Raw genomic sequence first — 126,654 nt, forward strand, 5'->3', positions numbered from 1 at the left:
ACTTTTGTGCATGGCGAGAGAAAGGGATTCAGTTTCATTTTGTTGCATATGGATTTCCAGTTTTCCCAGCACCATTTGTTGAAGATGCTATCCTTCCTCCATTGCATGCTTTTAGCCCCTTTATCAAATATAAGATAGTTGTAGTTTTGTGGATTGGTTTCTGTGTCCTCTATTCTGTACCAAGGTAAACATTTTTAATAACAGTTTTTGAGATATAATTAATATGCCATACAATGTACCCATTTAAAGTATAAGTCAGTGTATATACATAGATATACATATATCTATGTATATTCATAGATACATATATCTATGTATTGGTTGCAACCACTATAACAGTTAATTTTAGAATATTTCCATCATGTCATTAAAAAAATTTTGATTTCCTTTAGTTATCAGCTCCCTAACCTCAAACCACCCATCTCAAGCTGCAACCCTGAGCAACTATTTATCTACTTTCTGTCTACAGATTTGTCTGTTAGACATTTCATATAATTAGAATTACACACTGTAATTTTTGCATCTGGTTTCTTTCACTTAGCATAATGTTTTAAATGTTCATCTATGTTGTAGCATGGATAAATATTTCTTTTCCTACAGCTGAATAATGTTCTATATAGGCTTCTTCACAAATTACCCAGGATCGGGCTAAATTTCACAGTAAAGGGCGTGATTTTCTGTAGCATTCTGCTCACTACAGACACCACTCTCGAGCTCAGGGTTCCCTAAGCCTTTGCACTCCAACCACCTGGGTATTTCTATGATTCTGGGTGTTTCCATTACTCCCTCAGGTTTGATTCACAAAAACAACTCACAGAACTCAGGAACACACTATGTTTATTTTATAACACCAATTTTCTGACATCAACTGAGTGTTCAATTCAATTCATTTCTGACATGAACTGCCTGGAGTTGATGACAGATCCCACAGATTAAAAAGTAAATTTCTCAACAACGCTGTCCTTAATTTAGATGACAGACACATGTAAGGTTACTTGGCTATCCATATTTCTGTCTGAATTGGTTAAAAGTTTAGCAGTTCCAAAGACCCCATGTCAGGTTTAATAATTCACTAAAGGGACTGTAGGTATAGCTCAATGGTAGAGCCTGTGTTTAGCATGTGCAAGGTCCTGGGTTCAGTTCTGAACACTGATAATATTAATAATTCACTAGAATGACTAACAGAACTCAGAAAACTGCTCTACTTACTATTGCCTTATTTAAAAAAAAATATTTATTATAAGTATGTCCCAACTATTTTTTTAACTTTTTTGTTCATCTATTTTCTGTGGTGCTGACGATGGAACCTAGTGCTTCACACTTGGGAGACAAGCATTCTACCACTGAGCCACAACCTCAGCCTCTTACTATTGCCTTTTTATTATAAAGGATATAAATGGATAGTCAGATGAAGAGGTACATAGGGCAAGATCCAGGGTACAGGAGCCTCTATCCCTGTACCGCCATCTTCCAGGTTCATCAATGTGCTTACTGCCAGGAAGCTCCCTAGGCTCAATCTGGAGTTGATTTTTTTTTTTTTAGGTTTTATTATGCAAGCATGATTGATCATTGTCCATGTGACTGAACTCGACTCCAGATGCCCTCTTCTCCCCAGAGGGTTGGTGGGAGTGGGGAGCTAACAATTCTAGCCTTCTAGTGACATGATTGGATTTCTGGTATTCTATCTTTTCTATGCTACAGCTATACAGAGGTCCACAGCAAGGTGGTCTTGGACTGACTCAGTTCTCCCCTCTTTCTTGCTTGTAGTTTTAAAAAATAACTGCAAAATGTGATGGGAATGCAGCATCCTATGACAGGAGGGACTGGCTGGAGCAACATAGGCTCTGTTCTGGTCCCTCCTAAAATAGGATATCTTTCAATGCTTTATCCCAGTAAGTCTGATTTCCCCTGGGGTATGAAACCCAAAGCATTGCTATACAGGGTTCCTCAGTTGTGGTGCCAGTGGGGTATGCACAGAAAAGATTCCATCCACCCAGGGAGCTTTCCAGAGCCTTAGGGGACTGGCTCACAATGAATTCTTAGCTTTTCCTATTGTCCCTTGACAATTTTTTTTCTGTTGTCCCTTGATGCTTATCTCTAAGTAAGTTGTGTGCAGGTATTCACCAGAGTCAGACAAGTTGGTAACTAGTACACAGTGAACTTGCTTTACATACTTCATTAGTCTAACAGAGAGACTCCTTTTACTCATGAATTCCAAAGGATTTTGAAACTCTGTGCCATAAAATGGGGACAAAGATCAGACATATTCTTTATCATTCACTGTCCAGACCATGCTCTTTCAGCAATAGGGTCATACCTGTCTGATAGTCTACATTTGGTGTATTATTGATATAGCAGATACAGCAGACTACCAACATGCATATGCCTCATGTGCAAAGCCTAATATTTGAAAGTATCAGTGTAGGGTAGGGATATAAAATCCAATTTTCCAACACCAGGCAACTATCAGTTTCAGTATGATGGCCACTCAGATTTTTATGATTCTACTCAATCTTTTCAGGTTCCAAAACCAGGAGTGATCTCAGCAATATTTGGCTTCACCCTTTCAGACAGCTGGTATGACAATATCACCTCTTGCTCTGGAATTCTTTTGAAGTGTTAGTATAATACTTGATTACTCTAATTGTATAACTCATTTATTCATTTATTTGCCATCCATCAGCTATTATTTTTCCTTCTCTTCATTTATATCCAAACTTTCCTACTTTAGAAGATATGTAGGTCTGACCACTGTGCTGGCGTACACCACTGGCAACAAGTGTCTCCCCTTCAGTCCTCCCCGATTCATGTAGAGTAGGGTTGTATAGATATCAAACCGGTAGGCTGTCTTAACCACTAGCCAGTACAGCAGCATTTATTGTCAACTCAAATATTTTACAGATAGGCTGAAGGCACAATATGCTCCATTAGGCTCTTAGGAATTCTGATAGAAATATTTAAAGATACAGTTACGATTTCTTATTTGGGAATCATCCTTGCTTCTGGCACCTGCAGATTCATCTCTGGTCCTGAGCTCTTTGCATCAGGTAGGAAAAAAAAGAAAGTTGAGGTGATATAGATAACAATCTCATAGTCATACCAGTATAGGGTGATGGCTAGCGTCTCATTGGGGGGTTCTTCTTCCTGCTGAGAAGGGTGTAAGCCACCTGAGAAATTAAAGTCTACAATAATTAGTGAAGAACAAAAGACAAGAGTCAGAAAGATATTTTCAAAAACGGAACCCCTGATAGGTTTACAGGAGCTGGAGCCAGACAAAAGAAAATGGCTCCAGTGGTTTATTTAAGGGGATACATAAAAGTCAGGGGTAAGGTTTCAAGGGCGGAGTCCTGCTTCCTGATGTCTTGCAGTCAGCAGGTTGATTGACATCTTGGTAGGTCACACCCATCTCAGAGGGGTTGTGTGGCCATAGCAGGTCACCCCATCTGTCACCCCATCTTCAGTGCTGTATGGGACCTTTGGCAGAGCTTGAATAGGGCTCACTATGAGTCAGGGCAGTCAACCAGAGGATGTGTCCACTGGTCAGTCCCAGACACCAGATTCTTCTATTCAATAGGCTTCGATGTGCTGCAGCCCACATGCAGCCCACAGATGGCTTGCAACATACCAGAATCCTCCTTTGCCGCAGTCTGGCTGGGCACAAATGCCGCAGTCTGGCTGGGCACATAATCACGAGCCACCACACAGCTTGTAGATTCAAACAGCAACTCTTTATTCCCGAACTCACACCAGCCGTCTACAAACACGTTCTGGGGAAATCCACGTTCTCTGCCCAAATCCACTCCCACTGGGCTTCTGTCTCCCAAAAAATACTGTCTGAATCCCGTGAGAACTCAAGGGGAACTCAGGCAGCAGGATACGCCCTATTCCCAGCAGGAATAATCTTAAACCTGGAACGCCCTAAACCCGATTATCCTAAACTGGGAACACCCTAATCCGCCCTGGTCCTTGAGCAAGGTCACCTACATGCAATGTCACTGCAAAATGTCCTATTTCCACTAAGCAACATGGGGTACGCTGGCAAGGAAATTGTCATACCTACTTGGCTAATGGCTCCCAGCACTCCTTCACTCTGTTTTCCTCGGATCCCCTAGAAGGGTGGTAGAATCTGTCCAGAGGGGACTCTCCCTTGCCACCTACCCCTGCCATGTTGAATGTGAGCATACATTCTTATAAACTCATTCAAACAAGTGCTTCATGACTTTATTTTCCTCCCTTCATATTAGACAACAAATGTTTCAATTATTTGTTCTAATTCCCTATTAAAACATTTCAATTATTTGTTCTAATTCCCTGTGGATAATATGCAACATGATATGTCTATTTGATCTGATATCTCTTTGCCCACTGTTGGATGCTATGGGCTATAAAGTTTGATTCTTGGTCTGAAGATATGTAACTTGGGGGCCCAAATTGGTACAGTACCTTTTTTTCAATCCTTTAATAGTATTTTGAGCATTTGCATCTACCACTGAGTAGTAAAATCTAGCCAAAGTAAGTAACTATTCCTGTCAGGACCCATTTGTAGCTCCTCAGGGATTCCTGCATTGGTTAAATCTAATCCACTTGCCAGCTATGTGGGGGGACTTCCCTCTGGGGCTAGCGGCTGTACCCAGGCCAGTCAGGATCTAAGCAGTCCAGGGTCTTTCCCACTCATTCCTTTAGTAGAAACCTGAGAATACAGGCTATCTGGTCAAAATATCATCTTGTCTATCTTTTATTGTCATATTAGCTATCACAAATAACCATATCCATAATAAAGGGATTGTATATTTAGCTTTTATCTTGTTAGTTTACATTTTCTTATGTGCCACAGTCTGGCTGGGCACACAATCACGAGCCACCACACAGCTTGCAGATTCAAACAGCAACTCTTTATTCCCGAACTCACACCAGCCGTCTACAATCACGTTCTGGGGAAATCCACGTTCTCTGCCCAAATCCACGTTCTCTCCCAAATTCACCTTCACTGGGCTTCTGTCTCCCAAAATATACTGTCTGAATCCCGTGAGAACTCAAGGGGAACTCAGGCAGCAGGATACGCCCTATTCCCAGCAGGAATAATCTTAAACCTTAAACCTGGAACCTAAACTGGGAACGCCCTAAACACGATTATGTTGAACCGGGAACACCCTAATCCGCCCTGGTCCTTGAGCAAGGTCAACTACATTCAATGTCACTGCAAAATGTCAGCAACATGGGGTACGCTGGCAAGGAAATTGTCATACCTACTTGGCTAATGGCTCCCAGCACTTATGCATCCAGTTACCCAATTCCCCATGAGTTACATTAGTCATCTCTAAATTCCACTAGTAACTTTTACCTCTAGTATCTATTCACAGCACAGCTGCTGTTCTGTATGACTGGTAACCCTGTGGTAACCCACCCAGGAATCAAAGTTCCTCATTCTCCTCTTTCATTCTTTCTCTTCACAAACCACGTAGAGTAATCCTCCATCCCTATTCTTATACACAGTTTTTCTATCCAAGGTTTCAGTTACCCAATGTCATCTGTGACTGGAAAATAGTAAATGGAAAATTCCAGAAATAAGCAACTCATAAGTTTTAAATTGCGCACTGTTCTGGGTAGCATGATGAAATCTAGTAACACCTCATTCCCTCCTAGTCATGATGTGAATCATTCCTTTGCTCAGTATATCCATGCTTGTGAGTACTACTGCCTGTTAGTGGCTGTCTTGATTGTCAGATCCAGAGTCATGGTACCATGGTGGTTGTGTCTAAATACTGCATATTATAATAATTCTATTTTTATTTAAAAAAATTAGTTGCAGATGGACACAATACCTTTATTTTTATTTATTTATTTATTTTTAGGTGGTGCTGAGGATCAAATCCAGTGCCTCACATGTGCTAGGCAAGCACTGTACTACTGAGCCACAACCCCAGCCCTATAAATTAGATTTTATCATAGGTAGGTAGAGGAAATAATAGTATCATCAATAGGACTCAGTAATATCTGCCATTTCAGGCATCTACTGGAGGTCTTGGAACGTATGTCCCAAAGATATGGAGCACTACCATGCATGGTGGCACATACTGTAATCCTAGTGTCATTGGATGCTGAGGTAAGAGGATCATAAATTCTAGGTCAGTCTCAGCAACTTAGTGAGACCCTGACTCAAAATGAAAAATGAAAAGGACTAGGGATATAGCTCACTCCAGAATTTAATCCACAGGACAAAAAAAAAAAAAGATAAGGAAGAACTACTTATTATATTTTAATGAATCAGGTTGTTCAAGAAAATTCCACTTCTCCTATAAAAGACTGGTCTTACTTCAATTTCAGTCCCTGAGGGTTCTCAGGTTGACATTTCTCACCAGCAAGTAGAAATTTGGAAGTTCTCACTATCCCATCAGGTCAACAATTCACTAGAACCACTCTCAAAACTCAACTATGTACTGTATTTACTATTACAGCTTTATTGTAGGAAAGGCTACAAATCTGGACAAGCGAGAAGGAAAGAATGTACCTTCTAGGGACCAGGAACAATTGCTGGCAAATCCTTTATTACAAACGAATGGATTTCACTTGATGGACTTTTGGGTTGACTTCACCTTTTGATCATTATGAATAATGCTGGTGTAAGCTTTGTACACAAGATTTTGCACTGATGAATGTTTTCATTTCTCTTAGACTTAGGAAAGGAATTGCTGGGTCATATGGTAACTCTGTGCTTCTTTCTCTCTCTCTGGCAATGCTATGGATTTAACCCAGAGCCTTGTGCATGTGAGGCAATCACTCTACCAACGGAGTTATATTCCCCAGCCCTCAACTTTTTCTCTTTGTAAAGGAAGACATTATTTTTTGGAAGAAAACCAGAGAGATACTACAAATTAGATTCAGATGTGAAAAGTATGTAGCTCAATGAAAGAATTGTTTTTCATCTTGGGACAGCTCCAAAACAGCATGTGTAACAAGATTTTCTTCTCTAGATATTATTAACTTTCATAATTTATAAAAATAAAAATTTTTAGCTGATGGCACATGTCTATAATCCCAGCAGCTCAAGAGGCTGAGGCAGTAGGATCATTCATTCAAAGCCAGCTTCAGTAATTTAGTGAGGCCCTAAGCAAATTAGCAAGACCCTTTCTCTAAATAAAATATTAAAAAGGGCTAGGGATGTGGCTCAGTGGTTAAGCACCCCTGGGTTCAATCCCTAGAAACCTCCCACCAAAATAAAATTTTTGTACAATAAGGACAAATGTGAATGTGCTTCTAAGGTGAATTTTTATCATAACAAATAAAAACTAATTTTTTGGTCTTTGAAAAAGTCAGAGCTCTTGAAGTACAACAAATCTTTATTAAACCAGGTACTTACAGAACAAGTTAATAATTGGATTTTGTTCAATAAAGAGGCAATGAAACACATTATGATAATCCTTACTTATAGCTGGGCATGGTGGCACACACCTGTAATCCCAGTGACTTGGGATTCTGAGACAGGAGGATAGAAAGTTCAAAGTCAGCCTCAGCAATTTAACAAGATTCTAAGCAACTTAGCAAGACCCTTCTCAAAATAAAAAATAAAAAGGGCTGGGAATGTGGTTCAGTAGTTAAGCACCCCTGGATCCAATCTCTGGGAATGAAAAAAAAATCCTTACTTATTATAGTTCATTAGTATACTTTACTGTCCTAAAAATTAGGTAATCTTAAATGATGTAGCATCTTGCAATTTCTTACTATCGTCATTCTTCCATAAATATCCATGATGAGGTACTCAAGCTGATACTGGAATCTGAGCTGACTATACATTGACCTTAAACATTCATGAAAAACTGCTTTGTTGAATACAATCTGATTAGAGTTCTAATAGTCACTTTCCCCTTATTGCCAAAAGTAGATTGCAATAACCCCCCCAAAAAAGTTTGGATGGCTGCCTATTTTAAAAAGGTAAATGTTTAAAATAACAGATATTAACATATTGATAATTCAGTCGTCTTTTTTTCTTACTAAAGTTTTCTTTATATGCTTATTAGTTGTTTGTAAATATTTATTTATTTCTAGAATCTGGCATCATCACAGAAGGACCAAAATAAAACTTCATTGAAAGGGCCTAAAGAATGTATTATAGACTTTCCTGTCAGGAATAGTGTCAGCATGCCTATAATCCCAGTGATTTGGGAGGATGAGGCAGGAGAATCATAAGTTCAAGGCCAGCCTTGGCAGTATAGTGAGACCCTCAGCAACTTAGTGACATCTGCTCTCAAAATAAATAATAAAAATTGCTGGGATGTAGCTCAGTAGTAGAGCACCCCTGCATTCCCCAGTACTAAGGGGGAAAAAAAGACTCTCCCTTACCACCCCTTTAACGTCAGTTAGTATCTGAATTTTTAATCTCAGATATCGGTTATGGTCATGTGTGTGTGTGTGTGTGTGTGTGTATGTTACTTGAGATACTCAAAATGGTTGCAAACAAGGACTGAAAATGTCAGCCGTAAATTCTGCTTATTTGCGACCTCTAAACTAAGAGATATGCTAGTGTCACTCAGTATTTAATTCCAGCTTCACCCCTGAGAACTATACAGCCTTGGGCAAAAATTGCTTAATTTTCTATTTGTTTTTCCCTATGTCTTTAAAATGGGTATGGTGGTGATGATAATGCCATCTTCTGTATAAGGTTGATGGAAAGCAGTGTTTCTCAAAATGTGTTCCCTGTGTCAGGAGGCTCAGTATCTCTAGGAATGGGATTAAAAGTAAATTCCAGGCCTCACACATATCTTATTGAATCAGAAACTCTCATTTCTGTGTTTTAAGACTTCCATGTTTCAATCCCCAGCACCACCAAAAACAAACAAACAAACAAACAAAAGGGCTGGGGATGTGGCTCAAGCGGTAGCGTGCTCACCTGGTATGCGCGCGGCACTGGGTTCGATCCTCAGCACCACATAAAAATAAAATAAAGATGTTGTGTCTGCCAAAAACTGAAAAAAATAAATATTAAAAAATTCTCTCTCTCTCTTTATAAAAAAAAAAAAAAGACTTCCACCTAATTCCCAGGGAGTCTCAAAGTTGAGAGACATGATTAAGAGTAAGTGATTTTATAATAAACATAAAACAGTGCAAGGCACATGATAAGCAGTACATCAATGAATATTTAAAAAACAAGAGCAAGAGAATATTATCAAGATATAGAGGTTAATTTGGGCAAAAAGAAGATCCTCATGTTGTTCCTTCTAGAAATAAATCCTGCTTGAGTCCTTGACTAAAGGCATTAATAAGGTCTTCCAAATTCCTCAGCATCAGGCCTTGCCTTCCTTTCCTGATGTTTTTATCCTCTGTGTGCCTTGTGATTCTGAATTTCCTCGTCTTCTATAATGGAATTGCTTTCTCATGCCTTCAAGACTCTGCCCATTCTGTTCCCTGTGCATGAAACTATCACTCATTCTTTTTCTCCCTTTTCAAAAAGAACCCCCTCTCTCAGGTCCTATACTTGGAATCTCTGAATTTTTACCTTTCAAAACCTAGTTTCAATTTCAGTGTCACCTTCTCTGTGATGACTCAATATTCAACCAGAGTCCATGGTTTCCAGGATTCACCATCTTTTTACACATCCCACTTATATCACGTAAAGAGGTTTGTAACTGTTTACAGTTTCCTATTCTTCCTTTGTATTTTTAAAAATCATGGTGAAATGCACATCACATATAATTAACTCTTTGAATTGCATCATTCAGTGGAGTTGAGTGTGTTCACACTGTTGTGCAACCATCACTTCCCTCTGGTTTTAAGTCTCTTTCATTACCCTCAAAACACATTCCAGACCCATCACGTAACATTTCTCCTTCTCCTTTTCCCTCCTCTGGGGGTAACCACTATTGACTTTCTGTCTCTATATATTTGCCTATTCTGGATATATTATGGAAAGAAAGCCAACGATTTCTTTAGCGTCTGTCTTATTTCACCTAGCATAAGTTTTTTTCTCCCCCTTCCCATAAAGGATTTATTACTTTCCAAAGAAAATAAAATAACATAGACTTGGCCCTAGGAATCTGTTATACTGAATCGAGCTAGTGTTTTCTTCCTCATCCTCCAGGGCCTTCGGATCATGACTGTAAAGCTGATTATCACCATCTAACACTATGAAAAGATGGCTAGTTTAGAAAGTGCCAAACTGATTATGGCAGGCTCCAGCTTCAGCTCTTTCAGTTGCCCTACATGGTCCTCAGGCAAGTTCAAATTCATTAGCAGGACTCTGCATGATTCAGCTCGTGCCTACCTCTTCAACACATCTTAGGCCCTCCCAAGGCCCCTATTGAGGGGCTACTGTTTTCTTCTCTCATGCTTTTTGTTTTTAATATTCTTTTAGTTGTAGGTAGACATAACACCTTTATTTTATTTATATGTGGTGCTGAGGATGGAACCCAGGGCCTCACACATGCTAAGTGAGCGCTCAACCACTGAGCCACAATCCCAGCCCCTCCGCTCATGCTTTTGCATGGACTATAACGCAGCCTGAATCAACTGTCCTCTGTTTCTTCATCCCTTGTCACTCACTTTTTTTTCCACGTTTTTTATTGGTGCATTATAATCGTATATATTGATGGAATTCGTTGTTACATATTCATACATGCACACAATATAACAATATAATTTAGCCCATATCACTCACTAGTACTTCCCCCCTCCCTCCCCACCTCAACATAAACTTTTGAGGTCCATCCAAGTGATGGCATGTATCAATACTTTATTACTTTTTTTGGCTGAATAATATTCCACCATATGTATCTACCACAATTTATTTATTCATCATTTATTGATGGACATTTGGATTGTTTTCACCTTTTAGTTGTTATGAATAATGCTTGTTGCTGGGCGCAGTGGCGCATGCCTGTAAACCTAGCAGCTGGGGAAGCTGAGACAGGAGGATCTCAAAATTCAAAGCCATCAAGGGTGAAGCACTAAGCAACTGAGTGAGATTCTGTCCCTAAATAAAATACAAAATAGGGCTGGGGGGCTGGGGATGTGGCTCAAGCGGTAGCGCGCTCGCCTGGCATGCGTGCGGCCTGGGTTCAATCCTCAGCACCACATACAGCAAAGATGTTGTGTCCGGCGAAAACTAAAAAATAAATACTAAAAATTCTCTCACTCTCTTTTAAAAAAAAAAAAATAGGGCTGGGGATGTGGCTCAGTGGTTGAGTGCCCCTGAGTTCAATCCCTGGTACCAAATAATAGTAATAATAATAATAATAATAATAATAATAAATATTTGTGTGCTAGTTTCTGTGTAGATGTATGTTTTGATTTCTGTTATTTTTATAACAAAAAAATGAAATCAATTGATGGGTTTAATTTTTTGAGGATTGCCAAATTGTTTCCAGAGTGACTGTATCATTTTGCATTCCCACCAGCAAAGCATGAGGCTTCCTATTTCTCCACATTCTTACCAACATTAGTTATTTTATATATAGTTGTATATAGTTGTAGATGGACACAATACCTTTATTTTATTTATTTATTTTTATGTGGTGCTAAGGATGGAACCCAGTGCCTCACAAATGCTAGGCAAGTGCTCCACCAATAAGCCATACCCCTAGTCCAGTTATTTTCTTTTAAGAACTTATTGGACTAGGGTTGTGGCTCAGTGGTAGAGTGCTCACCTAGCATGCAGGAGGCACTGGGTCCGATCCTCAGCACCACATAAATGTAAAATAAAGATATTGTGTCTGCCTAAAACTAAAAATTAAATTTAAAAAAGAGAACTTATTATAGCCAAGAGAGTGATTATGATGTGATATCTCATTGTGGTTTTGATTTGCATTTTCTTAATGACCAGTGATGTTAAGCGTTTTTTCTTTGGGTATTACCCATTTTTATAGCTTCTTAGAGAAACATACATTCAAATTTTTTTTTTGCCATTTAAAAAATTGGATTGTTTGTCTTTCGTTGTTGATTTATAAGAGCTCCTTGTATGTATCTTATGTTTATGTCTTATCAGATATATGGTTTTCATAATTATCTCTTATTCTATAAATTGTCTTTTCACTTTCTTGATAGTGTCATTTAATAATCCAAAGTTTTTAGTTTTTATTTTTTTTAATTTTTATTTTTTAATACTTATTTTTTAGTTGTAGTTGGACACAATACCTTTGTTTTATTTATTTATTTTCATGTGGTGCTGGGGATCCAACCCAGGGCCTCCCACGTGCTAGGCGAGTGCTCTACCGCTGAGCCACAACCCCAGCCCCCAAAGTTTTTAGTTTTTATGAGCTCCAATTTATCTATTTTTGTTGTTGTTGTTGTTCATGCCTTGGTGTTATATCTAATAATACATTGCTAAGTCATAGGTCACAAAGATTAATCCGTATATTTTTCTAATGCTTTTATAGTTTTTGAGTTAATTTTCTTATATGTAGAGAGGGAGGGGTTCATAATATTTTGCATTTGATTAGCTAGCTGTCCAATGCTATTTGCTATTTGCTGTTCTCTTTCCATTAAATTATCGTGACATTCCTATTAAAAATCAGTTGATGAGCCAGGTGCTATGGTGCATGTCTGTAATCCCAGCAATTTAGGAGGCTGAGGTAGGAGGACCACAAATTCAAAGGCAGCCTCAGCAATTTAGAAAGTCCCTAAGCAAATTAGCAAGACCCTGTCTTAAAATTAAAAAATAAAAAATAAAAAAGGACTGGGGGTGTGGCTCAATGGTTAAGCACCCCTGAGTTCAGTCCCCAGTACAGAAAAAAAAAAATCAGTTGCCTATAGATGTTTGGGTTGTTTATTACTTAATTCTACTCAGTCATTTTGCATGTTTATCCCTATGCCCATATCACACTGTTTAATAGTTTTGTCATTTGGTGGGTGATGGCAGGGACTGAAGATTGAATCAAGAGGTTCTTCATCACGGAGCTACATCCCTAACCCTTTTCATTTTTTTTTTTTAATTTGAGACCTCACCAAATTGCTGAGGCTCTCACTATGTTGCTGAGGTTGACCTGGAATTCGTGATCTTCCTGCCTCAGCCTCCCAAATCACTGTTGTACTGTTTTAAAATCAGGAAGTATGAATTCTCCAACTTCATTTTTCTTTTTCAGTATTGTTTTGGCTATTTGGGACCCTTTGTGATTCCACATGAATTTGAGAATTGACTTCTCCATTGCTGAAAAAAGGGCTCTTAGACAGGAATTGCACTGAATTTGTAGATTGCTATGAGGAATAATGTCATCTTAAAAATATTAGGTTTTCCAATCCATGAACATAGGATGTCTTTCCATTTATGTAGGGCTCCTTTAATTTTGTTCAGCAATGTTTTCTAGTTTTTGTAAAAATCCTTTATTTTCTTGGTAATTTTATTTCAAGTTTTTTTATAACATTGTAGATAAAATTGTTTTATTTATTTGTTACTTTTTTTCCTATTTTCTATTTTTGGTGCTGGAGATTGAACCCAGGGCCTCATACATGCCTGGTAAGCACTTTACCACTGAGCTACATCCCAACCTGTTAATTTTCTTTCTGGTTTTTATTGCTGTTGCATTAAAAAAATGACTAATTTTTGTGTGTTGTACTTTTACCCTGAGACTGATAATTTGTTTATTATCTCTAATAGGGTTTTTAAGTGTGTAAATTCTATGGGATTTTCTATATATAGAATTGTGTTATCTGCAAACAGAAGTTTTACTGTTTTTTTTTTTTTTTCTAATTTGGATGCCTTTTATTTCTTTTTTCTTGCCTAATTGCTTTGGTTAAGACTTCCAGTACAATAGTAATAGGAGTGGTAAACATGGCACCCTTGATTTCTTCTGATCTTAGGGGGAAAACTTTCATTCTTTCACCATTGAATCATATTAGAGATGTGTTTTAAGTACTCTTTATCATGTTAAGGAAATTACTCTCCATTCCAATTTTGCCGAGTGTTTTTATTTTGAAAAGATGATGAATTTTGTCAAGTTGTCTTTTTTCCTCTGCTGAGGGGCCTGTCCTTCCAGCATCGACTATGGGGAGCTTGAGAGCATGGAGAAACTCCTCCAGAGATGATTTCAGAGAACTTTGTCTGCTTTATTGCTCAGCAAAAGTAACTTTTATAGTGGATATATGCCAATTTACATATAACAGACATGATAGGTCAGAGGTGATACACAATATGTCATATTATGGGAGTCCAGACACCAGGAGTTCAGAAACTGCCACATAGGCTGACCTTGTACCAACAGGGAAATGACTTCTTGTCAAAGGAGCAATGGTGCTTGCAAGTGTTCTAACAACACTCTGTCTGAAAACTAGTGTTCTATGTTAGGACTTCCCTGCTGCACAATGAGCAAGATAAGCATTCCTCCAGGTAGATTGAGAGTCAGGCCCTGCAACGTCCCTCTATTGAGATAATCATGTGTTTTTCCCCTTTGTTCTATTGATGTGGTATATTACACTGATTGCTTATATCATCATCATCATCATCATCATCATCATCATCATCATCATCATTTGGTACTAGGGATTGAACCCAGGGGCACTTTAGCACTGAGCTATATTTCCAGCCCTTTTTATTTTTGAGACAAATTCTCACTAAGTTGCTTAAGACCTCTCTAAGTTACAGAGGCTGACCTCAAACTTGCAATCCTCCTGCTTCAGCCCCCCCAAGTTTTTGGAATTGCAGGTATGTGCCACCATGCCTGGCTTGCTTATCTTATTTTTAACCAAACTTTCATTTCTGGGATAAGTTGAACTTGATCATGTGCTTTTGGATTCAGTCTGCTAGTATTTGCTGAGAACTTTGCATTCATGTGCATAATGATCTGTAGTTTTCCTTATTTCTGGTGTGTTTGCCTATCATTGGTATCAAGGTAATGCTGGCCTCATAGAACATGTTGGGAAATGTTTCCTCTTTTTTTTTTTTTTTTAAAAGCTTTAGTAGGATTGGTGTTAATTTCTATTTAATATTCACCAGTAAAATTGTCTGGTCATGAACTTTTCTCTGTTATGAGACTTTTGGTTAGTGATTTAATTTAAGAAAATTTCAGATTTTAGTTGTGTGCTTAACTGATTCTTTCTTTCCTTCCTTTTACCTAGATCTGCTTAAAGGTTTGTCAATTTTGTTGTCCTTTTCAAAGAAGCATTGTTTAGTTTCTTTCTATTCCTTATATCATTATATTATATAATGATATTATATATCTTTATATCTCTGTTCTATTTGTTTTATCATTTTCTGGCTTCTTCTGGCTTTGGGTTTAGTTTGCTCTTCTTTTTCTAGTTCCTTAAGATATAAAATTGGGTTATTGATTTGAGAATTTTTCTTACTTTTTATTATGGTAAAATATACACCATAAATTTTGCCATTTTCACCATGTTCGTGTGTACAACAAAATGACCTTGATTTCCTTCACAGTGTTGTGCAACCATCACCACTATGTTTTTCATCACCCCAGACAGAACTCTGCACATTAAGCAATAACTCCCCCATCTGCCCTCCGTTTAGACTCTGGTAATCTTTAACTTATTTAAGATATTTAATATAAATGGAATCAGATTATATCTGTTCTTTTGTGTTTGGCAATTTCAATTAGCATAATGTTTTCAAGGTTTATCTATAGCATGTAAAAGTACCTTATAGCTTTCAATGACTGAAAAACATTCCATTGTGTGTGTATAACACTTTTTGCATATACATTCAACTTTTTAAAAAAATAGGTATATATAGTTGTAGATAGACACAATATTTTGTTTGTTTATTTTTATGTGGTACTGAGGATCAAATCCAGTGTCTCACACGTGCAAGACAAGTGCTCTACAACTGAGCCACAGCCCCAGTCCAATATACATTCAACTTTTGATGGACATTTGGACATTCACCTTTTGGCTATTTTGAATAGTGTGGATATAAACATTTTGGTACTTAATCTTGCTTGAATACTCCTTTTCAATTATTTTAGATATATAACTAGGGGTAGTATTGTTGGATTATCTGATAACTATGTTTAGCTTATTGATGAACCAGTATGTAGATTAATTTCTATGTTTTCTTTTAAGAGTTTTATAATTTCAGGCTCTTATATTTAGGTCATCAGTATATATTAACTTAACTTTTATATGATCTGAAGTAAAGGCTCTCAACTTCGTGCGTCTACCTGTGTGTCACCATGCTATCAATTGAAAAAAGAAAACTAATTTTTTTTTCATTTAATGTTCTTGACACTCTTGTCAAAGTCAATTGAGGTTGATTTTTTTTCATTGAGGTTTATTTCTGAACTCTGGCTTCTATTACACTGATTGTGTGTTTATCCTTATTCTAGTACTATATTATCTGAATTACTGTTGCTTCACAATATTTTAAATGAGTCCTTTAGCTTTCTCCTTCTCCTCTTCTTCCTCCTCCTCTTCCTCCTTTTTCTTCATCTGATATTTGCTATCAAACTCAGGGCCTCATGCACACTAGGCAAATGCTCTATTACCAGCTAGGCAAATGCTCTATTACCAGCTAGGCAAATGCTCTACACCCCAGTCCCTTTGTTCTTCTTTTACCAGATTATTTTGTTTATTCCACATCTGTTGAAATTCCATATGAACTTTAGAACCAGCTTGTCCATTTACACAAAGCCGGCCGCTTGACTGGGCATGGTGGCACACTCCTGTAATTCCAGTTGACTCTGGAGGTTGAGGCAGGAGGATGGTAAATTCTGAGGCTAGCCTCTGTAACTTAGTGAGGGCCTCAGCAACTTAGGGAGACCATGTGCCAAAATGAAAAATAAGGAGCTGGGGATGTGGCTCAAGTGGTAGTGCGCTTGCCTAGCATGCGTGAGGCACTGGGTTTGATTCTCAGCACCACATAAAAATAAAATAAAGATACTGTGTCCATCTAAAACTAAAAAATAAATATTTTAAAAAATGAAAAATAAAAAGGGCTCAGGATGTGGCCCCGTGATAAAGTGCTCCTGAGTTCAATCCTCAGTATTAAAAATTAAAAAAAAAAAAGGATAAGAAAATAAATCAGCTGCTTAGGTTCTTATACAAGAATTTCACTGAATTTGTAGATAAATTAGGGGAGAATTGATAGATTTAACAATATTAAGATCCATAGGATGTTACTCCATTTACTTAGATATTCTTTAATTCCTTTCAACAGAAGTTTATAGTTCTAAGAGTATAAATTTCGCTCTTCTTTGGTATTTTAGTCAGTTTTTTTCACTGCTATGACTAAAGTATCTGATCAGAACAATTTTAGGGAAGAAAAGTTTATTTGAGGGCTCATGGTTTCAGAGGTCTCAGTCCATAGAAGGCTGCCTCCAGTCCTTGGGGCTACAGGTGAAGCAGGACATCATGGGGGAAGAGTGTGGCAGAGGGAAGCAGCTCACATGGTGATCAGAAAGGAGAGAGAGAGAGAGAGAGAGAGAGAGAGAGAGAAATCCACTCTCCAGATACAGATATACACCCCAAAGCCAGGCCCCCAATTCCCACCTCCTCCAGCCAAATCCTACCACTTCAGTTACCTTTCAGTTAATCCCTATCAGGGGATTAATTCACTGATTGGGTTAAGACTCTTACAACTCAATCATTTCTCCTCTGAACCTTCTTGCATTTTCTCACACGTGAGCTTTTTGGGGACACCTCACATCCAAACCATAACATTTGGCCATGTTTATTCCTATGTGTTTTATCCTTTTTGCTGTTGTTGTAAATGGGATTTTTTAAATTTAATTTTCAGAATAGTCATCACAAGTGTACTGATATACAATAGATTTTTGTATATTGAACTTGTATCTTGCAACCTTACTGAACTTGTTGAACTAATATATTTTAGTGAATCCATAGGATTTTAATATACACCACCATATCATGTGTAAATTCAAACTATTTTACCAGTTTCCTAATCTACATGCCACTTATTTCTTTTTCTTGGTTAATTTTCATGACCTGAATCTCTAGTAAATTTTGAATAGAGGTGGTGAGAACATACATCCTTGTTTTGGTGCTGACCTTGGGGGGGCTGGGGGAAACATCTAGTCTTTCATTGTTAAGTTTATTCTCAGCGGATGTTTTTTGCAGATGTCCTTTATTATGCAAGGAAGTTCCTAGCTTCCCCCCCCTTTTTTTTGAGTGTTTTTTTTCATAAAAGCTTGATTTTTTTGTCAAATACTTCTTCTGCATCTATTTAGACAATCATAGAGTTTTTATTTGTTATTTTATCAATATGTTGTCTTATATTGATTTTCAGATGTTAGGCCATTTCCTGGAATAAATCCCAATTGATCGTGGTATGTAACTGCTTTTATACATTGCTAGATTTTGTTTCCTTTCATTTTTGTTGATGATTCCTGTGTCCATATTTGCAGGGATATTGCTCTGCAGTTTTCTTTCCTCATGATGTATTTGTCAAGTACTTTTTCTTAAACATGATCATAATATCACACTCATTACACACATTACTTTTAAAAATTAGCAACTTAAAAATATTCACAAAGATTCAAGTTGGTGTTCAAATGTTCTCGACTGCATAGGATTTTTTTTAAAAAAGTGTTTTAGTTATAGTTGGACACATTATGTTTATTTTGTTTATTTATTTTTATGTGGTGCTGAGGAGCGAACCCAGTACCTCACACCTGAGAGGCAAGTACTCCATCACTGAGCTACAACCCCAGCACATACATATGATTTTTTAAAGTGGTTCATTAAGAGTCTCCCATGAGCTGAAGAATGATGGGACTCTGATCACTGGAAAAAGTGAGTGGATGGTTTGTGTTGGAAAAGAGAAGTCTGGATAAGACAGAGCAAAAAATAATTTTTTTGAAAGCAAAACTTTTTGTAGTCAAGGAAAAGAACTTGTATATGTTTGATTACATATACAAGTTGTAAACATTGTAAAGTTTTTACATATACAGATGACAGAGCAGAAACAAAAGAGGAAGATACAGGGAAACCGATTTTGGCTCAAAAAAGGAAGTCCTTTGACCACATTTTGCCCTTTCAGCATAAAATCCATCACACCACACAAACATCTGACCACAGAATGCCAAGTGGAAATGGGGCCCTTGCTTCTCTCAGTTCATCTCCCTGTCCTTGCTTCATTTCCTTCCTTCTGTAGGATGTATTATTCAGCGTTATTTTATCATTTCAAATCTCTCAGTCTTTGGGCTTCACTGGGGATGCCTGTACCCCAACCCTGACATTGGATGAATGAATCCTGTTACTTCGCTACTGAACACTGCCAGAAAAAAATATTGAGATATATAGTTACAGATATATAGATATATAGATACCTTGAGACTGGAACCATGATACATAGTTTCTAGTGTCCAAACTCAGTTGGGGACAAACCTTTTTGTGGGACCTTGGTGTAATAAAATGCTATTCAGTGTTTTTTTTTTCTTTCCTCAGCGCAGCAATGCCCAGCCCTAAGCCCACTGCTCTCATTTAATTAATCATTCAGTAAAGACTGATGGAATACCTGCCATGATTTATGGAAGCACTTCTTTGTAAACCGAATGCAAGTGACACAGCCCCTGGACTCATGGAGATTTGTTTCCTAAGGTAGTTGTACCAATTTACATTCCCACATGTGCCCAAGGGTCCTAATTTCTCTACATCTTTGCCAAGGCTTATTGTTTTCTTTTCTTTTGAATAGTTGCCATTCTAATAAGTAGGAGGCGATGTCTCCTTGTAGTTTGTTTTTTTCTTTGTTTTTATGACATGTGGTCTTGCTATGTTTCCCAGGATGAAGTGCAATGACTGTTCACAGGTGCAATCCCACTACTGATAATTAGTAAAGAGACCCGATTGGTGTAGTGTACCACACCCCCAAACTCCTGGGCCCAATCTATCCTCCTGTCTCAGCCTATGGTGGTTTTTTATTTTTTTAATTTGTAAAAATTGGTAGTTGCAGATGGACAGAATGCCTTTATTTTATTTGTTTCTTTTTATATGGTGCTAAAGATAGAACCCAGTGCTTCATGCATGCCCGGCAAGCGCTCTACCACTGAGCCATAACTCTGACCCCCTCACTATAGTTTTGATTGGCATTTTCTTAATGATTAGTTGAGCATCTTTTATGTGCTTATTTGGCACATAAATATTTTCTTTGGAGAAATGTCTATTTAAGTCTTTTGCCCATTTTTGAAACGGGTTATTTGTTTTTCTGTTGTTGAGTTTTAGAAGCTCTTTCTATATTCTGGGCATGAATCCCTTATCAGATATATGATTTACAAACATGTTTTCTCATTCTATATGTTGCCTTTTTACTCTGTTGGTGATGTCTTTTGATGCACAAATTTTTAAGTTTTTCTTGAAGTCCAGTTTGCCTGTTTTTAAAAAATTTCCTATACCTTTGGTGTCATAGCCAAGAAATCTCTGACAAACCTAACATTATAAAGTTTTTGCCCTATATTTTATTCTAAGAGTTAGGTGTTTTAGATCTTACATTTAAGTCTTTAATAATTTTGAGCTACTTGAGCATTCATTCTTTTTATGGTTTGGATATGGGTTATCCCCCAAAAGCTCATGTGATAGACACTGCAGGAATGTTCAGAGGTAAAACAGTTATATTATGAGAGCTATAACCTAAGCAGTGGATGAATCCATTTGGTGGATTAATAATTTGAAAGAACTACTTACTGAGTGGCAACTGTAGGCAGGTTGGATGTGGCTAGAGGATGTAGGTCACTGGAGTCATGACTTTGGGTTTTTTATTTTGTCCCTGCACTTTGATCTTTCTCTCTGCTTCCTGGTTGCCATGAGTTAAACTGGCATTCCTCCACCACACCCTTTTTGGCATGATGTTCTGCCTCATCTCAGGCCCAGAGCCATAGGCCATAGACTGAAACTCTGAAACCATGAGCCCCAAATAAACTCTTCCTCTTCTAAGTTGTTCTTGTCAGGTAACTTGATCACAGCAACAAAAAGCTAACGCATTTTTTTTTTCTTCCATGTGGGCATACAGTTTCCTTAGCACCATTTGGTGAAAGAATTGTCTTTTCTTCATTAAACAGACTTGACACCCTTGTCAAAAATTGATTATAGATGCAGTTTATTTCTGGAATCTATTCCATTATCTAGATGTCTGTGTTTATGACAGTACCACACTATTTAGATTATTGTAGCTTTGTAGTAAGTTTTAAAATCTGAAAGTGTGAGTCCTCCAGCCTTGTTATTCTTTTTTTTTTTAGAGAGAGAGAGAGAGAATATTTTAATATTTATTTTTTAGTTTTTGGTGGACACAACATCTTTATTTTATTTTTATGTGGTACTGAGGATCGAACCCAGCGCCCCGCGCATGCCAGGCAAGCGTGCTACCGCTTGAGCCACATCCCCAGCCCTGTTATTCTTTTTCCATATTGTCTTGCATGAGGCCTTTGGTTTGATCACCAGCAGTGCCAAAAAGGGGAGGGACTGGAGTGTAGCTCATAGTGGAATGTTTGCCTAGCATGTGCAAGGATCTGGGTTCAATCTCCAGCAAAACACATTTTTTCTTGACCTTTGTACTTCTTATAGTGCAGAAATAACAAGGGCTGGAGATCATTGTGATGGAAGCTGGAGATATTAATGCATTCCAGTGCCCATCATGTGTCAGACACTATATTAAGCCCTGGAAATACAATGGGAATAAAGTAATAGCAATTTGCCTTGGACCATACTTTGAGTAGCATTTTTTTTTTTTACAAGGCCCTACATGACCTGGTCCCTGATATCTCTCTAATATTATCTCTTACCCCTCTCCAACTTTTATTATTTTGATACAGCCACACTGGCATTCTTGCTGTTTCCTTTAACTCCCAAAGACCTCAGGGTCTTTGCATTTTGATTTTTTTTTCTGCCTGAATTATATTCCCCATATTATCCTCAAGCTTGGTTTCCAGTTCACCCAGATCTCTGCTCAGATATTCCTTATCTGAGAGGACTTCTCTGAAAATCTTCTGTTAGACAACTCAGGCTATCATGACAAAATGCCCTAGCCCAGGTAACTTAATCAACAGGTATTTGTTTCTCACAGTTCAGGAGACTAGCAATCCAAGATCAAGGGCCAGCATGGTTGGTTTCTGGTGAGGGCTTGCTTCCTGCCTTGGAGATGGCTACCTCACTATATCCTCACATGATCTTTCCTTGGAGCATATATGGGGAGAGAGAGGGAGCATGTGTGCTTTGTATGTTTCTTCTTATAAGGACACATTTTGCCAAAAAGGATCCACCCTTAGGACTAACCTAATTACTTCCTTGGAATCCCCGTCTCCAAATACTGCCAGTCTGGGGGTTAAGGCGCCAACATATGGATTTTGCAGGTACACAAACATTCAGTTCATAATACCCACCATACAACTAGAATCTTAAATTCATGTGAGAAGGAACATCTACTTTATTCCTGCTATATTCCCAGGGTTTAGTATAATGCCTGACACATAATAGGCACTGAATAAATTAATGTTTCCAGACTCCATCAAAATGATCTCCAGTCCTACCTAATCAGGTACAGTTCCCAGTTCTGGTCATCTGCTTTCAGATTTCTGAGCCTTTTGACAAGCTGCCTATGTTTGCCTGGGATGTCCTTCATGAGGAAGTGATAGTCATGTCACAAAATACATATTACATGTTTTATCTTTTTCAAATCCTTCCTGAGTTACCTCCCATTGTGGAGATGATTTCTCCATCTTCTTGAATCACAACTAACTTTTATGTGTCTACCTCCCTTACTAAATTGAGAAAATTCCCTGAGGGCAAATGTGTTATGATTGGTCTGTATACCAAGCTAATATGGGGCCTGAAGTGGAACAGGGGCTCTATAACTATTTCATGAAGTATGATCAGAGCTATTCAAATGTAAAAAAAATGTCTTGGGGTGATTAACTCTACTAGAAACTTCCCAGCAGGCAGGTAGATGGTCCCTTGGGAACACTCCAGTGAGTTTCCAGCTAATTTAGTTGTATTTTGCCATTCTTTGAGTCTGGTTTTACTGACCTCTATAACTCTCCCACCAATGCTAATTTTCTCATTCCTATCCATGAGGCTCTAGACACTGGCCAAAGGCAGACAGGAGCACTGAACTATATGCATCCCCCACCCCTGTTCCTTACCCTCCCTCCAGTAGGTATTAGCTTTTTGATATATGTGGCTGCCTCCTTGTAATGAGAAAAGGATTCAAAAGAAGCAGCCCTTCTTGATGGCTGATATCCTAGATCTCTGAGTTGATTCTGTTTATTGTGAAGGATCTGATATGTTATCTTGTTTGCAAATCAGAGTCAATCTAAATGGGTTATCCACTTAGGTATCAATAAAACAGATCTCTGATTCAGAGATATATTGTACCTTGTATCCATTTCCCCTGCTTAAATTACCCCTTACTCATATACATCTAAAAAGAACAAATTTTTAAAAAAAGGAAAAAGAAATTATCCTTTACTTGGGGAGTGACATAGTGAAGACTACTGTACCTGTGGGGACAAATTAGTTTTACACTATAGGAGAGAACCCCTGAAATGATGAAATTCAAAGTTTATGTAGGACAGGGAGGCACTTTTGCCCTTTCCCTGAAGGGGTGGTGAGGGAGGAAGCAGGGAAGCAAATGACTTTTTTTTTTTTTTTTTTGTACTGGGGATTGAACCCAAGGCACACATCCCCAGCCCTTTCTGTTTTTTATTTTGAGACAAAATCTCACTAAGTTGCTTAGGGCCCTGTTACATTGCTGAGGCTGGCTTTGAACTTGTGATCCTACTGCCTCAGCCTCCTGAGTTGCTGAGATTATAGGCATGTTCTATCCCGCCCAGCTGACTCTGGGTTTTATTACCTTTGATTTTTGGACAGTGTGTGGGAAAGGAAACATTTTGTGTCTTCCATTATATGTTTACCATTAAACATCCACTAACCTAAGTTCCAGTAATCTGCTCAGAAGGTCCTGACTATACAAGCATTCATTATTTCTCCACGAGCCAGGCAATGTTTTGCTGTTCTTTCTGTCCCTGTAGTTCTTGGAAGGGTAGGCAAGGTTTCTAGGGAGTAGGGATGAAGAAAGTTATAGTATGATGGATTCCGCATTCACCCCAGAGCCCAGAACACAGCAGACACCCAGTAAAGGTCTGTTGAATTACATCGGTCCATCCTTTAAGATTTAATAAAGGTGAGGCAGAGGGTTGGTTCTGAGGCAGAAGTGCTGATTGTCCTGATGGTGCTCCCCCAAGCCAGGGCAATCTAAGTCTATGGATTCTTTTCCTCTGGGCCTTAGGCAAAGCCCCTGGCCCCTTGGAGCAGAGCCAGCGTTCCTGACATCCCCACCGCCAAGGGTGAATGCACACAGGCTGGGACTACTCCAGAGGGGACAATGCTACTGGGATTGGAGTTTCCCGGAATCAGGAAGGGATTTCCGTCCAGTGTTAAGTTACCCACCTTGGGCAACTCGTCTGACCGTGGCTTCCTATTTAGCCTATTGCAGCTGAGATTGAGTACCTCGAGCTCTGCCGGCAGTCCCTTAGGCACTTGCTCCAACCCAGCAAATGACAGATCCAGGGAGTTTAGCGCGCTAGGCCAGACACACCCAGGATCCTCGGGTTTTGCAGTAGCGAGCATCGAGTTGTGGCTGAGGTCTAGGCGGTGGGGCTGCACACCAGCTGTAGCCAGAGCAGAGCACACCTCGTTGGGCGTCTGTATTCCAGCATTGCGTAGCGCTAGATCCTGGAGGACCGGGAACTTGTGGGGACAGAGGGTCGCCATCAATCCGCGTTTTCCCAGTCCAGGATTGTCAGACAGGTCTAGGGTGGTGAGGGCCGAGAAAGTGAGGACTTTGTCGCAGGAAAAATCAAGCGGGTGTGTTTGGGCAATATTCAGTACCTTGAGACCCGGCTTGAGCCAGTGCTGCAGTTCCGGGAGCCAGGCACCTCCTGTAGTCCAGGACACATTGCGAAGGCGCAAGACGGAAAGCCCAGGCCCTTGGATTCCTATAGGCTGCGGCATGGTGCCTGTTACCTCTAAATCCTCTAGAGTTAGTTCCTTGAGGCGGGAATACCCTAGCACACGCAGGGCGCCGAATAGCAGTAGAGCAGGAACCCGTGCAGCTCCAATCGTGAGCCTCCGCAAACGTAGAGCCTTGACCATGTCCATGTACTGCCGTGGGTCTGCGTCGATGTCGACACGCTTCAGAAATTGTTCCAGGCTGCGGCCGCCGCCACGGATCTCCACATCAACCGCACTTACACACAGGAAGGCGCTGGACCAGTCGGGTTGCGGTTCCGAAAAGTTGCAGGCGCAGTGGATGTCGTCCTCGTCCAACTCGCAGGGATCCGGAGTGGCTGCAGAGATATCCAGCAGCGGCAGTAGCAAAAGCAACAACCAGCGCACGCTCTCCTGGAGAGACAGCAAAAGTCAGGGAGGTCCCAGTTAGTCCCCAGAGATCCTCAGGTGCCCCCAGCTCGACCCCAAGACCGTAAACTCACCATGGTTGTTAAATCCTGAAAGCCTCTATGGCCTGAGTGGGCTCTGGGAATGGCTTTGGCAGCACTCTCCGGCTTCCAGTCCCATGCGCTTATGTATTCTGTTTGCCCCAAGAGTTTGGGCAATCCTGTGATGTCACTCCGTTTCCTCCTCTGTGAACCCTGGTCACTTCACCACATCTGTTCCTGCCAATAGCCCTACGCACTTCCCTTCTAGGAAATATTCCAAGTGAAGGTTGATGCAGGGAGAGGGGCTGAACCAGGAAGAATTCTTTGAGGGCATTTAGACACCCGGTGCCAGGCAATGCAGAATGACTCAGGCGCCCCAGGCTTGTCTGGCAGGAATGGGGAATGGATGATCCCCTGTGCCTTAAGTCTTAAGCCAGCACCTTTGCTTCCTGGTATATATTCCAGGGACTCAGTCAAATTGGTTTTCCTTACTTTTCTCTAGTCTTGGCTAATATTATCTTCTGGCCACCCAAATCCAAGTCCTTGATTTTCCTCAGATATTGTTAGACCAGGGTGCAAAGAAAAGACCACTGACTCCAATTAAAATCAAATTAAAAGCAAGCTTATTATTTCGACCAGCCGGACTGCCTCTCCCAAAAAAAACCATGGGAATAAGACAGCCCTGCAGCTTTCTTGCAACCCAGCTTTTAGAAAGTTACACAAAGGGGAAGGTTATAGATAACAAAACTCTGACGAGCATAACATAAATGCTAGTTTATATTTTTGCTGGCCCAACATCAGAATTTATGAAGGTCATTAGAGCCTCAGAGAGGGTCATTTTCTGGCCAGGGAAGGCCAAGATTTATGAGGCCTCACTAAAGTTTCAGAGAGGGCTGCTATTTGGTCAGGGAAAGCCAGGCATGGGTGAGTTCAAGGCACGAGCAGACATTCCAAGCAAGTTCAGAATTTGCAGTAATTTATAGTAAAGCCGAAATTAGCTTTTATGTCTTTGTGGTGAGATGGCTTCCAATTTTAAGAGGGAATCAGAGTGGGTTTATCAATATTTAATTGGATGTTTTGTGGAAGAGATTGTGAACTTCATCTGTTGTCTTAAGAGGGTACAACTAGGTCTGGGGTTGTGGCTCAGTGGTAGAGCGCTTGCCTCAAAATGTGTGAGGCACTGGGTTCGATTCTCAGCACTATAAATAAATGAATAAAATAAAGGTCCATCAACAACTAAAAAAATATTTTAAAAAGAGGGTACAACTAGCTTTGAGAAAAGGAAGTTGGTCTGAAGAATAACTCTTCTTCCTCCCCCCCTTATTTATTCCTTTATTTAATAACTTTATTAAAAGTAGAGGTGTCTGGAGGCTGGGGTTGTAGCTCAGCAGTAGAGTGCTTACCAAGCATGTGTGAAGCACTGGGTTCGATCCTCTGCACACATAAAAATAAATAAGTGAAATAAAGGTATTGTTTCCATCTACCAAAAAAAAAAAAAAAGTAAAGGTGTATAGGCCAGGTGCTAGGTGCCTCTGGAATTTACTGAGACCCTCAGCAACTTAGCAAAACCCTGTCTCAAAATAAAAAGGGTTGTGTGGGAAGCCATTCTAGCACGTGATTGGACACCTCTCGGATTGGGTGTGAGGCGCTCTGGCTAAACTGTGTCGGAGCTTTCCCCACCCTCTCCTGGTGTCCATGTGGGGGTGTGACTGACCACTGACCCTGAGGCCAATCACTGACCCTGACCTTGGAGTGCTGCCCCCCTCGACCTTCATTGGATGGAATTTTCCCCTGAATTTCTTGTTCCCCAATAAAAAACCACTCCCTGGCGTGCTCTGCCTTTCTCCTGCTAGCCCTGAGTAAGCCTTGCTGCCCTACCGGGTGGTTCGAGGTGTGAACCAGAGAGGTGAGAGCTGTCTCGGACCTGGTCATAGAAAAAGGTAATTGAGTCTGTGTGTTTTATTTTGATCTCACTAGCTAACTTTTATGCCAAGAACCTCTTTAATAAAACCAGTGCGCTGGTCGCATGGTGGAATGGGTTGGGGATGTAGCTCAGTGGTAAAGTGTCGAGGGCTCAATCCCCACCCAGTATCTAAAATAAAACAAAATACAAACAAACAAAACACCCCAAAACCAAAAACAAATGAACAGGGCTGGGGATATAGCTCAGTTGGTAGACTGCTTGCCTGGCATGCACAAGGCCCTGGGTTCAATGCCCAGCACCATAAAAACAAAAACAAAAAACAGGTGTTTAACAGACACATATTGACCTAGTTGCTCTATCATTTATTCACAGTACTCATTTCCTCTCCTGAAATTGGAAAACAAGATATTTTAAATGTAAATTTCCTGTAGGGTCCTCAAGGTGCTCTCACTTTTTCTCTCATCTTAACTAAGAAATACCAAGTGCTTTGATGGCTCTGTGACCTGATCAGCTGCATGCTTTCCCCTGAAGGCTTGAACCCAAGCCAGGGCCTTCAGCATTCCCAGGCACAAGTAAAGGTATTTAGGTTGTTGCCCAAAACACTGAAAGAAACTAGCCCAGAATCTAAGCCAAATTCCTTAACCTCTCATATAAACTCCATACCCTGATTTCCTTGTTATGAACGTATATAGGTAGAACATCTTTCTCTTGCAGTTTGTAATTAGGTTAGGACACTGCTGCCCACTCAGTAGTTACCTTCCTCTAATAAATGCCTTGGATTGATCACTCTGGCACCTAGTGCTTTCAATAAAACCAACCTAATTTGTAAAGATTTGGGGTACTCCCTTGTGGAAATCCCACTGCATTTGGAGGGCAACTTCAGCCTTTCATTCAGCCAAGAAGAAATATTTCCCATTTGTAACTTGCTATTCCCTGCCCTCCTTCCAGGGCAATTCTTGTGCCTAGAAGAAAGGGCTGGAAGTATGTTGAATGAGGATTAATTAGTAAATCACCAGTTTTGCCAAGGCGGGGGGGGGGGGGGGGGAACAACAACAACCCAGAAACAAAAAAACAAGAGTCCCAGATGGCGGTAAGGGCTAAACATTTATGACAGCACTCGCAAATTCATATTTCTAGACTTCTAGGGAAATAGCTACTTGAAAATCAATTTTTTTTTTTTTTTTTTTTTTGGTACCAGGGATTGAACCCAGGGGCTCACTAAGTTGCCAAGACTGGCTTTGAATTGTGATCTTCCTGCCTCAGGCTCCTGAGTCACTGGGATTACAGGCATGCACTATCCCATCTGACTCTCACACTTGATCTATCTATAGATAACATATATAGATAGATATAGATATATTTACATTTATATGGTACTGAGGATCGAACCCAGTGCTTCACATGTGCGAGGCAAGCTCTCTACCGCTGAGATATAACCCCAGCCCCTCACACTTGCTTTTTAATTGAGGAGTAGTTGTACATCTGTCCCCAACCCAAATAAGGAAGCTTCAGACCACACTGCCTCCTGCATATCCTGTTGGCATACGCTGATTGCCTGAGCCATGCCCCAAGGCTAGGTTAGATCACTGAAATCCTTGAGGACCAAGCAGTGAGTACAGCTCCTCATTAAATACAATGACAGCAGAAGTCGGCAACTAGTGTTAGAATCCTAGCTCTGTCTCTGGCGTTGTGAGATTTGGCCAACCAGCCCTCGTTTGGAATTCCGGCCAGGCCCTACCCCTCCTCTCCACTTCGCCCCGCCCTCACTTCGTCCCTCCACCCACGCTCTGCGCTGCGGCTGCGCAGTTGGTGCCATTTTTCTCCCTACGGCCGTGTGTAGCTGTTTTGAGATTAGTGAGCTCCTTGTGGATATCCCCCAGCTCTACCATGTGGACCCGACAGCCCCGCCGCCCCGGGTTGATGGCCTGCGGGGTGGAAGAGCTACGGCGCCGCCGGCGGGAGCGGGAGGCAGGTGTGGGCGGGCGAGGCAGCACTGGTGTGAGGGTGGCGCTTGGAGATGGGGGGAGGCGATCCTCCGCTCCGACCCGCGGGTTCTGGGTCCACGTCGCCTCTCACCCACTGAGCCGATTCTGTTCCCAGCACTGCGGAAGGCGCGGAGGGAGCAGCAACTGGTCAGCAAGAGACTGCTGAGAGAGGACGACCCGGAGGAAGCCGGAGGGGAATCTTCGGCCGCGGTTCTGGGAGAAGCCGAGGTGAGCGGGCCAGGCAGGACTGGGTTCGCGCTATAGTCCATTCCTGCGGACACCAAGCCTCACTAGTATTTGAAGTGTGTCTGCCTCCTACCTGAACGCGATCCACTCTACGTCTCCATCTAGTGGGTCGAACCAGCAATAGGGGCATCATCCTCCACAATAAATTGTCCCTTCTCTCTACATCATCCCATTGTCAAGTCCTGACCGTTTTTACCTCTTAACAATTTTTTACATACTTCGCCATCGTATTTGTCACCACCATCTCTGGATATTACAGCACCCTCCTAAAAGCTTCTACATTTGCCACTCGCAGTAGGTCTTTTAAAAACACAATAGACCAAAATCCTTCCTGTGACCTGCAAAGCCCATCATGGTGTCACCTCTGCCTATCTCCAGCCTGTATTAGTTTACTCATCCCAACCACTGCCCCCTTTTCGTTTCCTGGAATAATATGCCAATTCCTTTCCTGTTTCAAGGACTTTGTATCTGTAATATCTAAAATGGATCTCTTTTGGCATTGGTATTTTGGCAACCTGTTTGTTTTTTGCAGAATATTAATCGTATTATCTAATTTGCTTGTTTATTGACTCTCCAACTAGACTCTAAATTCACAAAATCCTCCTATCTTATTTGCCATCATTGAAAACCCAGATGGCAGACAAGTGCGATTGCATGCCTGTAATCCCAGTGATTTAGGAGGCTGAGGTAGGAGGATCATAAATTCAAGGCAAGCCTTGGCAACTTAGACCTTGTCTCAAAAATAAATAATAAGGGCTGGGGATGTAGCTTAGTAGTAGAGTGGCTCTAGCTTCAATCCCTGTACTGGAGGGAAGAAAAAGAAAAAAAATCAAATGGTTGCACAGTATATGAAATACAGTAAATGTTCAGTATTTATTGAATGAATAAATGAAATTACATTCAGCAAGCTCTGGGGTATGCCTTGTATTTGTATTGTGCATGCTTTCATATAATAGTTTACCAAGCACTTAACACCTAGCCTATACTGCTTATTCATTGTGTGCTTACTTTATGCCAGGACAATGTGGCGGGCATTGAGGTACACAAAGATGAAAAGTTATTTTCTTTGAAGGGCTTACAGACCAATGAAGGAAGGAGACAGTTGTGATATGATACCACCTATCATAATGGAAGGAAACATGAGGTTCAAGAGAAACCCTTTTTTTTTTTTGGTGGTGCTGGGGTTTGAACCCAGGGCCTTGTGCATGGAGGCAAGTACTCTACCAACTGAACCATATCTCTAGCTCTATTTTGTATTTTACTTAGAGACAGAGTTTCACTGAGTTGCGTAGCCACTCACTGTTGCTGAGGCTGGCTTTGAACTTGCAATTCTCCTATCTCAGCTTCCAGAGCCATTGGAATTATAGGCGTGTGCCACTGTGCCTGGCAAGAGAAACTCTTTAGTCTATTGAAGGAAGACTAGAGGGACTGGTCATGCAAAAGCTTGGAAGCATTAAAACAAATCACATCATGCCAGGTATTGCTGGAGTGTAGGTTACATGGGGAGAATGGCTGAAGGAGTAGGTTTTGCCATGCTGAGGAGTTTAAATGTTACCTTTGAAATAACCTTTTAAAAAGGCAGAGTAGATACTGTCATTCTCATTTTCATGTGAGGAAACTGGGGTTCAGGTCCCTTATAGGGTATGTTGTAGGGCGGGTATTCGTACTCGCTCTTAATTCCCAACCTGTGTGCTCCCTTGCAAGATTTAGCTATATTAGTATTCATGACAAGTTTTAGGGATGGTGGTGTGATATTGAAGGCCTCCCAGGTGAATTGGGTAGAGAGGATCTCAGAACTTGCTTCTTGGCTGTTGTGTGTTCTGTCTTTGTTCTGGGCTTCAGGTCCAGGAGTTCTTGCGGCTAGCCCAGCGGGGTACAGAGGAAAAGGAGAGAGAGAAGGCTCTGGTCAGTCTTCGTCGAGGCTTGCAGCACCCTGAGACACAGCAAATTTTCATCAGGTCTGTGTGGATGATATGGGTCAGCTGGGGCTCTGAGGGGACAGTGTAAAGGGAATGGAGCACATGATTAACAGGTCTCTGGTGTTCATTCATGTAGGCTGGAGGGCAGCATGCGGACCTTGGTTGGGCTCCTGACCAGCAACAGAGCCCTGTTGCAGCTTGAGGCAGCTCGGTGCCTGCATGAGCTTTCTCATTCTGAGCAGTCTGTGGTGGCTGAGGCCTGCCTGCCAGCTACTTCCTACCTCCTCACCTACCTTTCTGGTCACAGCTCAGATTTCATAGTAAGCCCTGTACCCTCCTACCTTGCTCTGAGCTTAGAATTTAAAATTGTGATTTTGGGGCTGGGCATGGTGGCACATACTTGTAATCCCAGCAACTCAGGAGGATTGCAGGTTCAAGGCCAGCCTTATCAACATAGTAAGGTCCTAAGCAACTTAGTGAGACCCTGTCTCAAAATAGAAGATAAAAAGGGGGCTGGGGATGTGCCTTAGTGGTTCAGTGTGGCAAGTTCAATCCCTGGTTCCAAAACCAAACCAATTGGTTCCAATTCAAGCTATATGTAAGGGCAAGGAAAACAAACAAACAAAAAGCCCCCTGCTTCCCCTGATGCTATAGCAATGTGTATACCCATCATTTAGCTACCCTCTTATAAGCTTCAAGGACCAGACTGTTCCATCTTTCTTATCCCATCTCTGTTGTGGCATGAGATGAATGCAGCCCTTGTTTTTGTTTCCTGCTCTCAGGAGCTCTGTTTGTATACACTGGGGAATCTGATTGTGGAGAGTGAGGTTGTGAGACAGCAGCTCCTGCCACAGGGCATTGTTTCAGCCTTGGCTGCCTGCATCCAGGTGAGTGCCTTTTTTTTCTTCCCTGGGCAAACCTATCACTCCTCTTTGCATGCTCCACTGGCTTTGATTGGGTAGCTCTAGTCTCTGCTCTGTCAAGGGGCTGAGTCTTAGGAGACCTTATGACCCAGCTTCCAGAGACAGATTTTACTGTCTACTTCTAGTCCCCTCATGTGGCTGTGCTGGAAGCCCTTGGATATGCCTTGTCCCAGCTTCTGCAGGCTAAGGAAGCTCCAGAGAAGATCATTCCGTAAGTAAAATTATTTCTCCACATGTGCAGCCAAGGTTGATGTTCTTGGTAGTATAGCCCATGGATACCTGATCAGATCTGATTTCCAAAGCTGTTGAACGTTTTAACTCTGTATGTCTGACTAGGAAGAGCCTTGGGTTTGGACACTTTGCCTCTTGCTAAAAGGATTTGGGAGGAACCATTGACATCTTCATGGTTCCTACTAACAGCTCTTCTGTTGGCAGCTCTATCCTGGACTCCCTCCTCCCCCAGCACATGCTGCGATTGATGCAACCTGGCCCCAAACTGAACCCTGGGGTTGCTGTGGAGTTTGCCTGGTGCCTTCACTACATCATCTGTAGGTAACATAGGCCAGTTGGGAAAATTGCAGAACTCCAAGGAAAGGGCTTCCTTCCATGACACTTAGGCCTTTGAATTTTAGGTTTTTGGAATTGCTGTAGTGAGTTTTCATCCTTTTTGGGGTCCTCTCTTTGGCCCAGGAGACCCACAGACTTAGGCTGTTTCCCAGCTTAAAGGTGGGATTACCTAGATAGTGACTGCTTGTTTTTTGTTGCAAAGTCAGGTCAATAATGCTCTGCTCATCACCCATGGGGCTCTGTCTACTCTGGGGCTACTGCTGTTGGACTTGGCGGGGGCTGTCCAGAAAACGGAGGAGGCAGGACTGGAGCTGGTAAGTTAAAAGAACAGGTAGTGGGCTGGGGCTCAGTGGTAGAGCACTTGCCTAGCATGTGCAAGGACCTATGTTATATCCCCAGCACTACAAACAAGCAAACAAACAAACAACAAAAAAACAGAACAGCCTGGTAGACATCTTTTCTAGATGAAGATATTCTTCTCTTCTGGTGTTCAGATAACCCCTTCTTTCTCACACCTAACCCTCATCTTGTCTTTGCAGCTCGCATGCCCTGTGCTCCGGTGTCTAAGCAACCTGCTGACAGAGGTGGCAGTAGAGGCTGTGGGAGGGCAAATGCAACTCAAAGATGAACGTATCGTGGCAGCCTTATTTATCCTCTTCCAGTTCTTCCTTCAGAAACAGCCCAGCCTGCTTCCAGAGGGCCTCTGGCTACTCAATAATCTCACTGGTATGCACCACAATCTTCCCAGACCTGAAACTTCATTTTTTGTGGTATTGGAGATAGAACTCAGGGCCTTGCACATGCTAGACAAGCACTTTACTGTTAAGCTACATCCCCAGTCCTGATTTTATATTTAAGATTTATTCAAGTTTTAAAATTTATTTTAAAATTTTACTTTTCATTTATTCTACCATTACCAAAATGTTTATTAAAACCAATGCACAGCTGGGCATGGTGGTGCATGCCTGTAATCCCAGTGGCTCAGGAGGCTGAGTCAGGAGGATCACAGGTTCAAAGCCAGCCTCAGCAAAAATGAGGCACTAAGCAACTCAGCGAGACCCTGTCTCTAAATAAAATACAAAATAGGGCTGGGGATGTGGCTCAGCGGTCGAGTGCCCCTGAGTTCAGTCCCTAGTACAAAAAAGAAAGAAAGAAAGTAAGAAACTCACTAAAGCAGGAGGATTGAAAGTTCAAATCCAGCTTCAGCAACTTAGACCCTGTCTCACAATAAAAAAGGCTGGGGATGTGGCTCAGTGGCTAAGCACCCCTGGGTTTAATCTCTGGTACCAAAAAACAAACAACCAAAGCAGGAGAGAACAGAGCTGTTAGGAAACAAATGCTGACTAGAGGATGGGGGAGAGCACTTCTAAAACCATAACAGGGGCCCTGCATTCTGGGCTGGGAGATGCCCTTCACTTATCCCTCCTGCCGACCATTAGTGAAGATCTGCACTTAACCTCTCCCACTTTATACTTATCTTTTGACGGGCAGGTGGCCCTGAAATGACTTCCTGGAGAGGAACCCTTTATCTACTATGGCTGTCAGGCACTTTTCCTTTCCAGTTGCCCCAGTTCCTTCATGGTGGGTTGAAAGAATAGCTCAGGGATCCCTGTCCTTGCTTGTGGGTATAGGGAAGTGAGGTATCAGCCTTATACTCTTCCTGCCCTTGGCTTGTTCCCCAGGCTTACCAAAGAGGCCTCAATAAGTAAATACGGCTCCGCTAAGGCTTCAGTCAGAAACATTTTTAAGACAGAAGCACTCTTATTGTCCTTCAAACCCAGCCAGGCCTCTGCCTGACCTAGTCGGTACACAGGATTCTGGGGATAAGTGATCACACTGGGTCTCATGAGCAAGGAGACTGGAAGTGCAGTTAAAACCCTCTGCCATGGGCACACATGGACTCAAACACACATGGGGACAGAATGGGTATATCTGCAGTACACACAGATGTGCTCACATTAATTCCCTACTATGCGCTCCCGGGCTTAAACACCATACTCACTCCAAGTACACATCTATGGGGTGTTGGATGTACATACAAACACATCACAAATATGGAATCCTTTTCCTGACTTAATCCCCTGGTGATAGCCAGACCCCAGAGCCAGAAGCTACTGTACTATAGGATATAGAGGTATAAATTAAACTTCCAGTCAGGCCAGGAGAAGGGGACTCCAAGGATGATGATAGGGTAGGGATCTCTATGAGACTCTGGCTTCCCTAAGCCTTTTCAGAAATCCAGGAGCTCAGGTCCCCAAAATCATAGTCAGGTCTCTGAAATCCTTGCCTTCCTAGGGAGATGAGAATGGTAATTAAGGGCCTTGTGAAGAGGGGCAAAGGCTGTTGAACTCAGGAAGTCAAGTTCCTGCACATGCCCCAGGACTGAGATGGCATCAGGGGCAGGTATTCCTTATCCACAGGGCCCTATAGACCATTGGTCTGGAGCAGCACTTCTTGCTCCAGACTGAGAAGGACCTGGACTTTAGCTTGGGCTATGAGGAAGTATTACCTATGTCTAAAGTGGATAGGATTTGGGGGACAGTGGTTCAGGCCCAAATTTAAGGTACTTCATACTGACTTTTTCCCTTACAGCAAACAGTCCTACTTTGTGTACCTCCTTGCTTTCCTTGGATCTGATTGAGCCCCTCTTGCAGCTGTTGCCACTATCTAATGTGGTTAGTGTACTGGTATGTATTTGGGTCACGAGTCTAGGACCTCCTTGTCAAAGTGTAAACAAAAACAGTCCTGAACCCTCAGAACGGTTAACTGAGAGCTAGCAGGTGGTGTGGTATAATTTCAGAGGTAGACCAGTTTAGGCGAGTTCCTAAATTGGATTAGTGCACTTTCCTACCTTAAGCTTCAGTCTCACTTAAAATGGGGATTACAATACATGTATATGAAAGAACCAGGCAGTGTCTAGGTGTGTGGTCAGCACTACATGTATTCTCTCTAAAATCTTTGGTTTTCATCTTTTTGGGGACTGTATACATGTCTCTCCACAGGTACTCACAGTTCTTTGCAATGTTGCAGAGAAGGGTCCAGCTTACTGCCGGCAGCTGTGGCCAGGACCCCTGCTTCCCTGTTTGCTGAACATGTTGGCCCTCTCTGATACTGAAGTAGTAGGCCAGAGTTTGGAGCTGTTACAGCTGCTATTCCTGTATCGTCCAGAGGTAGATTTCTGGCCCTGCTATTCTCCCCAGCTCAGACACCTCTGGTCTCACCATACTTCCTTTACCTTATAGTCCTAACTATAGTTGCTTCTCTAGACTAGACTGGGCTAGCCTAGCCTATTGTGGGCTGCAGGTTAGAACTCATCATCTTGTTGGCAATGCACCCTCTTCCATGAAGTGGAACCCATGAGGTTGTGGGAATTGAGTTTTAGGGCATGGGGACTCAAGTATTTAATTATTATTTTTTTCTCTCTCCCCAGGCTGTCCAGGCCTTCCTGCAGCAATCAGGACTGCAGGCTCTGGAAAGACATCAGGAGGAGGTCCAGCTTCAGGATCGGGTGCATGCCCTCCAGCAGATAGCTCTTCGTGGCTGACCTGGTTTCTCAATGTCGCACATTATCCTGCCTCCCAAGCTTCTTTTAGGGGTAAACAATGGCGTCTTTGGGATATTAGAACCATCATGAGGTCTCATTCTCTTTGCTCCTGCACTTAAGCCAACACCTTTGGAGCCCAGTTGCTCCGATTTTTACCCAGCATGGCCCAGAGGGGACTCTGTGGCTCATTTATTCTGGAGGCCCTGGATCACCCCTCCCCCATCCCCTACGGTCCCCCCTTTGGGATGGGGTCTTACTGTGTTGCCCACACTGGTTTCATACTCCCAAATGCTCCTCTTGCCTCACCCAAGTAGTTGGATGACAGGTGTCGGCCACTGCACCTGGCTCAGCTGGTGGCTTTTGATAAGAATAAAGCTTTATTTTTGTATTAAACTACCTTGTCTCAGTGATTGTACAATAAAGGGTATAGGGTAAAATAAAGAACATTCTGAGGCAGCATTTTACAGCACAAGCTTTATAAGGAACAGGGGAACACATTTTTCCATATTGTATTCAGTCCAACAGAGCTCAGATTCTGGGTCTCTTGCACATACACTTCTGTGGAGACTTCAAGCTTTGCCACTTAGCACATTCTCCAGGGTTCTGGTTACCTGATCAGCATTGAAGTTGTTCAAAGAGACATTCTTCTCTTGCCCAAATGCTGAGGGGAAGAGAAAAAGGTGGAGAGGTAATTAGCATGTACTGTGCAGAGTGGGACTACCAAATTGTATGTATAGAATTAATCCAGTGAACTTCTGGCATAATATATGGCACAATGCATTTAAGTTACTTATGTTTGCCTCCCCTTTTAGTCCATTGCTTTAGCAAGATATAATTAACAGCTGTGATTAAAATGCCACTGTTTGGTAATATAAATATTAACTGCATGCTTATTGGGTGTCAGACAACATGGTAAGAAATTTTTGGACTGTAATAAATTGGAATAAGGTAGTATGACTAAAAGGGACTGAGGCAATGTTACATAACTGGTCAGGGAATGCACTTTTGAGGGGGGTAATATATATTCAGACCTGCAATAACAACAACCTGGATAGTAACAAAAAAGCCATGGAAGTCCAGGAGAGGTGCATTCTAGAAAAAGGGTGTGTGTTGGGGGGAATACAAAGGCTCAGCCCTGTTATACATTAGCTGGATAACTTTAGGTATATTCTATAAAGTTTTGATTCAGTCTTCTAATTTCTACAATGAGAAAAGAATCAACACCCTCAAATGATTAATGAAGATTAAATGAGTTAAGCAGGTAAGCACTCAGGACAGCCTCTAAAACTAAGTGCTCCACGTTACTGAGATTTTACACCCTATCGAACTGGCCACAAGTAATTGGGAAGAACCTACGCTGAGGCGAACTAACTAGCAATTCTGTTTTTTTTGTGGGGGTACCAGGGATTGAACTTGGGGGTACTCGACCACTGAGTCACATCCCCAGCCCTACTTTGTATTTTATTTAGAGACAGGGTCTCACTGAGTTGCTTAGCCCTTCGCCATTGTTGAGGCTAGCCTCCAGAGCCGCTGGGATTACAGGCGCGTCTTCAAATCAAGCCCATTCTATAAAACTCCCGGTCCCTAGGCGGGGGCCGGCTACCCCTATAGACATGCTGCCCGAGATACAAAGCGATATATAACCCCACAAATGTTAATTTCTTCAATGGCAACAGCAGCCTCAAGTTGGAATTCTACCCTCTCCACATGTTTTTGTGTGACCTTGGACAGCCCCTCTTCTCGAACCTGTTCCTCCACACGGGTCCCATATTCCCAGCGACCGTACTCACCGTAGCGGGCCCAGAGCTTGGGCTGCACATCAGAGCATTCCCGGATTAGAATGGGCAGATCGGGGTTCGCCTTCTTCAGTTCCACATAGCGTTTCTCGATGAAGTCCCTACGGGGCCGGAGAGAGCGCCGCGCGTGCTGTGGGCACGGGCTTCCCCAAACACCCGGGAGGTCGAGGTCGTGACCCCGGCGTCCCGGAGCCCTCCCGCCTCGCCACGCTGCGCCTCACCTGACGCCTTGGCTGCCGGGCGAGCGCTGGCATAAGTGGATGCGAATCTCACGCAGGCCCAACTTTGCCCCCGCTGCTCGACCGGCTGCGGCCGCTGCCATCTTAACTAGTACTCAAGCTCCCAGTCTCAGGCCTTCCAGCCAAGTTCTCCAGTCGGACCAATAGCGGACACACAGCCTACGCCATTGATTGGATGACGCGAGGAGGCGGGGTAAGCTTTAGCCAATGCCAAAAAAGCCTTGTAGACTGCACTCTGCGCGCGGGCGGCGAGAGGTGCGAGAGGGAGGAAACGGAAGAGCTGGGAACGCAAAGCACTGTGGTCGACTTCCGGGGTGTACTGTGGGAAGAGGCCTGTGGCTCCTGTTTTGTTGTCCGTTTGGTTCTTGGGAACTCGGCACTTGCTGGCGTTGAAAGACCGCGGACGAAATGCCAGAGCGAGATAGTAAGGATGTGGCCATCTGCTCTTTCTTTCCCGCGCCACTAGGAGCACTTGGCGCGTCATTTTGGCTATTAAGCTTAAGTCGGGAGACGCCGGTGGGCCCCAAGAGAGGCCAGGCAGCTTCAGACTCCCAGACCTCTGCCTTAGCAGCGACCGGTGTCTGTTATCAGTGAATCCACCCCGCCCTCTCCCCCGTCACCTCCTTACTTAACTCGACTAGTGGGTTGCAGAGATTCTGCTTTCTCTTAGGGTTTTTTTTTTTTTTTTTTTTTTTAAGTTGTGTGTCTCGCTGTATCGTTTAGGTTACTCTTAAAACTCTTGATCCTCCTGCTTTAGTCTCCAAGTAGCACGGAGAACAGGAGTGCCCCAGATCTTTCATGAATTTTAGATGTGCTCTTTGGGAAAGTCTAATCCTCCAGAGCAGGTTTAGGAGCCCTCCTTTGCTCTCATAGCTCCTTGTATTTTCCTATTTCAGCACTTATTACATTGTATTATCACTGTCATTCTTGCTTTCTGTATTGTTCACTGCTCTAATTTCCAGTTTTTGCACAGGACCTGATGTACAAGAGACTGATTAATGTCAATTATTTTTGTTAGGTGAGCCGTTCTCCAACCCTTTGGCCCCAGATGGCCATGATGTGGATGATCCTCACTCCTTCCACCAGTGAGTATTTTGCCCTAGGAACATGGAAACAGTTATCAGTGACTAAGAGTGGTGATGGTGATGGTGAAAGAATTGTAAATATCTTGTCAGCAAGGATGGTCAAAAAAATTGCATAACTTGGCCCATTATCTCTGTGAACCTTGACTGTATCAGGCCCACTGAATAAGAGTATTAGAGTTAAATTTTGTCAGGAAAGTTTCTAGTTTTTGAAATATGTTGTTTTATTATACATTATATAGGAATTAATTCTCCTGTACAGAATTAGAAGATTGGAAATAAGGGTAAAGTTGTCTTTAATAATCTCACAAATTTCAGCCCATTTCTTAGAGATAACAACTGTTCACTTTTTTATGTGTATCTTTTCCTCCTATTCTTTTTAAATATACTTGTACATACATTTAAATACCTGAGGAAAATTTATCATTGTTTTGCTAGTTAAAATATTTAAATGGTAGTGTACTGCAGCTATCATTTTGCTGTTTTTTATTAAAACATCACTTAATATCTTGGAGATTATTTTCACAACGGTGATAAGGATTTCCTCCTTGACTAAACTTTAGTCAAGTTCCAAGAGTCCTATTTAAAAAAAAATTTTTTTTAAGATGTTGTTGGACCTTTTATTTATTTATTTACATGTGGTGCTGAGAATCGAACCCAGTGCCTTGCACATGCTAAGCAAGAACTCTACCACTGAACCATAACCCCAGCCTCTCCAAGAGTTCTAATTTGACTAAACCTTTTCCTTGGCTTGATTTTAGCAAAGAATTAAGTCCTTCCCTCCACCATACCATACGAACAATTTTCCCAGCTTGTTCTTGAGCTTGTTATTGTCCTATCTCAGCTTAGACTCTGGAGTCTCATCATATTACTGTCATCATGATTATTATTTATGTGATATTAAACTTTTTGGACCTGTTACTCTCCTTTTCTGCTCTTCTAAGGTGGACCAGCAAGGTTTATTAGTAATTTTCTATAAATCCCTACTCTTGTATTAGAGTTGAAGAATGCAGTCAGTAGAAGGAAAGGCCTAATCAGAAGAGGACTCAAAGGAGTCTATCTTTAGTTTGGTTAAGAGAGAATTCTTGTCAGTATGCCCGTTAAATGATCGCTTATACTGTCATTGCTGTATGTCCCACATTTGAGAAACACTATCACAATTTATTTAGTTACTCTCCAGTTGATGGACATTTAGGTTGTTTCCAACCTCGTGATATTTTCAATTGAACCTCTTTTCTTTTTTTTTTTGGTACTGGGGATTGAACTCAGGGGCACCTGACCACTGAGTTACACATTCCTAGCCCTATTTTGTATTTTATTTAGAGACAGAGTCTCACTGAGTTGCTTAGCACCTTGCTTTTGCTGAGGCTGGCTTTGAACTCGTGCTCGTGATCCTTCTCTCTCAGCCTCCTGTGCTGCTGGGATTACAGGCGTGCACCATCACGCCTGGTAATTGAACTACTTTTTATAGGCTTTCTTATGTACATATGACTCATTGGCTGGGCTAAATATAGAAAAATGAGAGTTGCTGATTCATATGATCCTTATATTTAAATTTTAATAAAATACTACCAAATTACCTTCCAAATTGATTATACTGATTCATGTTCCTGTCAGCAGTATATGAGAATATACTGCTTCTCAAATTCTCAAATTCCCACTTCCCAAGTTCTCACTCATACTTGATTTATCAAATTTTTTAGAAGTCAACCCTAATGTGTTGTAAGTGGCATGTCTTTGTTTTAGTTCATATTTCCCTGTTTTTTAGTAAAGCTAATTTTTTTTCATGTTCCTTTTACATTTATTATTGGGTGCTATTTTTTAAAAATTTGCCTGTTCTTTTAGATCAAAACTCACCAATGAAGACTTCAGGAAACTTCTTATGACCCCAAGGGCTGCACCTACTTCTGCACCACCTTCTAAATCTCGTCACCATGAGTAAGTCTTCAAGTGATCCAGTTTTTCTTCCATTTCCTTCCTATCCCTTTCTATTGATCCAGAATATCCTGGGAGCTGGAAAGCTAATCCTTTTTTAAAGCCTGAGGTTCTGATTTTCTCCTTGAGAAGATTGAAGCTCCAATGATGATGGGGATGTTCAGGGTATATTCCATGGACAACTTACATTAATGAGTCATTATAGTTGCAAATATATGTTTCTGGGTCTGTTCCAGCCCACAGATTCAGACTTTTTGGGGGGTATACTTGAGACTATATAATTTTCATAGTACTCCAGATCTTCTTGATGATTTTTAAAATTTGAGAACTGTTTACGTATAAGTATTAATGTGGATTTCTGCCCAATTTAGTCTGTTGCTTTGGCCAGAATTCTAGACCAGCTTTTCTTCAGTTCTTAAGGACACTTCTTGGGATTTCTGGGGCAATATTTTACTTTCAGTGAATTTCTTGTTTTCTTTCTAGAATGCCGAGGGAATACAATGAGGATGAAGACCCTGCTGCACGAAGGAGAAAAAAGAAAAGGTGAAGTGGGTGTGAAGGGGTGGTGGGTTTTAAGGTGGATGGTGTTTGGGGAAAGAGTAGAGACTGAGATTTTCCTTCATTTTTAGGTTCTCTACTTTATAAATGTAGAGGAGTGATAACATTAAGAGTGATGCTGTAGGGGGAGCTGGGGTTGTAGCTCAGTGGTAGAGCGCTCACCTAGCACGGACAAGGCCCTGGGTACGATCCTCAGCACCACATAAAATAAGTAAATAAAATAAAGGCATTGTGTCCATCTACACCTAACAAATNGATGACGAAACTGCTTTTATGTGGGTCCTTTGAATGCCAAGTACTTAGCAAAAATGGAATATTTCCATTTTTCTGGTCAGGAATAACTTTCAACTTTTTTCTTTGGTTGTTTTTTTTTTTTTTTTTTAATTGCAATATGGAAGAGTCTCTCATACCCTTAGAGGTTCATTGAAAAGATTTTTAGTGATGGTTGGAGTGTCCCAAGTGGGCATTGGAACAGTATGTCTGTGGACTGGAAGAGGCTCTGATTCTTACTTTGAAGACTTATCAAGAACTGGCTGGCAGTTCTATCAGTTTTTATCATAGAGAGCTGGAGGAAGATGTAGAGAAACAGGCAGAAGTGGTTCTGATGACCCTGAGATAGTAACTTACATGTCTGATTTCTCTGGTTACAGTTATTATGCCAAGTTACGCCAACAGGAAATTGAGAGAGAAAGAGAACTAGCAGAGAAGTATCGGGACCGGGCCAAGGAACGCAGAGATGGTGTGAACAAGGATTATGAGGAAACAGAGCTAATTAGCACCACAGCTAACTATAGAGCTGTGGGCCCTACTGCTGAGGCGTGAGTACCAAGAGGACCAAGGGGCATGCTTCCTTCAGCATCTCTGTCATATAAGCACACTATGCCATTTTAAGAAGCACTTGATAGCCACAAGGGACTCTTCCGGTGGGGTCTTTTTCATTATGCAGGGACAAATCAGCTGCAGAGAAGAGAAGACAGTTGATCCAGGAATCCAAATTCTTGGGTGGTGACATGGAACATACCCATTTGGTGAAAGGCTTGGATTTTGCTCTGCTTCAAAAGGTGAGTCATGGTGAGCAGGTGCGCCGTAATACTAAAGTGTTGAATTCTTTTGTGTGGACCTTGCTGAGATGAGGATGGAGATACATGGTAGTCCCAACCATCTAGTTGGGAAGGGCAAAATATGGCCCCTCTGTAGGACTAATTGTTACTCACCCATCAGGTATCAGCCTACAATTTTTTCCTTAGGGAAGCCTTCCTTGATCGTCTAGATATGGTTAAGCCCTCCTACTCCTCACCTTCCTTGCGCTGCACTGTTGTATTACCCATCTACTTCACATAACAGTTATTACACTTTGTTGAAATTGTTTAATTTGTCTATTCATCTTGCTGTAACCTCCGTTACACTAAGTACAGTGTCTGTCTGATTTAATATTGTGTTTCTGTTTCTGACCACAGTGTGGTATAGTGGATATTCAGTAAATGTATGTAAAGTAAATAGTGTCTAAATCTTGATTTCCTGTTAGGTACGAGCTGAGATTGCCAGCAAAGAGAAAGAAGAAGAGGAACTGATGGAAAAGCCCCAGAAGGAAACCAAGTAAGGGAAAGCTTAAGAGTTTAGAATGCTGGGCCCTAAAATAGAAGTACATTTACCTGGCTGGAGTTGTGGCTCAGTGGTAGAGTGCTTGCCTAGCATGAGAGAGGCCCTGGGTTCGATCCTTAGCACTGCATATAAATAAGTAAAAGATCCATTGACAACTAAAAAAATATTTTAAAAAAAATAAGTACATTTACCTAAAGAAAAAAATTATTTTTTGTCTTTTCAGGAAAGATGAGGATCCTGAAAACAAAATTGAATTTAAAACACGTTTGGGTGAGTACAGGATTTCTATATTAATGATAGGGCAGTTCAGGTGAATTGTAGGGAATTTGATGCTCTCAGCAGGGTATGCTTCCTTTTCCCTCAATCTCATTTTGCCTCCAAATTAACTAGTTCCCATGAAATATTCCAATAGAACTCAGACATGGACCTAGTTATTTCATGTGGTTGTGGCTCAGTGCTATAGTATTTGCCTAGCATGCATATGCATGAAGTCATGTGTTCCATCCCTAGCACTACCCCCCACCCCCCCAAAAAAGGAAGATAGCATGGTTTGTGATTAGAAACTCAGGATATAGAGTCAGCGAGTTCTGGCTTTGAATCCTCATGATGAAATCACATTAAGTATGTGATTTTAGGCAACCGATTTTGCTTTCACATGTGAAAAGTTAGTTTAATGTTTACTTCATGGGATTGTCATATGGATGAAGAAAAATGAAATGTACAGCAAGCATACTTATAATATTGAGTAGCTTTATTTTACCATCATTGTAAGTATTGCCTTAAACCTCATCCTTCTTTCTTGCAGGATCTAACACAATGTGGGCACATAGTGCCCTTGAGAAGGCATTGTAGAAGAGTGAATGGGAACCCAGGCTTTGAAGTTAGGCTGCCTGGGTCCCATTCTTTGCTCTGTTACTTGGTAACTGTATGACTTTAGGTGAATCAGTTAATTCTCAGTCTTGTTAGGGAATAATAATGCCCATCTCCCAGAGCTTTTGTGAAAGATTGAAGGAAGCAAAGTATGCATAACACTTGGCATGGCTCCTGGTACAGAGCAAGTACTTAATAAATGACTGCTGATATAATAGAAGGTTTTTATTGGCTACTTGCTACTATTCCCCTTTGTGCAGGCCGCAATGTTTACCGTATGCTTTTCAAGAGCAAAGCATATGAACGGAATGAGCTGTTTCTACCAGGTCGTATGGCCTATGTGGTAGACCTGGATGATGAGTATGCTGACACGGATATCCCCACTACTCTTATCCGCAGCAAGGCTGATTGCCCCACCATGGAGGTGAGTGAGTTCTAAGAGTCTATCATAATCATTAAATCTCAGAATCGGCCTCACCTGTGCTCTGTCCTTTGTTTATCCTATCACCAACTCCTGTTTATTTTTTACCTCATAAATTTCAGTTGAATCCATTACTTTTGTTCATCTCCACCAGTAATATTTCAGTCCAAACCACACTCTTCTTTCCACAAGGAAACCCTGAACTCTTTAGACATCCTTAGTCTCTCCATCCCAGCTTTCACTATGATATTTACACATGTCCATAGTGATTTTAAAATGCAGATTTTATCTCACTACAGTTTAGAAGCTTTCGGTGGTTCCTTCTCAGGGTAAAGAGCAGAATCTCTACCATGGGCTTATGAGCCTTTGCAACATTTGGCCTTCATAGTCTCTTCACCATGCCTCTCTATTATTCTTCTGTCATTTTGACTTTCTTGAATATTCTAGATCCAGGGCCTTTGTGCAGGTTGTTTCTTCTGTTTGGACTGTTTGCAACATCTGTTTTTCTTATCTTTACCTGGTTAACTGTAACTCATCCTTTAATTTTCCAAGTCAGTAGTGAATAAATAAAAGAGCTTCCTGTTCAGTGGAATAATATTCTTGCTGCTTGGGGTTTACAGGCCCAGACTACACTGACCACAAATGACATTGTCATCAGCAAGCTTACCCAGATTCTTTCGTACCTGAGGCAGGGTACCCGCAACAAGAAGCTCAAGAAGAAGGATAAAGGTACCTGGAGGATTAGGGAGAGAAACCTTAGCTCTGGAGGGCTGGCTATTCAGTGATGGAACCAAGGTCTCCTGGAGCTTTGTGTCTCCAGGACATTGGGAGGTTTTCAGGGAGCAGATAAAAATGGGAGCAATGGAGCATTGGCAAAGATGAGTATATCCAGATTCTTCCTACTTGACCTACTAAGAAAGCAGTGGTCAGGTTTGAAGCATGAGAAGGAAGAGTGGTAGCATTCATCCTAATTTCTTTTTTTTTTTTTTTGGTACTGGGAATTGAACTTGCGAGCATATTGCCACTAAGCTATAATCCCTCTCCTTTTTATTTTTTAAGACAGGATCTTACTAGGTTCCCCAGCCTGGCCTTAAACTTGGAATACTCCTACCTCACCTTTCTGAGTAGCTGGGAGTATAGGCATGAGCTATCACACCTGTCCCTGTCCTATATTCTAAACAGAAGATGCTTGAAAGGGCATTTAGAACTGAAAAGGATGGTGAAGCTGAGTGGGTATTAACTAAGGATTGTTTTCTTGACTCCTGGTTACATTGCAGGGAAGCTGGAAGAGAAGAAACCTCCTGAAGCTGACATGAAGTATGTATCTTAAACCTAGCACCTAATCTGAGGGGAGGGCCTCTGTTTCTTGCCTTTGGCATTTTGGGAAGTTGTTTGTGGTGGTATGAGAAACTGGAGCAATGGCTAGGTTAAGTAGAAATGTATGTGACTTTCACAGCTAGTGATCTCTGTTTTCCCAAGCATTTTTGAAGACATTGGGGACTATGTCCCCTCCACGACCAAGACACCCCGGGACAAGGAACGGGAGAGATACCGGGAACGGGAGCGTGATCGCGAGAGAGACAGAGATCGGGATCGAGAGAGGGAACGAGAACGAGATAGGGAGCGGGAGCGAGAGCGGGACCGGGAGAGAGAGGAGGAAAAGAAGCGGCACAGCTACTTTGAAAAACCAAAAGTAGATGATGAGGTGAGATGTGGACCCTTGTACCAAGTGGTGGAGCTGCTCCTCTCTGCCCATTCAGCCAGGTGTGGGACCCTGCTGTTATAGGCACCTTGTGGCTCCACAGCAGCACCTGGATCAACTAATGGGTGGGTCACCGAATCTGGAAATACAGGCAAGGTGGGGCAGGGAATCAATTTGGACTTGGGGGCTGGATAGGTGGGAAGCTATTAAAGTGATACTCACCTCAATTTTCATTTCCTTTCCAGCCAATGGATGTTGACAAAGGTGGGTCATATTCATAGCATCTCTTATTTCATCTAGCAGCTTTGCTTTCCCCTGGACTGAGAATCTGAAGTAATGCTCAAGAGCTGGTGGCATTAGGAAACTTCCTTGTTCTGGACTCATTTTAAGAATCATGTCTTATTTCATGGAATAGACAGGATGAGTCTGGAATTCTCCCATCTTCCTGGGCAATGGTAGGACATATTTGCTTTTAGATATAATTCCTCCAGCTCTGAGGTTCTAAAGAGGTGAGATAGAAGTTGAGTGTGCAGTGTTCTGGGTTCCCAACTGCCATTTTAACCACAGAAATTTGTTATGAGTTGGAGTTTGGTTAAAATTTTGTTACATAAAATTATGTGCTTTTAAAAAAAAGTTTTAATGAAGGCATAAGTTGGAAATATGTTGATGTATTATGGGGAGGTGTTTTGTTTTTTGTGGGACTGGGGATTGAATCCAGGGGTTCACCTCTGAGCTACATCTACATCCTCTTTTTATATTGAGACAGGGTCTTGCTAAGTTGCTAAGGCTGGGCTTGAACTTTTGGTCCCTTTGCCTCAGCCTGCCAAGTTGGGAGTACAGGTGTGCGCCCCTGCACCTGGCTTGTGAGGTGGAGGTTATAAACGTATTAATTCAAAGTCTAGGGTCTGGGGATGTGGCTCAAGCGGTAGTGCGCTCGCCTGGCATGCGTGCGGCCCGGGTTCGATCCTCAGCACCACATACAAACAAAGATGTTGTGTCCACTGAAAACTAAAAAATAAATAATAATAAAAAAACCTCTCTCTCTCTCTCTCTCTCTCTCTCTTTTTAAAAAATAAAAAAAAATATATAAAAAATAAAAATCATCTATTTTGAAAAAAAAAAAAAAGGTCTAAACAGAGCTTTCTTTCCTTCAGGACCTGGTTCTGCCAAGGAGTTGATCAAGTCCATCAATGAAAAGTTTGCTGGGTCTGCTGGCTGGGAAGGCACAGAATCATATCCTTTATTTTAATGTTTCTGAGTTAAAGAGCTGTTTTATCTTCATTACAGCTCTGCCTGCCTCCCTGATCCCTCCTACCTCTACGTGCTTGCCTTATGGTCAATTTTGACAGGAATAAAATGATGCCTTGCCCCTTCCTTAGAGGATCCATCCAAACTCACAGTGTGCTTCTGAGAATTTTCATGTTGAGGTCTTCAGCCCTTGGTTCCTTTTGCCTGAAGCTTTTCTGCAAGAGGTGGTATTCTGTGTAGTATATTCTTTAACATAGCATATGCTGAAGAAACCAGAGGACAAAAAGCAACTGGGCGATTTCTTTGGCATGTCCAACAGTTATGCAGAGTGCTACCCAGCCACGTACGTAGGACCCTATTAAGAAAGGGAGACTGGGATGACTGGAGAACAAATTGTGGGGTGAAGTAAAAATTTGATATACTGAGATCCAAGGCTGCTTATTTATTACTTGGAAGAACTGTTAGGTTCTAGATGAAGTGTGGAGGGGTGGCCTTTTCTGATGCGTGGGTTTGTGAATCATGAAGCATGATTGTTGAGTCTACAGCATCTGTTTAACTGCTGCTTCTCTTTAGGATGGATGACATGGCTGTGGATAGTGATGAGGAGGTGGATTATAGCAAAATGGACCAGGTATGAAATTAGAAGGATGTTTGGGACCTGGGCTTTTATTCTTTAGCACATTTCCTTTTCCTTGGGGTTTGCCAAGATCAAATGAGATATGACCAAAAATCTATTCTTTTTTATTTACTACAGTTATGTATCAGGCTTTGGTCCCATCCTAGGCAGTAAGCAAGCATTAATACATAAGTGGAATGGCAGAAAGAATTGCAGTTTTTAGAAAATAACTGAATTTTATTATAGCCAGTATTAGAAGTCTTCATCCTTTTTTTTTTTTTTTTTAAACTTTTTTAGTTGTAGATGGACACAATACCTTTGTTTTATTTTATTTTATTTTTTATGTGGTGCCGGGGATCGAACTCAGTGCCTCACGCATGCTAGGCAAGTGCTGTACAACTGAGCCACAACTCCAGTCCTTTCCTCTTTTTTGAGAGTTTACTGGGGATTGAATTCAGGGGAACTGGGCCACTGAGCCACACCCCCAGCCCTATTTTGTATTGTTATTTAGAGTGAGGATCTCATCAAGTCTCTTAGCACCTCGTCATTATTAAGGCTGACTTTGAACTTGTGATCCTCCTGCTGCAGTCTCCTGAGCTGCTGGGATTACAGGCATGCGCCACTGTGCCCAGCCTTCCTCTGTCTTAAAAATAGTAACTTAAGCCAGATATGGTGGTGCATGCCTATAATCCCTGTCGCTCAAGAGGCTAAGGCAGGAGGATCGCGAGTTCAAAGCCAGCCTCAGCAAAAGTGAGGTGCTAAGCGACTTGATGAGATTCTCACTCAAAATAAAAATACAAAATAGGGCTGGGGATGTGGCTCAGTGGTCGAGTTCCCCTGAGTTCAATTTCTGGAACCCCAAAACAAAACAAAACAAAATTTAAAAATAAAGCCACCCTTAATACCATTAATTGTGGAGACATCTCATTTCCTTGTTTTCAGTATACTTCAGTGATTAAGAGTATGGATTAATTGTTTCTTCTATAATTGTTTCGTCCTGTGATTGCCATTTATTAGTTTTGTGACCTTGCTAAGTTATTTTATTATTTGATACTGCCTTAGTTTCTTTATGAAGAAAACAAAAATATAATTCCCTCGTCACATCAATGAATTAAGATATATGTTTAGTGTTCAGAACAATACCTGATACAGAGTGAGTAAATAGAAAGCCTTTATTTTTTATTAGGGTAGGATTTATGAATGGTGGCACCTGGGATTTCAGGAGAGCCTGACTTTTTTTTTTTAAAAGAGAGAATTTTTTAATATTTATTTTTTAGTTATTGGCGGATACAACATCTTTGTTTTTGAATGTGGTGCTGAGGATCGAACCCGGGTTGCACGCATGCCAGGCGAGCGCGCTACCGCTTGAGCCACATCCCCAGCCCAGCCTGACTTTAATCAAGGATTAAAATACTTTTTCTGTTTCTTTCTTCATCCACTTGTACTGTCCTATTACAGGGAAACAAAAAAGGCCCCTTAGGCCGCTGGGACTTTGATACCCAGGAAGAATACAGCGAGTATATGAACAACAAGGAGGCTTTGCCCAAGTGAGTTGATACTGAATATGGGTAGGGAGTAAGGAGAGGGGTATGGAAATTTTTGGGGAAAACCTTGTTACTGCTACAAAATCTTTAATATCATCTTCTCCCAATGGATCTTTTCAGGGCTGCCTTCCAGTATGGTATCAAGATGTCTGAAGGAAGGAAAACCAGGCGCTTCAAGGAAACCAATGACAAGGCAGAGCTTGATCGACAGTGGAAGAAGATTAGTGCAGTAAGTGGGATTGTCCCTTAGTGGGAGTGTTTTAGCTGGGAGAAGATACTGGCTCAGTAGACCCAAGAACAAGCAGGGGGCTGGAGAGCCATGTAAATGAGAGAGAGATTATTAGCCTTGAACCTCCAGTGAAATTAGAATGTCACTGTTCTTCTTGCAGATCATTGAGAAGAGAAAGAAGATGGAAGCTGATGGGTGAGCAGCATTTTTCCTTTGTGGGACCCGTGGGAATTGTTCAGTGTATTGATCTTACACTGACCTATTTTTCCTTCCATTGTAGGGTTGAAGTGAAAAGACCAAAATACTAATGTCCATTTCCTACTGGAGTATCTTCATATGGATGTTCTCCCTACTGCTTACTTTCTACAAGTCCTAGAGAAGGTTGCAAGATGTCTTTGTGAATGTATATAAAATTTTATTGTATAACCATTTGGTTCCATTAAAACTGGTTAACCTGCTGTCTTCTCTGTGTTGAGCATCTTCATTCTAGGACCACTAGAACACCAAGAAGACTAGTTCTGTACTCGTTATATAAAAAATCACACCCAGAAAGTCATATCACTCCTTCCTGAGCTGAAGTTCTAGAATCCTAGATAGTAAAAATGTTTACTAGGCAGAGTGCCCTGTGGAAAAGAATGACTGTCACTGATGGGCAAGAAATAGAGGAATATATGTATAATTGCTTCAAATGTCAGACTCATTCAGTCCTGTCTGGGGGGTTAATCCCAGGGCAGAGATTCCCTGTGGATTATGTTCATCAGGATGGGTTGCCATTCTTATGGGGTTAAGGCTATACAGGACTGGGCTTTTGCTAAAGGCATCATGAAAATGGAAAGAAAAACCTTACAAGCCTTAGGGGTAAAACTTATGGGAAGAAAAACCTTTCATAAGTTTATGTCCTGGGAGCTTTAGTAGTGCTGAGTGAAAATCACCACCTCCTTGGTTGAAGAAATAAGGGTAAAATTGATGTACCCAGGCCTGCAGGTATGGAAATCCCTTATCATAGTGCAGAAGGTGTTGGTGCCCTTCATCACCCTGAAGTTTGCCAATGAAGTTTGCCAATGTCTGGGGTGGGCCTACTGGCCTTCATTTCACTCCATCCCATGCCCTGTACTCTTCTCCCTTTCTGCTCATTGCCAGCACTTTGGTGTGGTGTTTATCATTAGGAGTTACCCATTTCTTTCTGGTTGGATGCCAAACTGCCACTGCCTACCCTGAGCTCAAGGCATGTAGGTTCACCACGTCCCAGGAAAGCTCCAAAGACACCTTAACCCTTACCTTTGATAATTTGATGGAAAAGGGCACTTTGTTGTCTTGCAGTGCTGGGGATTGAACCCAGGGCCTCTTGCATGCTAGGCAAGTGCTCTACCACTGAACTACACCCCCAGTCCTGGGAGAGGGCTTTTGAGGAGGCCAGCTTTGTCAATGGCACCTAAGAGGCTGATATTGGGCCCTGTCTCCAACAGATCTAGAATGGCTAATTTCAGAATAATGACAAGTGTGGGCTTTAGTCCCAATTAAGGAAAATGTCAAGAGACATGGCTTATTATTGATACCTAGAAGGGAAGTAAGAATAAGACCTGGGGGTTGACTGCCACTTTAAAATTCAGTTTCTGGGGACTGGGGATATAGCTCAATTGGTAGAGTGCTTGCCTCACATGCACAAGACCCTGGGTTCAATCTTCAGCACCACATACACAGTTTCTGCAATACCTTCAACCTTAAGGAAGTGATCAAGGCTCTCTGGTGGGTGACCAGGACACTTTCCAATCAGCAAATGGAACATAGCCTCTCTCAGAAGTTTGTAACCTCATTTATTTCACCTCTTTTTAAGGTGTTGGACATGAGCATATAAAAATGTCTTAGAAGGCTTAGTACCAAAGAGATGTGAGCAGTTTTTCTTAAACCGGCACCTGCTCCTCCTCTGCCTTACCATGCAGAGTGCAGAGTGACCTTAAGTAATAGAGATATCCAGAGCATCAGTTGTGATGTCCGTTTTTTTTCTTCAGCAATTGCTCAATAGCCTTGAGCACTGCCAGTCTAGCCGGCTGAGAGTCTGGAGCTAAACTGTAAGAAGGCTCACAGGCATTGTTCAGTTTCGACTCAAATACATTGGGCATGGATGGTGGCTTTAAAGTGTACGCGGGTTGTCTCCTTAAGACCCCTGTAGGTCATCTTTGCGAGGCTTTTGCTTTGTGGGCTTTTGCTGCTTCCTAAGCGCTTTGGCTGCTGCTTACCATGGATTTGGATTTCAACAAACCACAAATGACTGGTGTCCCTCTCCGACTTAAGAATGAATTAAGTCCTCCTCCTAGTTACCTGAGGGAGCATCCACCAGAATGGGATAGTGTGAGGGGAGAGGACTTAGGTGCAGTTCCGACTTTATAAGAAGTGACTGAGGAGGGTATTGACAAGGCGCTTCCGGCCCCACCCCGCCCTTTCCCCGCCCTCTCCCCGCCCCGCCCTCTCCCCGCCCCCGACGCCGAAGCGGCGTGCTGGGGCACAACTTCCGCGTTGCGCTACTTCACTTGTCGCTAGCCAGCCTGCAGTTTCGCCCCCCAATCCTCCCCAGCATGGACAGCACGTGTGCGGAGAGGCCCGCCGAGGATGAGAGCGACGAGGAAAACCCTGACTCCACCGAATCCCCGGCCCGGATCCGGGACACCCCGGAAGATATCGTGCTGGAAGCGCCGGCCAGTGGGCTGGCCTTCCATCCAACCCGAGACCTGCTGGCAGCAGGGGATGTGGACGGGGACGTATTCGTGTGAGTGAGGTGCTGGGCTAGGGGCATGGTGTCTCCTTTCCCAGGGATGGAGCGGGGACGAGGGAGGAGAAAATGTTGCAGGGAGACTCATTTTGCAGGATTCATCTAATCTCATACGTTCCTTAACGTTTGACTTAACGTTAAGTTACCACACAATTTGTTGGAAGAACTGAAAAGACAAAGCTGGAACGTCGTGACTCACGAGCTGAGCAGAATAAAGGGTGTATGAGACTTATTTACCATCGATTATATTGAGCCCGACACAGGATTAACGGGCTCCTTGATTTTCCACCTTTAACTGATCTTTTAAAAACACGTCTGATCACGTCACCCCCGAGGTTAAAATCCTTCAATAGTCTGCTTTTAGGATTTAGAAGAGACCCCTTAATTTGGCTTTCAGGTCCTTTTCCGCTAGGCCCATGTCTGTACATGTTTGCTTTCTGTGCTCATTCACCCTTTCCTCGCTCAGTATCTTGAAGCCTCAGCGCCTTTGCACATGCCATTCCTTATGTCTGGAAAATACTTTCCCCTCCCCTTTACCTACTATTCCAGAGCTCTAAGCCTCTCTTCCCTCTTCCATCATTCCCCGGACTTAAAATTAGATACCTAGGGCTAAGGTTATGGCTCAGAGGTAGAGCACTTACCTAGCATGCAAGAGGCACTGGGTTCGATCCTCAGCACCACATAAAAAATAAAGATGTTGTGTCCACTTATAACTAAATAAATATTAGAATCTGAAAAAAAATAGATACCTGCCAGATGCCATTGTCCTTTTCCCTCATAAACTTTATAATTGCTGGTAGCCATACATCTGCTGGTGTAGTTATTTGAATGCTTGTCTTCTTCACTAAAGTTTTTAAAACTTTTGGCTTTGCCCCATTGTAATAATACCATTTATATTTATGTATAATGTATTCTGATAATTTCTTCTTTATCATTATTACATGCACACAAAGTGCTGATTGCAGCTCACTAATGGATTATGACTGGAATTTGAAAAACACTTGTCAGGAGTGTAGTATATAGTCTCTTTTGTTCTCCATTTTATCTCTTCCCTCTAATTCAAGTAAGGTGTTCAATACAAGTTTGATTTTTAGCAAGAAATGTAGGCAGGAAGCAGTGGAAAGCCACTAAAGTTTATAACCAGGAGGGTTGTTATGAAATTTACTTTAATCTCTCATTAGTTATAAAGGTTTATAGCAGGTTAACTTCTGTATTTATATTTCTAAAAATGGAAACAACACTTATCTTTAGAGGGGACAAATGTTCAGTATAGCCCCCAAGTAGATCAACAAATATAGGTTCTTTTCTATTACTATCCGTATTTACAGTGCAAGATAAACTTGGGAGTTCTCTTGACCTCCACCTTTATTTCCAGCGATCCTTCCTCTGTTTGTCATCCAGTTCTGTTTATCCTCAGTTGCTGCCTTCTGTTGGGCCTCTGACTCTTCTTCCCATAACCATTGTGAAAGGGGTCCTTTTCTGGAGATTAAAATCAGACTGCTTGTCCTGTGGGATCTCATTCAGCTATACTGAATGATCTGTTGGGGAGGCAAGCACTATGATATTCCTTGATGGGTAATTGCTTCAAGGATGAGTTTATAGGCTACTGCCTTTCTGCTTCCCTTTTTTTTTTTTTTTTGCTACTTGGATTTACCATTAAGCAACATCCCCAGCCTTTTTTGTTTCTTAGCTCCTGGGGACATGGAGGGCACATACCCTGATGTTCACTCTTCTTTTGGGGGCTAGTTTTCTATCACTGATTTAACAAGAATTTCTGGGCCTCCATAGTGGTCCAGACCCAATCTTTTCAAAGGATGGTAAAAGAAAGACAGGGTGGAGGGAAATCACAGAGAAGTCCTATGCAAAAACACCTTGAATTAATATCTACTGAAAAACCTTAACATTTGAAGCTCACTGGAAATGGATAAACAGGGTGGTAAGCTCTTTGGGCTCGGAGGTGTGCAAGCAAGAATGCTTATTTAGGTCGGAAGGTTGGTCTACCTAGTTGGTCTCTGCACTCCATGTATCCCAGGCATGGCCTGAGGGTCATTCACCTCCCTCCCTTCTCCCTAGGTTTTCCTACTCTTGCCAAGAGGGAGAAACCAAGGAACTTTGGTCCTCAGGTCACCATCTCAAGTCCTGCCGAGCTGTGGTCTTCTCTGAAGATGGGCAGAGTAAGTACTGGTAAAGACAGCTGGTAATGTGGGAATGGTGCAGTGAGCAGCACTATGACCTGAGCACCTTTCCTCCCAGAACTTGTTACTGTCTCCAAGGACAAAGCCATCCATGTTCTAGATGTGGAACAGGGCCGACTGGAAAGACGTATTTCCAAGGCTCATAGGTAAGGGAGCTAGTTATTTGCGCACTGAAGTGAGGGGTAAGGATCAGGAGGTCCCTATGAGGACAGGTACTCCAAGAAGTTCTGCATCTGCCTCTCCAGTGCCCCCATCAACAGTCTGCTGCTGGTGGATGAGAATGTTTTGGCCACTGGGGATGACACAGGTGGAGTCCGGCTCTGGGACCTTCGGAAGGAGGGCCCCTTGATGGATATGCGGCAGCATGAGGAATACATTGCTGACATGGCCCTGGACCCAGCAAAGAAGTTGCTACTAACAGCCAGGTACAGCCTCAGAGATGCCTCCTTACCCCTCCTGTCCCCGAGTCAGTTTTCCTCAAAGAAACTTTTGGCCAAGTTAGTGCTCTACTCTCTGCAGTGGGGATGGCTGCCTTGGAGTCTTCAATATCAAGCGACGTCGGTTCGAGCTGCTCTCAGAACCTCAGTCTGGGGACCTGACTTCTGTCACTCTCATGAAAGTACAGCTGGGAATGATGGGATGGGGTGTGTGTGTATGTGCTAGATAAAGGTGTAGTTTGAGGTGGCTCCACAGACATGTTTTGCTTTATTTCTTTCAGCATGGGAAAAAAGTGGCCTGTGGATCTAGTGAAGGTACCATCTATCTCTTTAACTGGAACGGTTTTGGGGCTACAAGTGACCGCTTTGCCCTAAGAGCTGAGTCCATCGACTGTATGATTCCAGTCACTGAGAGTCTGCTGTGCACTGGCTCCACTGATGGAATCATCAGGTAAGGGAAGCTGGGACAACCCTTGGTTACAAAAAGGACAAGTCCAGCTAGCCAGTACCCAACACTGTTCTTTCTCCACCCAGGGCTGTGAACATCCTGCCAAATCGAGTGGTGGGCAGTGTGGGCCAGCATGCTGGAGAACCTGTGGAAGAGCTGGCTCTTTCCCATTGTGGCCGCTTCTTAGCCAGCAGTGGTCATGACCAGCATGTCAAGTTTTGGGACATGACCCAGCTACGTGCTGTGGTGGTGGATGACTACCGTCGACGCAAGAAAAAGGGAGGCCCATTGCGTGCTCTGAGCAGCAAGGCTTGGAGCACTGATGACTTCTTTGCAGGGCTGAGGGAAGAGGGAGAGGATTCCAAGGTTTCAGAAGAGGAGGACAGTGAGAATGACAGTGACTGAGAGGATGAGGACAGGTCTTTATATGAAAGAGCCTTGCTTCCTGGAATGGACCTCCAAAGAGGACATGAATATTCAAATCATTTTTGGTGCTGGAGATTGAACCTACTTAGCCACAACATCAATTTGTGTTGTGAAGAGTAAGAAGTTGCACAGAGGCCCAGGATTCAGGGCACTGAAGTGGGAAGTACTTGCTCTATAGCAGCTGCTCACTACCAGAAGACAAACCCTCAACTATGGCAAGACAGCACAGACACGTGTGTATACCAACGAGGGGTTTAATATAAATACAATCAGCATAGAAAAGCTCAAAACCATACATGAACCAAAACCAGAAGGACAAGTGGTAAAAGGGCAGGCTTCAACCCTTTGGCTCAGCAAATTCTCCAAATAAAAATAAAGAGAAATACACGATTCATGCTAAGCTTGGATGGGGGCGGGTAGACAGGTATAATGTGTGCCACAGGGAAAGACCAAGGAAGAATACAGGGTCAGGTTAGACCCTAGGCTCAAAAGGGGAGGCCAAGGTCCCTCACCACAACTTAAGACAAACTTGAATAGCCCCAGGTGTGATGGGGCCCTGTCCCAGCAGGGTGGCTGTCTCAGGCCTAGGGCAGGGCCTGTGCCACTTCCCCTTGTGGGATCAGACAGTGACTGCCCAGGCCTGCTGGGCTACAGACAGACACAGGCTCTGCCTACCTGTTCAAGCTGCCCGTGGAGAGGATGAGGTCACTGCTTAACCATAGCACCTGCCTCAGCCCCAGCATACCACAGGAAGCTGGCCCCAGAATCACTCAGTGCCTCCAGCAGCCGTGCAGACACAGCATCCTTGGCCACCTCATGCCCGTCCTGCTCATCTGGAGCCAGTACAACCCAGATGAGGCCACTGAAAGGCACTGGATGCCCAGGGATCACTACCTGGTACCAGAAACGGTGCCAGCCAGCAGGTCCTGTGCCCAAACACTTGGTGAGGAATACTGGGCTACCCAGCTTCATTCTTTGGCAGAGTAGCTGCAAGGCAGCTCTAGCCCCTTGGGACCCTAGCTTGTCCCTGGCCAGGGCTAGTCGGTTGCTATCTGGTTGTAGGCACCGCATAGAGGGACCCATGAGCTGCTGGCGCAGTCGCTGCTTCAGGTCTGGCTTGAGCCACTCCACAGCCACCTGTTCTCCACAGAGGCGTGATTGCCCTGCAGGAAAAAGGCAAGAGATAAGGGCAAGTCTAAGCCCTGGGCCCAAGTTCCCCAGACTCTGAACCTTCTGGGGTTACATAAGCCTGTGTTTAATTTAGAGCCTCCTCACTTCCTGGCTGTGTAACCCTGGGTAAGTTAAACAACTTCTTTAGGCTTCACTGTATTTATGTGTAAAGGGGGTGTACAAACTGCTGCCCTCTAAGATTCCTTGGAGTAGTTTGAAGCAGGCTTTATCTACCTCATAGCCATTACAATAGCTAACCTTTGGGGCTACCCATTGTATTTAATTCACACTGGTCTAAAGAAGCAAGTTCTACAATAGATAGAAGGTAAGCTTGGTTGGGCTCCCTAGGGCAAGTCAGTTTTTTCATTGAAATGTTAAAGAAGTCGTCTAGGGAATGCAAGGAGAAATGTTCCGTAAGTGGTAGGTGTAGCACTATTGGAATTAGCGTTAGGTAGCAAACTCAAGCACGCTTGACCCTAAGATTTTAGGACTTTAAGTGCAACCAGCCGCCTCCCCGCAGCCTCCACCCCTACCTTCTACCAGGGCCTTTTTGGCCATGGCAGCTGCGCGGTGCGAGCTGAATTTCAGCAGCGCGATCTGTGCGGGCGCAGGTCCGGGACTGGGCAGCAGCAGCGCCTCCTGCAGGCCGAGACCCAGCGGCTGCAGCGCAAGCAATAGCGCGCGGCGGCTTACGCCCGGCGGCAACCCGTCTACGCTCAGCTCGCACTTCTCAGTGCTGCGGCACACCAGCAGCGGGCAGGAGGGCCGCAGCGGGTGGTTGTGCAGCGTGGCTATGGCGGCCTGGGCGCCGCGCCGCGAGCTATAGCGGGCGTAGGCGAAGCCGCGGTTCAGGCCGCTGAAGGTCATCATTAGGCGGAACTCGTAGAGGCGGCCCACGCGCTGGAATAGTGGAATCAGCTGGTGCTCATACACGTCCTGGGGCAGCCGTCCGATAAACACCTCTGACCCAGTCGGCGGCGGGCTTCCCACCCAGCCTGGGGAAGAGGATGTAGAGGGGCACCGTCGGTCACCGGGATGGTTCCATGGACGTCTGAGCCCAAGGAACCAGCAAGGGAGGGGGCGATGCCACCGAACGTCTATAAAATGGGAATGCCCATATCCCACTCAGGTCATAGGTATAAATTAAGTGACAGCAAACAATGCGGGTGGCACAGGGTAGGTGCTCCTCGACGGGAGAGTGACCGGGTAACTGGATAAATTTCCACATCTGCTCTCGGGTAGTTAGGTGTTTCTTACTGCGGAACCTCGGGGCAGGCCCTCCCTCAATGGGTGCCGGCGTCAGGCTGGCGCAGCGCAGCAAGTGCAGGCATAGGGGCTAGGGCTACGGTACCTGGGGGTGGCCCGCCGTATTTCCTCTGCCCGTTCACCTGCACCAGGTGAATGCCCGTCTCTCTAACCCATGCCTCCAAGGCCGCCTTGTTCTCAGGATTCACTCTTTCACACCATTGCTGAGAGAAAAAAGGCAGGCTGGAATGGCGGATCGCCAAGTAAGTCCCCACCTCGCCTACAATGTTGGGATCCCTGCGGAAAACCCCCTGCACGGGCGGAGCTCGTTGAACCCCTACATCGCCAATCACTTACCTCACACTCCCGTTTGGACTGCATGGCTCTATCCAAGCCCGCCAGCACCCTCTTTATAACTCCCTCCGTCGGCCTCTGGAATCTTCCCTACCCTCCACCCCCGCCCCCAGCTCTTATTGGCAGAGCGCAACCCCGCCTCCCGAGGGTGGAGGTAACCACTGCACGTGCGCCATGGGCCTTGGACACTCAAGTGGAAAACTAGAAACCCTGGCGAGCCAGGCTTGCATCCCAAGGAGTGGAGTCATTTGCAATGGGGAGGGTGGTGGCCCCTGGATGCCCCTTTCACTTTAGGGGATAGCTCATGGACAGTACCGTGTCTTTTTGCCATTTCCACTCCTGACTTGATCTGAATGGGTGATGGGGAAGGCAGTGCTAGGCATTAATGAAAGGGACAGGCTCCAGTGGTTGAGACATTTTATTAGACCTTTGGCGATTAGTTGCAGGAAGACATCTGCTCCATCTGGTATGGGACCCTGTGGTTGAGGCCATTTCAGAACCTCCACAGGTAACTCAGGAAAAAGACTCGTCTAATCCCCAGGGCCTTCTATAAAAGTGGTGTAGTACTTGGCCACTTTTGTCGCTGATTACCAGTAAGATAATCATAATAAAAATAAAAAGTCTCTGTTCTGACCACATTTGAGGTCTTCCTGCTGCAACAGGAATGTGCAAAGCTGTTGAAGTACATATGCAGTTTTGTTTTAGTCTCAAACAATGCCAGTCCCACTTTCCTTTCATAGTTTACTCAGTTCAGCAGATGCAGAGGGGTTGGCTTGTTCTCCTCCTGATCTCTTCCACAAGGTCTTCTCTTCTGACGTCCACCTGGGCAGGACAGGGAAGAAGGTAGTATAAGCATCTTCCACTCCATTGCTCCTTGAGTGCCTACTTCTTCTAGTCATCAGATTTGGCTCACTGGGAGCAAGAACCCATTCAGACACCCTAAGGTAGTCCGTGCCTCTTCAGGAGACAGAAAGACACAGGGTATATGTGTCTTTATCCTGCTATGACCATAGTAACATGTTAAGTCCTTATTTAACTCCTTTAAGCATTTGTACTATATGAATGCCAGGCTTTTGCTCAGGTCTCAAATAGGCATGAGCCCATCAACTTGGCTTATATTCTCCTTACTTGGCATTCCTGACCTCCCCCTTACCTCTTCTCTGCTAGCCACTGAACGGAGCTTGATAACCCCTTCCTTGAGCTCCTGCTCCCCGATGATGGCCACCAGTGGGATGCCTGCTTCCTCACAGTACTGCAACTGATTCAGTAACTTTGGGTTCTTCTTGTAGAGCAGCTCAGCCTGCAAGGGACCAGGGCAGATGATGAAGACTGGCTTCTGCTATCTTCAGGGACAAATTCGTGGAAACCCAAACTGGCATCCTGCTCTTAGTTCCACCTCAAGACATAATTGCAGGCTGGAGTTGTAGCTCAGTGGTAGAGCATTTGCTTAGCATGTGTGAGGCACTGGGTTCAATTCTCAGCACCACATATAACTGAGTAAAATAAAGGTCCATTGACAACAACAACAAAATATTAAAAAAAAAAGAAATAATTGCAAAAGACCCTATAGATGAACTTCTATTTAGTTTGTGCCTAGCATTTCCAAGTTTGCTGCCATCCTGGGGCTTGTACCCTGTACCTTGATCCCAGCATCCCACAGCTCTGAGACAAGCTTCAGTCTCTCCTCCAGCAGTTTCTTCTGTGCAGATGCCACAAGCACCTGTGTCTCTGTGGTCCGGACCTTCTCCTCTAAAGCCTGGTGAATGGGCAGATAAATGTCAGACAGCAGGGCTAACACTGTCAAGGAGCAAACACTGACAGGGTAGGCTCTACTTAACATTCTGAGAGACTAGGTCCAAGTCAGTGAGTTTCACCAGGGAAGGGATTGGTGTTCTCATGTAGCAATTTAGCTTAGGGTAGCTCTCAGAAGATAGAAGAAATAAACTTATACATATGCCTTGCCAGAAAAAATAATCTAGGGCAAGGGAAAATATATCTTATTTGCATTATTTCAAGCTCATTTCTGTCTAATATGTTAAAGGTCCATAAGAACATTCACACAGAAGTACTACTATGAGGTCATCCCAGGCAAGCAAATCAGCCCTGGCCTTCTAAAGTCCCTACTTAACTACTTGTCCATTCAGGAGACTATGTCTCTAATACTTCAGTTCTAGGACAGAACCCAAGGTATGGGGGACAAGGGCAAATGCTGCTGCTGCCCTTTGACTTTTTCTGGAAAGTACTGTCAAAGTTCTTACAATGTGGGCTAGGGGTGGTAGCTCAGTGGTAAAGCACTTGCCTAGCATGTGTGAGGCACTGGGTTCGATTCTCAGCACCACATATACATAAATAAAAATAAAGTTCTATCAATAACTAAAAAAAAGAAAAAAAGTTCTTACAATGTAAGATGCCTACATTGGACCTCAACTGGGAAACATGCATCATGTCCACCCTGTAGAAGAGGTCCTGCTATGACCATAGTAACACAGCAACACTGGGAAGGTTGCCAGAATATTCCTAAGGATAAAATGCAGCCAGCCATTTAAGAGCAGCAGCATGAAAGGAGGGCTTGGGGCTGATATTGTGGCTCACTGGTAGAGTGCTTGCCTAGTAAATGTGAGGCACTGGGTTTGATCCTCAGCACCGCATAAAAGAAAAATAAAGTTTAGCTGGGCGCAGTGGTGCACACCTGTAATCCCAGCGGCTCGGGAGGCTGAGGCAGGAGGATTGTGAGTTCAAAGCAGCCTCAGCAATTTAGTGAGGCGCTAAGCAACTCAGTGAGACCCTGTCTCTAATAAAATACAAAATAGGGCTAGGGATGTGGCTCAGTGGTCGAGTGCCCCTGAGTTCAATCCCTAGTATCCCTCCCAGTTTAAAAAAAAAAAAAAGAATAAAAAAAGGAGGGCTTGAGGCCATGAGGGGCTTCCTTGGTGTTAGTCTTGGTGCTAGAGAGACAAGGCAGCCATCTCAAGTCTTAGACACATACTGCCCACCGAGAAAGAATGTTACAGAGTGGTTAGGAGTAAGACTTGAATTTGGCTACCTGAATTTAAATTCTGACTCTGCCACTTACAAGTTTCATGACTTTGAGCAAATTATCAATTTCATATATAAAAACATGCAAAAAAAAATAGCTATGCTAAATAGATGGCTATTTGCCAGAATTAGCTAATGCATGAAAATCACCAAGCACTGTCCCGACATATAACATTAAAATATTAAGTATTCTGTTATGAGGAAGACTTGAATTTTTGATTCACCAGCCTAGGTTCCTGACAGCCCTGAGGAAGTAGGGGTTCAGAGCACAGGATTTAGTGGAGACAGATCAAATCCATAAAAAGAGGCTTTAATTGGGTTAGAATTTGTGAAGGCCAACAATCATCTTTTCTGTATTTCTTGCTCACTTGGAGATCAAAGGTAGCTTGGATGCCACTGCCTTCCTGGACTATTTTGTACCCACACCCTAGGACCTACCTCTAGTCTCTGCTCCACGATGGAGAAGATCCGCTCCACTCCAATGCTGAGCCCCACGCATGGCACCTTGCGCCCTTTGGGGTCAAACATGCCCACCAGCCCATCATAGCGCCCTCCAGCAGCTATACTGCCTACACCTAGAGGCTCTTCCCCTGCTTGGGTTGGGGTCTGTAGCGACACTGCCTCATAGATCACCCCAGTATAGTAGTCCAGTCCTCGAGCAAGGCTCAGGTCAAAGGAGATCTGTGGAGATAAGGATATGGTCAGTACAGATTAGGATCAGGGACCTGAAGCCCCAGAGGTCAGCCAGGGCCTCCATCCCCAAGTTGACTTACCTTGTCAGCAATGCCAAACAGGGTCAGGTACTCAAACAACAGCTTCAGATCTCCTAGGCCTTCCAAGGCCTGCTTGCTCTGGGATAGTTTAGGATCCTGTAGCAGCTGCTCCACCAGAGATACCCCACCTGGGGAGAAAGATTCATGAGCCAGATTGTCCAGGAGAGGAAAAAGGCAGTAGGTTCAACTTTTTGCCTGAACTGCAAGCACATGTGTATATTAGCACACACACTCACTCTCTACACACACTTAGGACTGAGAGCAGTGGGAGGCTGACGGGGAGGCTGGGTTCTGTTCCTCACCATGTTGTTGGACATAGTCCCCAATGCGGTCAGCTACTTCAGGTGCAAGGCCCTTCTCTCCTACCATCTCATTCTTCACTTCCTCCCAGGATACCTGGACAGAGAGATACCAGTTGTTGACCCTGGACAGCTTCCCTACCTCAGCAAGGTGGATCCTCTGTGGGGGTAGTCTTAGAGCAGAAGCTGCCTTTCAACTTAGATCCTGGGGCTAAACTTCCTTTGGTGGGCACAGAGGCAGGCACTTCCTCCTCCTAATTTTATTTTTCATTTCTCAAGGCAGAGTGGGATCTAAGAAGAGAGTCAGGCGCTTGGGTTGTTACCTTGTCCAGTTTGTCCACTGAGGAGCAGATGGTACGGAACTTGTCATCAGGAACACCACAGATGGCAAACATTCCATCGAGGATGCGCCGATCATTAACCTGTGGGGACCCAAGACATGATAAAGAGGGAATATCTTTCTTTTATGTGACCTCAATATTCCTTGATCACCGGGGCTATTGGTTCCTTTGCACAAGGACTTTCTCCTGTGAGAATCCAGGCCCTACCTTGCCCTCCCAGCCCTGTTCCTTTCTGACCTTGACCAGGAAGTCGCCTATCTGAAGTGAACTCAGGATCTCACACATGATCTTCAGGCACTCTGCATCAGGAATCATGGGGTCAAATTGCCCAGCAATGTCAAAATCCTGCAGGAAGAGGGGTAGTTAAAGGGCCTCAGAGTTTGAAACATCTTAGGGACTCTTGGGAGCTCAGCTCTCTATGAAGGCCTATTTGCACTCAAGCACAGACATTCTCATTCACTTTCTACAAGCAATCATTAGCTCAGAGGAAAATCCCAGTTGTGGTTTCCTTTCTATGTATTGGGCTATTTTCCTTCATTATCTATATCTTCATCAGGTTTTCCCTAATTCCTCCTATTGTTATAAGGCAATTATTCAGCCTTAGTCATTAACCATTTTTTTCTATTCATCAGAAGCTGCTGAGGGCCATAGCTGAGTTGGAACTACGCATGGCATTTTTGCCAGAATGGAGTGGTTGAGAGGTGATGCCAGCAAGCCATTGAGATGATAATGGTTATGTTAAGCTGTGTATTCAATTGTAATATTAGACCCCTGCTGTCAGTCTGGGCCTGCTACTTTGGAGTTCTCACGGGTGGGGATTTCCGGAGAGTTCCCATTGGTTGGGGAAGTGCCTGAGGATGGATTTCCGGTTGGTGTGTGGTGTGTCGGGGAGAAGGCTGAGTGGGAGAAGGCCCAGTGCGTGGAGTTTGCGGGAGTGCGGAGAATAAAGGAGTCCCTGTTTTGAACCTACAAGGCTGTGTGGCGGCTCGGAGGATTTGATATCTCAAATTGAATTTCCTCATCCACTTATGTAATCTTATCATAGTGGTTTAATATAAAAAGCACTAGACCTGATCTCATCATCTGCTGAATATCAAGTTTACTTCTTTTTTTTTTTTTTGGTGGGGGGGGAGTATCAGGGATTGTTGAACCTAGGGGCACTCACCCACTGAGCCACATCCCCAGTCCTATTTTGTATTTTTTAAAATATATTGTTTTGGGGCTGGGGTTGTAGCTCAGGGGTAGAGCACTTGCCTCACATATGTGAGGCCCTGGGTTCAATCCCCAGCACCAATAAAAATAAATAAGCAAATAAAATAAAGATTAAATAAATAAACGTATTTTTAGTTGTCAATGGACCTTTATTTTATTTTTTGATACTTGGTGCTAAGAATTGAACCCAGTGCCTCACACATGCTAGGCAAGCGCTGTGCCACTGAGTCACAATCTCAGCTCCCTATTTTGTATTTTATTTAGAGACAGGGAATCACTGAGTTGCTTAGCACCTCACCATTGCTGAGGATGGCTTTGAACTCGAGATCTTCCTGTCTCAGCTTCCTCAACTGCTGGGTCATTACAGGCATGCGCCACCGCACCTGGCTCAGGTTTACGTCTATGTAAAATGGAGAAAATCTCTCTTCCCTTCCCCATAAGGCCACTGTGAAAGCTATATGAAAACAACATGGAAACCTAGAAACATTATTGAGACAACCAGTTTAAGACACCACAGTATTCAGTATTCTAGTGGCTTGAAGGAGAGCTGGAGTTACCCATCCTACCCCATAGTTTCCCAGTACTCACACACTGGTAGAATTCCCGATATCGGCCTCGGGTCATGGCTGGATTATCCCGCCGGTATACCTTAGCTATGTGATAACGTTTAATGTTGGTCAGTTTATTCATTGCCAAATACCGAGCAAAAGGAACCTGATGACAGAGAGTTAAGGAGGAAGTTCCTCTTATCACAGTTTGGAAGTTATCATCACCTACAGAAGCTGGGGTCTAACCTCACCCTGTATAGGCAAAACCACCACCCATAAGATTAAAAGCATTTTTGAACATCAGACAGAATCAATAGTGATACCGTAAAGAGCAGCTGAAGTCTCAAAAAGAGGACTCCTTCCTCTTTGATAGTGTCTCCCCTCATTGTGCTCACACAGCAGGGGGCTAAGCAGATTGGGCACAAGCGCTCTGCCACTGAGCCATGGGGAAATCTCTAAACAGAAGATTCTCTGTGTAGCTTGGAGATAAAGGAACTGTGCTGTTGGTCAACAAAAGAGAATTCTATCTACTACAAATGGCAGGGGAGAAATATTCTGGAGCCAGGGGATTGTTGTAGAACTGGGATCTGGGCCTTGACATAAAGCTGAAGTCTCACTTGGGATTCAGACGATTTCTAAGGCTGTGCTCTTTAGTAATATCCCATTTCTGGTTTAGAGAAATAATCCCCTAATTGCCTGAGGTTTCATATTTAATCTTACCTGTCTGCCTGTCCCTATACCTGAGGCTAGAAATAGCCACAGCCTAGTAAGAGTTAATCCATCCAAAGTCTAAAGAGCCCAAGTTTAGAAAGATACAGTGAGATCATAACGAAGAGACAACAGCTCCCCACCCTGGTCCTTCAGGTCATAGATAAGCTTCGAGTCTTCTCCATATTTCCCTGTTAGTGTTTCCTGGAGAAAACAAAGAAATATGGTCACAATAATTAATTGTTTTTAAAAATATTTTTTACTTTTCAGTTTTCGGTGGACACAATATCTTTGTTTGTATGTGGTGCTGAGGATCGAACCCTGGCTGCACGCATGCCAGGCAAGTGCGCTACCGCTTGAGCCACATCCCCAGCCCTGGTCACAATAATTTAAAAGAAAGTTTTGAAAACAAAAATCCACTATGCTAACATGAATAATTTCAACATGTCCATATTCCCTCTGCTCTTTATTCCAATGTTTATGTGTTTGATGTAGTTAAAATCAAAAGGAAACACCAATTTTGCATTGATTTTTCTGCTTATTATTTTTCCATTCTGTGATAGAGCTAAAGCAATATTATTAATATTATTCTTTTGTGATACTGGGGATTGAACTCATGGCCTCATCATACTAGGCAAGTGCTGAACCACTGAACTACATCCCAGTCCCCTCTTCTTTAAGATTTTGAGAAGGGTCTTGCTAAATTGTGGAGGCTGGCCTCTAACTTGAGATTCTCCTGCCTCATTCTCCTGAGTTACTGGGATTACAGGCATGCACCACTGTGCTTGGCTGAAATTATAATTATTTTTGTAATGGGAATTGAACCCAGGGGCACTTTACCACTGAGCTACATCCCCAGACCTTTTTTCTTTGAAACAGGATTTTGCTAAATTGCTTAGGGCCCCACTAAGTTGGTGAGGCTGGCCTCAACTTGTGATCCTCTTACCTCTGCCTCCCTAGTCTCTGAGATTACAGATGAATGCCACTGTATCTGGCTTAAAATATTTTTTTAAAAAGATGTACAATATTCCAGTGAGAAGAAGCTCTGTATTTACTTCCTCCCTATTGTTATCTTTTTAGGTATTTAGGTTATTCTATTTTTTTTTTTTTTTGCTGGTGGTTGAGGAGATTGAACCCAGGGGTACTCTACCATTGAGTAATTATTTATGTACTTTTATTATATAACAGCAGTCTCATAATAAAAGCTAAGTTGCTCAGGCTGGCCTCAAATTTGTAATCCTTCTGCCTTAGTTTCCCAAGCAGCTGAGATTATAGGTGTGAGAACTATACACACCAGGTTATTCTAATTTTTAGAAATATTCTGTAACATTTCAATAAGCCTATTTGGATACATATCTTTTCTGTTTTTGAATATTTTTCTTGAGGATAAGCTTCTAAGAGGGGTTATTAGACCAACAAACAAGTGTTTTTATAATGCCTGAGAGAGCTAAACAATGTCAAAAGCTAAAACAGAATTTCTTAAAGGTATTATAGCAGTCCTTAACCTGTGATGTGTTCAACAGTGACAACATATTTCAGTCATCAGACTGCCGAAGATGTAAAAAGCCTGAAAATTCCCAGTGCCTTGAATAAGAAACACATGCTGATTGTTGTTTTTAGCTGAACTATGAGTACCCCCATTCATGTTGAAGTCCTAACCTCTAGTAACCTGAGAATGTGATTGTATTTGGGAACAGAGTCTTTAAAGAGATAATTAAGCTAAGGCCCTAATTCAATATATCTGGTGAACTTATGAGAAGAAGAAATTTGGACCCAAAGAGTTGATGTGAAGACAAAAGGAAGAAGATGGCCATCTATAAACCATGGAGAGAGGCCTGGAATAGATTCTTCCTTCATAGCCCTCAGAATGAACCAACCTTGCCAACACCTTATCTCAAACTTTTGGTCTCCAAAACTGTGAAAAGATTAATTTCTGTTGTTTATGCTACCCAGTCTGTGGTACTTTATTATGGCAGCCCTAGCACATGAATAGTTTGTAAAAATATAAATGGGTTCAAACTTTTTCTTTTTTGGTACTGGGGATTGAACCCAGGGACATTCAACCACTGAGTCACATCCCCAGCCCTTTTTTGTATTTTATTTAGAGACACAGTCTCACTGAGTTGTTTAGGACCTCGCTAAGGCTGAGGCTGACTTTGAACTTGCGATCCTCCTGTTTCAGTCTCTGGAGCTGCTGGGATTACAGGTGTGTGCCCAGTGGGTTCAATCTTTTGACCCAGCAATTCCATTTATATGAATTTGCCCTGTAGATAAATGCCCATGAATAGACATTGCTCTAAGCACTGAGTATATATCAGTGAACAAGACAAAGGCAGTGAGAAGAAACAGGTACTATATTATGCAAGGAAAGAAATTAACAGATAATTTCAGATAGTCACAATTACTCTAAAAGACATAAAATAGGTTGATGTGATAGAGAGGGGTTACTGTAGACAATTTGGAGAGGATTATTTGAGGAATGGTATCTAAGCTGAGATCTAAAACTAAAGCCTGCAATCTCTAATATAATTTACTCTGAAACTAAAGTCATGCAAAGAGCTGGGGAAAAAAAGAGTTTGGGAAAAGGGAAGAGCAAGAATAAACATCCTGAGGTAAAAACATATTTAATATGTTCCAGGATTAGAAGGAAGACCAGAATAATATAATGGGCAAGGGGGAAAATAGCATGAGATAAAGCGGAAAAGGCAGTGGCCAGGTGATCTAGGGCCTCCTAAGCTCAAGTAAAGAGCCAGAATTGTATTTTGAGTGTAATGGGCATCAAGCAGATATTGATACAATCTGTGTGGGTTTTTTTTTTTTGACCAGGGATTGGGCCCAGGAGTGCTTTACCACTGAGCATGCCCAGTCCTTCTTATTTTTTATTTTGAGACAGGGTCTTGCTAAGTTGAACAGGGCCTCACTAAGTTGCTGAGGCTGATTTTGAACTTGTAATCCTCTTGCCTCAGCCTCCCAAGTTGCTGGGGCAAGCTGGTTTTTAATAGCAAAGAACTATAAACAACTGTAGGGTCCATCAATGGGATACTGGTTGCATATTTATACTTCATATACATAGGGGCGTCCATGTATCTAGAAAACATCCCAAGTACAGATGCTATGGAATTCAGTGTAAATAGGAGCGAGAATGACTTCTATTATGAAAAGCATATGTTTCTCTTCACACTTCTCTTACCTTTAGTTCAAACACAGGTGTATCGATTACTTCTGCACCATGGCGTTTGAAGCAGCGGATGATTACATCAAAAACCTTCTCCCGAACTGCCATCTGCCGGGGACTGTAGTCTCTTGTGCCCTGAGTCAAAATCCACCAAAGAATCAGGAATAAGATTTAAAACAAAGAAGAGTAAGTTCTGGAAATATAAAAGAATGATCTCGACAATGAGGAAAACAAATCCTTTCCTAAACTCAGATTTTCCTATAGGCCACTGAATAGTAAAATGAATACAAATTCCCTATTAATTTCTATACTCATTTGCTATTGGCCTTTTAAATTCCATTTCCATTTTAGTTTGGTTCTATTTTCTAGAATTCTTGGACCATTTTTCTCCAAGCAGGTTTTTAAAAATTTTGGGAATAACAGAATTTCCTTGTCTAACAGAAAATACCTACCTGATAACAGGCACATAACTAACTCAAAGCGGTTCAGAGTTGAATTTTAAAGTTTACAAGCAGCCTTTCTTTCTCAACATAATTTTCTTCTAAATTCTAATTAATACTATTGTTTGTTCTTTAATTTTTTCTGTTAGTAGTCCTAAGACACAGGCTAGGGAGATAAATTTTGTAGATAAATTATAGGATGTTGAGAAGTTAAGTCATCACCCGAAGCCAGGTTTGTAGCAGGAGAACTCTCGTCAAAGGACCTCTTTTCCTAAACAAAAATATTTAGTAAGAACAGTGGCACTGAGTAATCTCTGCAATTCTTTAATGTATGGCTTAAAAGAAGGCAGCTGTGCTTTTTGTATTCAATTCTGTATTCAATATTCAATATGTTGTTTTGGTTAAAGTATACGAAGATAATTTAAACTTAAATAGATATATATTTATAAAAGAAGGAGTATTTTAGCAAACTTTTCAGCTAACTGTGGATATTCTTTAATACTATCCCAAGATCCAACAAGCAGTTGTTTCTTAAAGATTGCATGTAATGTGGAATCTGAAAGTTACATCAGTGAATTTTTCATACAGGTACATTAGAATGCATTAGCCTAACAGTTATATAAGGTAACTGGAATAGTAAAATTGACAGAGACAGAAAATAAGATAGTGGTCACCAGATGGCAGAAGGGGCAGGTGGTGTGGGAGTTTTTGTTAAGTGGGTATAGTTTCTACTTGGGATGATGAAAAAGTTCTAGAATGGATAGTGGTGATGGTTATAAAACAATGTGAATGTACTTCATGCTTCTGAGCTGTACATTTAAAGATTGTTAAAATAGTAAATTTCATTATGTATATTTTACCACAGTAAAAAACAAACCCATTACTGTATCTTGTACTTTAAATAGATCTTCTACCCATGCATGATTTTATACATACATGGGTCATTTGCAAAATACATTGATAACAGTTATACAGATCTTTCAAATGTTGACACATTTCATTATGCAATATCAGAAAATTATACTTGTCAATTATCACCACAGATCTCATCAAGAAAGTCTTTAAAGCATTGGAAAGCTGTCAAGTTCATGGTGGAAAATAAAAATATTCCAAAATTCTAACTTCTACTTGAATGCCTGAATTTTATCACTGACAATAAATCACTGCCATGTCTTCCTTAAAATGACAAGGCTCATTTTTTTGAAAAATGTCTGCTAAATATCCAAGTCTGAAAAGCCATAATTTATCGTTCAGTTGTTCTTTCAAATTAAAAAGATGTTCTATGAAAAACGTAACTAGCCAAGCTCAAAACTTGAACAATGGCTCAAGTGTTTTCCCCATTTCAGAATGAAGTACAAGTAGCATATTCAAGGGTTGAGATCAAATAAAATTAAAAACTTTTACTGTTTTATAAAGAACATTCTTGAGAGAAACTGAATTTTGCTTCTATTTTTATTATTTTTTTGGTAATTGTAGATAGACAAAATGTCTTTATTTTATTTGTTTACTTTTATGTCGTGCTAAGGATCTCGAACCCAGTGCTTCATGCATGCCAGGCAAGCGCTCTGCCACTGAGCTACAGCCCCAGACACTGAATTTTATTTTTTTAACTGTGAGTACACTGAGGAAAGAACATATATTTGGTCCTCTGTATCCAAAGGACCATAAATCCATATCTATAGATTTAAGAAACTGGATTAAAAAATATTTTGGGGAAAATTGCATCTGTACTGAACACACACACAGTTTTTTCCTTAGTCATTATCCCTGAACAATATAATAACTATTTATATAGCTTTTACATTGTATTAAGCACTATAAGTAATTTAGAAATGATTTAAAGTATACAGGATGTGCATGGTTTGTATGCAAATACTAATCATTTTATATGAAATACTTGACTACCTGTGGATATTTGTAGGAGACAAATGGAATCAATCCCCTGAAGTTACCAAGAGATGACTGTACTGGCTACTAGTATAGTTTAGTGCCACTGTCTCGATTTGTGGTAAGGTAGACGTTCTACTCATACCAGTGCTTTTGCACCTTCAGTGCAAATGTTAACAGTGGAAAAAGCAAATAACGTTTTATTATCATAAAAATGGTTTTGACCATGAAGTTGCCTTGAAAGGGCCTTACCCCTACATTACTGAGTTATCTTTGGTAAAAATATGAATTACACATTTAGAAATGTGTTTCAACAAAGTGAAGTAGATATTTACTCTTTAGCATAACCTCATTTTTTTTTTTTTTGGTACCAGGGATTGACCTCAGGGGCGCTTGACCACTGAGCCACACCTCCAGCCCTATTTTGTATTTTATTTAGAAACAGGGTCTCACTGAGTTGCTAAGCACCTCACCATTGCCCAAGCTTGGCTTTGAACTCGATATCCTCCTACCTCGGCCTCCTTAGCTGCTGGGATTACAGGCATGCGCCAATCCTTATTTTCTTTTAACATTATATTATGGGAAATTTCAAAGACAACATTTAGAGAATAATATTATAGATCACTATGTAGCCATTACCTAACTTCAACAACCAGTAACACCTGTTCTTATTTCATTTAAACCCGGACATCTTTTTCCTGAAGTATTTTCAAATTCTAGATATTCTATCATTTTCATCCATATATATTTCAGTATGATTCTCTAACATGTAATGATTTTAAGAAAACTCAAAACGCTACCTTTATTTTAATCACAAAACTACATAGCAACCCTTTAATAGTATTTAATACTAAATCTAGTTGTATCAGCTTCTAAACAAAGTCTATATACTGTACCTGGTTGATATGTTTGTTTAATCTATGACAATTTCTCAGTTTCCTTTCTTCTTTTTCTGTGGGGCTGGGGATTGAACCCAGGGTTTTGTGCACGCTAAGTACTTGCTCTGCCACTGAGCTACATCCCAGCTTTCTTTTTTTTTTTCCTTTTCATATAATTTACTTATTGAGGAAATTGGGTCATTTGACTTAATTTTTTTTCACATTTTAAATTTGGTTAACAATATCCTCCATGTGTCATTTAACATATTCCTTCATCTTGGGTATTTTGTTTAAATTAATAGTCCAAAGACCTGATTGGATTTAAGTTCAACTTCCCTTGGCAAGAATTTTTCATAGTGAGTGCTATGTATTTCTTATTGCATCATATCAGCAGGAACATATGTCTAGTTGTCCTGCTTTTAGTGATGTCAGGACTGATTGCTGAGTTTAGATAAGGCTGGACTGAGCTATCATAAATTCCCCAGAAATTTTACACCTCATTCAGTAGTTTGAATAATTATTAATCATTATGCTTCAAGATTTTATACTCTCTTTAATCTCTGAAAAAGAGAGAATATAGAAAGGAAAAGCTCAATGAATTTAGGAGCCCAAAGAATTTAACCTTAACTCAAAGAAAACAAACCATTTCCCTTCTTCCTTGAAATTCAATTTCAGTTACTTTCACTGAATACCTACTTATTTCTAGGCATCTAGTCTAAGCCTCTCAGGGTAAGTAAACCACATGAGTAACTATTAAAAGTCAGTGAAATAATAGAGATTTGTATGAAGTGGCAAAAGAACTGAGAGGAAGGAGTAAATAGTTCTGTTTGCAGAACTTAAAGAAAATCGCATTTGAATTGAAATCCTCAAGGATGAGCTAGGAATCTTCAACTTCATTCCACTCTACCTCTCTGGTTCTAGTCACATAGGTCTGTTTCTAGTTCCTGGAAACTACTAAAAAAAAGTTCTTTCCTGCCTCAGGGTTTCCATACTCTGCTGGACCTATTTCCTTACACTCTTCTCTTGGCTGTCTCTCATCCATTGAAGCCTCAATGAGTCTTTCTTAGATCCTCCAACTCTCTTTTATGTTTTTCAGACATTATTGTTAATTTCTTTATATTACCCATCACATATGCATGTGTGGGATAATTTGTCCTAAATCTGTCTTTCAGTGGACTATAGGAATCACTAAAACATGGAACTACCAAACCCTTTATTTCTGGAAGAGCATATGACATGCCGTTAATAAAGTCAATGTTCTGTTTTGACGGACTTTGGAAAGTTCCCTAATGTCCTCTTAGCAGCTGCAATGTACTGTCATGAACAACAGAACTCCTTTTAATACTACCATGTTGTATTAAGTGATTTGCACAATGTTAAGAACATAGTACTCAATGAGTTACTGAATTAAAGGAGTAGCAGCAACAGGCTGACTCCCCTGAGCATCCACCTAACTAGTTTCTGTCATCATTTTGCCTTCCCATAATGAGTCAGATAGAGTTCAATCCAGCCCAGTGCCCAGAGCAATTATTGTTTCCTCTGCAATATTTCAGAGCCTCCTCAATGACCTGGTTTAGGGAACCAAACATACTAGAGCCCTTGTGAATGGAATTGGGATTCTCAGAGGCCCCATAGGAATCATATTACCTTGGGGGTTTTGAGCACAAACTTCTGTTTGCTTTCATCAGGGCCCAGCTGTGCCTTCAGTTTCAGTAGTTTTGCCACCTCCTCTTCGATCTGTGGAGAGAAAAAGGCCTCTGAGCTATTCATCTGTCACTCCCCTCCTCCCCCGCCATTCATTCGATATTCCTCCCTCATCAGGAACTGGGAAGATCTCTCTGCTTAGACTAGCCTTACTTCTCTGGGGACCCCTCCTGGCTACCTCTCCACCCAGCCCATCCTTCTCCTTAGCAATCCAGTCCCCTTCCTTCACATACCTGACCTCCGTGTAGACCACCCCCGTTTTATGCCCTCCCTGGCTTTGCTTGGCCATTCCCCTGCCGCCTGGGTCTCACCTGCTCGGTGCTGGCCTTCTGCTGCTTGAGACCCCGCACGCGCACTCCCTGAAGTCGCACTAGCTCTTCCAGCTTAGCTCGCTCTGCCATTCCGTCTGCCAACCAGAGCCGACTGAGGTCTAGACCAGCCTGGGTGGACTCGACTGCAACCCTGACGACTTCCGGCTATCGAGTCGCTGGCCCGCCTGCCTAGAGAGCCTCCTCAGAGTGCAAAATCCACTTCCGGGTTAGAGAGCCTGGGAGGACAGGATCTCAGTCAACCTGGACTAATTCGGTACTTGGTCCTTCCTGGCGATCTCCGTTTCTCCCGCGCACTACGGGGGTCCCGCCCCACTGGTTCCCAGGCCTTTGGCTCCTGTCCCGGAAGGCCGGTGCTCTGCCGCAGGATGCCCCAGCTCGGACTCCTACCCAGGAGGACCTGGGCTACGCTGCTCAGCCAGCTCCTGCGACCGCCCCGCGCTGCGTGCATCTCTGCAGTAGGTTGTCATAGCCAGGTGAGCCGGACTGAGATAGCTTGTCTTTCAGGGTTGGGTCTTCAGGTCTGGAAACATGACTCGCGACCTGTACTATATTATCACGGCTTTTTAAATGGAGTGCTCATTATGTATTTGCACAGAACTAAGCATTTTGGGTGCTTTGTCATTTAACATTTGGAGCAATCTTGGGAGGTTGGGGTTTTTATTTTCATTTTACAGTTGAGGAAACGGAGGCTGCAAGGTTTAATGCCATGTCTGAAGTCATGCAGCAAGGGCGTTATTTTAATACAGGTCTGTATTCTATTAACTGAAAATTTTGGAGTCGAACACATTATATTCTTAAGCAAAATATTGTGGATATTCCCACTAAATGGGATGGCCAGAGACCATAAACACATTGAGTTCACATTAGAGTTTACTTTAAAATGAATCTCAGAAGGACATCTTCAATTTTCAGAAATTTTTGGAGTTTGGTATTACAGATGAGGGATTGTGGCTTTGAACTTGTACTTCTCTTTGGGGGATAGAATCACTAAAACATGGAACTACCCAACCCTTTATTTCTGGAAGGGCATATGACATGCTGTTAATAAAGACAATGTTCTGTTTTGCTGTGCTTTGGAAAGTTCCTTAATGTCCTCTTAGCAGATGCAATGTACTGTCACGAACAACAGAACTCCTTTTAAAAATTAATTTTCAGTCACAGCATGTTACTAGCCTGAGTTTTTAAGTTTGGTCAAGAAATGCTTTCCTTTTCACCTCAGGCTTGTTCTGGGTTCTTGGGCTACTTCTGTTTCAGCTTACATTTTCCTTATCTCCAAGCCTGATAAACAAAATTATCTTATTAGGATTCCTATTTTTGCTGTTTGAGTAGGAACTGAAGACTGGAAGAAGTCATAATTAATTCCTGCTTCTACATGTTTGTTGGTGTAGTGGTGTTCTGTGCCTTCATTGTTCTCAGTTATTTAAACTTTTTCAGACACTTAAAAACTAAGATACAGTGAAGAAGCTTGTGTGGTGAAGACCTGACCTCATATATTACATGTATATTTGTAGATACAGCATAGGTTCTTGAGGAGGGCGGCTGAGATCAGGATAGCACTCAGGCTTCCTGTTGCTTAGGGTCAAGGGTTTTTGTAGGTTGGTGGTCCACAGGATCAGTGACGTCACAGGTCTGACCAGTGTGCGATGGAGCCACATCTTATATTCCTTTTTCTTCCAGGTTGCAGAGGCATTGTTAACATCCCAACCTAAACCACATCAAGAGAAACCAAATTTTATCATTAAGATCCCGAAGGTAATACCCTTTGCTCATCCTGTCCCATTAGCATGCTTTCAAGGACTGACCTCTGCATCACTTATTTCTCTGACCCCTTTTAGAATCCTTTTAAGCTAAGTTTTTTTCCTCCCTTTGGACCAAGGATTGAACCCAGGGACACTTAACTACTGACCCACATCCCCAGTCTTTTTTTTTTTCATTCTGAAATAGGGTCTCACTAAGTTGTTTAGGGCCTTGCTAAGGCCTTAGGGCTGGCCTTAAATTTGTGAACCTCCTGCTTGCCCTCCTGAGTTGCTGGGAATACAGGCATGTGCCACCACACCTAGCCTTTTAAGCTAAATTAAAAGAAAACAACACATTCATACAAAACCTTTACAACACATTCATACAGCTGGCCATGGTGGTGCATGCCTGTAATCCCACTGACTCAAGAGGCTGAGGTAGGAGGATCACACTTTGAGGCTAGCCTTAAAGACTTGGTGAGGTCTTAAGCAATTTAGTGAGACCCTGTCTCAAAATAAAAATATAAAGAATTGAGGATGTAGCTCAGTGGTAAAGTTCCCCTGGGTTCAATCACCAATCTAAAAAATCCAAGAGGTCCTGAGTTTGATCCTCAGCACCACAAAGTTTTGTTTTGTTTTGTTTTTACAAAAACCCTTTACTGGGCTCGGGTTGTGGCTCAGTGGTAGAACGCTCGCCTAGCTTGTGCCAGGTGCTTGGTTTGATCTTCAGCACCACATAAAAATAAACAAAATAAAGGTATTGGGTCCAACTACAACTAAAAAAATATTTTTTAAAAAAACCTTTACTATATTTGAGATATTGGGTGGGTATCAGAGTCAGAAAAAAATGTTAGCTCTAAACCTTAGATTATAGGTATAGTTTAACTCTTTCTCTTAAAAGGTCATTTAAAATTTTTGTTTTGTTTTGCTTATATTTTGGCTGCTTTTGGCTTCCAGGGCACCAGGGATCTTAGTCCTCAACAGATGGTTGTGAGGGAGAAAATTCTTGATATGGTTGTCAGCTGTTTTAAACGTCATGGAGCAAAGGGTTTGGATACCCCAGCATTTGAGCTAACGGTAAGAATAGAAGAGGGCCTAGAACCCCTTTTCTTTACCTACCTTCAGAGTCCCAAAGGGTTTCTCATCTGTGTTCTCTAGTCATCCTTTGAACTGTGGCTCTATTTGGCCCCTGTAGGAAATGCTAACTGAGAAATATGAAGAGCACTCTGGGCTCATGTATGATCTGAAGGATCAAGGTGGAGAACTGCTGTCCCTTCGCTATGACCTTACTGTATCCTTCTGAGTGCTGCAGTCTGACCTCTGTCCAGATCCAGAGAGCTTTCTCTGACAAAAGGGAAGAGAGTGATTCTGGGACACTATAGTTTTATTGGCAGTAGCCTTTACTTCTGGTTTCTCCCAGAAGGCACTTGTTCCAGCAGAGCCTGGGCTGGAGCCCTGCCATTTAATTTTGTTGTGTATTAGAATTCCTTGGGGAAGCTTGCTGAAACATCAATTCCAGAGATTCTTATTTCTGTAACTTCAGTGGAATTCAACAATTTGCATTTTAAACAGGCATCCTGGGTAATTAAAATGCATGTGGTCCTTGGCCTACACTTTTAGAAATAAGGATTTGAAATTGTAGGTGTGGGAGGCCAACCTTACCGGTGACTGAGTTACTCTCCCCAGCTGGGTGCTGAGGCGCTCAGTCACAGAAATGGGTGTGTCTTGCTACAGCCCCATGGGTGAAGCTATGCTCACCTGTTCCTTTGTAATATAACCCCTTGCCCTGTTTAGGATAGAATCTTCCATGGAAGTGCCTTGTGTGTGTCCCCTCCTCTTACTGTGCCCTTGGGTGTGGCCTACCCAGGTGTCAGTCAACCTGCTGACAGTGGACATCATGAAGATAGACTCAGCCCCCTGAAACCTGACCCCTTGCCTCATTTGAATAGCTTCTCCTCAATAAAAGGGGTCAGCCCGTGCTCTCTCTCTCTCTCTTTCTGCGGACCCTTAAGGTCAGAGGAGCCGTCATTGCAACCCCAAAGAAAAAGGTATTTGTGTCTCTTGTGTGGTTATTTCTTGCAGCCCAGTTATCCCAGTTTAACTAGAGTGACCCCTGAGCCTTTTAGTCTCGAGAACAGAAACCTGGCATGTAGGAAAATCCAGGTTCTGAAGCTTGACTATTTTGAAATAGTAGGGTTTGGGAGGAAATGGCCCAGACCTGAATTTCTCTGCTTCTTCTTTCTGTTCAACTTTCAGTTTTGCTAGGTGAGATTCCTTCACTTGACACTCTTCAATATATTTTGAATGCCAAGCACTGCTACCCCTTAGGGATAGTGGGAAATAAGACATAGAAAGTCCTTGTTCTCAATCCTAGTGGATAAGATCCAATTGATAGAGGACCAATCCTCTCTAATGGGCCCAAACTTTGAATGCAATATCTTTCTTCCTTAATCTATCTATATGAGGTCCCCTTTGCTCGTTATCTGGCCATGAATAAATTGAAGAAGATGAAACGCTACCAAGTTGGAAAGGTGTGGCGGCGAGAGAGCCCAACAATAGTCCAAGGCCGCTACAGGGAGTTCTGCCAGTGTGTAAGTGACCTGATGGGGATAGCACAGCTTGATAGTTAAACAGGGAATTGACTGATTAGTGGAAGTTTTTTCCTTTTTTTTTTTTTCTTTAGGATTTTGACATTGCTGGTCACTTTGACCCTATGATCCCTGATGCAGAATGTTTGAAGATCATGTGTGAAGTCCTAAGTGGGTTACAGCTAGGGGACTTTCTCATTAAGGTGAGGCCAAGGCTGAGGACTGGGGGAGATGTCTGGATTTGGCCTGATAATGTGAATATACATGTACTCTTTTGGTAAGATTTTTTTTTTTTTTTCTTATTCCTGTTATGAGTCAGGAGGTTTTAAGGGAAAGGGTCTTGACAAGGCACTTGGGTTACTCGCATTGAGTTTACAGGTCAATGACCGGCGGATAGTGGACGGGATGTTTGCTGTTTGTGGTGTTCCTGAAAGCAAGTTCCGTGCCATCTGTGCCTCAATGGACAAACTAGACAAGGTAATGAAGAAACCATGCTTCAGTAGACCCTATTTGGATTTCTGCCATGTCCTCAAATTCATACCATTTGAAGAAAATAAGGAACAGTGTCTGGAAGTGAGTTCTTGAAGGAGGAAGTTAAGGAGATATTCTGAAGCAAGATCTGAGTTGTACTGTATGGTGAGGATAGTGGCTGAGTATCTTAGACTGCCTCTGAGGGCTTGGATTGTGGCTCAGTGTTAGAGTGCTTGCCTAGCATGTGTGAGGCACTGGGTTTGACTCTTGGCACTGCATATAAATAAATGAATAAAATAAAGGTTCATCAACATCTAAAAATATTTTTTAAAAAACTGCCTCTGAGTATACTAATATACTTAACTATTTATGACATACATATTAAATGACAGATACCCTTTTCCAGTTAGACAAAGGATTTGGAACTGAGCTAACATTTGGCTATTTATGCAGATGTCTTGGAGAGATGTGAGACATGAGATGGTGGCAAAGAAAGGCTTGGCTCCTGAGGTGGCTGATCGAATTGGGGAGTATATCCAATGTCATGGTAAGAACCAGGGTTTTAAGAGCTGTGATAGAACCAGGCTGCTGCTGACATTTTCAGTTTCCACCTCCAAATCAGCTACTTTCTATAGATGTATTTATTAAGCTTCAGAGCCTGGTCTGAATTTAGTTTTCCTTTTACTTAATATAAGTATGTTGTATATTCAAATGGCAGAGGTAAAGGCAGGGGAGGAGGACCTCATGATACGAGACCAGGATCTTCTCTTTCTCCTTCTCCTTCATTTAAAAAACAAGATTAGATAAATTTGGATGAAGCACATCCGGGTAAATAGCATACACCTTATTGCTCCCTACATTTCTTCCCAGGTGGAGTATCTCTGATAGAGCAATTGTTTCAGGATCCCAGACTGTCCCAGAATAAGCAGGCCCTGGAGGGCCTAGGGGACCTGAAGTTGCTTTTTGAATACCTGACTTTATTTGGAATTGCTGAGAAGGTAAGCTGAGTTGGGAGTGGACCTCTTGTGTCGTGAGAGCCTGGTCTGGGATTGACTATAGCCTTGTCCCCACAGATATGCTTTGACCTAAGCCTGGCTCGGGGTGTGGACTACTATACAGGAGTGATCTATGAAGCAGTACTGCTACAAACCCCAGCTCAGGCTGGGGAGGAGCCCCTGAATGTGGGCAGTGTGGCAGCTGGTGGGCGTTATGATGAGCTGGTGGCCACGTTTGACCCCAAGGGCCACAAAGTGCCATGTGTGGGCCTAAGCATTGGAATAGAGCGAATTTTCTACATTGTGGAGCAAAGGATGAAGGTAGGTCCTAGGTAGGGCTGAGGTAGGGCTAGAGATCTAAAAATCTATTTCTGGCAGTACAGTTGGACTGCTTTTCTGATAATTTATTTATCTTGGTTTTTGGAATTGCTGGTGCAGAGGATGTTTTTATTAATTTTACTTTCTTCTGTTTCTTATCAGAATTCTTTCAAGAAGGTACGGACCACAGAGACCCAAGTATTTGTGGCCACGCCCCAGAAGAACTTTCTCCGGGAACGGTTGAAACTAATTGCAGAGCTTTGGGATGCTGGGATCAAGGTATAGTGGGGCTGCTATCTGTGCCATTTAGGCATATATGGAACTCAGGAGCAAGGCTTATTTCTACCTTTTTTAGTATACCACTAGAGGGCCAGCCACTTATTTCTGGCTTCCTTGGAAATGTATGTTTTTGGAGTTTATGTGCTATGGTGATAGTAGTAAGGTCCCCTACTGTGTCTTGACTCCTTTCAGGCAGAGATGCTATACAAGAACAACCCTAAACTATTAACCCAACTGCACTATTGTGAGAACACAGGCATTCCATTGGTGGTCATTATTGGTGAGCAAGAACAGAAGGAAGGGGTCATCAAACTCCGTTCGGTGGCCAGCAGAGAGGAGGTGAGTGGGAGCAGGCAGAAATAGAAGGGATCAAGTCTTTGTATCTTTTCTAGATTCTTAAGAAATATGTGTTTTCTGGCTGAGAAAATAAATTCAGGGGTAGTAGTATTAGGGTTGAATGAAGACCTACCCCAAACAACAGTTGTAACCAGTGAATATTGGCTGTGTGGGCAGAAGAAGGACAAATGAAATTTGAATTGGTGTTTTGAGACTAATCAACAAAATAGATCAGATGTTTTAATCCTTTTCGTCTTGAGGGCATACATTTTCTCGGTAAACTTGGAGCCTTTACTACTCCCTACTGGTTGCATAAATAGTTGGAACTGATACAGAGTAAAATAAATCTGGAAAAACAATGGCTAAGAAGATAGTACCCTTTCTAGTTTGTCACATGAGGGTTCTCTTATGTTTTAGGTTGCCATTAAACGGGAAAATCTTGTGGCTGAAATTCAGAAGAGACTGTCTGAGTCTTGATCCTTGCCTGGTTGCCATCTGCTGCTCTTTGTAGAAAAATTTTCATCCAGGACTGAATTCCTGATAGACTTCACAACAGCTGGCCAGGATGGGTGACAAGTGCCTTCTGCCTCCTCTGTCCTTTCTGAATACGGAACTATAGAAGGCCCTAAGGACTCTTGGGCTAGTGTAAGCAGCTACTCTGCCTGGTGCAGATGGCTTGTATGTGAAAGAGACATACTTTTGCTGTAGAGGCAAATTTGAAATGCCTCTGAATGCTATGAAGAGGTGCTAAAATGGTTGCTGTGATCAAGGCTCTGGAAGAGTTGCCTCAGGCTGAGGATTCTGAACCATTGAGATCAGATGCCAGATACTTAGCTTTTCATTGTAGTGTTGGAACCAGATTCTGGGGAATTTGTCCACAAGTCCTTGGCCTGTCCAGAGAGTTTTGGGAAGACAGCACGGATGGACAATGGCTATTTTCTGCTACATCTGAGGACATAGATGGTATCTCAAGAGCATGGTATTATTTCTAGCCTATCCACTGGTAACAGTAGCAGGATGGGGCTGTCTGTTTAATAACCTTGAATATTGAACTTAATAGGTGAATTGAATAGATGGAGATCTGATCTTTTGAGATTTTGGAGACCATTTTCTATGCCAGAATCATTGCTGTGACTATTCTACACTGCCATGGAGGCTCTTCTAGAATTGGTTGGATAAAATATTAAATAAAATATTAAGTGTAATAGTTTGGGTAATTTGCTATCATGGGGTTCATTTGCATAGGCCATAGAAAATGATTGAGTGTACACTAGAGAATTCTGTGAGCTAGGAGAAACCTCCCTGGGGTGATACTTCTGATTTAGTAAAGGGAGCTGCCACAGTTCCCTCTTTCTATTCTCCCTTCATACACTTATGTCACTAAAAATCACCATATTGTGAGCCATTTGCCAGAATGCTTCACTTTAGGGTGGTGTGCTGATGACCTTTCTTTCCATATCTAATCCTGTTGATTAATTGTGCCCTACAGATTGAATGGCCAATTCAAAGAAAACTGAGTTAAGGAATGGGTGGGTCCATTATTTCAAGAATTAGGGCCCAAGTGCAAAAAGAGTTTTTCTTCTGTGCCTGGGGAAAGGTAGCAGCTGTTGCAAATATCCTTTAGCTTAGGACCATATTCCTAGTGCTTGCTGGTGAATGGAACTTATAGATCCCCTAATTAGCACTTCAGCCTTTCAAAGGTTAGAAACTCTTTGACAATACATGCATAGTTGACTGGATTAGATCAACCCCTTGACAATACACGTATAGTTGATTGGATTAGATCAACTCCTTGACATGTATAGTTGATTGGATTAGATTAGTTTCTGAAACTCAGTTTCCTTTCTTGTAAAACAGATGAGTTGAACTAACAATCCTTTGATGGTTGTTTTGAAAGCCTGAGTTAAAAGAACGCTTGCAGGCGCCCTTACTTCCGCGTTGCTTCACGCTCTCATTACGCCTGCGCCATCTCCTAGGAGCGGAGGCGGGGCCGACGAGCGTGTATTAGAAGCTCTCCAGTCCTTAGCGCGTTTTAGAACACGGGACTCTAAACTTATTGGACGGCGGTCTTGCTTTACAGCTCCAGGCCGCTTTTTACGGCATTTTCCGGCTTTCCATTCACTTCGCTGTGAAGATGGCGTCGGGCAGCGGGGTAGGTGTTGTGTGTGAGGAGAATGTTTGCGGGTAAGGGCGGGTGTGCTTTCTCGTCGCTGAATAGAGACAGACAACGGCACCCGACTGGCTTCCCAACACCACTTGGCGATCCCAGGGTCTGGGTTCGAGAACTCCCCCTTAAGGTCCAGGCGCAGAGACCGGAGAACTCGCGGAGGTCTCTCGGGTTGGGGTCCTGAGTCCATCTTAGCCTCCTAGTGCGGTCCAGAGAAGCTTCGCTTTCGGAAAGTCCCGGGTTGACTTGGTGGCGAGAACACGGTCACCTCATTTTCTCTAGGGGTCCGGACACCATTAGCGACGGATCTTGAGCACTTTTTTCCCCTACAGACAAAAAACTTGGACTTTCGCCGAAAGTGGGACAAAGATGAATACGAGAAGCTCGCCGAGAAGAGGCTCACGGAAGAGAGAGAAAAGAAGGATGGTGGGTGCCCACTTCAAGGGTTAAGGGTATCATAGAGGCGATGCAATGGCTGGAGAGTGGGTGGGAGTTGAAAAGCGCTGCCCACTTGCCCCATGTCATCTCTGGGAGCGTGGCCTCCCTGGTCTTCGGTTTCTACATGTATAACAAAATGAGAGCGAGAAGGTGGACTGAAGTTGAGTTTCTTCTCAGCTTTGTTATCCTCTGCTTCCTTGCCATTCCTTCGCTTGTTCAGTTAGTGCTTTCTTGAAGGACATACAGAGAGGAGACTGGAATTTGCAGTAGTAACAAAGAATAAGCAAAGTGGAATAGTTTACTGCTGAACACTACTGCTGTCTTTTGAAATTTCTTAAGGGAGAGAAGGCCCAATCAAGACCCTCCCGCAAAGTCTCAGAAAAAAGCAGGGGTACCCACGAGGAATTTGTGATTGTTTCATGTGATGCTTAGTGGATGCCATTTCTCAGTACCTGGTACAGTGTCAGGGAATTGGTACTCCTCTTCTATATCCGCTTCATTTTACAAAAAGAAATTTCTAATTTTCTCATCTGTTTTCAAACATACAGTCTTATGCTTTACTTCCATACCACCTTATCTAACATTAATCCTCTTTGTTTTTTATGTAATGTGTATAATAAATAGTGCTTGGTGTGCCTGTTAAATGAATAAGTATTTCCCAAATGTTAGGTGGTCTTTTTAAAAATTTGACCGAGTGTTCCTTTTTGTGTGGTGCTTAGGGTATCTGCATGCATAAAAGCATTACTGAGTGCCTTGCTTCTCTTAAAAAGGTAGCTTCTGGTGGAAATACATAACTCCCCTTCAGTTAAGTTAATGAATAGAAAACACGTTGCTTCTAGACTTGCTGGCTTTATTTATTTATTAGATTGGTACCAGGGATTGAGCCCAGGGGTGCTTAACCACTGAGCTACATCCCCAGCTTTTTTTTTTTTTTAATATTTAGAAACAGGGTCTTGCTGAGTTGCTTAGGGCCTTGCTAAGTTGCTGAGGCTGGCTTTGAGCTTGTGATCATACTGCTTCAGCCTCCCAGGCTGCTGGGCTTACAGGTATGTGCCACCGTGCCTGGTGACTTGCTGGCTGTAAAGTGAAGAAAAGCTGTAGTGAATCGGGATTGCTTATCACTTTTTTCTGTGTTCAGGTTCTCATTCAGCTGCTGCTAACTGTCTCTTGGGTGCATATTGTGTTTCATCTTTCATGAATCAAAAAAGAAATGAAAACCTGAGCGAGGTGACACATGCCTGTAGGAGAATTGCAAGTTCTAGGCCAGCCTGGGCAACTGGCCAGACCCTGTCTCAAAATAAAAAAATAAGGGCTGGGGGGTGTAGCTCAATGATAGAGTGGAGCTGGGTTCAATCCTTGGTACCACAAAAGAAACAGAAATAAAAAGAAATGAAAATAGTTCCCTGGATTTTGAGTTTCATTCATTTCTTTTTCTTTCTGGTTGAAGAACTATAATTTTGAAGGGACTTTCTTTCCCATCATGTTTTAGGAAAACCAGTGCAGCCAGTCAAACGGGAACTTCTGCGGCATAGGGACTACAAAGTGGACTTGGAATCTAAGCTTGGGAAGACAATTGTCATTACCAAGACCACCCCACAGTCTGAGATGGGAGGGTAAGTAGTTTTTCATCTTTGTTTGAAGCAAAGATGCGTATAATAAACTACCTGTTGGTTTTAGGAAGTGTAGAGGAGGGTCCCTGACCCTAGGGGACAATCTTATTTTGACCATAATTCTATCCTTTTATGTAAACATGTATTTTTATTTCTCTCCAGGGTCTTTAGTGAACAGTCTGTGGGAGGGGAGGGATTGCTTTGTGGACTTCGGTATATTAGTCCTATGACTACTGGGGTGTTTTTCTTTGTTAAGGTCTCAAGTTTGTGGTCTTTAGGAGAAGTTGCTTTGTGGGCATTTTAATATTAGTACTAAAACTACTTCTTAATATCTTGAAAGGGATTATTCTGTCAGAAGAAATGAAGGAAGGAATTACTGAGAAGATTTTTAGGGGAGAAATTAAATAGAGCTAGATTAGAACTAAGAAGCTGTTAATGGTGAAGAAAGGGTATTGAGGTTCCAGATTAGCTGCAAAGTCCATAGTTGTTATTAATTGATTGTATGGAAGAAGCTGGTTGTGCATCTTCTTTCCAGACCGAGACTACATTCTGTAGGAAGTAGGGTTCCACAATAGCTTGTTACCCTTTTGTCACCCTACGACTCTTCCTCTGTTCAGTTAGGATTTCCAGCAGGAGAGCAATATAGATACCAATTAGTGTCCCTTCTCTGAGCTGTTTAGTATACCCACTGATATCATTTTTATCTCTATTATCTTTTGTTATGTAAATTATCAAGTTAATTCAGAGTTAAGCAGCAAAAAATAGTTTCTGTGGGCAAGGAATCTGGGAGTAGTTTACCCAGGTGTTTCTGGCTCAGGGTCTTTTGTAAGGCTGTAGTCAAGGAATTGGCTTGGAGGTCTAAATAAAGCTGGAGGATCTGCCTTCAAGCTCTCTCACATGCCTGTGATTTGGAGGCTGAAGTTCTTCATCCCATGGGCTTCTCAAAACAAAGCAACTGACTTGCCCAGAGCAAGTAATCCACACAAGGACAGAAGCCTTGTTTTTTAATGTCCTTAGAAGTACATACCATCGTTTTTGACGTTTTATTGGTCATACAGATCAACCCTGGTACAAACTGAGAGGAGGCAACACAGGGTAGGAATAGGAGGGTTGGTCTGTTTTGGAGGTTGGCTACCACCCTCTCTCAAGAGTTAAGCCATAATGGAATGAAGCCTTCAGACTCTAAAGAGATTACATAAAAATTAGTTTCTTTCTGTGTGTGTTGGTTTACACTTACCCCAGCATCTTGGAGGCTAAGGCAGGAGGATTCCAAGTTTGAGGCCAACTTCAGCAACTTAGTGAGACCCTGTCTCAAAATTAAAAGGACTGGAGATGTGGCTGAGTGGTAAAGCACCTCTGAGTTCAATCACCAGTAAGCCTGACTCCCTGAAATTGTAATTTCTTGTTTGATTAAAACCAGATTTGACCCATGTGCTATTTCTTCCCATCTGTCAGATATTACTGCAATGTCTGTGACTGTGTGGTGAAAGACTCTATCAACTTCCTGGATCACATTAATGGAAAGAAACGTAAGGCTTGGAGGTAGTTTGTGAGTGGGACTGGGATTGGGTTTTGGAAGTGGGGTAGGGAAGAGTTGTTTGTCTTTGTTCCCACCCTTTTTTTTTTTTTAAATACCCAGGGAACTCTTCCATTTGCTTTAGCACAGGCCATCCTTTATTTTTTTAGTTTAATATTTCTTGAGGCTGTAAGGTGAGATATTGTTCTAAGTTCTCAGTAAGCCCAAATATGGCCTTCTAGGCCTAGGTAGCCCCACTGGTGCTTATCTGCTACGTAAGGGCAGTAGAAAGCCACTGCTGCTGCTGGAAAACAAGTGAGGATAAGACTTTCTTTTAGCCATAATTACTTCTGCTATATAATTATTTTGGGTATTTTGCAAAAAGATATATTTTTTTATTATTTATTTTGTGGCGTTGGGGATCAAACCCAGGGCATTGCATATGCTAGGCAATTGTTCCACCACTGAGCTCCTTGCCCTGAAAAAATGTCTTCTTATTTTATTATTTTTGAAACATTAAAAAAAAAAATTCCGTGACTTTTTGAGGGGCTTTGTAATAACCTTAATTTATTCCCTATTGATGCCACCCAGATCAGCGAAATCTAGGTATGTCTATGCGTGTGGAACGTTCCACCCTGGATCAGGTGAAGAAACGTTTTGAAGTCAACAAGAAAAAGATGGAAGAGAAGCAGAAAGATTATGATTTTGAAGAAAGGATGAAAGAACTCAGAGAAGAGGTGAGACTCTTATCCCTCCCCCTCTTTAGCTTTGAATTTTATTTTATTGCTCATGGTTGGCTCCCTTCTTCATGCTATACTTTCTCTTCCCTAGTTTTGTCCCTGAATTTCTGTATACTAGGGGAAAACGTTCTTCGAGCTGCTCATGAGCTAAAGGAAATGGCTCCAAATATACCTTTTTTCCTGGACTGTTTGGGCCATTTTCCTAGACTGTTTCAGCTAATTATTTTTTTATTTAATTTTTTAAAAAGACTTATTTTTTTTTTAAGAGCAATTTTAGGATCACAGCAAAATTTAGAGGAAGGTATAAAGATTTTCAATTTACCTCCTGCACCCCACACATACATAGACTCCCCATATTCTTTTTTAAAACTATAAGACTAAAAAAAAAAAATGGATTAGCTCAGTGTACCTAGTCTCTGAGTAGTCTGTGGATCTAGGTTGATAGTGTCAGAATTCTGTTTCCTCCACTTACTGACTGTGGAGGAAACTTAGAAACTGGGGTGTGTTATATAACTTCCCCATGATTCAGGTTCCCTATATTAGTGATCTTAGTATAATAATACATAAAGTACTATGAAGTACTTCCTGGCATATGCTACATGTTCCAAAATGTTAAATGGTTTTGTACCTATAACCCTGTTAAGAACTAGAAATGAAAGGGGCGGCGGGGGAGAACTAGAGATGAACTGGGATATAGGATTGGAAGTTCCAGATTATCCCTTATAATCTTTGTTTAAAAAAAAAATTACTCTAATTTGTTATATACCTTATAATCGTTCTGTGGCTTTTACTCTGCCCTTGAGATTTTTTTACTTTCTTCTAAAGATAGAAAGGAATCTTGAGGCTCCCATTTCTTTCTTTCTTTTTTTAATATATATAATTTTTTTTTAATTGTAGATAGATACAATACCTTTATTTTATTTATTTATTTTTATGTGGTGCTGAGGATCAACACCAGTGCTCCCATATGCTAGGCAAGCACTCTGCCACTGAGCTACAACCCCGGCCCCTCCCATCTCTTTTGACAACATTTGGCTCAGGAGTCTGAACTTCTGAGTTATTTCTACCTTTCCCCCCAGGAGGAAAAGGCTAAAGCATATAAGAAAGAGAAACAGAAGGAGAAGAAGAGGAGGGCCGAGGAAGACTTGACATTTGAAGAGGATGATGAGATGGCAGCTGTGATGGGCTTCTCTGGCTTTGGTTCCACCAAGAAGAGTTACTGAGGCTTTCTATGCTTGGCCTAACTTTGGCCTATGCTGGACCTAACTTTGTGTGTGTGTTAGGGGGATCATTTCTTTTTGGGTACTGGGGAAAGTCCTTAAGAGTGTCTGTGGGCAGGGCTAAAGGGTGGGTGTTTGTGGCTTCCCTCTACTGTGGGAGAGGACACAGGATGCAGAGGTAATGCTGTGGCAAATTCCTTTAGCTTCCAGTATATCACTGGAGTCACAAGACCTCTGCCCATCTGAGTTCCCAATAAAGAAAGGCCTCCCCTTCTGAGACTGCTTTCCCAAAACTCCCTCTGCATCTTTCCCTCTTCATCTATCTAACCTCTTGTCTGAGCATCCTACCTTTATCCTGTGTTCTGCCTTTGTTTTATTTTTGACTTGTTCAGCTTGCACCAGAAGGATTCTCTGGGTCCCCATTTTCCAGCAGATGCCATATTTTTGACCAGCCCTGCCTCCCATCCTGCCCTATGGTTCTCTAGCCTCCTCCTGTGCATGCATGTGTATTTCTGCCTGGGTCAATGGTATGTGTGGATTGTGTGCATGAATCTGTCACAAAGAGGGGAGCCTGAGCTAGAATCTCAGAGCATTGCTGCCCTGGGGCCTGATGTTCTTGGTTTCCTTAGCGCATGTAACAGGAAATTAAATGGGATGAGTGTTTGGTGTGGTTTCTGTCTGCTGAGTTTTTTAACATTGTTCTTCAGATGTGGACTGTTTTACCTTCTCCAGTTTGTTTCATTTTACTGAAGATTTCTTTGTTTTTGTCTTCCTTGTGAGCAGGCTCTTGGAAGAACCTGTTTGATGCAAAAAAAGAAAATGGAAAAAAAAAAAAAAAAACACACAAACCAACCAAAAACCAAAAAATACAACCAAGCAAACAAACTCACTGTGGGAGCCCTTGGGTCTCAGAGGTTATTCAACATGTATAATAAATGGCATTGACTGGGCCTGTTTCACATTTGGTGGGAACATTCCATATTTTTTCCTGTGTGTATGTTTTTCCTTCCCATACTGAGGATTTACTGTAGAGCCTTTTTTCTCTCTCTTCATTTGACCTCTGTGTTTTTATATTAACTTAGGTTCCTTCAGCATGAGTTGTTTTCCTCTGATGAAAGGTCTGGGTCCAGAGGAGTCTAGACAAAACTTCCTATAATTTCAGCCTCCTCTGATCATGAACAGAAGTCAGGGTTGAACTTAACAGTTTTTCTTATCTGCAGTTGTGCTAGGCACCAGGTTACTCAGTCTTAGCACTATTTACATTTTGGGCTAGATAAGTCTTTGGTATAGGGGCTGTTTTAAATATTATAGAATGTTTAAAAACATCCCTGGCCTCTAACCACTAGATGGCATAACAGCACCTCTAGTTTGACAACTAAAAATGTCTGTTTCAGGAGGTAGGCAAATTGCCTCCTCTTAACCTCCACTGAGAATCACTGAGAAGACGACTTCCCTACCAGGATCTAACTTGAGAATTAAATAGCACAGTCTAAAAACAAAACAAAAATCTGATCTAAATCGGGTACTGCCAGATCTAGTGATACAGATGTAAAAAACAGCCATAACGCAAGCAAAACAAAAAACCTCATTGAAAATACATTTGCTATTGTACGCTAAAAAGGAGAATTTATTCAGGCTAAGGCTGCCACCTTTTTCTGCTCTTTCTGGCTCCTCAATTTTATGAAATATCTGAACCACTGTGGGTCCTGCAAAGCATCATACTCTGGGCTTTTGTATAAAATGCCCTTGCTATCAGGCATGACTTTTGCCTAATTCTGATACTGAATCTGGCTACTGGAAACAATTTGTCCACCTCAAGGTTGGGCTCAAAGTTTTATATAAGTGTTAGTCAATACTGCGTAGGTCAGTGGCTGCTCTTGCCAGGATCATGTATATTCCAGGGCCTTGGGTAAAAGTCTATCCTTTTCAAGACAGGCTGGATATATTATTGATGGGGAGTTCTTTCTATGGTTAAGTATTCATTCTTTTGGAAACCCATTTTTGGAAATTCAACTTAGCTTCAAATGATTTATTCTCTAGCACAGTGGAATCTTCTGGTCAACTCCACTAAAAAGCAATTGTGAATTCCAGATTTTCTAAACTCTCTTGGCTGGTAAATGATTTGAGGTGTCCCTTTACCCCACACTGGAACTCGAACTCTGGAGCTGTTTTGAGATAGGATCCTGCTAAATTGTAAAGGCTGCCCTTAGTCTTGGGATACTCCTACCTCAACCTCTCTGTAGCAGGGATTACAGGCATATGCTACCATGCCTGACTAAGTCTTGAAGGGACCTAGTCAGGTCATAGGTGTTCAGAGGGGCTCAAAGTGCTGGCTTAGAAAAGGGGAGGTAGGAGATAGTACGAAAATTTAGGAACCAAGAATAATCTCAGATTATTCAGAAATCTCTGGAAGAGGAATTTATTTTTCAAAACTATAAAATGCACGGTGACTGCATTCTAGTTGAGGAATGTACCTGTAACTGGCTTAGATGTGTTTATTTGGTGAATGCTTAGGTGAACAATCTTAGTTTCTGGTGGTATCCTCTGGGCCAAAATATCAAGATCCCAAATGTCTTGGAATACATTCTGGTGAAATTGCTGTTTGAAAGTGCTTAGGTAACACTATCTAAACAAGTCATTCTAAGGAGGTATGGATGGTGTGATCTCAGTGGCCAAGGGCATTAAGTTGATAGGGCCTGAAGGATCTGTTTTCCAGAAGGAAAGCATCACCCATGGGACAAGATGCCCTTCACTTAAGTGACCACAGCCCTTTCCCATCAGCTCTGTATTTGCACCAGTGAACTGCCCCATCTTTTTGTGTTTCCATATTGTGGTGGTAAATAACCTTATCTAGCCATATCATAGCCTTGTGATCAGGAGCCTTTCTCTTAAGAAGTGACATTGTGTATGTCTCCTCTGATCCATGTCATGACTTTTAACTCTCTGAAAGACTTCTCTACTTCTAAGCAGGTTCCATCAATTAATGTATATCAACTTCCAGGTGCATGGTTTATGTCTGTCTGGATTCTCCAAGAAGCAGATCTGAAGCAGGGATTTGATGCAAGTCATTGATTTAGATCATGTATGAGAATAGAGAATTGAGACAGGAGGGTTAGATTACTTGGATGGCTACCAGTGTGAATAGCTGGAGCCTTATGTTGTGGAACTTGGCACAGACCAACATAGAATACTGGTTTCAGAATATCCTACCTGGATGGGAGAGTAAGGGAGCTGGAGTGTTTTTCCTGAGAGTCAAGGGATGCTGGGGAGGATATTGTTTTCCTGGTTTGGTAGATGGGGGAAGATAAGCTTTCCTTGCACAGTTATGGAAAAAAGGCTCTTAGGTAATTGGAAATTAGCAGGAACCTAATGAAATTGAAAGTCCCTAAGTGGGCACCAGCGGGTCAAACACAGGAGGAATTTTAAGTGACTGTGCAGTAATCTCCTGGATGACCTGACCTGCTCCATACCATTCACAGGCAATTCCTTGATCTTGGTTTTGGATTTTTGGTAGCAGAAGTACTTAACCACTGAGCCACATCTCCAGTCCTTTTTATTTTTTATCTTGACACAGGGTCTCCCTAAATTGTTGGGGCCTCCCTAAATTGCTGAGGCTGGCCTTGAACTTGCAATCCTTCTGCCATAGGCTCACAAACTGCTGGGATTACAGGTGTCTGGCTTCCCTTGGTGATTTTGAACACAGCCTTTGAGGTAGCTGTTACCATCAGACAGACACCTAATCATTAGGTTAATTGCAAATCTGGACAGGGAGAGGCTTTGTGCCTCATTAAGATGCTCAGAGATGATGATGCAGGGAGTAAGATATCAATTGATCTCTGTCCTCAATGAGCTAATCTTGGAGCTGAGGGCGTGAGACTTGTGTGAGTGAATTTGTCTTGTTTTGTTTCCTTTACCAAGAATGCCCTTCCCTGTATATGCAACAACAACAAAAACCCACAAAAAAATTGAGGAACAAAAGATCTTTATGCCTTTAGGTGATTGTGGCTTCAGGCATCCTCTGGGCTTCTGGCATTTCTCCCATAACCTCCTACAAAAATTGAAATGAGCAGATTCTCCCAACATTTCTACTTAAAAGCACCTATCTTCATATCTGTGTCATGCTAGTGTGCAGGAGACCCTGGCTGGATCCCCAGCACGACAAATTCAAACAATATACCTGTGTACGTGTACATATATGTACAAGGATATTCACTGCAGCTTTATGATAGCAAAGCATCTAAAACTAGTATATTTAAACTTAAATATAAAGCAAGCATTACAATACATATGAATTAGGTCTTATATGTACTGATAGGAAACCTCCACAAGACATTAAGTAAACAAAAAGAATACCCAACAAACTGGATTTTCAGTTTGACTTACAGTCAAGGAAAAATTTGTGATCCTCAGCCCTGCAAAACAAAAAAATTGTTGTGTGTACAGTTAGTTAGGCATACAGATTGAGGAAAAGGACTGGGAAGATACACAGTGAAATTTTAACAGTGGCCAACTGGAGAAAACTTGAAATTTCGGGGGAATGTTAGCAGTTTACAGGGCAGGTAAAGGAATAGGTGTTCTTTGGGTGTGTGTGTGTGTGGAGGCGGGGCGGTACCAGAGATTGAACTCAGAGGCACTCAACCACTGAGCCACATCCCAGCCCTAAACCTATTTTGTATATTATTTAGAGACAGGGTCTCACTGAAGTTGCTTAGAGCTTGGCCCTTGCTGAGGCTGGCCTTGAACTTTGATCCTCCTGCCTCAGCCTCCGGAGCCGCTGGGATTACAAGCGTCGCCACCGCGCCCGGCCAGAATAGGTGTTGTTGTGGTTAAAATAATTTTAGAGAAAACAGTAATAGAGGAAATGATACTAGAAGTATATAACTTCTGGATGAGGGTCTGTAGCGTTTTTCTGGTTTAAGCATGCAAGTCCCAAGATAAGGACTGAATTACAGTTTGCACCTTATAAAGCTTTCACTTCCTTGAAAGAGTTGATTATCACGGAGTGGTAAAAGTTGATTGAGAGACCCAGTATATTTGTTGGAGGGGCAAAGGGACCGAAAGGCGGTAGTAGGACTTTACTGCGGAAGAGTTCACCGAAGGGTAGCCTCTGAGTCCTTGCTGCAGCGCGTCGGGAGAGGAGCATTCTGGAGCTGGGAGCGGATTGGACAGTGGAACGCCGAGTCATCCCGGAGAGCTCCCAGCGTGATTCACTCTTTGTGACGCACGTCTTTCCCAACAGTCAGGTAAATAAAGTCAGATTCCGGCTTGCGGACTGGCTCCAGCTCAGCGGTTCCTTCGACAGAAAGCTTACAATCACCTCTGTGGTTCGAGACCCGCGGGCGCTCCCCAGTCCTTTTGCTGCAACCTCCACTTTTATTTTCCCAAGTAACCAGCCAGGAGGGTTTAAGACGCCTCCTCTGCCTCCATTTCTCCGTAACCTACTTTGGAGTGAGTTTTGAAACCCCTTCTCTATCCGGAGCTTCTGGAAGGATCTGTTTCCCGCGAAGTTCAGCAACCTTTCCGTGATTGAAGGAATCAAGGCTTCTTTGGAGAAACGGTGGATTCTAATACTGGGGCAAGAAATGGAGATGAGCCCGGAGCATCTTGTAGTGCGGGAAAGTAAGGGAGTGCTTAAAAGCCACCCCTTCCTCGCCCGTTAAGTGCCAAGACTTAACTTTCGTAATTTTGTAGTTACTAATATCTGCGTTTTTGTTCAAATAATTGCCATTACACTTGCATCTTTCTAAATGTCTTTTTTACCTGCGACCCATAGGATTTTTTTCTTTCAAATCTAGTTGATTTTCTAAGATATACCTCAGAGTTGATCAATCCGGATCAATTTTCGTAGGCTCATCGAACACCTTTTCAATGTTCCTTATGGCCAGAAAGTTTCCTTGTCTTACACTTTTGAATATTACATCTGTTCTCTTATTTTCTTCTTCAGAAACAGTAATACATGTTGGATTTTCTTTGCGCCTGTACACACCACATTCTCACGTTTTCATACTGCTTTCTTGATTTTTTATTTTCTAAGCTATTTTAAGTCTTTTCCTTAATACCAACTTTTAAATTAAAATATCTTACCCTTTGGAATCTTATAAATTTAGTCGTATTCTTCCTCACTATCTGAATTTTTTCCCCTTAATGTCTCATGTTTTTAGGCCAATTCTGTTCTTTTTGTTTTTTGTCAATGCGTTACTTTTCGGATTCACAGGAGTTTTTTCACCTCACCAAGCACCTATTTAAGGTTATTTAGCTTAGGGTGTTTTGTTTCTGTTTCTAATCCATGGTTAGTTTTTTAATATCTATTTTCTTTTTTAAATTTTCTTCATTTTCTGTGCATTTTGAAATGTTTTATTTACGTTTCAACAATGGTAAATGAGTCAGGAGTTCGGTGCTTTATCAGATTTCTTAACTTACGACTGCCCTCTTGTGTTGGAAGAACAGAATACACCCTCTCGCGGTCGTAACCTGGCTCTTTTTTGGGGGAGGTGGAGAAGCGAGCACAGGCTGCCTTTAGATTTTGAGATTCTTTTTTAATTTCTGCGGGATTCTTAATTTTCTCTTGGTGTTTTTTTCTTTCACGTCACCATCAGCGCCCAAAGTTTTCTTCTCCTTCACATCACTTCTTTTCTTTAGAAGTGGTGTCTTCCCATTTTTAGTTTCAAGCACTTTTAAGCCTTTCTCCGTTCCTTGCATCCACCGGGTCTCAGAGGTACTGTCAGTATTGCTCCACTTAATATTAAACCGTCTTTTTCTGGTAGTGGTCTTACTTGTCTTCTACCATTGCAGGCTCCTGCTTCTTTCTAGTCTTTTCAATGCCATCTTGGCTTCTGTTCTATAACATGGCTCTGTAACTGGATCTGCTGACTTGGGAGGTATATTTACCTGTATATATATATAAATTGAGGTTTATAGTTTTTTCTTCAAGTTATGGTGAGATGTATGTTGCCAGCGGCACTATTAATAGTTACTCAGAGGTGGATTGTCCTTAAATGCAAGTGTATATTAGATCACAGCAGTCATCAAACACAATGCAAAAAGTGTTGGGTGTGCTGGAGCACCCCAATTAGCATTCAATGCACACTAATTAAACACTACAAGCAAATCACATAGTACTATAGCAATTAAACACCACAAGCAAATCACACAATCCTAGGGCAACCACAAGCCCCAAAATACCTCTGATGCCACACAACTTCTCTTAGCCTAAGAGTAGATGTTGTCATTGTCCAGTGGGTCTCTCCAGCCATGGTTGGACGTCAGGGAATGGTGGAGTTGACCTGAGGGACAGCAAGATGGCTAGTCTCACTGATGTCCTCAGAGTGAAGCTCTCTGATGTGGCAGGACAAGCCATTTATATACAGTTGCAAGTTGGTGCTCATTGTTATTACACTCCAACGTTGTTCTGTCTGTCTGTAGATGATGGTACTTACCAATTGCATCCAGTCATGACTAAGCATGCCTGTGGCTGCTGTTCCTTATAGCCAGCATCTTAGTGAGTCCCAGCATATCCTAACATATCTATGGTAGATGCTCCTTACAATGTAGATGATTTTATTTGTTCTTCTTAACTTTGTGTGTGTGAATGTTTTCTTTTTAGATGTGGCTGAAATTTCAAAGATTCAAATTCAGGTGGCTGGCGTTCTTATGTGGAAAACTTGAATAATACTTTTTTTTTGTTTTTCTTTAAATATTTTTGATTATGGGAGCCAGGTGCAGCAGCATATGCCTGTAATCCTAGCTACTAGGCTGAAGCAGGAGGATTGCAAGTTTGAGGCAAGGCTCAGCAACTTAGTGATGCCCTAAGCAACTTAGTGAGACCCTGTCTCAAAATAAAAGTAAATAAATAAATAAAAAGGGTGGGTTATGTGACTTAGTGGTAAAGCATTTCTGGGTTAATCTTTAGTAACCCTAATCCACCAAAATTGGTTATGGTAAACATACACAGAGGATAAAATTTACCACTATTTTCGAGTGTTCAGTGGTATAGGTATGTTCACTTTGTTATGCAACCATCACCACCATCCATCTCCAGAATTATTTTCTTTTTTTAGAATTTTTTTGTTCTTTATTTTTATTTTTTATTCTATTTTTAAAAAATACACAACAATGGAAAGTATTACAATTCTTATTTTACATATAGAGCACAATTTTTCATATCTTTGTATAAAGTATGTTCATACCAATTCATGTCTTTATACATGTACTTGTTTTTTTTTGCATTATAATTCTTATTACACATATATACCACAATTTTTCATATCTCTGTTTGTATATAAAGTAGGTTGACACCCAATTCGTGTCTTCGTACATGTATTTTGGATAATGATGTCCATCACATTCCACCATCCTTGCTAATCTCCTGCCTCCTCCTTTTCCCTCCCTCCCCTCTTCCTTATCTAGAATTCATCTGTTCGTCCCATGTTCTTCCTCCCCAACCCATTATGAGTCAGCCTCCTTATATCAGAGAAAACATTCGGCATTTGTTTTTTTGGGATTGGCTAACTTCACTTAGCATTATCTTCTCCAACGCCATCCATTTACCTGCAAATGCCATGATTTTATTCTATTTTATTGCTGAGTAAAATTCCATTGTGTATATATGCCACATTTTTTTATCCATTCATCCATCGAAGGGCATCTAGGTTGGCTCCACAGTTTAGCTATTGTGAATTGTGCTGCTATAAACATTGATGTGGCTGTGTCCCTGTAGTATGCTGTTTTTAAGTGTTTTGGTATAGTCCGAGGAGAGGGATAGCTGGATCAAATGGTGGTTCCATTCCCAGATTTCCAAGGAATCTCCATACTGTTTTCCATATTGGCTGCACCAATTTGCAGTCCCACCAGCAATGTATGAATGGACCTTTTTTTCCCCCACATCCAGAACTCTTTTCATCTTGCAAAATAGAAGCTCTATACTTACTAAATAGTAACTCCCCATCTCCCTCCAACCCTCAACTCCTTAGCAACCACCATTATATTTTCTCTCTTTAAATTTGACTACTCTAGATATCTCATAGAAGTAGAATCATACAGTATTTGTCTCTTTTGTTATTGTTGTTATTTTGGTTTTTTGGTAGTGCTGGGAATTGAACTCTGGGGTACTGTACCACTGAGCTCCATCTTCAGCTTGTTTTGAGACAGGGTTGCTAAATTGCCCAGGCTGGCCTTAAACTTTCAATCCTCCTGCCTCAGCCTGCTCAGTCACTGGGATTACAGGTACACACCACTGTACAGGGATTGTCTTTTTGTGACTGGATTATTTCACACGGTGTATTATCCTCAAGTTTATCCATGTTGTAGCGTATGTCAGAATTTCCTTTCTTTTCTTTTCAATTCGGGGAATAGAACTCAGTGGCACTTTACCCCTGAGCTACAACCCAAAACCCTTTGTCATCTTGCTTGGCTGAATTTTATTTTTTTTAGAGGGGGTTAAATAAATAGATATGGTGGTACATTCCTGGAATCCCAGTGGCTCCAGAGACTGAGGCAGAAGGATCACAATTTCAAAGCTAGCCTCAGCAACTTAGGTCCTAAGTAACTTTGCAAGACCTTATCTTTAAAAAAAAAAAAAAAAAGCGGGTAGGGGGTGGTTTGCTGGGGATGCAGCTTAGTGGTAGAACACTGGCCTACCATGTATGGGGCCCTGGGTTCAATCCCCAGTTACCACACACCCATACACAAAGTCTGCAGATACTATATTTTGTTTTTAACTATCTGTGGATGGACATTTAGGTTGTTTCTACCTTTTAGCTATTATGAATAGTGCTGCTATGAACATGGCTATATAGATAATTGAGTTTCTACTTTTAGTTATTTTGGTTCAATACCTAGAAGTGGAATTCCTGGGTCATATGATAATTCAATTTTAATTACTTAAGGAACTATCATACTGCTTTTTCATCATGGCTATATCATTTTATATTCCTACAAACAGTACAAAATGATTATAATTTCTCCACATCCTTGGTAACATTTGTTTTTTTAATATTATTTTTTAGTTGTAGTTGGACACAATATCTTTATTTTATTTATTTATTTTTATGTGGTGCTGAGGATCAAACCCAGGGCCTCGCACATGCTAGGTTAGTGCTCTACCGCTGAGCCACAACCCAGCCCAAAGCTTGTTATTTTTAATGTGCTTTTTGTTTTTGTTTTTGACAGTAGCTATTCTAAAATGTTGAAGTATTCTCTTGTCCTGTGACAACTCTTTTCTATGGACTTAATTTTTCTGTGATAACTCTTTTTATTTTTTTTTTTTCAGTGCTGTTGATAGAACCCAGGACCTCACACCTGCAAACATCTGCTAGGCAAGAACTCTACCATTGATTTAATCTCCAGCCTAACTCATTTATTTTTACCCTTTCTTGTTCTTTGGTGTATTTAAGTACATTTGCCTTTCAGCACTGCTGGAAAAAAATGACCAGAACCTTATGAATAGTTGGGACTATAAAATACCTATTATTCATTTCATCAGAAGAAAAGGAGATAGCAATTAGAGAAATGAAAATTAAAACTACATCAAGATTTCATCTCACTCCAGTCAGAATGGCAAATATTAAGAATACAAGTAACAATACATGTTGGTGAGGATGTGGAGAAAAGGTACACACTCATACATTGTTGGTGGGACTACAAATTGGTACAACCACTATGGAAAACAGTATGGAGATTTCTCAGAAAACTTGGAATGGAACCATTATTTAATCCAGCTATCCGGTTCCTCCGTCTATACCCAAAGAATGTAAAATCAGCATACTACAGTGATGAGGCCACATCAATGTCTATAGGAGCTCAATTCACTATAGCTGAGCTATGGAACCAACCTAAGTGCCCTTTAACAGATGAATGGATAAAAAAATCTGATACACACACACACACACACACACAGGAATATTAGCCATAAAGAAGAATGAAATTATGGCATTTGCCGGTAAATGGATAGAACTGGAGATGATCATGCTAAGTGAAATAAGCCAATCCCTCTAAAAACAAAAACAAAAACAACCCAAAGGTTGAATATTCTCTCTGATATACTGATGCTAACACACTAAGGGGCGGGGGAGGGAAGAATAGAAGATCATTGGATTAGATAAAGGAGAATGAAGGGAAGGGAGTGGGGATAGAAATATGAAAGACAGTAGAATGAATTGGACATAATTTTCCTATGTTCATATATGAATACATGACCAGTGTAACTCCACACCCTGTGTAACTATAGGAATGGGACATTATACTCCATGCATGTATAAATTGTCAAAATACACTCCACTGTCATGTATATTTAAAAAGAACACACAATTTTTTTTTAAAAGGAGAAAGAGCAGAGCTGAAAACAATATAGAAACAATGGCTGAAACTTCCCATCTTAGACAAGAGACTAAATCTAAAAATTCAAGAAACCAAGCAAACCTTAAACAGGATAAACTCAAAGAAATCCATAGTACACTTCTGAAAACTAAAGACAATTAAAAATTCCTTAAAGCAGTAAGAGCAAAAAGACAACACACACAAAGAAAAAAAAATTAGATCAATAAACTCGTTTCCCCCAGAAACTGTGGGTACTGGAAGAACGTGACACAATATTTTTCAGGTGTTAAAGAAAGAGAACTGGCAATCCAGGATCCTATGCCATCAAAATATTCTTCAAGAATGAAGTGGGGGAAGGAGGATCAAGAGGTTCTTAGGTAAAAGAAAACAGAGAATTTGCTGCCAGCAGATCTGTCCTAAAAGAATGACATAAGGATGTTCACTAAACAAAGAAATTGACAAAACAAGAAATCTTGGAACACCAGTAAGTAAAAAAACAAAAAACAAAAAAACAAAACAAAACAAAAAAACACAGTTAACAAGAATATGGATAAATAAAATAGGCTTTCCTTATGTTGAGTTTCCTATATTGTGTTTGATGGCTGAAGAAAAAATTACTTACTGTTCAAAATGATTCTAAATGTAGCTAGAGGAAATAGTTAAGATTACAATATAAGTTGGAGAGGATAAAGGGATTTAAAGGACACTGTGTGTGGTGGTGCATGCCTATAATCCCAGTAGCTTGATAGGTTGAGGCAGTAGGATCATGGGTTCAAAGCCAGCCTCAGCAAAAGTGAGGTGCTAATCAACCTCATTGAGACACTGTCTCTAAATAAAACACAAAATAGGGCTGGGGATGTGGCCCAGAGGTTGAGTGCCCCTGAGTTCAATCCTCTGTTACCTGTCCTCCCCCACAAAAAGGGATTTAAAGGAAGACAATGCCAAAACATCATAAATAAGTCAAAATGGAATTTTGAAGAATATTGGAGTAACACGAAGGCAAGAAGAATAAAACAGCGAAGTGAAAATCAGAACGAACAAAATGTCACATAGATTTCCTTTAGTAGCAATTCTCCTGATACTCTTTCTCTTCCTTTTGTTCTCTGTTTACTTATCGATCATGAAATACCTGGGGCTGGGAATGTAGCTTAGTTGTAGAGGGCTTGCCGGGCCTGGGCTGCCTGAGGCCCTGGATTCAATCCCCAGCATTTAAAAACAACAAAAACCAAGAAAAAAAGGGTGCATTTCTTTATGTCCCTAAATATGTTTCTGAATTATATTCATCCTTTCTGAGTTACTGTTTGCATTATTTGGAAAAATTGCCTTTCAGTTTGACTCCAGAGTATGGCCTTTCACGATCACATTTGTCATTAATCAAATAATTTGTGAGTTACTCTCTCACTGCCAATTTGACATTTATTTTTGTAATCTCATTTTTTTTTCTCATAACCCTTTGGTGAATATTGACCATTATATTTAGAAAATGCGCTATTCTTATTAATTTTACTATAGATTTTTGTTTTTATTTATTTTTATTTTTTTGAGAGAGGCCCAAAAGATTTTTCCTGTGGCGCCTACAAGTGCCCACAAGAAGTGGAGAATAAGGGGCTGGGCGTGTGGCTCAAGCAGTAGCGCGCTGGTCTGGCATGCATGGGGCGCTGGGTTCCATCCACACCACGTAAAAATAAAATAAAGATGTTGTGTCCTCCGAAAACAAACAAACAAACAAAAAAAAAAGTGGAGAATAAAACTTGTTGAGGCTGGGGTTGTGGCTTAGCAGTAGAATACGTGCCTAACATGTGCAAGGCGCTAGGTTCGATCCTCAGCACCACATAAATAAATACATAAAATAAAGGTATTGTGGGCTGGGGTTGTGGCTCAGCAGTAGAGCGAGGCCCTGGGTTTGATCCTCAGCACCCCATAAAAATAAAAAAATAAAGATATTGTGTCCAACTACAACTAAAAAAAACAAAACAAAATCTTGTTACTTGGTTGGACATTTGTATACATACATGAAGGTATACGTAAGTACAAACATGTTTGATTCTTGAACCAATTAAAATCATGCTTTGCATTTATTTGATTTGTTATATTTCTCTAGTTTCCTATGTCACCTGACAGTTTTTTCTTTCTTGACATAGTTTTAAAATCATTTTTAAAAACTGTGGCAAAATCCATAACGTAAAATTTATCATCTTCATGGGAGGTGGATATAACTCAGTGGTAGAGTGCTTACAAACTAACATGTATGAGGCCCTGTATTCAATTCCCGGAACTGCAAACAATATAAAACAAGAATTACCTTCTAACCATTTTAAAATCACAGTCTAGTAATGTTAAGTATAGTCACATTGTTATACAACAGAGCTCCAGAACTTTTTATTTTGCAAAACTAAAATTCTATACCCAAAAAACAATAACTTTCCATTCCCTTCCCCCCAGCCCTTGGCAACCACAATTCTTTCTGTCTCCATGAATTTAACTACTATAAGTATCTTATATAAGTGTGATCATACAGTATCTTTTTGTAGTTGATTTATTTTGCTTAGCATATTGTTTTAAGTTTCATTCATCTTATAGAATGTGCTGAAATTTCCTTTCAATTTATGAGTAAATGATATAATATTGTATGTATATAATACATTTTATTTATCCATTCATGTTAATCCACTCATCTGTTAATGGATACCTGGGTTACCTTCTTTCCTATCTATTTATTTTTTGGTACAAGGGATTGAATACAGGGGGGCTTAACCACTGAACCATATTCCCAGCCCATTTTTATATTTTTATTTAGAGACAGTGTCTCACTGAGTTGCTTAGGCTGGCTTTGAACCTGCAATCCTCCTGCCTTAGTCTCTCAAACTGCTGGCTTTGCCCATTTTTAATTGGATTATTTTTTTGTTGATCAATTATAGGAGTTTGTTATGTATCCTGGATATTAACATCTTATCAGATATATGATTTGCAAATATTCTCTCTTATTGTATAGGTTGCCTTTCCACTCTGGTGTGTTCTTTGATACAGAAGTTTTTAAGTTGGATGTAGTCCCATTTCTCTGATTTTGCATTTGTTGCCTGTTCTTTTGGCATCATATCTAAGAGATCATTACCAAATCCAATTTCATTAAGTTTTTCCTCTGTATTTTCTTTTAGGAGTTTTGTATACTTAGGTCTTTAATTCATTTTGAATTATTTTTTGTATATGGTGTTAAGGATCCAATTTCATTCTTTTTCCAACAACGTTTGTTGAAGAGGCTATACTTTTCTCATTGAGTGGTCTTGGCATCCTTGTTAAAGATCATTTTTTGCATACACAAATTTCTGGCCTCTCTATTTTATTCTATTGGCTAATATGTCTGTTTTCATGCCACATTATTCTGATTACTGTAGCTTTGTAATATGTTTTGAAATCAGAAAGTGTGAGACTTCCAATTTTGTTGTTCTTTTTCAAGTTTGTTTTGGCTATGCTGGGTTTCTTATGATTCCATATGAGTTTTAGGGTATAGATTTTTCTATTTCTGCAAAAAATGCTATTTGATTTTTTTTTTTTGGCACCAGGGATTGAACCCAGGGAAGCTTAACCATTAGGCCAAATCCCCAGCCTTTTTTTTTTTTTTGAATAAAGAAAATAGATTATTCAATTCAAAGTTTATTTTTATTCTAATTAGTTATACATGACATCCAAATGCATTTTGACATGTCATACATAAATGGAGTATAACTTCTCATTCTTTTGGTTGTACATGATGTAGGATTTACACTGGTTGTGTAATTATATATGCACATAGGGTCATAATGTCTGATTCATTCTATTATCCATTCTACCCCCATACCCACTGCCCTCTCTTCACTTCCCTGTTTCTAATCCAAAATACATCTATTTATCCCTAGCCACCTGCCCCCCTTATTGTGAATTAGCATCTGCATATCAGATAAAACAATCGTTCTTTGGGATTGACTTCTTTCACTTAGAATAATTTTCTCCAACTCCATCCATTTACCAGCAAATTCCATAATTTCATTCCTCTTTAAGGTGGAGTAATATTCTACTGTGTATATATACCACATTTTCTTTATCCAATCATCTGTTGAAGGTCACCTAGGTTGGTTCCATAATTTAGCTATTGTGAATTCAGCTACTATAAACATTGATGTATCTGGGTCACTATAGTATGCTGATTAAATCCTTTGAGTATAAACCTAGGAGTAGGATAGCTTCCCCAGCCCTCTTTAAATTTTTTATTTAGAGACGGAGTCTTGCCAAATTACATAGGTCCTCACTAAGTTGCTGAAGCTGGCTTTGAACTTATCCTCCTGCCTCAGCCTTCTGAGGTGCTGGGATTACAGGCATGGGCCACTGTGCCTTGCGATTACATTGGATTTTGATAGGGATTGCACTGAAGCTATATATCACTTTGGGTAATATTGATATCTTAATAATGTTCATTTTTCCAATAAATAAACTAAGCTGTTTTCCTATTTATTTAAAAAATTTTAAGTTGTAGATGGACCCAATATGTTTATTTTGCTTACTTATTTTTTTATGTGGTGCTGAGGATTAAACCCAGTGCCTCACATGCTAGGCTAGCACTGTACCACTGAGCCACAACCCCAGCCCTCCCATTTTTTTAATCTTTTTTATTTTAACAATGATTTGTAGTTTTCAGTGTGAGTCTTCTGTTTCCTTGGTTAAGTTTATGTCTAAGAATTTTTTATTATATTGTAAGTGGAATTTACCCTTAATTTCCTTTTCAGGATTGTGTAGAAATGCGACTGATTTTTTTTTTTGTATTTTATTTAAGACAGGGTCTCACTGAGTTGCTTAAGGCCTCACAAAGTTGCTGAGACAGGAGGATTATGAATCACTTTGAACTCATAATCCTCCTGTCTCAGCTTGCTGAACCACTGGGATTACAGGTGTGCAACACCACGTCCAGCTGCAATTGATTTTTGTTACTTTACTGAATTAACTTATTAGATATTTGGAGGAATCTTTAGAGTTTTATACATATCATCTATGAACAGAGAGAATTTTATTTCTTCCTTTACACTGTAGATTTTTAAAATTTTCTTAATTTGTATGGCTAGAAATTCCAGTATTATGCTGAATAAATGTGGTGAAAGTGGGTATCTTTGTCATATTCCTGATCATAGAAGAGAAGCTTCTCAGTATTTAATCATTAAGTATGATTTTTTTTGCTGGTTTTTCTTATATGGCTTCTATTATGTTGAGGTAGTTTTCTTCTATTCCTAGTTTTTTGTTTCTTTTTTTTTTCATAAAAGGGTGTGGAATTTTACCATATGCTTTTTCTGCATCACCTGAGATCATCATGTGGTGGTTTTTGTTCTCTTAATGTGGTGAATTACATTAATTGATTTTTACATATTGAATCATTCTTGTATTTGAGGATTAAAAGAACTTAATTATGGCATACAAACCTTAGAAAAATATGCTGATGAGTTCAGTTACTAGTTTTTTGTTGATTTTGTTTGTCTTTGTTTTGTGGTGCTGTGGCAATAATACACTGAGCTGTACCCCAACATTGTTGAGGATTTTGCATCAGTCTTCCTAAGGGCTATTACTTTTGCAATGTCCTTGTCTGACTTTTATTTTGTCAGGATAATGTTGACTTTATCAGATGAATTTGAAAGTGTTCCAACCTTCAATTTTTTTAAAAGCATTTGAAAAGGATGGCTATTAGTTCTTCTTTAATTGCTTGGTAGAATTCTCTCGTGAAGCCATCTTGGTCCTGGTTTTTTCTTTGTTGGAAAGTTTTTGATTACTGATACAGTCTCCTTATTAGGTATAATTTAAGATTTTCTGTTTCCTTATGATTCAATCTTGGTAAGTTGGGTGTTTCTAGGAATTTATTCTTTCCACTGGGCTATCCGATTCATTGGTAGACAATCATTTTAATTTATTTTTCTGATTTTATATTTTGTTTAAAAAATGTTCACTGTGACTCACAGAATTGATTTCATGACTCACTAATGGGTTACATACATACAGTGAAAAACCTTGATACAGAGACATTTTGTACCCTCTGCTGTGTTGGAGGCTTGAATGTCCGCTTGATGGCAAAAGAAGCTAGCAGATCTGCTAGTTGTTGATGACTTGTATAGAAACTTCTTGAAGTGGTAGAAATCATCTTAGATTTTCATTTCTGATACTTTAAAAACATTATAAGTAAATTATAATTATACATAATAGTAAGATTCATTACATACACTGTTTTAGTCAGCTTTTTTGCTCCTGTGACTAAAGGACCTGACCAGAACATTTTAGAGGAGAAAGACTTTATTTGAGGGCTCATGGTTTCAGAGGCCTTAGTCCATAGAAGACCAGCTCCATTCCTTGAGGCTCGAGGTGAGGCAGAACATCATGGCAGAAGAGTGTGGCAGAGGGAAGCAGCTCCCAATAATGATCAGAAAGCAGAGAGACAGAGATTCCACTCTCTAGATACAAAATATGTATCCCAAAGCCATGCCCCCAATTCCCACCTCCTCCAGCCACACCCTGTGACTTCAGTTATCACTCCCTTAATCCCTATCAGGGGATTAATTCACGGATTGTGTTAAGGCTTTCATAACCCAATTAATTTCTTCTCTGGATCTTCTTGCATTGTCTCACACATGAGCTTTTGGGGGACACCTCACATTCAAGCCATAACACATGCATAGAATACAATTTGATTGAGCTCATTCCCCAGAACCTTCCCTTTCTCTCTGATTGTTTCCCTTCTTGTTCCCCCTAATCTGCTTGTCCTATTCTACTGATCTTTGTACTATTATCTTTATTTAAATTAGTGCATTATATATAAGAAGAATTCATTCATACATGGACATCCCATAATTTGGTAGATTTTGGTCCCCAGGACCAAACCCTCCTCTCCTCTCTCCCTCTTTAATCCTCTTCCTGTATTCTATTTGTCTCCTTTCTATAATTAACAGATCTCCCTTTTTAAATTCCTCCCACACTTTAGCTTCTACATATGAGAGAAAACAGGATTTCCAAATCTGGATTATTTTATTTAGCAGTATGTTCTCTAGTTCCATCCATTTACCGGCAAATGACATAATTTCATTGTTATTTATGGCTGAGTAAAACTACATGGTGTATTGTGTAAGACAGATTTTCATTGCTGAGACCAACATACCTAACCAGAACAACTTAGAGGAGGAAATGTTTATTTTGAACTCATGGTTTCAGAGGTTTAGCCTAGAATTGGTCAACTCCATTGCTCTGGGCCTAAGGAGAGTCAGAGCTTCATGGCAGAAGGGCATTGCTTACTCCATGGTAGTCAGAAAGCTGAGAGACTAAGTCACCACCTGGAGCAAAATATAAACCCCAAAGGCATGTCCTCAGTTACCTAAATTTCTCCAGTGTGGCCCCCACTATCCTACAGTTATCACTCAGTTATTTAGTTCACATTATTCATGCATAAGAGAGATTAATCAAACCTACTGATTAGGTTACTGATTCCATAATCTAATCATCTGACCTCTGAACATTCCTACAGTTACAGGAGTTTTGGGGGGATATGTATGATTATCATGTATGCCATGACATGACATATACTGAATTTTCTTTATCCATTCTTCTATTGATGAGCACCTGGGTTGGTTCCATAATTTGGCAATTGTAAATTGTACTACTATAAATACTGATGTGCATGAATTACTATAGTATGATGATTTTAGTTTTTTTGAATAAATACCAAAGTGTGGGATAACTGTGTCATATAGTGGTTCCATTCCTAGACTTTTGAGGAATCTCCATTTGCTTTCTAAATTGATTATACTAATTTGCAGTCCCACCAACAATACCATTTCTCCCACATTCTCCCCAGCATTTGTATTATTGATAATTGCTATTTTAACTGGACTAAGATAAAATCTCTGTAGTTTTGATTTGTATTTCTCTGATTGCTAAAGATGTTGAGCATTTTTCATATATTTGTTGGCCATTTGTATTTCTTCTTTGGATAAATACCTGTTTAATTCATTTGCCCATTTATTATTTTTTTTGGTGTTATGTTTTTTGAGTTTAAAAAAAAATTAATGTACTGTCATAGGAGAAATTGGCAAAGATTTTTCTACAATTCTATAGACTCTCTTTCCATGTGCTTAATTATTTCCATTACTCTGAAGAAATTTTTTAATTTGATGCCATTCCACTTGTTGATTCTTGTTTTTATTTCTTGTTCTTTAGGAGTCTTATTAAGAAAGTTGATACCTGTGCCAATATGTTTCAGTGTTGACCCCATGTTTTCTTCTAGCAATTGAAAAGTTTCTGATTTAATTCCTAAGTTTTTGATCTATTTTGGGTTTATTTTTGTGCAGGATGAGAGATAGGGATCTAGTTTCATTCTTCTTCATATGGATATCCAGTTTTTCCAGCACCATCTGTTAAAAAGGCTATCTTTTTTCCATGTATGTTTTTGGCAACTTTGTCAAAGATCAGGCCACTGTATCTAAGTGGATTTCTCTCTGGGTCTTCTATTCTATTTTGTTGGCCTTTATGTCTGGTCCTATGCCATTACCATGCTCTTTTTGTTATTATGTCTGTGTAGTATAATTTGAAATCAGGTATTATTATATCTCCAGTATCACTTTTATTGTTCAAAATTGCTTTGGATATTCTGGGTCTTTTATTCTTCTATTTGAATTTTAAGACTGTATTTTAGTTCTGTGAAGATGTCTTTTTTTTTTTTTTTTTGCAGTGGTGGGGCCTTACACATGCCAAGCCATACTGCCAGCCTGCCATTGGTATTTGGAAATCCTATTATTATTATTATCATTTTATTTTTGGCAGTGCTGGGGATTGAACTCAGGGCCTCACATGTACTAGGTAAGAGCTTTTACCATTGAGCCACATCCCCAGCCCCAGTCATTGGTATTGGATGGACATTGCATGACAATTTTGACATTGTTATTTTACCTATCCAAGAACATAGAGGTCTTTCTATCTTTTAAGGTTTTTTTTTCCAATTTATTTCTTCAGTGCTCTATAATTTTTATTGTAGAGGTCTTTCACCTCATTAGATTTATTCCCAAATATTTTATTTATTTGAGGTTATTGTGAATAGATTCATGTTTCTGATTTCTTTCTCAGCAGAATCACTATTGGTGTATAGAAAAGCTATTAATTTTTTAAAAAATGTGGCTCAGTGGTAGAGTGCTTGCCTATCATGTGTGAGGCCCTGGGTTTGATCCTCAGCATCACATATAAATAAATAAGATAAAGGTATTATGTCCACCTACAACTAAAAAAATATTTTAAAAAAGTTGATCCTGAATCCTCTTACTTTGCTAAATTTATTTATCAGTTATAGAATTCTCCTGGTGGAGGTTTTTTGGGCCTTCAAAATATATAGGATCAAGTCACCAGCAAAGAGAACAGCTGACTTTTTTTTTCCTACTTGTATCCCTTTAATTTTCTTCTCTTACCTGATTGCTTTGGCTAGGGTTTCAATAAATGTTTAGAATAGGAATGGTGAAAGTGGGCATCATTTTCTTGTTCCTAATTTTCAAGGAAATGCTTTCAGTCTTTCCCCACTCACTATTATGTTGGCTTTGGGTTTGTTGTATGTAGCCTTTATAATTTTGAGGGGAGTTCCTTCTATTCTCAGTTTCTTCAGTATTTAAATTTTTTTGTAGTTGTAGATGGACAGAATGCCTTTATTTGTTTATTTTTATGTAGTGCTAAGGATCAAACCCAGCACTTGCTAGGCAAGTGCTCTGCCACTGAACTACTACTGCCTTAACCACTTCTTCAGTATTTTTAACATAAATGTGAGTGCTGGATTTTGTGGAAGCCTTTTTCTGTATCTTTTGAGCTAAGTGATGTTTGTCCTTAATTTTATTTATGTGATGAATTACATTTATTGATTTTTGTATCTATGTTTATCAGGGGTATGACTCTACAGTTTTCCTTCTTGATGTGTATTTTTTTTGTACTATGGATTGAACTCAGAAGCACTCTACCACTGAGCTACATTCCCAGTCCTTATTGTAATTTAAAAAATTTTTTTGGTAGTTGCAGACATATATCATGCCTTTATTTTTATTTGTTTATTTTTGTATGTTGTGCTAAGGATCAAAGCCATTTCCTCACATATGCTAGGCAAACTCTCTGCTACTGAGTCATAGCTCCAGCCTCACTTTTAAATATTTTTAAAGACAGGGTCTCACTGAGTTTTCCAGGCTGGCCTTCTTAGAACTGCTTTTATGCATCTCAGAGATTTTGATATGTTGTGTCACTATTGTGGTTTGATTCCAGGAATTTCAAAATTTATCTTCTAATTCCTTCTATGATCTATCTATTCCTTGTTCAGAATAGTATAGTTCAATCTTCATATATTAATTTGGTTTCTTTATTTTTTGCTGTTGATTTTTAATTAGGATTTGATAAGAAGCAACAAATTATTCTGATTTTTTGTATTTGTTAAAACTTGCTTTATGACTTAAAATATGGTCTTTTTTTTGTATTGGGGAATGAACCCAGTTCACCACGGAGCTATATGCCCCATCCTTTTTATTTTTTTTGAGACATGGTCTTGCTAAGTTGCCAGGGCTGGCCTTGAATTTACAATTCTCCTGCCTCAGCCTCTAGAGTCACTGGGATTACAACCATGCACCTGAATCAAAAATGGCCTATTTTGAATAAGGTTCCATGAACTGCTGAGAAAAAAGTGAATTCAGCTGTATTATTTAGGGCAGAAGTGACTTTGTTGATTTTATGTCTGGATGACATAATTATTGGTGAGCAAAATGTGTTGAAATAACTCGGTATTATTATATTGTGGTCTATTTGTGCCTAAGTAGTTAGGCACACCAAATTTTGGGGCATAAACATTTGTTATTATTCTATTTTCATGTTGGATTTTTCTCTTTACCAACACAGAAGTTGAACTTTATCTATTCTGATTAATTTTTGTTTGAAATCTTCTTAGTCGATATGAGAATAGCTACTTCTGCTTGTTTTTAGACTCAATTTGCATAGAGTATCTTTTTCCATTCCTTTACTTTCAGCTTGTGGATGTTTTTGCCTATGAGTCTCTTGTAACAACATATAGTCATGTTTTGTTTTTAATTCATTCTGTCAGTCTTTGTCTTTCAATTGGAGTGTCAAGATAATTTTTGTTCAGTGTTATATTATGGAGAGATGTTTATTACTTCCAGTCATTTTGATTTGCTCAATATATTTAATTTGGTCTCAATTTTAATTTGCTTAACTTCTTTTCTAGTGAGTTTCATCCATGCAGGTGCTCTGGAGTTGATTTTTAAATTCTTCATGTGTAGTATTATTTTAAACAATTTTCTTTAGTGATAAATTAGTGTCATGAAATCTATTAGTTTATCCTTATTTTGGAAAAATGTTATTTGTTTTTCTTTTTTTTTTTTAATATTTATTTATTTTTTTCAGTTTCTGGCGGACACAACATCTTTGTTTGTATGTGGTGCTGAGGATCGAACCCGGGCTGCACACATGCCAGGCGAGCGCGCTACCGCTTGAGCCACATTCCCTGCCCCGTTATTTGTTTTTCAATTATGAATGATAGCTTTGATAGTACAATCTTGGTTGGCAATTGTTTTCTTTCAGAGCTTGGACTATCTTATTCCAAGTCTTCCTGGATTTTAGAGTCTGAGCCTAGAAGTGAGAAGTAAGTCTTACTAGATTCACTTCTAAATTTGACCTGATGTTTTTCTCTTGCAACTTTTAATATTATATCCATATTCTCTTTTTTAGAGATTTATTTATTTTTTCTAATTTGTTATATATGACAGAAGAATGCATTTCAATTCATAGTACACATATAGAGCACAATTTTTCATGTCTCCAGTTGTACACAAAGTAGAGTCACACCATTCATGTCTTCAAACATGTACTTGGGGTAATGATGTCCATCTCATTCCACCATCTTTCCTACCCCCCCAATCCTCTCTTCCCCTCTCTCCCCTTTGCCCTATCTAAAATTCCTCCATTCCTCTCATTCTCTGCCCCATTCCAATTATGGATCATCATCCTCATATCAGAGAAAACAGTTGGCATTTGTTTTTTTGGGATTGGCTTACTTCATTTAGCATAATATTCCCCAACTCCACCCATTTACCTGCAAATGCCATGATTTTATTCTCTTTTAATGCTGAGTAAATTCCATTTTGTATATATACCACAGTTTCTTTATCCATTCATTTACTGAAGGGCAGTAATAGCTACTTTAGCTACTGTGAATTGTGCTGCTATAAACAATGATGTGGCTATGTTACTATAGTATGCTGTTTTTAAGTCCTTTGCATATAAACTGAGGAGTGGGATAGCTGGGTCAAATGATGGTTCCATCCAAGTTTTCCAAGGAATCTCCATACTGCTTTTGAGATTGGTTGTACCAATTTGCAGTCCCATCAGCAATGTATGATTGAACCTTTCTCCCCACATCCTTGCCAACATTTATTGTTTTTCGTATTCTTGATAGCAGCCATTCTGACTGTAATGAGATGAAATCTTAGAGTATTTTTGATTTGCATTTCTCTAATTGCTAGAGATGTTGGTCATTTTTTCATGTTTGTTGATTGATTATATATCATCTTCTGAGAAGTATGTGTTCAGTTCCGTGGCCCATTCATTGATTGGGTTATTTATTTATTTTTTTTGGTGTTAAAATTTTTGAGATCTTTATATACCCTAGAGATTAGTGCTCTACCTTATGTGCATATGGTAGAAATTTGCTCCCATTCTGTAGGCTTTCTCTTCATCTCACTGATTTTTTCTTTACTGAGAAGAAGCTTTTTAGTTTAAATCTATCCCATTTATTGATTCTTGATTTTATTTCTTGCACTTTAGGAGTCTTATTAAGGAAGTCAGGGCCTAATCTGACATGATGGAGATTTGGGCCTACTTTTTCTTCTTTTTTAGGTGCAGGTGCCACCTCTGACCTGCATGGGCAGCTGAACTTAAGGTCGCTCATGTGAATTTCCTGGGACACCAAATAGAACACAGACACACACTTTACCTTTAAATCAAGCTTCACGATGGCTCCTCCACTCTTGGGCTCAAGCTTCCCAAATGAGAGAGCAAGGAAATTCATGAGAGGCTGGTGAGAGAGAGAGCAAGCACATTCAGAAATGAGCTTTTATTGGGGGGGACCCTCATTCTTAGAAAGTTCCATCCAAAAAAGGTCAGGAGGGGCAGGGTTACAAGGACAGGTGAGTGTAATTTGACCCAAGGGGCTTCAGGATGACACGCCTACACCTGAAGGACACATTCTCTACATCCAGGATCCAGGCAATGTCCAGGTCACTATGAAAGTGATGGACAGAGCCTCTCCACTCACAGGAAGGAGAATGTGAATCATTCAGTGAGACAGCTTCCCACATGTAGGTCTCTGGTTTAATTCCTAGGACCTTGATTTACTTTGAGTTAAGTTTTGTGCATGGTGAGAGATAGAAATTTATTTCATTTTGCTACATATGGATTTCCAGTTTTTGTTGAAGAGGCTATCCTTTCTCCAATATGTTTTTGGCACCTTTGTCTAATATGAAATAACTGTATCTGTGTGGGTTTGTCTCTGTGTCCTCTATTCTGTACCATTGGTCAACAAGTCTATTTTGGTGCCAATACCATGCTGTTTTTGATACTACTGCTCTGTAGTATAGTTTAAGGTCTGGTATAGTGTGCCACCTGCTTCACTCTTCTTGTTAAGGATTGCTTTAGCTATTCTGGATCTCTTTATTTTTTCCAGATGAATTTCATGACTGCCTTTTCTATTTCTAGGAGGAATGTCATTGGGATTTTGATTGGAATTGCATTAAATCTGTGTAGTGCTTTTAGTGGTATGGTCATTTTGATAATATTAATTCTGCCTGTCCAAGAACAAGGGAGATCTTTCCATCTTCTAAAGTCTTCTTTAATTTCTTTCTTTAGCGTGCTGTAATTTTTATTGTAGAAGTCTTTCACCTCTTTCATTAAGTTGATTCCCAAGGTTTTTTTTTTTTTTAGGCTATTGTAAAGGGCGTAGTTTTCCTAGTTTCTTTTTCAGAGGATTTGTCACTGATGTAAAGAAATGCCTTTGATTTGTGGGTGTTGATTTTATATCCTGCTACTTTGCCAAATTCATTTATTAGTTCTAGAAGTTTTCTGGTGGATTTGTTTTGAATCTTCTAGGTATAGAATTATATCATCAGCAAAAGTGATAATTTGATTTCTTCTTTTCCTATCAATATCCCTTTAATCTCTTTCATCTAAATTCTCTGGCTAGGGTTTCAAGAACTATGTTAAATAGAAGTAGTGAAAAAGGGCATCCCTGTCTCTTTCTAGATTTTAGAGGGAATGCTTTCGATTTTTCTCCATTTAGAATGATGCTGGCCTGGAGCTTAGCATAGATTTCAATATGTTGTATCAGTGTTCTCATTTACCTCTAGGAAAGTTTTGATCTCCTCTTTGATGTCTTTTGCAACCCATTGTTCATTCAATAGTATATTATTTTGTCTCCAGGTGAGGATGTTCTATTTTTTATTTTATCATTTTTTTTTCTAATTTTATTCCATTATGATCTGATAGAATGCAGGGTAGTATATCTATTTTTTTATTTTCTAAGAGTTGCTTTGTGTCATATATATATTTTAGAGAAGAATCCATGTGCTGCTGAGAAGAAAGTGTATTTGCTCATTGATGAATGAAATATTCTATATGTCTGTTAAGTCTAAGTCATTGATTGTATAATTGAGTTCTATAGTATCTTTGTTTAGCATTTGTTTGGAAGATCTATCCAGTGGTGAAAGAGGTGTGTTAAAGTCATCCAGAATTATTGTGTTGTGGTCTATTTGACTCTTGAACTTGAGAAGTGCCAGAGTACAGCTGCAGCAGAATAATCAGGGGGGGTGACGAACAACTTGTGTACGTTGATACAGCAGGAGTAGGAGCCGTTTATTGCAGGACAGGAGCAGTATTTATACATTCCACACAGCTTATCTAATTAGCATAAACTAGATACATCAGTCAACCAATAAGGAATCTCTACACTTAATGGCTCTCTTTTGTTACTTCTCAAACCACTCCCTCTGGCATTTTGCCAGGCACCATCCACACTTGTTTACGAACTCTAACATTCCCCTGGCAAAATGCCAGGTGTTATTTTGACTTGTTTACAGACTCTAACAGAGAAGAGTTTGTTTGATGAAAGAAGATGCTCCATTGTTTGGGGTATATATATTTTAATTGTTATGTCTTGTTGGTGTATGAGTCTCTTAAGCAGTATGAAACATCCTTCTTTATCCCTTTTGATTAACTTTGACTTGAGGTCTACTCTATTGATATGAGGATGGAAACCCCTGCTTGTGTCCGCAGTCCATATGAGTCGTATGTTTTTTCCCAACCTTTCACCTTCAGTCTGTGGATGTTTTTTCATACGAGATGAGTCTCTTGAAGGTAGTATATTGCTGGGTCTTTTTAAAAAATCCAGTCTTCCAGTCTGTGTCTTTTGATTGGTGAGTTTAGGCCATTAACACTCAGGGTTATTTTTGAGACATGATTTGTGTTCTTGGTCATATTTGTTTATTTTTTATATTTAACTTGACTTGGTTTCTCCATTGATTAGTATTTCCTTTAGCATGATACCTCCCTTTGCTGATTTTCATTGTTGTTTTTAATTTCCTCCTCATGGAATATTTTGCTGAGGATGTTCTGTAGTTGAGGATTTCTAGTGTAAATTCTTTTAGCTTTTGTTTATCATAGAAGGTTTTTATTTTGTCATCAAATCTAAAGCTTAATTTTTCTGGATATAAGATTCTTGGTTGGTTTCCATTTTCTTTTTTTTTTATTGGTTGTTCAAAACATTACAAAGCTCTTGACATATCATATTTCATACATTAGATTCAAGTGGGTTATGAACTCCCATTTTTACCCCAAATACAGATTGCAGAATCACTACACATCCACATTTTTACACATTGCCATATTAGTAACTGTTGTATTCTGCTACCTTTCCTATCCTCTACTATCCCCCCTCCCCTCCCCTCCCATCTTCTCTCTCTACCCCATCTACTGTAATTCATTTCTCTCCTTGTATTTTTTTTCCCCATTCCCCTCACAACCTCTTATATGTAATTTTGTATAACAATGAGGGTCTCCTTCCATTTCCATGCAATTTCCCTTCTCTCTCCCTTTCCCTCCCACCTCTCCTCCCTGTTTAATATTAATCTTCTTCTCATGCTCTTCCTCCCTGCTCTGTTCTTAGTTGCTCTCCTTATATCAAAGAAGACATTTGGTATTTTTTTTAGGGATTGGCTAGCTTCACTTAGCATAATCTGCTCTAATGCCATCCATTTCCCTGAAAATTCCATGATTTTGTCATTTTTTAGTGCTGCGTAATACTCCATGGTGTATAAATGCCACATTTTTTTTATCCATTCATCTATTGAAGGGCATCTGGGTTGGTTCCACAGTCTAGCAATTGTGAATTGTGCTGCTATGAACATCGATGTAGCAGTATCCCTGTAGTACGCTCTTTTAAGGTCTTCAGGGAAAAGTCCAAGAAGGGCAATAGCTGGGTCAAATGGTGGTTCCATTCCCAGCTTTCCCAGGAATCTCCATACTGCTTTCCAGATTGGCCGCACCAGTTTGCAGTCCCACCAGCAATGTACAAGAGTACCCTTTTCCCCACATCCTCTCCAGCACTTGTTGTTGTTTGACTTCATAATGGCTGCCAATCTTACTGGAGTGAGATGGTATCTTAGGGTGGTTTTGATTTGCATTTCTCTGACTGCTAGAGATGGTGAGCATTTTTTCATGTACTTGTTGATTGATTGTATGTCCTCCTCTGAGAAGTGTCTGTTCAGGTCTTTGGCCCATTTGTTGATTGGGTTATTTGTTTTCTTATTGTTTAATTTTTTGAGTTCTTTGTATACTCTGGATATTAGGGCTCTATCTGAAGTGTGAGGAGTAAAAATTTGTTCCCATGATGTAGGCTCCCTATTTACCTCTTTTATTGTTTCTCTTGCTGAGAGAAAACTTTTCAGTTTAAGTAAGTCCCATTTGTTGATTTTTGTTATCAACTTTTGTGCTATGGGTGTCCTATTAAGGAATTTGGAGCCCGACCCTACAATATGTAGATCGGAGCCAACTTTTTCTTCTATCAGACGCAGAGTCTCTGATTTGATATCTAGCTCCTTGATCCACTTTGAGTTAACTTTTGTGCATGGCGAGAGGAGGGGATTCAGTTTCATTTTGTTGCATATGGATTTCCAGTTTTCCCAGCACCATTTGTTGAAGATGCTATCCTCCCTCCATTGCATGCTTTTAGCTCCTTTATCAAATATAAGATAGTTGTAGCTTTGTGGATTAGTCTCTGTGTCCTCTATTCTGTACCATTGGTCCACCCTCCTGTTTTGGTACCAGTACCATGCTGTTTTTGTTACTATTGCTCTGTAATATAGTTTTAAGTCTGGTATCGCTATACCGCCTGATTCGCACTTCCTGCTTAGAATTGCTTTTGCTATTCTGGGTCTTTTATTTTTCCATATGAATTTCATGATTGCTTTATCCATTTCTACAAGAAATGCCGTTGGGATTTTGATTGGCATTGCATTAAACCTATAGAGAACTTTTGGTAATATCGCCATTTTGATGATGTTAGTTCTGCCTATCCATGAACAGGGTATATTTTTCCATCTTCTAAGATCTTCTTCTACTTCTCTTTTTAGGGTTTTGTAGTTTTCATTATATAAATCTTTCACCTCTTTTGTTAGGTTGATTCCCAAGTATTTTATTTTTTTTGAGGATATTGTGAATGGAGTGTTTTTCCTCATTTCCGTTTCAGAAGTTTTGTCGCTGATATACAGAAATGCCTTTGATTTATGCGTGTTGATTTTATATCCTGCCACTTTGCTGAATTCATTTATTAGTTCTAGTAGTTTTTTTGTAGACCCTTTTGGGTCTTCTAGGTATAGAATCATGTCATCTGCAAATAGTGATAATTTAAGTTCTTCCTTTCCTATTTTTATGCCTTTAATTTCTTTCGTCTGTCTAATTGCTCTGGCCAGTGTTTCGAGAACTATATTGAATAGAAGTGGTGATAGAGGGCATCCCTGTCTTGTTCCAGATTTTAGGGGGAATGCCTTCAATTTTTCTCCATTGAGAATGATGCTAGCCTGAGGCTTAGCATAGATAGCTTTTACAATGTCGAGGTAAGTTCCTGTTATCCCTAGTTTTTCTAATGTTTTGAACATAAAGGGATGCTGTACTTTGTCGAATGCTTTTTCTGCGTCTATTGAGATGATCATATGGTTCTTATTTTTAAGTCTATTGATGTGGTGAATAACATTTATTGATTTCCGTATATTGAACCATCCTTGCATCCCAGGGATGAATCCTACTTGATCATGGTGCACAATTTTTTTGATGTGCCTTTGTATCCGATTCGCCAGAATTTTATTGAGGATTTTTGCATCTAGGTTCATCAGAGATATTGGTCTGTAGTTTTCTTTCTTTGAGGTGTCTTTGTCTGGTTTCGGAATCAGGGTGATGTTGGCCTCATAGAATGAATTTGGCAGAGCTCCTTCTTTTTCTATTTCCTGAAATAACTTGAAAAGTATTGGTATTAATTCTTCCTTAAAGGTTTTGTAAAACTCCGCTGTATACCCATCCGGTCCTGGGCTTTTCTTGGTTGGAAGTCTTTTGATTGCTTCTTCTATTTCATCTATTGTTATTGGTCTGTTTAAGTTGTGAGTATCCTCCTGACTCAGTCTGGGCAAATCATATGACTTAAGGAATTTATCGATGTCTTCACTATCTTCTATTTTATTGGAATATAGGTTTTCAAAATAATTTCTAATTGTCTTCTGTATTTCTGTAGCGTCTGTTGTGATATTGCCTTTTTCATCCCGTATGTTAGTAATTTGAGTTCTCTCTCTTCTTCTCTTCGTTAGCATGGCTAAGGGTCTGTCGATCTTATTTATTTTTTCAAAGAACCAACTTTTAGTTTTGTTAATTTTTTCAATAGTTTCTTTTGTTTCAATTTCGTTGATTTCCGCTCTGATTTTAATTATTTCTTGCCTTCTGCTACATTTGCTGTTGTTTTGCTCTTCCTTTTCTAGGGCTTTGAGATGAAGTGTGAGCTCATTTATTTGTTGGTTTTTCCTTTTTTTGAGGAATGACCTCCAAGCGATGAATTTCCCTCTTAAAACTGCTTTCATTGTGTCCCATAGATTCCGATATGTTGTGTCTGTATTTTCATTTATCTCTAAGAATTTTTTGATTTCCTCCTTTATGTCTTCTGTAACCCATTGATCATTCAGTAACATATTGTTCATTTTCCATGTGATGTAGGATTTTTCCTTCCTTCTTTTATCATTGATTTCCAGTTTCATTCCATTATGATCAGATAAAATGCATGGTATTATCTCCACCCCTGTATATTTACTGAGGGTTGCCCTATGGCATAATATATGGTCTATTTTTGAGAAGGATCCATGTGCTGCTGAGAAAAAAGTATATCCACTTGATGATGGTTGATATATTCTATATATGTCAGTTAAGTCTAGGTTATTGATTGTGATATTGAGTTCTATAGTTTCTTTATTCAACTTTTGTTTGGAGGATCTGTCCAATGGTGAGAGAGGTGTGTTGAAGTCACCCATAATTATTGTGTTGTGGTCTATTTGATTCTTGAACTTGAGGAGAATTTGTTTTATGAACGTCGCAGCACCATTATTTGGTGCATAAATATTGATAATTGTTATGTCTTGTTGGTGAATGGTTCCTTTTAACAGTATATAATGTCCTTCCTTATCCCTTTTGATTAATTTAGTCTTGAAGTCAATTTTATTCGATATGAGGATGGCCACCCCTGCTTGCTTACGAGGACCGTGTGCGTGGTATATTTTTTCCCAACCTTTCACCTTCAGCCTGTGTATGTCTTTTCCAATCAGATGTGTCTCCTGGAGGCAGCATATTGTTGGATTTGTTTTTTTAATCCATGTTACCAGCCTATGTCGCTTTATTGGAGAGTTTAAGCCATTAACGTTTAGAGTTACTATTGATATATGGTTTGTACTTCCAGCCATGTTTGATTATTTATCTTTTTTTAAAATTTAGTTTGTTTCTCCATGATTAGCTTTCCCCCCACCCTCTGTCTTTACTGAGGTACTTCCCACTGTTGGTTTTGGTTCTTGTTTTTCATTTTTTCCTTGTGTAGTGTTTTGCTCATGATGCTTTGCAATGCTGGTTTTCTGGCTAGAAAGTCTTTTAGCTTTTGTTTATCATGAAAGATTTTAATTTTGTTGTCATACCTGAAGCTCAATTTTGCTGGATACAAAATTCTTGGTTGGCATCCTTTGTCTTTCAGTGTTTGAAATACGTTGTTCCAGGATCTTCTCACTTTTAGTGTCTGTGATAAAAAATCCGTTGTTAACCTTATTGGTTTACCCCTGAATGTAATCTGCCTCCTTTCTCTTGTAGCTTTTAATATTTTCTCTTTGTTCTGTGTATTGGATATCTTCATAACAATGTGTCTTGGCGTTGGTCTACTGTGATTTTGTATGCTCGGTGTCTTGTATGCATCTACAATTTGTATATATGTTTCCTTTTTTATTTCTGGAAAGTTTTCTATAATTATTTCATTCAGCAGGTTGCTCATTCCCTTGGTTTGAACCTCTATACCTTCCTCTATCCCAATGACTTAAGTTTTTTTTTTATGTTATCCCATATTTCTTGGATGTTTTTCTCGTGATTTTTTACCAGCCTTTCTGAGTTGGCTAGACTGTTTTCAAGATGATATATTTTGTCTTCAATATCTGACGTTCTGGCTTCTACTTGCTCCAATCTGTTCGTGATACTCTCATTTGAGTTTTTAATTTGGTTTATAGTTTCCTGCATTTCTAGAATTATTGTTTGATTTTTTTATAATCTCTATCTCCTGATAAAGATGCTTATTTGCCTGTTTTATCTGTTTATGTAATTCATTTTCAATGTGTTCTTTCACTGTTTGAATTTGCTGTCTCATATCCTCTTTAAGATTCCATTCCATCTGTCTAAGGTATTCCTTGAGTTCTTTATTTGGCCATTTTTCTGATGCCTCTAGGTCCTCCTGAATATTTAGGCTGTTCTGCATTGTTTGTACTCCTTTTCTTCCTTGCTTTTTCATGCTGCTCATGTTACTTCTTGTTCTGTTTGACTGCTGAGTTACTGTTTACTCCTATAAATTTATTTGATGTTTGGGAGGAAAGGTATTAGAAGGGAAGGGAAGAAGTCACTAAAGAGAATGAGAGTAAGCAGGTAGAATTCAAGGAAGGGGGAATAAGGAAATTGAAAAGAAATGAAAAGACAAAAGAAAAAACAAGAAAATAAAAAAAGAAAAAAATTTAAAAAAATAATCAAAAAAATTAAAATTAAAAAAATAATAAAAAATATTAAAAAAAAATTAAAAAAATGAAAAAAAAACCCAAAAAGAAAAAAATTTAATAAATGCAGACTTAGAGTTTGATTAACTTCTCTTCCAGTAGGTGGAGCTGTGCCCACTAGGCCAAGCTTCTCTCAATACGCGGGAACCAATCACTGTGCAGCAGCTCCTCCTCCCAGACTGGGCAGGTCTCCAATCCTGAGTGCCTAGGGCCTTCTCTTGTGTCTAGTCACTTCCCCACTTTTCCTCAAGCCAGGCCCCACTCACTGGTGATGCTCACCACAATCCTGGCTACACACCAGGTCTGCTGCTCCTGGGAGCCCTATTTTCTTGAACGACTGGGCATACTCTCCCTGTTTGCCATTCCCTCAGACCCTAAGTTTGTGGAGCTTGGGGCTGAGAACCCTCAGCGAATTTTGCTTGCCCTCCGGTAGCCACGCCCCTGGTAGCTGGTGCCAGAGACCTCAGTTGTCAGCATTGGTGGGAGCGGTAGCAAGGGGTTCTGAGCTGCGGGTCCCGCGCCACTCCTGATTCCCTCGGTCTGACTATCACGCTCACGGGAGAGCTGGGAGGGGCCCTTAAGGTTTCCCTGCTGTGTGGAGAGGGAGGGCTAGGGGGTTACACACCTGTCACCGCTGATTTCAATGAAGTTATCTCCTCCGCTGCATTCTGGTGATGTCAGTTCTCTGCCATGGTGTTATCCCATGAAAATGGCGACAGTTCGTTCCCTTTGCCGGGTGACCGATGCAACGGGTGGATCCTGACTGGCTCTCCCAAGCCCCGTCTCAATCCTGTGGCCACTGCCTATGAAGGCTCGGTTGGTATTAACCTCCGCTGGTTCAGAAGGGCTGACCAGTTGTTTCAGCGGGATCATTTAGTGCTGAGTCACCGCGGTCTGCGAGACACAGGCGAATGGGAGCTTGAATTCGGCTGATCCGGGCTTGGTGTGTGTTCTGAGAGGCCCAGACTGTTCTCCCCAGATCCACGTCAGCTCAGCATTGCCTAGTGATCCTGAGCAAACAGCATTTAGATGGTTTATGACTCCCTATGCCCGCGCAGCTGAAGAGGTCAGAGACTTGATCTCTCCGCACCCGCCGCCATGTTGGATCTCCCTGGTTTCCATTGTCTTTCAGAGCTTGGGTATATGTTGTTTCAGGACCTTCTAACTTTCAGGGTCTGGGTTGAAGAATCTGCAGATATTCTAATTGGTTCCCCCTATATGTGTTGTGGGGCAGGTCACTCAGAAAACACGCCAAGTCCTAGTTTTGTCCAAATTGAAGAATCTTTATTTATCCGGCCAGCCAGAGACTGCTCCCTGCAGGACCCATAACTGTTTCTGCAAGGAACAGCCCTGAGCCTGACCATTTTAAGATATTTAAAGGCAAATCTACATTTGGGTTGATGTAGCTGTAAGCAAGCAGATACAGAAACTGAATTGGGCAGTTAGCGAGACAATGCAATGGTACATTGGTATTTCCCACAGGACTTTCCAGATTGTCATAGCAGCAAGCAAGTAGAAGGGAAGTGGGTCAAAATGACCCTAGTTGAGTACAAATTAGAGAATGGTTACTAACATCTAGACAATCAATCTCTGACAAAGTACATTGCCCAAGAAAAACAGAAAGCAAAGATAACAATTTTACATTATATAAGAATTACTATTTTGCATTGTCAAGTATGTTATGCTAGGTAACTATTAATGAATGCAGAGGATATGGAATCTCAGGGTAAAATGGAGTCTGTTTGGTCATTTCCCATATAGCCTGGCCCATACAGATGTAATTTGATTCTTTTCTCTTGTGGCTTTTAAATTATCTCCTTATTCTATATGCTAGGCATTTTCATTATAATGTGACTTGGTGTGGGTTTGTTGTGATTTTGTTCATTTGGTGTCCTGTAAGCCTCTTATATTTGATTTTCCAATTCATTCTTCATGTTTAGAAATTTTTCTGATATTATTTCATTGAATAGATTGTTCATTCCTTTGGTTTGGAACTGAATGCCTTCCTCTATCCCAAAATTATATCTATCTATCTATCTATCTATCTATCTATCTATCGCTATACATAGGCAAAACATTTTTATTTTGTTTATTTATTTTATGTGGTACTGAGGCTTGAACCTAGTGCCTCTCATATGCAAGGCAAGCACTCTGTCACTGAGCCACAACCCCAGCCCCCAATAATTCTTAAATTTGGTCTTTTTATGTTATCCTATAATTCTTGAATGTTCTGTTCATGGTTTTTTACCATCTTCACTGTATGGTCAACATTCTTTTCAAGATTATATATTTTGTTTTCATTGTCTGAGGCCTTGTCTTCCAAATGGTCTAATCTGTTGGTGATGCTTTCTATTGAGCTTTTAATTTGGTTTATTGTTTCTTTCATTTCAAGGATTTCTGTTTTTTTTTCAGAACCTCTATCTCCTCATTGAAGTAATCTTTTGTTTTCTGTATTTGCTTATGTAGTTCTTTATCAAAATGATCTTTTGCTGTCTATATTTGCTCTCTTATGTCATCCTTTAATTCACAGAACATTTTAATCATGTACATCCTGAATTCCTTCTCTGTCATCTTTTCTGCTGTGCTGGCCATGGATTCAAATAATATAATATTTTCATTTTGGGGGGGCACTTTCTTCCATTGTTGTTTGTGTGTCTTCTCTTCTATTACTGCAGGTCTGAGGTGTTACAGTTTTTATCCTATAGACTTATTATGTCCCTGCAGGTTTTCAATACCTCTCCTTTAAGGGGGAGAACAATGTGAACATATCCCAATACAAACAATATACAACCTTAAGCCAAATATCTGCTATCAAGACATTAACAATTTTGTCACAATATACAGAAATGGTAAGCTCAATTATTACCTACAATATAAACAGTAGGTTTGCAAAAGAGTCTATAGTTTCTGATGGTGGACAAAGAACCAGGGATGAGGTGTAGGACCAGATGTTGAGGGGGTAGGAGGTAAGGATATAGAGTTATTATATTTTAGAAAGCGTGAAAGAGGAATCTAAAGAAGTTCGTTAGTAGCAGGAGAAGAGAGGCAAAGTGATTTTGGGGAGACAAGTAAGTGGGAAGATAGTAGAATACAGAAAACAAATAAACATATATATTAAGAAAAGTAAAAAAAAAGTAAAAAAATTAGAAAAAAAAGAAAAGTAAAAAATGTAAAACTCGGAGATAAAAGAATATACAGCACCACTGTAATTTGCTAGCCAGACATCCCAGTCCTCAGTAGCCTAATTCTTGAAAAGTACTTGGTTTCACAAATGTTGGGGATGTGATCATGGGAAAAGAGAGAGATAGAGAAAAAAATATTGAAGGAAGATACAAGGATTGCTTTTTGTTGCAGATCAGTATCTTTCCAGCTTCCTTTCTCATCCAATAGATAGGGTTGTCTGTTGTTTGCTGGTATTTCCATCCTCAGGATGGTGAAGGTTATTAGGGTGGGAGGGTTGGTCCAAGGATTTCCTTTGGGGCCTGCTTGTGTGATGTGGATGCCTGGTCTTATCTCCTTATATCACCTGTAGACCTCACAATTCCTGGTCTCTAATTTAGTCTCTAAACTGTATTTCACCCTCCTTTCTACTTCACAATCAGGAACCTTTCTCTCTGGAGATCTTGTGGACTGCACTCTGGGAGCTGTGCACCTGTTGCAGAGAGCTGTTAACACCTCATATGCTTCTTCTTTATTCTCAGGAATTTGATCTCTTCTGCTTTTTTATTCTCAGGATTTTTATCTGGTTGTCAATTTAGTACCAATTTCTGATATGCATTTTTCATATCCTTGGGTGAGACATGTCTCTGTATACTTTAGAATTTCATAGTACCCCACCAATGTTTTTTTTTTAAATAGTTCATTTTAGCTCTATATAATATTAGGGTTCATTTTGACATTATATAAGCATGGGATGTAATTTGCTCAAATGTAGTCCCCAGTCCTTCCCTTTTGCCCCTCTTTCTTCATACTCTTGTTCTCATCTCTCTAGTCCACTGATCTTTCTTCTATTTATACTTTTTTTTTAAATTAGTGCTTTGTGGATATACACAAAGATTAGATTCAATGTGGTATGTACATAGGAAAGTTAGATCAAATTAATTCCATTATTCTTCCCTTTTTCTGTTCCTCCTATCTCCTCTTAGATTCCCTTTCTCTTAATGATCTCTCTTTATTTTCATGATTTTTCAACATCCTCCCCTCTTATTTATTGCAGTCTACATCAGTCCTTAGATCTAAAGTGTTTGTATGCATTGATTCTATTTTTTTGCTTTTATTGGTGCATTATAGTTGTACATAATAGTTGGGCTCACTTTAACTCAATAATACATGCCTGAACTTTAATTTACTTCATTTCAGTCCCTGGTGCTTTCCTTTTCCCTCCCTCTATCCCCCTTCCATTGTACTGTCTACCTTCCATTCATTTATATATTTTAATTGTCACTACAGATATATGTCATGGTGTATATATACACAACACATTTTCTTAATTCATTTATCTAATGACAGGCATCTGGGCTGATTCCATATCTTGGCTATTGTGAGTAGCACTGCTATAAACATTGATGTGACCATATCACTATAGTATACTAATTTTAGTTCTTTTGAACTGAGGAGTGGGATAGCTGGGTCAATATGGTGTTTTCATTCCTAGTTTTTGAGGAGTTTCCATATGACTTTCCTGTGTTGTTGCACTAATGTTTACTCCCACCAATAATGTATGAGTGTAAATTTCCCCCCACATCCTCTCCAAAATTTATTATTATTTATAATTATTTATATTCTTTTTTTTGCAAAATTTCTTGTATTCGTTAGACTTGAAAAGTGACAATTTTTCAGAGAAGCACAATTTGTGATATATATATATATATATATATATATATAT

At 40.8% G+C, this 126,654-nt stretch overlaps 9 protein-coding genes and 1 non-coding gene across 17 annotated transcripts; 5 read left to right on the forward strand and 5 right to left on the reverse strand.

Moving 5' to 3' along the window:
* Window positions 1-24,023: 24,023 nt before the first annotated feature.
* Cd14 (CD14 molecule) lies at window positions 24,024-25,537 on the reverse strand. Its single transcript, XM_015484947.2, has 2 exons — window positions 25,371-25,537; window positions 24,024-25,281 (listed from the first exon to the last, which is right to left on the reverse strand). Exons 1-2 carry the CDS (start codon window positions 25,371-25,373, stop codon window positions 24,163-24,165), a joined length of 1,122 nt encoding a protein of 373 aa, XP_015340433.1. The 5' UTR covers window positions 25,374-25,537; the 3' UTR covers window positions 24,024-24,162.
* Window positions 25,538-29,025: 3,488 nt separating this feature from the next.
* Window positions 29,026-36,817, forward strand: Tmco6 (transmembrane and coiled-coil domains 6). 5 transcript variants are annotated; one of them, XR_001503473.2, is made up of 12 exons: window positions 29,026-29,212; window positions 29,341-29,453; window positions 31,314-31,429; window positions 31,527-31,710; window positions 32,173-32,277; window positions 32,439-32,524; window positions 32,749-32,865; window positions 33,083-33,194; window positions 33,420-33,606; window positions 35,473-35,567; window positions 35,911-36,050; window positions 36,311-36,817. XR_001503473.2 is itself a non-coding variant. In XM_015484971.2 (12 exons), exons 1-12 carry the CDS (start codon window positions 29,128-29,130, stop codon window positions 36,422-36,424), a joined length of 1,482 nt encoding a protein of 493 aa, XP_015340457.1. In that variant the 5' UTR covers window positions 29,026-29,127; the 3' UTR covers window positions 36,425-36,817. The 5 variants fall into 5 exon arrangements, 4 of the variants coding, with proteins under 4 accessions (XP_015340457.1, XP_048667616.1, XP_048667617.1 ...); XM_015484971.2 differs by having other exon boundaries at window positions 35,883-36,050; XM_048811660.1 differs by having other exon boundaries at window positions 29,082-29,208; window positions 35,883-36,050.
* Window positions 36,818-36,883: 66 nt separating this feature from the next.
* On the reverse strand, window positions 36,884-38,605 carry Ndufa2 (NADH:ubiquinone oxidoreductase subunit A2). Its single transcript, XM_015484987.2, has 3 exons — window positions 38,442-38,605; window positions 38,215-38,321; window positions 36,884-37,085 (listed from the first exon to the last, which is right to left on the reverse strand). Exons 1-3 carry the CDS (start codon window positions 38,540-38,542, stop codon window positions 36,994-36,996), a joined length of 300 nt encoding a protein of 99 aa, XP_015340473.1. The 5' UTR covers window positions 38,543-38,605; the 3' UTR covers window positions 36,884-36,993.
* Window positions 38,606-38,728: 123 nt separating this feature from the next.
* Ik (IK cytokine) lies at window positions 38,729-50,724 on the forward strand. The gene is made up of 20 exons (XM_015484958.2): window positions 38,729-38,883; window positions 39,478-39,544; window positions 41,387-41,479; window positions 41,960-42,019; window positions 42,685-42,852; window positions 42,981-43,095; window positions 43,560-43,630; window positions 43,860-43,906; window positions 44,767-44,930; window positions 45,548-45,656; window positions 46,205-46,244; window positions 46,407-46,632; window positions 46,875-46,893; window positions 47,784-47,862; window positions 48,140-48,220; window positions 48,451-48,508; window positions 49,952-50,040; window positions 50,158-50,266; window positions 50,427-50,461; window positions 50,547-50,724. Exons 1-20 carry the CDS (start codon window positions 38,868-38,870, stop codon window positions 50,572-50,574), a joined length of 1,674 nt encoding a protein of 557 aa, XP_015340444.1. The 5' UTR covers window positions 38,729-38,867; the 3' UTR covers window positions 50,575-50,724.
* An 856-nt stretch (window positions 50,725-51,580) lies between these two features.
* Window positions 51,581-51,653, reverse strand: Trnaa-agc. Its single transcript has one exon. It is a non-coding gene; the product is annotated as a tRNA-Ala (tRNA).
* Window positions 51,654-52,735: 1,082 nt separating this feature from the next.
* Wdr55 (WD repeat domain 55) lies at window positions 52,736-58,128 on the forward strand. 2 transcript variants are annotated; one of them, XR_007350594.1, is made up of 8 exons: window positions 52,736-53,030; window positions 55,107-55,207; window positions 55,287-55,374; window positions 55,474-55,653; window positions 55,748-55,847; window positions 55,947-56,116; window positions 56,200-56,861; window positions 58,093-58,128. XR_007350594.1 is itself a non-coding variant. In XM_015485023.2 (7 exons), exons 1-7 carry the CDS (start codon window positions 52,840-52,842, stop codon window positions 56,516-56,518), a joined length of 1,149 nt encoding a protein of 382 aa, XP_015340509.1. In that variant the 5' UTR covers window positions 52,736-52,839; the 3' UTR covers window positions 56,519-56,929. The 2 variants fall into 2 exon arrangements, 1 of the variants encoding a protein (XP_015340509.1); XM_015485023.2 differs by lacking the exon at window positions 58,093-58,128 and having other exon boundaries at window positions 56,200-56,929.
* On the reverse strand, window positions 56,778-59,413 carry Dnd1 (DND microRNA-mediated repression inhibitor 1). Its single transcript, XM_015485031.2, has 4 exons — window positions 59,312-59,413; window positions 59,061-59,178; window positions 58,243-58,704; window positions 56,778-57,702 (listed from the first exon to the last, which is right to left on the reverse strand). Exons 1-4 carry the CDS (start codon window positions 59,333-59,335, stop codon window positions 57,245-57,247), a joined length of 1,062 nt encoding a protein of 353 aa, XP_015340517.1. The 5' UTR covers window positions 59,336-59,413; the 3' UTR covers window positions 56,778-57,244.
* Window positions 59,414-59,708: 295 nt separating this feature from the next.
* Window positions 59,709-74,793, reverse strand: Hars1 (histidyl-tRNA synthetase 1). The gene is made up of 13 exons (XM_015484998.2): window positions 74,621-74,793; window positions 74,253-74,342; window positions 69,416-69,535; window positions 66,334-66,429; window positions 65,558-65,683; window positions 63,995-64,102; window positions 63,740-63,838; window positions 63,420-63,513; window positions 63,118-63,245; window positions 62,783-63,025; window positions 60,948-61,064; window positions 60,462-60,608; window positions 59,709-60,130 (listed from the first exon to the last, which is right to left on the reverse strand). The coding sequence occupies exons 1-13, from the start codon at window positions 74,708-74,710 to the stop codon at window positions 60,059-60,061; spliced, it is 1,530 nt and encodes a 509-aa protein (XP_015340484.1). The 5' UTR covers window positions 74,711-74,793; the 3' UTR covers window positions 59,709-60,058.
* On the forward strand, window positions 74,328-90,016 carry Zmat2 (zinc finger matrin-type 2). The gene is made up of 7 exons (XM_015485041.2): window positions 74,328-74,344; window positions 83,499-83,516; window positions 83,864-83,957; window positions 85,459-85,582; window positions 87,035-87,108; window positions 87,687-87,832; window positions 88,915-90,016. The coding sequence occupies exons 2-7, from the start codon at window positions 83,499-83,501 to the stop codon at window positions 89,056-89,058; spliced, it is 600 nt and encodes a 199-aa protein (XP_015340527.1). The 5' UTR covers window positions 74,328-74,344; the 3' UTR covers window positions 89,059-90,016.
* Window positions 74,831-82,569, forward strand: Hars2 (histidyl-tRNA synthetase 2, mitochondrial). 3 transcript variants are annotated; one of them, XM_048811657.1, is made up of 13 exons: window positions 74,831-75,114; window positions 76,319-76,393; window positions 77,335-77,454; window positions 77,573-77,668; window positions 78,840-78,968; window positions 79,061-79,168; window positions 79,344-79,442; window positions 79,890-79,983; window positions 80,307-80,434; window positions 80,510-80,752; window positions 80,912-81,028; window positions 81,221-81,367; window positions 81,782-82,569. In XM_048811657.1, the coding sequence occupies exons 1-13, from the start codon at window positions 75,007-75,009 to the stop codon at window positions 81,839-81,841; spliced, it is 1,524 nt and encodes a 507-aa protein (XP_048667614.1). In that variant the 5' UTR covers window positions 74,831-75,006; the 3' UTR covers window positions 81,842-82,569. The 3 variants fall into 3 exon arrangements, with proteins under 3 accessions (XP_048667614.1, XP_015340497.1, XP_048667615.1); XM_015485011.2 differs by having other exon boundaries at window positions 78,843-78,968; XM_048811658.1 differs by lacking the exon at window positions 77,573-77,668 and having other exon boundaries at window positions 78,843-78,968.
* Window positions 90,017-126,654: the final 36,638 nt, after the last annotated feature.

The sequence above is a fragment of the Marmota marmota genome, unplaced genomic scaffold, assembly GCF_001458135.2.
Source record: "Marmota marmota marmota unplaced genomic scaffold, marMar, whole genome shotgun sequence".
In the NCBI taxonomy this organism is placed as follows: Eukaryota; Metazoa; Chordata; class Mammalia; order Rodentia; family Sciuridae; genus Marmota; species Marmota marmota.

Coding starts and splice junctions, on each gene's coding strand:
- Dnd1 (XM_015485031.2), bottom strand. CDS start 59,335: ATGCAGTCCAAACGGGAGTGTGAG. Junction 58,705..59,060: donor ATACGGCGGGCCACCCCCAG/GTACCGTAGCCC, acceptor CCTCTTCCCCAG/GCTGGGTGGGAAGCCCGCCG. Junction 57,703..58,242: donor CAAAAAGGCCCTGGTAGAAG/GTAGGGGTGGAG, acceptor TTTTTCCTGCAG/GGCAATCACGCCTCTGTGGA.
- Ndufa2 (XM_015484987.2), bottom strand. CDS start 38,542: ATGGCAGCGGCCGCAGCCGGTCGAGCAGCGGGGGCAAAGTTGGGCCTG. Junction 38,322..38,441: donor CCCGGCAGCCAAGGCGTCAG/GTGAGGCGCAGC, acceptor CCGGCCCCGTAG/GGACTTCATCGAGAAACGCT. Junction 37,086..38,214: donor CAAGCTCTGGGCCCGCTACG/GTGAGTACGGTC, acceptor TCTTCCCCTCAG/CATTTGGGCAAGAGAAGAAT.
- Ik (XM_015484958.2), top strand. Junction 42,020..42,684: donor CGAAGGAGAAAAAAGAAAAG/GTGAAGTGGGTG, acceptor CTCTGGTTACAG/TTATTATGCCAAGTTACGCC. Junction 43,631..43,859: donor AAGCCCCAGAAGGAAACCAA/GTAAGGGAAAGC, acceptor TTGTCTTTTCAG/GAAAGATGAGGATCCTGAAA.
- Tmco6 (XM_015484971.2), top strand. CDS start 29,128: ATGTGGACCCGACAGCCCCGCCGCCCCGGGTTGATGGCCTGCGGGGTG. Junction 31,430..31,526: donor ACACAGCAAATTTTCATCAG/GTCTGTGTGGAT, acceptor TCATTCATGTAG/GCTGGAGGGCAGCATGCGGA. Junction 32,866..33,082: donor CTTCACTACATCATCTGTAG/GTAACATAGGCC, acceptor TTTGTTGCAAAG/TCAGGTCAATAATGCTCTGC.
- Hars2 (XM_048811657.1), top strand. CDS start 75,007: ATGCCCCAGCTCGGACTCCTACCCAGGAGGACCTGGGCTACGCTGCTC. Junction 78,969..79,060: donor ACAGGGAGTTCTGCCAGTGT/GTAAGTGACCTG, acceptor TTTTTTCTTTAG/GATTTTGACATTGCTGGTCA. Junction 81,029..81,220: donor TTTGGGATGCTGGGATCAAG/GTATAGTGGGGC, acceptor GACTCCTTTCAG/GCAGAGATGCTATACAAGAA.
- Hars1 (XM_015484998.2), bottom strand. CDS start 74,710: ATGGCAGAGCGAGCTAAGCTGGAAGAGCTAGTGCGACTTCAGGGAGTG. Junction 65,684..66,333: donor CTCTTCGTTATGATCTCACT/GTATCTTTCTAA, acceptor CTCTGTCATCAG/GTTCCTTTTGCTCGGTATTT. Junction 60,609..60,947: donor TGTGGGATGCTGGGATCAAG/GTACAGGGTACA, acceptor GGTCCCTTGCAG/GCTGAGCTGCTCTACAAGAA.
- Zmat2 (XM_015485041.2), top strand. Junction 85,583..87,034: donor CCACAGTCTGAGATGGGAGG/GTAAGTAGTTTT, acceptor CCCATCTGTCAG/ATATTACTGCAATGTCTGTG. Junction 87,833..88,914: donor TGAAAGAACTCAGAGAAGAG/GTGAGACTCTTA, acceptor CTTTCCCCCCAG/GAGGAAAAGGCTAAAGCATA.
- Wdr55 (XM_015485023.2), top strand. CDS start 52,840: ATGGACAGCACGTGTGCGGAGAGGCCCGCCGAGGATGAGAGCGACGAG. Junction 53,031..55,106: donor GTGGACGGGGACGTATTCGT/GTGAGTGAGGTG, acceptor CCTTCTCCCTAG/GTTTTCCTACTCTTGCCAAG. Junction 55,654..55,747: donor AAGTTGCTACTAACAGCCAG/GTACAGCCTCAG, acceptor TACTCTCTGCAG/TGGGGATGGCTGCCTTGGAG.